The 123,378-nt window shown below is 39.6% G+C and overlaps 4 protein-coding genes and 3 long non-coding RNA genes across 16 annotated transcripts in view; 5 read left to right on the top strand and 2 right to left on the bottom strand.

Annotated features, from left to right (window-relative positions):
• Positions 1 to 7,348: 7,348 nt before the first annotated feature.
• LOC123649314 lies at positions 7,349 to 28,699 on the top strand. The gene is made up of 3 exons (XR_006738963.1): positions 7,349 to 7,362; positions 9,831 to 9,950; positions 28,682 to 28,699. It is a non-coding gene; the product is annotated as an uncharacterized LOC123649314 (long non-coding RNA).
• Positions 15,318 to 21,434, bottom strand: KCNRG (potassium channel regulator). The gene is made up of 2 exons (XM_045567349.1): positions 19,382 to 21,434; positions 15,318 to 15,574 (listed from the first exon to the last, which is right to left on the bottom strand). The coding sequence occupies exons 1-2, from the start codon at positions 19,957 to 19,959 to the stop codon at positions 15,340 to 15,342; spliced, it is 813 nt and encodes a 270-aa protein (XP_045423305.1). The 5' UTR covers positions 19,960 to 21,434; the 3' UTR covers positions 15,318 to 15,339.
• Positions 21,657 to 70,970, bottom strand: TRIM13 (tripartite motif containing 13). Of its 9 annotated transcripts, XM_045567346.1 has the most exons (6): positions 70,941 to 70,970; positions 68,303 to 68,381; positions 57,181 to 57,274; positions 35,851 to 35,958; positions 35,287 to 35,310; positions 21,657 to 22,891 (listed from the first exon to the last, which is right to left on the bottom strand). In XM_045567346.1, exon 6 carries the CDS (start codon positions 22,883 to 22,885, stop codon positions 21,662 to 21,664), a length of 1,224 nt encoding a protein of 407 aa, XP_045423302.1. In that variant the 5' UTR covers positions 22,886 to 22,891; positions 35,287 to 35,310; positions 35,851 to 35,958; positions 57,181 to 57,274; positions 68,303 to 68,381; positions 70,941 to 70,970; the 3' UTR covers positions 21,657 to 21,661. The 9 variants fall into 9 exon arrangements, with proteins under 9 accessions (XP_045423302.1, XP_045423295.1, XP_045423298.1 ...); XM_045567339.1 differs by lacking the exon at positions 35,287 to 35,310; XM_045567342.1 differs by lacking the exons at positions 35,287 to 35,310; positions 70,941 to 70,970 and adding an exon at positions 68,699 to 68,739.
• Positions 33,886 to 37,329, top strand: LOC123649086 (formin-like protein 14). The gene is made up of 3 exons (XM_045567001.1): positions 33,886 to 33,897; positions 36,236 to 37,030; positions 37,130 to 37,329. Exons 1-3 carry the CDS (start codon positions 33,886 to 33,888, stop codon positions 37,286 to 37,288), a joined length of 966 nt encoding a protein of 321 aa, XP_045422957.1. The 3' UTR covers positions 37,289 to 37,329.
• Positions 42,066 to 52,977, top strand: LOC123649313. Its single transcript, XR_006738962.1, has 4 exons — positions 42,066 to 42,642; positions 45,499 to 45,746; positions 51,513 to 51,677; positions 52,076 to 52,977. It is a non-coding gene; the product is annotated as an uncharacterized LOC123649313 (long non-coding RNA).
• Positions 70,971 to 73,015: 2,045 nt separating the features above from the next.
• SPRYD7 (SPRY domain containing 7) lies at positions 73,016 to 89,180 on the top strand. Its single transcript, XM_045567019.1, has 5 exons — positions 73,016 to 73,359; positions 78,008 to 78,124; positions 80,207 to 80,373; positions 84,998 to 85,100; positions 88,247 to 89,180. Exons 1-5 carry the CDS (start codon positions 73,254 to 73,256, stop codon positions 88,342 to 88,344), a joined length of 591 nt encoding a protein of 196 aa, XP_045422975.1. The 5' UTR covers positions 73,016 to 73,253; the 3' UTR covers positions 88,345 to 89,180.
• A 17,633-nt stretch (positions 89,181 to 106,813) lies between these two features.
• LOC123648966 overlaps positions 106,814 to 123,378 on the top strand; it is a 19,812-nt gene continuing 3,247 nt past the window's right edge. For both annotated transcript variants that reach the window (XR_006738850.1, XR_006738851.1), the window contains exon 1: positions 106,814 to 106,939. This is a non-coding gene — a long non-coding RNA (uncharacterized LOC123648966). The remainder of the gene's footprint in view (positions 106,940 to 123,378) is intronic.

Genomic DNA, 123,378 nt, shown 5'->3' on the forward strand with positions numbered 1-123,378 from the left:
CTTGCTCCTGTGGGGGAAAAATGCTGCAATACAGGCATGTCTAAAGAAAACTTAAAATTAGGATTCATTGAAAAATTCATACAATAATTAAAAAATAACATGCAAAATGAAGTAAATAATATAAATTAGAAGTTAAAGTGTTCATTAGGTTAATTTGGTCATTCTACACATGAGAATCTGTATTTTCTGCTGCTTTGTCCTCATTTTTAAAATCTCAGACATTGAAACCAAACCTCCATTTCTTAATTCTCATTTAGTAATGTGTGTACAGCTATTCATTCAACAAGTCACTTTGTTCAGGGGCACTTTCCTCTGTTACTAATCTCTTCAGTGTTATCAGGATACATTTTTACTAATAATTGAGCATGTATGAAAAGCTACAGCTTTTCCACAGCTTTAGAAGGCCATGAAATAAAGCAGAATAAAAGATTATATGGCATAAAATTCATATTTGTGAATTTATGCTAAAGAAGTATTTAGGTAGCTTGGTAACTTTGTCAGAGGAATGACAATGTAAACAGAGCCTTAAACTTCCTATCTCAGAGAAGTTAAGTGTGGTCATATTCAAATACTTGAAAGTTGGCTCTGCTATAGGTTAGATGTAAGGCCTTAAGCAAGCAAGTTGCTGTCTCTTTCCAAGCCTTTAAATTTTAATTAATACATTGAACTTCACTTTGTCTTGTCTCAAATTATTAACATCCTCAAAGAGTCAGCCTCCAAAAAGCCATTTTATGAATATTTGGTACACTGGCATGCTACTTACAAAAGCAGAGGGGGGAAAAAGTAACCTTGTTAACTGGAAAATTTAATATCACCTTATACTTCTGGAAATTATATGTTTAATTTTACCATTATAGAAAAAATCTGAGCTTTGTTTCTCTTACCCTTTGCTGGATCAACACTTTGACTGTATGAGACATGGTTAAGGAAAACTACCCCCACTGGAACGTGGAAAAGCAAAGGCACCATAAATGAAGAAAATGAGAAAATTTTTAAAGTTTTATTAAACAAAACATTTAATTGAATCAATAGAGCAATGTGGAAGACTGAATGATTTTGTTAACTGAAGTTTACAATCATTTTAAACCTTGTTTAAATATTTCCTAAAACATTTTTAATAAAATTGCAATATTTCAATATATTTTCTTGCCTTAATAAAGAGTATGCAGGATATTGCTAAATTTTATGAATAAAGATCTTATTTTTAAGTCTTATAAAGTATAGTGTCCCCTCTTATCTGCAATTTTGCCTTCCACATTTTCAGTTACATGCAGTCAACTGTGCTCCAAAAACACAAAGTGGAAAATTCTAGAAATAAGTGATTTTTTTTTTCAGCATATTATGGGGGTACAAATGTTTAGGTTACATATATTGCCTTTGCTCCACCCGAGTCAGAGCTTCAAGCATGTCCATCCCCCAGACAGTGTGCATCATACCCATTAGGTGTGAATATACCCATCCCCTCTTCCCCCTGCCATGTGCCTGACATCCGATGAATGTTATACCACTATATGTGCACATAAGTGTTGATCGATTAATACCAATTTGATGGTGAGTACATGTGATGCTTGTTTTTCCATTGTGATACTTCGCTTAGGAGAATGGGCTCCAGCTCTATCCAGGATAATACAAGAGGTGCTAGATCACCATTGTTTTTTGTGGCTGAGTAATACTCCATGGTATACACATACCATGTTTTATTAATCCACTCATGTATTGATGGGCACTTGGGTTGTTTCCACATCATTGTAATTGTGAACTGTGCTGCTGTAAACATTCTAGTGCAAATGTCTTTTTTACAGAATATCTTTTTTTCCTTTGGGTAAGATGCCCAGTAATGGGATTGCTGGATCAACTGGCAGTTCTACTTTTAGTTCTTTGAGGTATTTCCATATTACTTTCCACAGAGGTTGTACTAGTTTGCAGTCCCACCAGCAGTGTATGACTGTTCCTATCTCTCTGCATCCACACCAACATTTATTGTTTCGGGACTTTTTGATAAAAGCCATTCTCTCTGGAGTTAAGTGATATCTCATTGTTGTTCTTATTTGCATATCCCTGATTAGAGGTGTTGAGCATTTTTTCATATGTTTGTTAGCCATTAGTCTATCTTCTTTTGAAAAGTTTCTTTCTTCTGTAAAGAGGCTTAAATTAAAAAAAAAGAAGAAGAAAAGTTTCTGTTCATGTCCTTTGTCCACTTTTTAATGGGGTTGGCTTTTTCTTGCAGATTTTCCTGAGTTCTATATAGATTCTAGTTATCAGCCCTTTATCAGATGTGTAGCATGCAAATATTTTCTCCCTTTCTATAGGTTGTCTATTTGCTCTAAGGACAGTTTCCTTGGCTGTGCAGAAGCTTTTTAATTTGATCAGGTCCCATTTATTTATTTTTGTTGTTGCTGTGATTGCTTTGGTGTCTTCTTCATAAATTCTTTCCCTAGGCCAGTATCTATAAGAGTCTTTCTAATATGTTCTTCTAGAATTCTTACAGTTTTATGCCTTCGGTTTAAGTCTGTTACCCACTGTAAGTTGATTTTTGTGAGAGGTGAGAGGTGCAGATCCTATTTCAGTCTTCTACATGTGGCTATCCAATTTTCTCAGCACCATTTATTGAATAAGGATTATTTTCCCCAGTGTATGTTTTTGTCTGCTTTGTCAAAGATTAGATGGCCATTATGTGGATGGTTTTATATCTGGGTTCTCAGTTCTGTTCCACTGCTCTATATCCCTGTTCTTGTGCCAGTACTATGCTGTTTTAGTTGATGTAGCCTTGTAGTATAGCTTAAAGTCTAGTAAACTGATGACTCCCAATTTGTTCTTTTTGCTGAAGATTGCTTTTGCTATACAGGGTCTTCTCTGGTTCCATACAAAGCATAGAATTATTTTTTCTAGATTTACAATAAATGACGTTGGTATTTTAACAGGGATTGCATTGCATCTGTAGATCTCTTTGGGTAGTATAGATATTTTAACAGTATTGATTCTGCTGACCCATGAGCAGGGTATGGTTTTCCACCTATTTACATCCTCTGCTATTTCCTTCCTCAGTTTTTCATAATTCTCCCTGTAGAGGTCTTTCATCTCCTTAGTTAAATATATTCATAAGTATTTTTTTTTTTTTTTTTTTTTTTTTGCTGTTGTGAAGGGTATTGAGTCTTTGATTTGGTTCTTGGTTTGTTTTGGAATATAGGAATGCTACTGATTTGTGTACATTAATTTTATAGCCTGAGACTTTGCCGAATTTGTTTATCAATTCCAGTAGTCTGATGGCAGAATCTTTGAAGCTTTCTCGACATAAGATCATACATCAGCAAAGAGCAGCAGTTTGACCTCTTCTGCCCCCATTTGGATGCCCTTGATTTCCTTCTCGTCTGATTGCTCTGGCTAGGACTTCCAGCACTATATTGAATAGAAGTGATAGAGGGCAACCTTGTCTGGTTCCAGTTCTAAGCATGAATGCTTTCAGTTGTTCCCCATTCAGTATGATGTTGGCTGTGGGTTTGTCATAGATGGCTTTTATCATTTTCACGTAAGTCCCATCTATGCCTATTTTGTTAAGCATTCTTATCATAAAAGGGTGCTGAATTTTGTCAAATGCTTTTTGAAATATGTGATTCTTAAGTTTTAAATTGTGAGCCAGAGTAGTGTGACAAAATCTTGCACCATCCTGCCCAGGACATGAATCTTCCCTTTGTCTAGTGTATCTATCTGTAAATGTTACCCGCCTGTTCCCGCCTGTTACTTAATAGCCATTGTGGTTATCAAATAATATCCCCAGCTGTGGGACCACAGTGCTTTTGTTCAAGTAACCCTTATTTTACTTCATAATAGCCCCAAAGCCTGGAGTAATGATGCCATCATGTTGTTACAATTGTTCTCTTTTATTATTATTGTTAATGTCTTACTCTGCCAAATTCCTCAATTAAGCTTTATGATAGGCATATATATATAAGAAAAAACAGATATAGAACTTGGTACTATCTATGGTTTTAGGCATTCACTAGCGGTCTTGGAATGTATCCCGTATGGATAAGGGGGGACTACTATGTTATGTAATATAAGTATAGAATTTTTAAGAATTGTTCTGTTTTAAGCCATATGACCTGGAGAGTGATTACAATTTTTCTTAAGAATGCCTTTTTTTTTTTAAAGTAGAGTGCAAGTAACTAATTCAGGTTAATTAAATATTCAACTAGAAGAATTCTGGTTTCCTTTAAGCAAAATTTTACTTTATTCCAAAGTGAACAGAATTATATTATTATTCATAATTTCACTACACATTTGAAAGATGTATACTCTAAAGCCATGGTCCCCAAACTTTTTGGAACCAGAGGCCAGTTTCATGGAAGACAATTTTTCCACAGACTGGGGAGGGTGAGGAGGGGGTCGTGAGGGGGGATGTGGAGGTCAGGAGGCCCATTTCCTAAAAGGCCATGCCTGGGGGTTGGGGACCACAGCTAAAGGATTCAAATTACAAACCTTTTCAGTAGTGATCTATTGGTTATAAGCAAGACCATATACTTATATAAATCTCTCTTACTGCCAAAAATTTTCTGTTTCAGAGGGGATTGGATTGCTTTTGATTGTGGCTATGTTATTTTTTTTTTTTTTTGAGACAGAGTCTCACTTTGTTGCCCGGGCTAGAGTGAGTGCCGTGGCATCAGCCTAGCTCACAGCAACCTCAGACTCCTGGGCTTAAGCGATCCTACTGCCTCAGCCTCCCGAGTAGCTGGGACTACAGGCATGAGCCACCATGCCCGGCTAATTTTTTTTTTTTGTATATATATTTTTAGTTGGCCAGATAATTTCTTTCTATTTTTAGTAGAGACGGGGTCTCACTCTTGCTCAGGCTGGTCTCGAACTCCTGACCTCGAGCGATCCACCCGCCTCGGCCTCCCAGAGCTAGGATTACAGGCGTGAGCCACCGCGCCCAGCCTTGTGGCTATGTTATTAATAAGTGATAGAGTATGACAGTTTTATTCATATGAAAGTCTAATTTTTAATAGTGTGATCATCTGAAGTTGTGATAATTTGAGGTTTCAAATTCTGTAAATGAGAATGAATACAGTTTTGTTTCATCAAAAATAGTCATTATTAAAATACAACTTTAAATGCCTTGAGAGTTTTCTGTTTGCATTTTTCAAGTTAGATAATCTTTATTATTAAGGGCCTATTCTAAGCCCAGTACTTCACTATAGTCTATAAAAGATAGTCCCTGCCAGCAAAGAACTTTTAGCCTAGATAGGAATATTATACAAACATACAAGAAAAACTAGAGAATAATGGAATGTAAACTCTGTCTTGCTAACTGAAAGTATGGTAGAAGCTCAAAGGATAGGTGGATTTAAACTCATCAAAGACCTCTGAGAGGAAGTGGAAAATGAGCTGGGCTTAAAAATGGATAAGATTGATTAGGTGAAATGAAAGAATGATAACTTTCAAGTGCAGAAAACAACATAAACTAAGTCATGATCAAGTAGGAAGGAGTAAAGTAAACACATTAGAAGGCAGAGAGTAGATATTAAGGAATAGGGAGGAAAATGAGTATAATTCTGTTTGAGATTATTTTCCTTCCTTTGCATAAATTACCCTCACAATCAAAACAAGAGTACTCAGATTGCCTTCAGCCCTTCAAGAGGCAAGGTGTGATGCTTTGGGGAAAAAAAAAAGAAAACATAGGAAATATTCGAAGGAAATCTAGGCTTTAAATAACACAAGTTCACCCTAAACAATTAGGGGATTTGTGGCTTTTAACTCAGCAAATTAGGTGAGCAATCTTGAGAGGAAATGGTTGCATAGCCAAAATTTTGTACTATGTCAGATATTTTTTACCCTAGGTAAGATTGTCTTTACTACTATGGGAATGATTGTGGATTAACACCATGATACTACTGTTAAACCAAAGAGAAATAATCTTTCTCCAAACCTCTGATTTTCATCCAAGCCTTAGCCCAAGTTATTTACCCCTAGAATGTCCTTTCTTCTTCAACTCAATCTTATGCTCACTACCCGCTACAAGGAAATTTTTCCAGTTCACTTTTCCTTCTTAGCCAAAAATACTATTTCTCTCTTTTGTGCTTCCGTACCTGACTTAGACAATTAATGCATTCTGCCTTATGGGAAGGAGCTATCTTATTCTTTATTATATATTTTGCAAGCCTAGCATAGTGTCTTAAACATAGTGAGTGCTTGATAAATGCCCATTGATTGCTGAAAATTAGCAGTAATACCTTTATAATAAAATAGTATATTCTGGAAAGGCTGAATACCAGCTAGATAAATATAAAAATACACAGCTTTTTTCATGGTAATTTAGAAGTTCTCCACCTTTTACTACCTATCAGGGCTCCTCTCAGTCTATGCTTCAAGTCTTAAGTACCTTAAAATGTCTTTTTTTTTTTTAATCAAAGCCAGAAACCTGTGGTTGATGCGTATGAATAGTCAGGCTTGTGAAGTTTTGATATCTTTTTGAGAGCCATTAGTGATCTAATTGATCATTTGTAAGCTTTCCAGTGAAGTGTGAAATACTATGAACATTATTTTTTGGCCTTTATTTGTGTATCTCTGAGGAGGTAGGAGATGGTAGTGGAATGTAAAGTCCTTACATTAAAAAATACTTTTCAAGAAACACCATTACCATAATCACAAAAACAAGTACTAAGCATCTAATATTCTTTAAGGTAACTCTAAAATTAATGCTTTTGAATGTCTGAGCTTTACTCAAGCCACCTTACTGAGTGAAATAGGCTTTCTCATAAACCTTCGTGAACAATTTTATTCGAGACCAAGTCACATCAAAACTTTCAGAAATCTAAGAGGGCAAAGACAATTGTGCATCAAATATGCAGCATTTGTTCACTGCTAAGACATTTGTTTTAAGTCATATTTATAATGGGATAAAGATTCATTTTTATGTACCCATAGAGCCTTTATATACAATCTATACAACATTTATGTCTGTTTTCTAGAACTTGATGTATAAATTATATTTTTTGAAAAGTCTGTTGTTTCTGTTGGTTTTGTATTGGCTTCGAGGGTGGTTGACATATTCGTTATATTTACCATGTAGCCAAAAGTCAGGAATTCAACTAGCAATTAAATAATGCTTCCTGTGGTGAAGCACTTTCCCTTCTATATTGATTTGCTTTATGATCTGTTTTCCAGGTATGAATTTTGTCACCACCACTGCCCTCCCCCTAAAAGATGAGAACTGATTAAACCACAGGTTCTTAGACCATGTGAAGAAGGGACTGAAACTGGAAGCAGAAAACAGATGATGCCTGTACAAAGCAGAGTGCCTGACAACAGCTCATTTTAGTAGAGGGAAATAAATGCCCCATGAGATGATCTCCTCAGCACAAAACTGTAAGTAACTTTGGAGTCTTACAGGGGAATTAGACAGTTGTTTCTGCTGACTCAATAAAAATGTCTTCATTTTATAATTTGTAGCCTGCATGCTTGTAAATTAAGATGCACTGAGTTGTCAAGTAGTGGACTTTCTTGGTTTGTAGGTAAGAATTTAAGCTAAAACTGAATGCAACATTCCCCAAAAAGTAACCTGAGATCTGTGCCATATGACCTGAGGCAAGGGTTACATGAATTTGGATAACTAGTTAGAACAAAGTTATTTTGCCTATGCCTAGAAAACCAATTAGAGGACTTTAGTCTTGATATAGCAAGGAATAGGGAGACATTATAGCCTCTTGAAACAAAATAATAGAAGTTGACTTTCTGGAAGTTAAATCTGGCAATGCTATATATAGAAATTTCTAAGAAATAGTCTGGTGGCAAGGAAACTGGGCATGTGACTACTGTAGTAATTGATCTAGGGGTGAAGAGAACCTGAACAGAATAGTGGCATGAGGATGGAAGTTTTTGAAAGAATAAGATATTTCAAAGGAAAAATATGTAGAATACCATGATGGGTTGGATAGAAGGGAAGTGTAAACAATTACACATTTTCTATACTGGAAGGCAATGGTGGTATCACTGAAAGACAATTAAGAAGCCAGTTTAAAAGAAAAAGATGTTGCATCTCATTTTTGTAATATTGCATTTAAGGTGATATTTAGGCATTCAGTTTGAAATGCCTTGATTTAAGGGCACTGGATATACAGAACTGGAATTCTATGTAAAAGTCAGGCTGGAGAGGGAAATTTGGCAGTTATTTACATAAAGCAGATAAGGGTAGAAAAGCTGACTGAAGCTCTTTATGAAGGACAGTGGATCACTTTTTAAAAATGTATATATAAACACATGTACATTTATGTAAATAAGCTATTTCATTAGGTATATAATCTTAAACATTTCCAAAATTGAATTAAAACTCTCCCTTTTTTCCCTAGTGTCATATCTCAAGCTTGTGTCCGTAAGAAAATCCCTACACTTTTATCAGTTATTAGGGTCAGTGACTAAAATGTGTTAATACTTTTGAACCTTAGTTTTCCTTTTAATAAAACAAAGCTCTTTCCTAGTATTAAACTAAGGGAATAAAATTGAGAACTTAAAGCCCAAATAAAATCAATTAAAACTTTATAAAATTGACAAGGCTTTAGTTTCTCAAATGGAAAGGCAAATAATTGAATTGGGGGAAGTGTGCTGGTCTCCAGTTTCAAGAAACAGTGCAGCACAAAGAGCTGGCATTCTGGCTAAAGAGCTGAAATAATAAACAGAAATTTGAAAACCAGGAAGACAAGTTTTCCAAGAGTGCAACTGTGGCATTTCAAAGGAGATTTAACAAGAAATTCCGGAAGATGGCCAAAAATAGGTTTAGATAATTGAGATTCCTTATTTGAATATTTGGTTTTGATAGAGAAACACACTTAAGAGGAAATGAAGGTTCTGTCTAAAGTCTGAAACTTTTTCTCACCCTAAATTGGGTTTGCTTCTAAAGAAAACTATTAGCCAAAAAATAAAAAAGGAATTTAGCACTGCTTAAATTGTAGAAATTTAAAAGTGACCAAGGCAACGATTTTTTAAAAATTAATTACAAGCAAATATTTTGGTTTTCTAGGAGCAAAACCTTGTTTTGTAGGATTCCTATTTATAAAGTCAAAATATTTTGCACTTTACTCAGTTATTACTTGCCATGAAAAATAGCCTCCCATCATTAGACAGAAATATCATACTATTCTACATCTTGGATCTTTAATATGTTTTATTTTGATGATATGTAAGAGAATCTAAAATGTTAATCTGCACTTTCAAAATAGCCTTTAAAAACCTCAGTAATATGTCTTCTGGATGTATCAGAATCTTTTGGACCATTTTCTTAAACCACTTGATTAATCCAAGTTCAGTGAACCTCAAGTTGGGTTATCCAGAACTGGGAACATTTCTATCAATATTTCAATCCTAGTTACATCTGACTTACGTGCCTGGTCTGCTAACTTCTGCTTTTTTCATGACTTCTAAAATATAAAGGTAAGTGAAGATTTAATATGAATTATAGTCATGTGACATTCATTCGGAACTTGTATTCTCAATGTTTTCTTAACTGCCAAGCTCTCTTATAGCATTACATTTTTATTAGCAAATTATGTATATTCCAATTTTGGCTGGGCTATTTTTACTGTGCTTAAACATATAATTTTGTGTAATTTGCAATGAGTTTATATTCCTATATCCATCTACATTTTCATCTTACTTGTTTGTAGCATTACCCAAATAAACTTCTAACAGAAAATAGTGGTATTTTCTGTAGTCTATAACTTGAATTAACTCTTTCAGACTGGATTATATAAAAGTACCCTCATCCATCTTTGAATCGACTATAAATCTTGTTTTTCCAAGTGTCTCCATTCACTGAGACTATAGCTTTCCTAATGTTTCAGTTCACTTGAGCCTGTCAGATGCCCAGCACTATGGGGGAATATAAAGAACACTATACAGCACAATACCAGTCCTCATCTTAAAAGAATTCACGGAACATCAGACATTGTGGTACAAAAAGGGTAGGACAAACCTCTCCTATTTGACTATTTGGGAAATGAAAGAAATTCACATTTTTTCCAGAAGTGTTGTAAAATGATGAAAGTTACATGAAATAGAAACAGTTGGTATTTGGTATGTTTTGCCCAATTAATGTGGTAAAAAGTCATTAAAACAAATGACTTTAGTTTTAATGATTTCTGGATTTGAGGTGTTGGTGTGAAATCTGAAGGTGCAGAAGACTCCCTGCCTAAAAGCCCTGTATGGTTAGATAAGTCTTAGGCACATTTTAGTTTGGGGAGCAAAGTCCTATTTATTTTGCTGCATGTTTAGTTCCTTTTTTATTCTGTGCTATGCTTAATTTTCATTTCCCATTTTCACCCATGTAAGATTTTAGCTTTTTATCCATGAAAATACTTTTGTGGTTGGATCTATCTCATAGTTAGATAAATACTAAGGCATTTTAGATGATGAGTTTTTTGATGAAGTTTGTACATAACTTTTCATCTCTAATAGGCCCAATAAAAGGCCTAATAATTTTTGAAATGTAGTTCTGTAGCAAAGCTGGTGGGTATTTGTGTTTTTTATTAGGTTGTTGATATTCCAGAATTCTAAGTATTTTTAGTAATATATTTTCATCTCTTCTCTTTATTTCTTGAATATCTTGTTCAAAAGAGTAAGTTTTTTAACATTTATGGGTTCTCTGGCTGCAGGAAGGTAATAAAATTTCCTAAATTTCTTTTTGAAAATTTCTTCTTAGTGGCTTCTACATTGCTAAACTTTCCGCTTTAGAGTCAACTTCCCTAGCACAGATGAAAAATAGCAATAGAATATAGGAGGTTTAGAGTGCTCTTAGCAAATCTTTTTTTGATAAGAGCAAAACCCCAGCACATCTCTGGTGATATATCACTCTAGTGATAGGATAGTGATATGACCATTCCTATTATTTGATCGAGTATCAGTACAAAAGCTGATAAAGCAAAGCTCAAGTTTGTCAGTTGTAAATGGTATATAAGACAAATTTGAAACAGATTATGATTCCCTAAACCATATATTTCTCAAACTGTTTTCTCATGACCATTTTATACTACTTCAGGCTCCTGATTTCAAATACATTTTAAAAGTAGCCCAAATTAATTCTGACTCTACCATAACCTTAGAACTCTTTGTAATTATTATTTATATATTAAATCCACGAGTAAAATTGAACACTAGAGTTCTTTTTAGAAAATCTTTGTAGGGAGAACTTCCAGTTATTTGTAAGGTAAATTATGAGATGCAAGAATCATAAGCTAGGTTGGACACGGTGGCTCACTCCTGTAATCCTAGCACTCTGGGAGGCTGAGGCAGGAGGATCGCTCAAGGTCAGGAGTTGGAGACCAGCCTGAGCAAGAGCGAGACCCCATCTCTACTAAAAATAGAAAGAAATTATAAGGACAACTAAAAATATATATAGAAAAAATTAGCCGGGCATGGTGGCACATGTCTGTAGTCCCAGCTACTCGGGAGGCTGGGGCAGTAGGATCGCGTAAGGCCAGGAGTTTGAGGTTGCTGTGAGCTAGGCTGACACCGTGGCACTCTAGCCTGGGCAACAGAGTGAGACTCTGTCTCAAAAAAAAAAAAAAAAAATACTAAAAAAAAAAAAATCATAAGCTAAAATCTTTGGTGCCTTATCAGAAATGAAACTGTGAATGATGGATAGAAACTGAAACAACCATAACAGAAGTGGGAGAATAGGGGAGGCCCAATTGTTTTTTATTGATATATAATATTTGTACGTATTAATGGGGTACATGTGATTTTTTTTTACATACATATAGAGTATATAATGATCAAGTCAGGGTATTTAGGATATCCATCACCTCAGTCAACTATTAATGGTACCATTAGGCTGACAAACCTTAACATGCCACTGTGATGATTCATACCTGTGTATATTCGATAGATTGATAGGTATATATAATTTATTAGAACAAGATTTTCAGTGTGGTTGGCCAAGACAAGCTTCTGCCATTATTTTCTTATAATTTAAAATAGTATTGACAAATTAATTTAGTCAAGAAGTTAAAGAGTTAAGTTGTGCCCTTATGAAAATGTTGAAGTCTTTTTTTTTCTCCTAAAGCTGGCAAGAGATTTTAATTTGCCTGTGATGCATCTAACCTACCCCCATTTACTTCAGACTACATTTGCCTGCCTCCTTTTTTAAAACAACACTCAATTCTTTTCGCATGTCTTAATATCCCAGTTACAGTGTCCTACTCTATTTTGGAGTGAACACAAGAGGCTTACTGAGATGATACTGACAGATATGTCTCCAGATGAGATAATCTCTGAAATATTTACTAAAATAAGAAACTCAACCCCCTCTGAAAGTGACCTTTCCCTAAAGAATAATATATTTTCTTAAGTTGTGGTAATCTATCCCCTAAAAACCTACATATCGTGAACTCATGACTTTTGAGAAACTATTTGAAAGGCTTAAGTTATTTTAATTTATGTTATGAAACGTATTTGTGGTAAGCTCTAAAAGGGCAGGAATTTTTTTATTCTTTGTTCTAAGAATCTCCAATATTGAGACTAGTATTTGGCACATACATGTCAAAAATATTTGTTGAATGAATGTATGTTATGTGTACTATGTTCCCATAAGTAACATATTTCTATTAGTTCATTACAAGAACATCTTATTTCTAATCTCAAAATTATTTCCTACAAATGTGAATGACTGAGAACACATTAATAGCAGTTTAAACATTTCCTGTCTTATTCTTCCCCAAACTGTAATTACAATATTTTTTGCTTCAGTGTTTTTTAAAGTTATCAATTTTAATTAGCAAAGAACTATACAGAATTAAGCAGTGTTACATGTACACCATGCCAATTATACCCAAACAGTTAAATCACATACATGCCAAAAATTTAAAATAGAAATACTATGCTCTAGAGTATACTGCTAGCAAGGAAACCAGACCAGACACATCATCACAAAAACTTTACACTAAAACAACTATGTTGTTGGCTGGGAGAGGTGGCTCATGCTTTATAATCCTAGCACTCTGGGAGGCCAACGTGGGAGGATCACTTGAGGTCAGGAGTTCAAGACCAGCCTGACCATGAGCAAGACCCCATCTCTACTAAAAACAGAAAAATTAGCTGGGCTCAGTGGCATGCACCTGTATTCCCAGCTACTGGGGAGACTGAGGCAGGAGGATGACTTGAGATCAGGACTTTGACATTGCAGTGACGCCACTGCACTTTATTCAGGGCAACAGAGTGAGACTCTGTTTAAAAACAAAAACAAACAAACAAACCCCTATGTTGGCTTTTCTGCAGAAAATAGAAGATGAGTGGTGCCAAAAACAAAACAAAAAACTTACAGCATTTTTTCTTACTTGGACCATGATTTTCAGTTGCTAACCTTAACATTACTGATCTTGAAGTATTCTGCACTTCTGAGTTATACACAACCTTTTGAGGTACTCTTAGGAAAAAATGTTTTAATCTTACCCACAAGCTAGTACACAAATTTATAAGTAACTACTAGAAATTTCAACTTCTTTACTTCCTGTGAAAGTGTTTCACAGGAAGGGTGGTAGAGTAAAATTTGTGTCAGAGAAAATATGAGAGAAAATAAGCCATACTATGCCATAATAGTGTCCCCAACACACACACACACACACACACACACACACATGCAATCTTTCATATATGGCTTCTTCCTTTTTTTTTTTAAATTAGATAATACATCCACATGGTCTGATGAAAAGTAAGTCTTCTACCACACCTAAACCCCTCTTACCCAGTTCCCTCTCCACAGGCAACCTGTATCTTTGCTGAAAATTCTATGCATTTATAAGAAAATGTGTATATATATTTTTCCATAAATAGAAATTGTATATATATTTTCCACTTTATACATTGTTCTGTACCTTTTTCCCCCTCCCCCTTGTAACATATCTTGACAATCCTTCAAGTTACCTGTTCAGTACTGATGAACTTTGAACTTATTTCTAATCTTTTGCTGTTATGATGATGCATTTTCTCACTTGAATATAAGCTCCTTGAGAATATTTTTGTCTTACTCATTCTTTAATCCTGAAACTTTAGTATACTGTCCAACAGATGTTTAACAGATGTGTTTTAATGAATTAATTGTAATTTTAAAAATGGTGCTTAACTGCTTCTACTCAACCAGTTTTAACCCTACTATGTGCAAAATCTTGATGCTCTTTGACTTAGTGATTACTCATCTAGGTGTTTATCCTACTGTGTAAAATGACACATATATAACACCTACAAGAGGAACCACTAGGTCAAAGTATGTATGTAGTCTAAATGTTGGCAGAGGTTATTCCAAAGCTTTCCACCAGATTTAGGTACTGATTAGTAACAGAGGTATTATTGCTCTCACCAAGTGTTTAGGACAGTACTTTATACATAATAGCGTTAAAAACTATTGAGTAAGATCAAGGAGTCAACATTCAATTGAGAAAAAAATGTCTTATGATGGTGTATAAATCTATATAGGAAAAATGCCTAGGAATTAATATGTCTAGGAAAGGAAGAAAGCAATGCCTTACAGAATAGGAGCATTTAAAAGTGGGCTATCCATCATTTTCATCATCAGTATCACCATCATCATCACTAACAGTTACTGAATGCCTACCATGTGCCAGGCAATGCATTGACTACTTTATCTCCTTTAATCCTCACATAGTCTATGAAAAGGTATCTTATTATCACCATTTGTTAGATGAAGAAGTTGAAGCACAGAGAGGTTAAATGACTTACCCAGGTCATATAGCTAATACATGACTTAGCTAAGATTAGAAATAAGCAGTCTGATTATAGAGCCCATTTTTGGAAACTGCATAAGTGTTCATGAAAAAAGAAAGGGAAAGATGTATTGAAGGTAGAAGGAACAGGTGCAAGCACCAAGTGCACAGAGTTGTTTAAAGTTTAATTTAATTGTTTAAAGTTTAGTGTGGCTTAACACATTGACTGCCACACTAGAAAAAAAATTTTTTCCCTGGGGCCACGGGGTTTTATTAAAACAAAATGATCCTTTTTTATTTGTTATTTTTTATTGTTTTCTGTGCATGAGTTATATGCAACCTAATCCACGTTTTTAGAATTAAATTATCAATATTAATTGTAACAATAAGAACATCAACAAGTAAGATTTTCATGAACCAACTGCAGGGTTTTATTTCACAAGGCCCCAGGCTCAAAACTAGCCTGAGTTAAACACAGCTCACATGGCAGTCAATGTGTTAAGTACTGTTGTTGCCCAGAGGTGACATGGTAGGAGATAAAATCATTAAGTTAGGCTAACTAACATATATGCCCCAAGTATGGAATTTTCAAATAAGAAAATGGCAATTTCCCTGAAAGAGAACAGACAACTTCATTTCATTTTCTGAGATTGCTCTGGCATGATGGTAGTCTCTGGTTGCAGTGTTTGTTCATGGTGAGTGCTTCAGGGCTTTTTATCCTTTCAAAGCTATAGCATTCAGTTTTGTCTTCAGAGGATACTGTTCTGGTGCTGACCAGATGAAAGCCTTCTTTTAATAAAGTGTCAATCAGTAAGCCGAGGACATTTGTTCCATTAGCCAATTTTCGGTTATCAGGTTTTATAGAAACATACCTGAGACACACAAAAAGAAGTTTAATTATAAAGCATCCCATTAATAGCTGGCAAAACTACACACATAAATTTGACTTATAACCTCAAAGGCATCATACCATTTTCAGGATTTTTTTTTTTTTTTGAAACTTCATTTATAAATCCAAATCAGTAATTTTGGATACTGAAAATAGAGACCTTGCTGTGATTTCCAAAGTCATTTTGATTCTACATTAAGAAATATACCCAACGTTGATGAATTTCATTGAGAAACTATTTTCTGGAGCAAACAATTTGATCAAAATTAAATTGTCTTAATTTTCATATAGTATAATTTATTTGTTTTGAATTTACTACTTTTACTCAATTGATTAATTCATTTAATGAATTGTTTTCATGAACACCATTTAGAATTTCCCCCGATCTAATTTTACCAACTATTAGCAACTGACATTATGAATTTTCTTTTGTGACTTATTCCTATCATTTTTTAGGTGAAATTTTAAAGACATAAAATGTCAAGATTTTATTGTCATCTTTTACTCTATAACTGTCCATTGTCAGAAGAGTAAAACTTGGTCAAAAAGCCTCTGGAATGGAAAAAGCAAAATCTTCTATTCCCTGGGCAACTCTACAGAGTTATCTATTGTGGAAGTTTAAATATAATACTTTCCTCACATTAAGATGAAAGATTTTTGTGCTGTTTAAAACACAAATACTTAATTTAAAAAAGGGGAAACCATTTGGCAGTGTATATACACATAATTCAAGAAAAATATATCTGAACTTTTCAGATTGGCTATGTATTGGTTTTAATAATTTCAACATAACATGTCTGCATAGATACAACTATATTACTCCTTCCTTATTTGCCATCAAGGATGTTTTTATCTCCTTGTGTCCTCCCATCATTTATAAGATGTGAAGAAAAGGCTAACTTAGATTAGTTCCAGTCAGAAACCTAAACTATCTGTAGTTTTATGGGATAAAAAGATGCTTGGAGACATCCCTAAACTCCTTTTAATGATCATGACTGAAATAGAGTGGTTATTGTTGCTCACATTTAGAAACTCATTCTAGGCAAAGAAAACAATTGAATAGTAAAATCTAAGAAGTATCAAACTACAAAGCACATCTAAAAAAAACGTTTATTACATTACAGCAGATTTTTAACATTAGTAAATCATTCCATTTACCCCCAAATCCCAGATCTTGATTGTATAGCCTAGAAACATTTGTCAAAGAGAAAAAAAATTACACATTTCATAAAAGAATTCAGATACAAACTGTACATATGTACAGGTAGTACATGGTAACAAAGTAGAATGCACTTACAAGAAATCACTGAGCTAATTAAAGTACTTGCTTCCATGAGGCTAAATTGAAAAATAAAAGATTTCAAGGCACAAGAAACAGATGGAATAAAAGAAACCAATGGGAAACAGAAAATCTAAACTTATTTAAAAAATTTAAAGGCAGCTACACTTTTCCATTTGAGCCAGTTTAAAAAGAAGTCATATAGAACAAAGAGATTCTAAAATTCTGTGACCATAACTTGAGCTTGATAACGTGGTATCACATGAATGGCCATCTGAAGGATGCAAGCCGAGTATTTCTAGTACTATGAATTTGAGAGATAACATCTGAGCAACCTGCTAGGTTAACAAAATTTTAGAGTGGTAAAACATACTGATGGAATATACTGAATAAGCTGAATGATACACCAGACTATTAGGAGTCATTCAGGCTTACTTCTCCACTTTCCGCCTTCCAAAAACATCTGAATAAACAGATTCAGATCAGAGAGCGTGCAAAAAATAAAAATGACTGCTAACTGGGCAGTTATATACTCAAGGTGGGCCACTTAAGGCCGCAGTTTTCATCCCAGTCACCAGAGATCCCCATAATGTCACTTTATTCAGATTATCTATCTCTACTTTGAAATTGGCACTATATAAAAAAATCACATTTATGGGATGGAAAAAATTCTGAACTTCAAACAACTGAAAAGAATACCATTTGGTGACACACAAAAAAAGTTTTAAAAATAGTTCTGATTTTGGAATTATCCATTGTGGAAGTTTAAATATAATACTTTCCTCACATTAAGATGAAAGAAGGTTTTTGTGCTGTTTAAAACACAAATACTTAATTTAAAAAAGGGGAAACCATTTGGAGCCATATATACAGAGGAATATAGCAATTTTAGTTTCTAATCCTTTTTTTCAAGATTACAATTACTTTCTCCAACTGCATGGTTTTTAGTAAGTAGTAGGTCAGGCATGGTAGCTTTCTCCTGTAATCCTAGCATCTGGAAGGCCAAGGCAAGAGGATTGCTTGAGCTCAGGAGTTTGAGACCAGCCTGAGCAACAGCAAGACCCTGTCTCTATTAAAAATGGAAAAATTAGCCAGGTGTTGTAGCACATGCCTGTAGTCCCAGCTACTCAGGAGGCTGAGGAAAGAGGATCCCTTGAGCCCAGGAGTTTGAGGTGGCAGTGAGCTATGACAATGCCACAGTGACAGACTGAGACTCTGTTTCAAAAAAAAAAAAATAGTATTTCCAGGACATCTTTTTAACAAGTATGTTTCTTCTTAAAATCAACACCATTTTTCCTTGAGTTTCTAACTTTTTGAAAAGTGATCCCCAAAGAGGTCATAATTAATCAAATTTAAAAAAAAAATTGATCATTTCCTTCTATATAAGCATTCCACCAATAAAGTTGTGCCCTGAGGTATCTTAAAACAGTTTGAGATAAAGATAAGGTCTTAGGTTTTCTTCATAATCACCCTATTAATTTGACTGGCTCTTTTCCCAAAATGACATTTCAACCTCTTTGGAAGCATAGGAAATTATAAAGTATAAAAAGTTAAGAATTGTCATACTCGGTTATACTGCCCAGTGATCTCCAGTTAGTAAGCAAGACCAAGGGGAGTGTTGCAAGAGAGGCAGATGCTGGTATCCTTCCTGATGGTTACTGCTTAAGTTAAAGTATCCTAAAGTTTGTCTACCTTAACCAAAAAGTATATTTTAAATGCTATCAATAAAGAACATATGCAGGCTTTTTTTCCCCTCCTAAAACTTAAAACCAGCTTTCATGGTTGGTAAAATAATGGTAGGACAGCATTAAGACATTTTTAAAGGGGAAAAAAAATGTCTGTGACAGCAGAGTGGAAATCAGCCTTAGGATCCAGCCAAGAACAATAGAGGGAGAAAGTGAATAATTGACTCAGGAGCAACTGTCCTTAACATTCTGACAGCCTACTCCAATATTTTGAATTGTGTTAAGAGCCAAGGATGTAACAGAATACCAAATTTGCCATGAGATATATCTGCCTTTAAAAGTGTTTAAAAATAAAGTCAGATGAAGAAAAATCAGTAGTCAAATCATAAGGACTGAAAGAACAAATACATATAATGTGTAAGGAAATCAGGAGAAACTACTGAGCAAGCCTTTATTATATTCAAGTCACTAAAACAATTTCTTGAAAAAATAATGCAATTCTTCTCTAAGTCAAATTTATTAGCAAAGGAATGTAATCTATAAAATTATTTCCTCCTATAATTTGAACAACCATTGTCCTAGTTTTCCCTAGACATTCTTGGTTTATTCCTGCTGATCCACATAATAACAATATCCTCCGTCACTCTGAAAGGTATCCCAGTTTGGAAAATATTTGGTCATTCTACCCAACTCCACTGGTTACCCCAAAACATAATTTTGAGTAATCATTTTTTTCAAGAAAAGTTTTAGGCATGAGGAACTTTCAATTTTGAGGGAAAACTTCAGGAACTGGTGTAAAAGAGAGATACTTCAAAGTACAAAATACCTGACTGCAGTTTGATTATCAGTAGTCCTATCAGAGCCGCACTGGAAAACCAGGTCATGGTAAGAAGGTCTTTGTGGAGGCAGTGGAAGTAAAGTCATCTGAGGAGGGAAAGAGTTACTACTCCAGGTTCGTGCTGAAGGTTGCTCTATAAACACTGTAATCCTCCCAGTTAGCATCTCAATTGTTTTGCTGCAAGAGCCAAACACCCTGAAAAAAGCTTGAGTGTTCCGGCTTAGGAAATGTACCTCCACAAGAACAGGTCTTGGCTGTAGCAGGTGTTGGTTTAAGAGATCAACCAGAGAATCAAGTTCATAAAAAAGAGCTTCTCTCTGAAGCCTCAGATAGTCTGAAAAGTTAGTGGGTAATAAAAGCTGGTGAGTTCTCAAAAAATCTAAGATGAAACTAAATAAAACACCATCTCTGTCCACAAAAATATGGCTACCAACCATCTTGAATTCTTGGTCTCTGCCATCTAACATTCGTGCCAACCGAGAGGCAGGAAACTGCTTCATTGTAGAAAACCTTGTTGTAAATATCTTCCCTCCCACGTTCAAAGTGATCAGTTCTTCACCACTCATTCTTCCCTAGCTTCAAACTATCACCCACAAACTTACAAAGAACTTGTAAATCAACCTATAACCATAAATGTTGCTAGTTATATATGATCAAACAATGTAGAGGAGGGTAGAATAACAGAAACCAGAGACTTAGATTCCTAGTGACTATAAAGCAAATAGTGTATCCATAGCTGTGTTTGCAAATTTGAGTTGCTTGGGAACCTGCAGTATACAAAATGTAAAAGCAACAGATGAGGAACTGAATAAAGGAAAACTGCCAGTATATCTGAGGATAGACATCAAATAGATCCCTTTTCTGTATTCCATAAAAAAATTTCTCCATGAAAACCTGATGTAAATCTATATTTAAAAAAAAAATTACTGGGAGCAAAAAAACACTCCCCTTCCCCAGACCTCTTATCTACCATGAGTTGTCATGGCAGAAGTAAGATTTACAGATATACATTGTCTTAATTTCTTATGATCCTCTTAGCAAGTTAGTGGCCAAATCATGAATTACCAGTTAGAAATGAGGCAGCCATTACCTCACCTAGCAAGCCTTATTTTATGACTGTTCTCATAGCTATAAGGTAATGATTTCTTCTGTAAATTTAGTTGCCACCTTTTTTCCTGTCCCCACTTTGATTACCTCTTCTCAACCAAATTGAAGGACTGGAATAAAAACACTATTCTCTGAAAGTCTATTTCACTTAATGGACTTTCAAAGGAATGTCTGATTCCCTGATACAAATAAAGCAGAGTGGGGGGCAACTGTAAGATAAGGTTTTCATCTGAATTCTAAACAAGGTGGGAAAATTAAGTATTTTTATTCTGTGATAGGGTGTTTTTATCTCATATGAGCAGACAGGACAGCAATAGTGTTCAACTGATTACTCTGTACTTTATAGTAGCTGACAGATTGTTTCATCTATTGTCAAATTAGTCTTACTACACTTAAAATTCTGTAAGCAAGTAGACTGGTTTGGTTGTACAGTTGCTATGATACTTTGGAACAACACAACACTCAGCTGCCAGAAAAAAGGTGGCTTTCCCATTTCCTGCTCTTGCCATGTAGATTTCTTTTTTAACCTATGCCTTTGCTTGCTTAGCCACCTAACATTTCTGTAATTAACACCTTTGATGAAAAATTTTAAACAACAAAGGAGAAAAGGGCCAGGCTGAAATTGCCACCCTCTTAAAAATATAAACTTACCACAAGAGAACAGCCAGTTTTTGTTTACATAAGATTTACATTTTAGTGATAAAGGAATCAACTGTCTATAGAAAAATTTGGAAATCCATCCATATCTTCAAACCATCCTTCCTTCTTCAAAAGAATATTCACTGTCAAAAAAAGTTCCTTTACAAGAGTAGTCTTTACTGCATGCTTGATTACCACCACTCTATACCTCATCAATACAGTTATTAGATCATATGATCTCTCACCTCCATTTTTTTCAGCATAAACACAAGCAATACCAGGAGGAGGATGCTTATTTCAAAAAGCATTCTTTAAAAAGGAAAGAGGGTTCAGGGCTACACTATTAAATTTCATTTTTATCTTTATAAACTACCTAATTTGAACACCAAATAGGACATTACTTTTGAAAGGAATACTTTTGGAGGAAAATATATGACTGGAATCTTGACCAAATCTGATTTACTACTCTGTTCTCTAACAATCTCTAACAAAAGACAGAGAACTACATACTTGAAAGAGATTTTATAATAGTTTATATTTGCACACAAATTCTGCCACATTATTCAGCACCACCAAAGTAAAATTCTTGAATCTTTCACTGAAAATGAAAAACCCATCTGTCACCTGTTCCCAGTAAAAGACTGATTGTTCTACAAAATCAGCTGATTTCATCAGACAGGAACCGAAGTTTGAAAGATAGTCTTTCCAAGTTGCTAATTCCTCAAATAAAGACGATTCTAGGAATATGGTAGGACCAAAGAAAATGACAAAGCCCAGCAGAAGGACTACCAAAAATGACTGATAAAAGCTCCAGGGAATTTTGCTAATGAATGTGCCAGTGTCTTGCGGCAAAGAAAGTTTATCCACATCTACTAGTTTTATGTCCTCCCACTGACTGGTATCAAAGTTCTTCATTAAAGGGCTTGTGGGCAAATTGGAGGGAGGTAAAGGAGTTTCCTTGATTACTTTGATTTTCTCCCTGAATTCCTGCATCTGTTGCAGAAATATGATGGGTTCTGACACATCTTTGAAAGCCTCAGCAATGTTAAAGGCCATTCGTTGCTCCTGCAAGATGGTGTTGAGTTTGTTGATCTCTGGGTCATATGCCTGCATAACTGCAAGTTTCATGGTCTCGAAGTCAGAGAGGATTTCATTCTTCTTTTGATCCAGGGTGTGTTGTAACTTCTCAAAAAACTCCTTCACTTTATCTGAATCTTTAGTCAGTAACTGTAGGGATTTCCTCTTGCTAGTTTCCAAGGTATCCAAGCGAGAAAGAGCATCTCCTCGACGCCAGGTCTCAAAGCTCTGGAAGAGGGACTCAAAGGCATCCCTTTCCTGAGCATAGGCATCTTCAATAGAACAGAAGACATGTTTGGTGTGGTCACCACAAGTAGCACACATCCCACAAATCAGCTGCATATCAGTCAAGCAGAAAATGTTGAGAGGCTGCCCCAAGTGTCCTTTGCATACTGGCATTTTGGGAGAGATCTTGATCTTGTTATACTTTTCCACAATACCCTTCAGGGAGTAATTAACCTGCAGGCTGTTAACTCCAGCAGCTGAAGTTTCCTTACGGCATGTGGGGCACTTGAATGGAGATGGTCTCCACAATGAATTCCGCACATTCCCCTCTAATATACCTTCTAAGCATTTTTTGCAGAAGTTGTGTGAGCAAGGCAAAACTCGAGGATCATCAAACAGACTGCAACAAATTGGGCAAGTGAGATCTTCTTCAAGCAGCTCCATCACATCCTACCATAGAGGAAAAAAAAAAACAACATTTTATTTTACTCAAATAATCCCCTCCACTAGGACTATATAATAATTAGAAGAAACTACCTTGGCCAGGCAAGTTGGCTTATGCCTGTAATCCTAGCACTCTGGGAGGCCAAGGCAGGAGGACTGCTTGAGCTTGCCTGAGCTCAGGAGTTTGAGACCAGTCTGAGCAAGAGCAAGAGCAAGACCCCATCTCTACAAGTTAGGCATCGTGGCGCCTGCCTGTTGTCCCAGCTACTTGGGAGGCTGAGGCAAGAGGATCACTTGAGCCCAGGAGTTTGAGGTTACAGTGAGCTATACCAACACTACTGCACCACTCTATCCAGGGTGACAGAGTGAGACTCTGTCTCAAAAAAAAGAAACTGTCCTCACATTAAAATGATTTCACTGAAATAGCCAGCAAAACAAAGGAAATAAGTGAAAAATTTGGGAAGAGAATGCACACCAAAGCAGATTTAATCCACTGGGACTAGAACACACTCCTTAATAGTAGGGCACCCTGTACACAAGGCCTTTGTGTGGGCTTTCCAACAACAGTCTTTGGCTGAGACAGGGTGAGGACCAGGACAACTGCAAGTTGAGCCAGCAGGGCCCAATTGATTGTTTTAACACAGAGAGCTGACTACTAGCTGTCAGAAACAAAGCTATTCAGTGTCTGTAATAGAATGAGCTCTTTACTTTGGGCCCACAAATATAAAATGGTATGCTATTTAAAAGAAAGAAGCACAGAAATATAAATCTAAGCATGTACTCTCATCCAGACTTTTATTAGGAATTGGCATATTTTCTATTTCAAAAGCAAGATTACAATTTTTTAAATCATAAGTGAAAGCACAAGATGAGAGAGCTGCAATTCACTTTCTTAGAGAATTAAATGAGTTTTTTGTTTTTAAACCATAAGAACAACAATCAGAATCATCTTGACCATCAATTCTCACAATATGATGGGCAGAAACCTGGATGTCCCTCTTTCAGGGCATCTGAGAGGTCAAAACTATTTTCATAGTTTCAAGATGTTTAATTTTTGCACCATGTTGACATTTGTGCCAATGGTGTGGGTAGATGCTTCTAGAGCCTTAGCAGGAATCAAGCAAGGCAGTAAGGCGCACTGAATTGTACCACTCGTCACTGTGTTTTTACCACCACACATTCTAAGTGGGGTGAGGATGAGCGGGGGGAGTTTCATTTAAGGATGTTCTTGGTGAAGCAGTAAAAGTTATTCATTTTATTAAATCTTGATCCTTGAGTACACATCTTTTTAATATTTTGTGTGGCAAAATAGGAAGTACACACAAAGCACTTCTGCTATATACCAGCAGATGTTGTCTGGAGAAAAAGCACTTATGTGATTGAGTTGCAAGCTGAACCAGCTGCTTTTTTCATGGAATACCATATTTACTTGAAAGAACCAGTGACAAACTATGGCTTTTCAGACTTAGGTATCTGACAGAGATTTTCTTGAAAATGAACAAAATGAGCTTGTTACTTCAAGGAAAACAAATGATAGTATTTCTTTCCAATAAAAAGTTAGGTTTTAAGTGAAAATTAGAATTTTGGACAACATACTTGCCATTTGTGAGACTGACAGCTTCCCTTTAATTAATTTAAGGCTTTTCTGATAAGATAGGTGATGATATTAATGAATATGGGGTTTTCCTGAGGGTAAGGAGTATTATATAATAAAATATGTCAATATTGGGAGATCTGCATAACACAATGAACTAATATTTTTTAAAGTCACCAATGCATAATGTTATAAATCATGCAGGGGTAAAAGATAATTTGAAGTCCAAAAAGACCAATAGGTGCATAAATTTGATTTCAGATTCCATACTCCAACAAAGAAACATAATACTTGCTGAATTTTGGGATAGTATCAAAGAAGATCCACGATTATCTGAAAAGGCTATTAAAATAGTCCTCCTTTTACCAACTATACATCTGTGGAAAGCTAGGTTTTTCCATGTGTGTTTGTGTGTATTTCTTTTTTTTTAAGAGACAGGGTCTTGCTCTGTTGCCCTGGCTGGAGTGCAGTGGCGTGATCATAGCTCAATGCAGCCTCAAATTGCTGGGCTCAAGTGCTCCTCCTGCCTCAGCCTCCCAAGTAGCTGGGACTGTAGGCATGAACCACCACACCAGGGTAATTTTTCTTATTTTTTGTAGAGATGGGGTCTTACTACATTGCCCAGGCTAGTCTCAAACTCCTGGCCTTGAGCAATCCTCCCACCTCAACTTCCCAAAATGCTGAGACTACAGGTGTGAGCCACTGCTCCCGGCCTACTTTGTATATTTCAATCAAAATAATTATTGCAACAGGTCAAATGCAGAAGCAGACAAAAGACTCCAGCTGTCTTCTATTGAGTAGCCATTCATTAAAGAGATCTATAAATAGATCAATGCCACACTTCTCATAATTTTGTTTTGAAAAATTTCTTTTTCCTAAATTATTTGTTAACATGTAACAGGTTTACCATTGTTGTTTTAAATGAATTAATATACTTTTAAAATTCTCAGTTTTCTAATCAGTAAATATCTATAGACAGTACACACATAACTGCTCTGGGGCTCCTCAATTTTTAAGAGTGTAAACATGTCCTAAGACCAAAATATTTGAGATCCCTTATCTAGAGAATACCATTTCTCAATGCAAGTATATTATTTTAAAATGTACGTTTATCCCTAAAGTTCTAAAACCAAAAACAGTGCTATATATTTCTACATTTCGTTTACTCAGGGATACATATGCACACAAATACACATATATATCACATTACCATCAAAGTAATAAATAAAATAGGACCGAATAATTTGTAGGTCATCTTACAATAAAAAATAAGTAATTTTTTAACAGTAATTTCAACAGTCATACATAATTGGAGCTACATCTACAAGGTAAAAAGCATTTAAAGAATAAGCTGAGAACCAGGTACAGTAGTTCATGCCTATAATCCCAGCTACTCGGGAGGCTGAGGTGGGAAGATTGCTTGAGCCCAAGAGCCTGGGCATCAGAGCAAGACTCTGTGTCTAAAAAATAAATAAATAAAATGAAAGATAAGCTGAGCTTGCAGGGCTAAGGTTGTGAGATAATATATATTTATAATAAATAATATATATGTAGAATTAAAGTACAGCTTATTGGGTCTCTAATTTAGTGTCATAATGAAAAATGTATAATTAGCTAATTTTTCTGAAAAATCTTTTTGATATGAGAAATCATGTAACCTTTGAAAAGCATGGGGAAGAGAATGGCTACAAAGACTGAGGTTAGTGTGCGGAGAGGTTGCCACACAGCTATAAAACATTCTGACCCTTTAGAACAGTAGAGATAAACTATTTTTTTTCTTTTTTCTTTTTTGAGACAGAGTCTCACTTTGTTGCCCGGGCTAGAGTGAGTGCTGTGGCGTCAGCCTAGCTCACAGCAACCTCAAACTCCTGGGCTCAAGCCATCCTCCTGCCTCAGCCTCCCGAGTAGCTGGGACTACAGGCATGCAACACCATGCCTGGCTAATTTTTTCTATACATATTTTTAGTTGTCCAGATAATTTTTATCTCTATTCTTAGTAGAGACGGGGTCTCGGTTAGGCTGGTCTCGAACTCCTGACCTCGAGCGATCCACCCACCTCGGCCTCCCAGAGGGCTAGGATTACAGGCGTTGAGCCACTGCGCCCGGCCGAGATAAACTTTTGATGATCCTCCAACCCTCCTCCTGTTCCACATTTTATCACGTCCATTACTCTCTCATCTTTCACCTAAGAATTGTACACAAAGGCCAGATTTTTGAGTAGGCAATAGAAACAGGAAAGTGGTGAGGGCAGCAGTCAATAAAATAAACCTAATTTACTCATCCTTGTAAGGTTACTATTTCCAGGGAATCCTATCCAAGCATACCAAGTACATAAGAGGAAAACAAAAGATACACCAAGTGGTTGGGATGAGGAGGAGAAAAAGGGCACCCAAGGCAAAGAGAAACTTTGAGGAAAATTGAGAAGGATACTGCAATAGGGGCCAAGGAGAATTTTAAGGCAATCAAGTATGATCAAAAGTGAAAAGAAAATGTCACACACAGGAAAATTTAGAAATAATAAACAGTCATTCAAAGGCCATGATCAACTTACAGCTCTTACAATGAACCACAGGAAAACAAAATACTTGGAAAGTTTCTTTTTCAAAAAATTTGCATCAAAATTCCAATAGATCCTCTTCTTGTTCCATTTTTACTGATAAAGGTTACCAATTTTGGTTTATAATTTAAAGAATCTGTATTTTCATTCACTTTAAAAGCTAAATACTATTTTCTTTTCCTCCCTTAACTTTATGCCTTCTCTTTATACTCAAAACTTTCTCTAGGACAAAACTGTGACCACTTCCACAGCTGACTCTACTGATGTACCTGATCCAAGAAACCACAGCAGGCTTCTATGTTGCCTCAAAAGTTTTAAAGGAAAACATATAATAACTAAGATTTTTAGTCTCATAAATAAAGGGTACTTTTTACAGTAAAGGAACTTACAGAATCTTTTCTTAAAGTGTGGCTAACACATAAAATCTGAAGAAATCAACAGAGCTTACTCCTTTGACATAAACTAAAGTACACATCCCCTCCACCTCTTTTTTGGGCTAGTTTTCCCCCCCAATATACAAGTCAAGAAACTTCATGTAAACAAAGTTATTGCTCACGGTTTAAATTCCAACTTAACCAGTGTAAAAATAAGTGTATAAAGGCATACAAGTTTTCCAAGATTCATTTCCTTTGAATGTTTGTGAATACCAAAAAAATCTAAATTTTGAAGCACAAAAATCTATTTTCCCACCAATTAAAAATTTCTCAAGTGTTTTATACCAACAATTAAAATAGCTAAATATATACTAGTTGCCTACCACTTCTCTGAAAAAAAGTCAACTTTGTTCTCCTACTGTATTTACATTTTTAATACACTTTTAAGTATGCATACGATAAAATTCCCTTTTTGGTGTACAGTTCTACTTTTGACAAATGCATAGTTGCACACCACCACCACAGATTTATTTTTCAAGAATTTGTCAAGCTATCCACAAACAAGAAAGACTACAAAAAGTGCTTTATCAGTCCTACCCTTGAATGGGTATACAGCAACAACAGCTTCTACAAAGAGAAATATAACACAACCACTAAATAATAAAAATGAAAAAGCCAGTATGTACAAAGGAAAGGAGTCATAAAATAGAAAAAAAGAATTTATTTTGTATGTATCAGATTTCTCCCTCTTAGAATTCCTTTATTTTTAAAAGATCATCCCAAAATGATTATACGGCAAAAGGTGTTTTACTCAATTCATTCTTTTTTTTTTTTTTTGAGACAGAGTCTTACTCTGTTGCCCAGGCTAGAGTGCTGTGGTGTCAACCTAGCTCACAGCAACCTCAAACTCCTGGGCTCAAGTGATCCTCCTGCATTAGCCTCCTGAGTAGCTGGGACTACGGGCATGTGCCAGCATGCCCGGCTAATTTTTTCTATATATTTTTAGTTGTCCAGCTAATTTCCTTCTATTTTTAGTAGAGATGGGGTCTTGCTCTTGCTCAGGCTGGTCTCGAACTCCCAACCTCAAACGATCCACCTGCCTTGGCCTCCCAAAGTGCTAGGTCAATTCATTCTTAAACAAAAATTAATTCTCTCCTTGTAAAATCTATTAGTTAAAAGAAACTTTTCTGTTAAGTCTAAATTCCATTGGCCCTTAGCAACATAAAGTTGTCTGAAATGTCACTCATGATTTTTTTTTCACTTCCTATTAGGGAACAAAAAGAAAAGCCAATATGTTAATGCTCTGTATCTTAAGGATTTGACCCAAATTTCTATGCTGCTTTGAGACATCTTTGAATTCAGGAATTTAAAGACAATACCTAAATACAGGTAACTCGATAGCAAATACTGAAACTGTCACTTCACAGATACATTAAATTATGCTAAACTTATAGTAAACTGAAAGCCACCAATCTTACCTTTAAACAATGCCTAAAATAGCTCATTTTTAAAAAAAATAATTTCCTCTCAGCACGCTAATCTTATTTTCAAATAGTGTATTACATTCCAGGAATTTTAGTATAACATCAACTAATAAATGCTTTCTTGAAAGTAAGGATCTAGTTAATGATTACCAAATCTAGGTACAGGATATAAGGATATTTATTATAATATTCTTCTGAATTTTCTTTTATGTTTAAAAATTTTCACAAAAAGGGAAAAAACAAAAGAAACAGCCCAATTATAAGAAAACTATATTGAGTTTAAAAAGTAAAACCTCAGGGCCAGGCATGGTGGCTCACATCTGTAATTACAGCACTTTGGAAGGCCAAGGCAGGAGGATCACTTAAAGCCAGGAGCTGAGACCAGCCTGGGCAATGGCAAGACTCCCGTCTCTACAAAAAATTTTTAAAATTTGGGGCCAGGCGCGGTGGCTCCCACCTGTAATCATAGCACTCTGGGAGGCCAAGGAGGGTGGATTGTTTGAGCTCAGGAGTTCGAGACCAGCCTAAGTAAGAGTGAGACCCCGTCTCTACTAAAAATAGAAAGAAATTATATGGACAGCTAAAAATATATATAGAAAAATGAGCCAGGCATGGTAGCGCATGCCTGTAGTCCCAGCTACTCGGGAGGCTGAGGCAGGAGGATCGCTTGAGCTTAGGAGTTTGAGGTTGCTGTGAGCTAGGCTGACGCCACAGCACTCTAGCCCCAGCAACAGAGTGAGACTCTGTCTCAAAAAAAAATTGGCCAGGCATGGTGGCATGTGCCTGCAGTCCCAGCTACTCAGGAGACTCAGGCAGGAAGACTGCTTAAGCCCAGGAGTTTGATGTTGCAGTGAGCTAATGATGCCCCTGTACTCCACCCAGGGTGACACAGCAAGACCCTGTCTCAAAAAAAAGGTAAAACTTTACAAACATCTGCTAAGTATAAGCTCCACAAGAAGCTTAATCTGGTATGGTACTGTTTATCTTTTATAAAATTAAAAAATGTATTACTGGAAGTCTCTGGATCCAGGCCTGTGAGAAGACTGACATACCTGTCTGGCTCTCAGTCTATGACCTTTGACAAAGCACTTATAAGTATTATAGTCTCTCTCCTCATTTGTACAAGTGTTTTCGAAAGGTATAATATGTGAAGATTACTTATAAAGTTCTTATTTTAAATACTCTATCAATATGTTATTATGGCTTTTAGAGAATATTCTGTGACTTAAATAATCAAAACAGGAAAAAGAGGGGACAAGATCTCAGATATAATCTCAAAAATGGAGTATTAAATATATTGCTTATAGTATCTAAAATACCAAATTGTTATGTGGCTCTTGCAAACAATATAAAAGTTACCTATTTGTCCATGTAAGACAATAAGTAACTAAACCTTTTCTGGCACTAACTTAGAATGAGTAGTAGTTAAAACTCTCTCGAAGAAATTTCTTGCAGGGTTCCTGATAGGTAGGGAAAAATAGAGCTAAGACAGAAGGTCTTGGAAAGCTCACTTATTCAGAATGTTCACAAGGCTTGTTGGACTAAGATGACATTCTCAAAAATATAAAAACCAGGTCAATTACCTTACTAGTTCAGACCACTCAGAAAAACTATTTTATTTCCTTTCCTTCCCTCTCTTCTCTGTACCACTACTTAGCCTTGACTCATTCCTCTGTTTTTCTTTAAACTCATCTTCCCTATACTGTTTCAATGAGTACACTCTTGATTTTCTCTCATTGTGTCCTTATCCCCCACCCTTCTCTTTACCTTATTTGCCTTTCCCTTTTTTCTTTTTCCTGTGTCACTTGATAATCATCCAAGATATTATTCTGTAATTCATGATTAAATCAGTAGGGTTTTAGGATATTAGCGAGATCAGATATCCCTATCCCATTTACATATGACTACTGAGAAATCTAGGCAGGCCCCAAGTAGTATTGAACCCCATTCTCTCCCATCCAGATGAAATCAATTTGAATAATATGAGTGTTTGAATTTAAGGTAAACATACATACATACAAACTTATTCCTAGTCTGGTACCAGCCAGAAACAGATATTTATCTTAACCTGTTAAGAATTTGAGTCAAGAGTAAGAATTAACTGTTAAGAGTTAAATAAGTTGGAATCACTGACTTTTGAAAAGGTTTTATGAACCAAAAATGTCTGGTTCTCTCAAGTAAATGTAAATGGGTTTAAATGAAGGTGAAAAATTTTTATCCCTAAAACAAAATGTCTTCTTTTACAACCATTTACTTGGCAAACATTTACCTATTCAGTTATTGTCTCCAATGGGTTGGTAGCTATTAAAAAGCTTTTATCATCTAACTTTGTATTTGAGGTTAATTTTCTGCTTTCAGAAAGTACTGTCAAAGCTTCACATTCAGTAGATAGGTTTATCTAGATAAGTGAGATTATTTACATAGTATCTAGATAAGTGAGATTATTTACATAGTATCTAATAATGTGTCAAGTGCAAATAGGCATTATGAGATATTTATTAGAAATGTAATTAGAGGCCGGGCACAGTAAGTGGTTCCCACCTGTAATCCTAACACTTTGGGAGGCTGAGGTGGAAGGACTGCTAAAGACCAGGAGTTCAAGACCAGCCTGAACAACAGAGTAAGACCCTGTCTGCACAAAAAGTAGAAAAATTAGCTGAGCATGCGGCACACACCTAGAGTTCCAGCTACTCAGGAGGCTGAGGCAGGAGGATCACTTGAGCCCAGGAGTTTGAGGTTGCAGTCAGCTATAATGATGCCTCTGTCCTCTAGCCTGTACAACAGAGTGAGACTGTCTAAAAAAAAAAAAAAAAAAAACAGTAATTGAAGCCAACTGTGGTGGCACATGCCTTTAGACCCAGCTACTCCAGAGGCTGAGATGGGACAATCAGCCCAGAAGTTCAAGACCAGCCTGGAAAACAGAGCAAGACCCCATCTCTATTTAAAAAAAGAAAAAGAAAAGAAAAAGGAGGTCGGGCGCAGTGGCTCACGCCTATAACCCTAGCACTCTGGGAGGACGTGGCGGGTGGATCACTTGAGGTCAGGAGTTCGAGACCACCCTGAGCAAGAGCGAGACCTCGTCTCTACTAAAAATAGAAAGAAATTAGCTGGAAAACTAAAAATATATATAGAAAAAATTAGCTGGGCATGGTGGCACATGCCTGTAGTCCCAGCTACTCGGGAGCCTGAGGCAGAAGGATTGCTTAAGCCCAGGAGTTTGAGGTTGCTGTGAGGTAGGCTGACACCACGGCACTCTAGCCAGGGCAACAGAGCGAGACTCTGTCTCAAAAAAAAAAAAAAAAAAAAAAAAGGAAAGAAAAAAGAAATGTAATTGGTATGAACAAAGTTCTTTTTGCTCACTGTAGAATTATACACATATCTTATTCTAAGTAAAACTGACCTACAGAATATATCAAGTAGCAAGTTAATTATGCTTGACCTTAAGAAGTTTTTAGGTTGGCTATATTACATATGCTATGTTGGCACTGCTCGGCTCATTTCAATATTGCAGATATGAAGGGGATAAAAGGAAAAGTTCCTCTGAGAGTTTAAATTGGGAGCTAGGCTGGGCGCTATGGCTCACAGCTGTAATCCTAGCACTCTGGGAGTCCGAGATGGGAGGATCGCTTAAGGTCAGGAGTTACAGACCAGCCTGAGCAAGAGCGAGATCCCTTTCTACTAAAACAGAAAAAATTAGCTGGGCATGGTGATGAGTACCTGTAGTCCCAGCTACTCAGGAAACTGAGGCAGGAGGATCAGTTGAGCCCAGGATTTTGAGGTTGCTGTGAGCTAGGCTGAGGCCACAGCACTCTAGCCTGGGCAACAGAGTAAGACTCTGTCTCAAAATAAATAAATAAATAAATAATAAATAAAATAATAAAATGGGAGCTAGGCTGTTGCCAAATAGGATGTAGTTGTGGGGCTTATACCACAAGGAGACATAATAATTTAAACTGTCAGCAAAACTTTTCAATTCAACTTTTCCTTAAAAAGGTATCTACATCAATAATAGAAATGAAGTAAAAGTAGAGTTCACATTATGGGAACTTCCTTTATAGGAGGCTTGACTGAAATGTAACTATTCTGTATACCAAAGGGCACCTATTAATATATTTGGTCAACTGTTTGTTATTAGAGTTGGGCATAGCACTCTATTCTTTTACTATAATTCTAGTAGCTAGAGTACCAGGTCAAGGTAATGACAATGGTAATGACAATGACATCTTTCATGAGTAACAAAATGGATAATCCAATTATCTAAAGATATTTAAAAAGATGAAATATAAGCCAAAAGGCAATTCGTGACCTAAATTCAGAAATGTAGACCATTTACAAAGATACTGTTATTCTAAAAAGTATGATAAATGCCTTATTAAAAAAAGGACATAAAAATAAGTTCTAGAGACCTGCTGTACAACACTATCTATAGTTAACAATATTGTACTGCACACTTAAAAATTTAAGGGATCTCTCATGTTAAATGTCCTTACTACACTAAAAAAAAGATTCTTAACCACAATTAAAAAAAAGACATTAAAAAAAGTTGACACTATACTGAAATTATAGAGGTTATCCATGCAGTTAGCTTTTGTGTTTTCCTAAATTATAAAAGTAATTTGTACTTATCATGGGACATTCGGAAAATATAGGGGAAAAGCCACCCATAATCATCACATCAGCAAGGAATAACCACTACTATTATTTTGGTATATTCCAATCCCATGTCTGTGTGTGCATACACACATATTTTAACAAAAGGGGTAGCATAATACAATTTTGTGTCTACTTTTTTCACTATTTTACTACATGCATTTCCCCTATCATCATATGTTTTTCAAAAACATGATAGTCCATCTTATGGATATGCTTTCCTATTGCTTATTTTGGTTTCTTTTTTTAAATATTATAACATTTAAATGAACACCTTGTATGGAAAAGTCCTGGTCCACAGCTCTGATTATTTCCTTAGACAATTCCTTCTCAGTGTACTGATGGGTCAAAAAGTAAGGATATTCTTAAGGCTCTTGAAAAGATTGACAAGTTTCCCTCTTGAAAGGGTATATTCCACTTTATGAACTCTAACCAATGATGCGTGAGAGTGCCCACCGCTCCATGCAGTTCCTGACCTTACAAGAGAATCACATTTTTATGAAGCTTAGTCAAAAAAACAAGAACAAGACACACTTGTTACCATACCTACCTGAGTTTAAAATATAAAAGCTTAAGGCAGTTAATAGTAGTATGCATCTGTACATTACCAATACATATTTTGGGAATAAATGGTAATAAAATTTATGGGGTAGAAATAAAATAAACATACTGGGCTTAGAAGCATCTTAGAAATCATCTAGCCAAACACCTAATTTTGTGAGTGAAAAAACAAATGCCCCTCCCCTCAAATGGAGACTTATCAATTGTACCCAGCAAGATAGAGTCTGAGTTTTCTAATTCTTAGACTATGCAGAAAAATGACTCAAGAATTCAATGTCCTTATTCATAAATGAAGACATTTAATCATTACATTTAATCATTTACAGATTTTTAATCTCTAAATCCCTTCTAAAATTCTGCAATTTTTACAAATTAGGTTGTAAGAGGCTCTCCAGCAAAAGGGAAAACACAGAACCTGCTTCTGAATATCTAGGTTCAAGCACCAATTTTACCTTTCGTAAAATAAACATTTTTTTTTTTTTTTTTTTTTTTGAGACAGAGTCTCACTTTGTTGCCCGGGCTAGAGTGAGTGCCGTGGCATCAGCCTAGCTCACAGCAACCTCAGACTCCTGGGCTTAAGCGATCCTACTGCCTCAGCCTCCCGAGTAGCTGGGACTACAGGCATGAGCCACCATGCCCGGCTAATTTTTTTGTATATATATTTTTAGTTGGCCAGATAATTTCTTTCTATTTTTAGTAGAGACGGGGTCTCACTCTTGCTCAGGCTGGTCTCGAACTCCTGACCTCGAGCGATCCACCCGCCTCGGCCTCCCAGAGCTAGGATTACAGGCGTGAGCCACCGCGCCCGGCCTAAATAAACATTTTTTAAGCACCTACCCCATAATGTTGCTGGAAAGATTAAGTAATATGTGAGAATTTTGTAAACTGCTAAACTATATAAATGAAAGGTGTTTTAATTACATATGTGTGCAAATACTGTGAAAACTGTAAATATACAGTAGAGCATGCATATTAACCAAGAAAGGTCCCAAAAAGAGTTGGACTCTCTTGAACTGTGATTTCAAGGGAAGGCAAAACAAATATTACATAGGATAGCAGGTACAACACACTTTCATGAAAATGAGCATATCTGAACAAAAGCTGTGGCAGAAGTACAGCCATATAACTGATCATAAATGTATAGAATGAAAAGAACAACCTGGTGTTATGGAAGAACTTACCAGGGTGGTCTGTTAAGTCAGCTGCTACAAAAAAAAAAAAATGGTATTTTTAGGGAAGGATAGGAAAGCCTGAAGAAATGTGTCTTCCCACTGTTTAAGAAAGAAGTATAACCAGTTAATCAACAGCTACATCAAGTTCTACTAGAGGGAGTGCCTATGTAAATGAAAGTCTGCTTTTAAAATGTCTATTATGTAAAAGTCTCCAGAGTCATAGAAAACTCAAGCCCTGTTGTACAAGCCCTAGCAGACTGACAATTCACTAGGCACAGGAGAAGAAAAAAAAATAATCTAAAAAAAAAAATGCTGCTGAAGCCTTCTTTGCAGTATAAATCCTTGAATACATTTAAAATAATTACTACATAAATAACTGCCAAGTATGGATTCTATTTTTCTGAGTTTTGACAAAATATGAAAAGAACAAAGACCACCAATGAAAAGAAGTGGATGGGAACATCTACATTCTACATATAGTTCAATTTAGAAAGGTTCTGCTGGGTCTATTGAAATTGGATGCTTTTTTTTTTTAAATTTGGGGATAACATAGGGAAAAGTATTATAGTTTACCTCTGTCCCCTACAAGCAGGTGTATTCGGTGGGGTTACTATTCCCAGGGCAAAGCAATCAGGGTTTTGGGTTTTTTTTTCACGTTTTGACTGACAAACTTAGAGGCTACTGCAAAAAAGAAGAAAGAGAACGGCGTTATGCATTTATTTGTACAGGATCCGCAGTCTTGACCCCCCAATTTCATCAATCGCCCCCCACAAATAAAGCCAGCCTGTTAGGTCCTGATAAAGAGGCAGGAGCCTGGGAGAGACTAGAGCTCTTTGTACTAAGAAGCTGCTCGGTTAGGGCGCCCCCGCTCGGCGCCACGCAATCTCTCCAGTTCAGTGCCACACCGTGGCGGCGTGCTCTAACCTCTGGTTCATCACACTCGCCTTTTCTTTTCTAGAGACACCAAGACCCAGGTGGTGCGGCTGGGCACGCTCCGGACAGGACAGGTTTCCTGCCCCAGATACACAGCCCTGGCCCGCCAGCACCAGCCCGCACGCCGCCCCTCCCCACGCGCTGTCACAGTGCCCCGCGAGCTGCCGTTGTGCCGCCGGGACTGAAGCGCAGGCGGAGCTTTCGCCAGCCCCCCACCCGCGCAGGGCCCTGCCGGCCTGGGCAAGTCCCCACCCTCGCAGCAACCTCGAGGATCACTCCCCTTCCCCAAGAGAGCCGGGCGGCGGGTACTTATCTCCGACCTCTGGTGACGCGGGAGGAACCCCCGCTTGAAGCCGCGCAGCCGCCGGTCCTCCAGCCGCGGGGACCCAACGGTACGCGCAGGGCTCAGCTGCAAAATGGACTCGCGGCGCCAAGCGTGCCCCGCCCACCGCCCGTCGCCCGTTGCCCGTCGCCCTCCTCCGCCCGCACCTCAGGCTCCGCCCCCCGGCCCGCTTCGCCTTTGTCCCGCCTCCCTGTCGCGCCTTCCCCCAGAGGTGATGGGGCGGCGGTCCTTCGCTGTCTCCAGCCGCCACTCCCAGCCGCCTCCCCCCCCCCCCAGGGCTGCCTGAAACTGGGGAGGGTCCCGGGCTGCTCGCTTTTCTCCCTTGCAGGGGGCTGCCCGCGGCTCTGGGAAGCGGACGCCATTCTCCCAGACGAGGCGGTCGCCCTGGAGGGAGCGCAGGCGACCGGACGCGGCGCCGTCCCCGGTGGAGCCACCCGGGGAGAAAGTCTTCCAGTTAAGCCGACGCGCAATAAGATGGTTGGGTTTGGATTGTTGTACTTTTTTTTTTGTTCGTTGCATTTTTAGGAACAAAAAAAAAAGCCCAACCCTTCACACCACTTCATTTGCATCTCTCAGGACCAGAAACCGGCCACAGCGGCTTGGGGAACGGAAACGACGGCCCCGCACCCCACAACCGGGGAGGGCGGGACGGGCACATCTGCGCCGCGGAGTCGCCTACTTGCGGTGGGACAGCGCCGAGGCCGCAGCCAGGGGCTCCAGCCAAAGCGAGCTTAACTGTCGTCCCCCAGGCCACACCCCTAACCGTGCACCTATTTATTTGCAGGCTTTCGGCAGAACACCAGCGATCCAATTCTTTTTAAAATTCTGTTTCAAGAACAAGAACACCACTGCGTTTTCCTTTTAAGGGAAGAAAGAACTTTAAAATTGGCTTTAAATTATCGGCCCCTAACAGTTATCAGTCGCTAACCTGACTTTCGGTTCTGATGTCCACCCCTGTATGGGGGACTTTGTCCAATAGCAGTCGCATTAAGCACTTACCAATGAGCGGTCTGGGAAGGATACAAAGATGAATGATGAAGGAATGGCACCTCTTCAAAACTTACAATCTTGGGGGAAGTGAGACAAGTACAAAATCACAGAATATGCTCCAGGGAGTTGCTCAGGGTTGGGGAAGTCTGGGCTTTGGGAGGAGGTAGGAGGTTACTTTGGAGAAAGGGCAGTCAAGACCTACCATACACAGTATTTGGGGCCCTTAACTAAAAGCCCAAATCCCATAAAAAGCACTTGGCCACTCTTCTACTGAGAAGCCCACTTCTTCGTATGCATCTCCCTTGCTACAGCAAGATAATAAACCTAACTTTGCCTTTGTAGAACAACAGTTCCTATCATTTCTGTCATTTAGTCTTCACAAGAACACTGTGGAATGGAAATTATGATCCTCACAGGTGACATGACTTCTTTAAGGTAAAAAAGAAGAGGCAGAGCTGAGGCTAAGGTCAGATACCAGGTACAGGTTCTTTCTACAGCTGTCAATGTCAGTGACAGTGAAAACTGCACCCAAGTTCCCTACTAAACTAGTGTTTCTAAAAAATAAAGTGATTTATAAAAACATTTCAAATAGCCTAATATTAAAATGATACAAAAGTGAAAGGTTATTTACTCAAAAACCACAAATTATCCCTCATATAATTATAATTATATAATACATACATATGTAGTTAGATCTGGTTGGTGGAAGATACTAATTAATAAACTGCCCAATTGAATGAAAAACACTCTTTAAATCTGCATAGCAATTCCTAGATTGTTAAACAAAATGACTAAAGTACTTGGTATATTAAACTCTCTTAAGTGTGGAAAAATGGGGAGGGAAGAATAACATGTCTCCTCCCATGGTCCTACTACACAAAACAGTAGCCCGGGAACTGCCACATGCGGTATGACTAGAAAAAGAGAGTAACTGCCCACTAAAAACCTGCATACACAGCTACATCCTTCCTGGAGGGGCACAGTGCAACTAGATCCTCGTAGAGATAACATGGGGATTATCCACATTCTCCTTGCACTGGAATTTCCTTCTATTTACTATTCTTCAAATAAGTAAACTAACAGCTGAAGCTTGGAATTCATATATCAGCACAGCAATAAGACAATAGATATAGGTAATCTTATGTAAGTTTCTGTCTTTTGTGATAAATATATTTTTACAAGGTAGAATTTCTAGTATATATTATGTAAATATATAGCAAACACATATATAAAAGAATATGTTAATATATATTCTTATTGTTGTGCTGATTTATTTCATGATGTTGTTTATGTCTTGGCCCTTGAAAAGGTAAAAATTTCTCAGCTCTTCTCCCCACCTACCAAGACATAAGTGATCAGATGTTTCAATACAAAAGGATCATCCTCTTCTACCCAGCATTTAAATTGTGGAATTCCTCAAACACTAAATTTTAGGACACTCCCAGGACTTCAGTGATCATGTAATGACTGTAAAGCAGGGATCACAAATTGTTCGCCTATAGTTACACTGTTTTTAAATGATGAAAACTGTTTGAATTTCAATACTTTAGGAGAGGCATGCTCCTCCTTCCCATCCCATGGTTCTTACTCCCTGCAGGCATTTCAGTTAGCCCTTGTGTTGCCCAAGGCATGTACTCCTTCCAGCCTCAGGGCTGGAGCGTGCCTATAATTCAGCTACTTGGGAAGCTGAAGCAGGAGTTGGAGACCAGCCTGGGCAATAACCCTGTCTCAAAAAGAAAAAAAAAAAAATCTTAAGCACAGATTTACCAAATGATCCAACAAATGTATTCCTAGATATATACCCAAGAGAATCAACAGCATGTAGTCACACAATAACTTGTACACAAATGTTCATGGCAGCATTATTCAGAATAGCCAAAAAATGGAAATAACCCAAATGTCCATCAACTGATGAAGGAATAAACAAAATGTGGGGGGGGGGGTGTATCTATATATCTATACAATGGAATCTTATTCAGCCATAAAAAGGAATGAAATACTGATTCATGCCACAACATGGATGAAAATTGAAAACATTATGCTAAGTGAAAGAAGCCTAACAAAAAGTCCACACATTTTATGATTCTATTCATAGGAAATGTCCAGAATAAGAAAAACCATATAGGTAGAAAGTTGATTAGTGGTGGCCGAGGACTGGGGAGAGGGAGAAATGATGAGTGATTGCTAATCGGTACAGGGATTGTTTTTGGGTGATGAAAAAGTCCTGGATTGAGATAATGGTGATAGCTATACAACCTGTGACTATATGGAAAATCATTGAATTATACTCTTTGAAAGGGTGAATTTTATGGTATGTGAACTAGATCTCAATTTTTAAAAGTGGAAAAAGGTTGATGGCCTATTAAAGTTTCCAGGAAAAGAACAACATTTTTAAAGAATATGGGACCTTATAAACAAAACCTACAACATGATAGTGCCGTGATGGGAGCACAAAGGAAAAACATCTAACGTGCCTAGGGCTGAGAAAAAGGCTCCTAAAACAAAGAGATTCTCAAATTTCTTTCTTTTTTTTTTTTTTTTTGAGACAGAGTCTCACTCTGTTGCCCGGGCTAGAGTGAGTGCCGTGGCATCAGCCTAGCTCACAGCAACCTCAGACTCCTGGGCTTAAGTGATCCTACTGCCTCAGCCTCCCGAGTAGCTGGGACTACAGGCATGAGCCACCATGCCTGGCTAATTTTTTTTTTTTTTGTATATATATTTTTAGTTGGCCAGATAATTTCTTTCTATTTTTAGTAGAGACGGGGTCTCACTCTTGCTCAGGCTGGTCTCGAACTCCTGACCTCGAGCGATCCACCCGCCTCGGCCTCCCAGAGCTAGGATTACAGGCGTGAGCCACCGCGCCCGGCCTTCAAATTTCTTGAGAATAATAAATAAAAATAACCTCTATTTATTAATTCATTGAATAATAATAATTCATTTCATCACTCAAGTCTGTCAGTGATGACATCCTCTATAATTATAGTACATTATCAAAACCAGGAAATTGATATTGGCACAATACAACTAACTAGACTATGGATCTTATTCTGGTTTCATATGTTTTTACATACATACATTCTTTTTTTTTTTTTTTTTTTTGGAGACATGGTTTTGCTCTGTCCCCCTCGTTAGAGTGCAGTAAGTGGTGTCATCATAGCTCACTGCAACCTCTAACTCCTGGGCTCAAGTGATCCTCCTGCCTCAGCCCCCCGAATAGCTGGAACTACAAGTGTGTGCCACCACAGCCGGCTAATTTTTTCTATTTTCTTTTAGAGATGGGGTCTTGCTCTTGCTCTTGCTAAGGCTGGCCTTGAACTCCTAGCCTCAAGCAGTCCTCCTGCCTTGGCCTTCCAGAGTGCTAGGATTACAGGCATGAGCCAATGTGCCTGACCTGTTTTGTTTTTGGTTTTGTTTTTGTTTTAAGATATAGGGTCTCACTGTTTCACCCAGGCTAGAGTGCAGTTGTGCCATCATATCTCACTGCAGCCTCGAACTCCTGAGCTCAAGGAATCCTCCCGGCTCAGCCTCCCAAGTAACTGGGACTACAGGCATGCACCACCACACCCAGATGTTTTGTATTTTTGTATTGAAAAGACAGTAAAACAACAAAGTAAAAAGTTTTAAATAAATGATTAGAACTACCCACAATTTCACTTATAAAACTAGTGTGATTTTGATGTTACCTTACATAGAAATACATTAAAATTTTATTATAAAATAGTTTAAGATAGAAGAATTGATAATATACAAAATCACTATGTATCTGCATTACCTCCATGTGTGTTTTAACACTTTACTGCTTACATTAATACCCATAAAAATATGTAGTATGGTTTGCAGGTTTGAAAGCCTTATGTAAAAATTGCATCACAATACACAAGGATATATATATATATATATTTTTTTTTTTGAGACAGAGTCTTGCTCTGTTGCCCGGGCTAGAGTGAGTGCCGTGGCGTCAGCCTAGCTCACAGCAACCTCAAACTCCTGGGCTTAAGCGATCCTACTGCCTCAGCCCCCCAGTAGCTGGGACTACAGGCATGCGCCACCATGCCCGGCTAATTTTTTCTATATATATATTTTAGTTGGCCAGATAATTTCTTTCTATTTTTAGTAGAGACGGGGTCTCGCTCTTGCTCAGGCTGGTCTCAAACTCCTGACCTCGAGCAATCCATCCGCCTCGGCCTCCCAGAGTGCTAGGATTACAGGCGTGAGCCACCACGCCCAGCCCACATTTTTATATATAAATATTTCTATCATAGTACTCATGCTGTCAATTGCTAGTTGAGGAATAAACTTTGCCACCCTCTCTGCTAACCTTCTGCAGGAAGGGATTGCCACAGAGGTCAGAGCTGAGACTCTAGAGTGGACTTGCCTGGGTTAAAATCCAGCATATTCTATTCACCAGCAGTGTAACATTGGACAAATTACTTAAGTGCTCTGATCCTCATGAGTTTTGTCATATGTAAAATAGAGATAGTGGCAATCCCTATTTCACAAAGTGGTTTGTGTACATATTAAGAGAATGTATGTGAAGCACTCAGTCCAGTGAAGTAGGAAGTGCTCAATGTCTTTATTATTGTGAATCCAGAAATTGCTCTGTCTTCCTACAATGAAACAGAGTGGTGCACATAACCAGGGCTAACTCACAGGCTGGGGAAGCTAGCATGTTTTCTGGTGCTCTCTCAGGGGTGTGCTCATAAATATTACAGCTAACAATCAGCTTTGAACAGGGGAGAGGGTGGGGAGCTTTACTTTGTGATGTTTGCCAATTTCCATGGTGTAAATACTCCCACCATGGCTGATTTTAAGATACCAACTTGACTTCAGTGAATGCAGAGCTGGGAAGCAGCTCTCCTGAGCCAATGTGAGCCAGCTCCAGCATACCCAAGAGAGTCTCTCCTCCTTTTTTTGCTGCCTCTTTGTTCACTGCTGAAACAAGGATCTGTTTTCTCTCAGGCAGAGCACCAGGCATCCCTATTTGATGTGTTCTTGCTGAGGTAAGAGTCTATTTATGCCTGGGAGAGAGAGGAAACCTACAGTTCTGAAGCCCAAAGCAGTATTCAGGCCCAACTTACCAGAGTACTCATAGCAAAGTGGTAGGTACTTTCATTCTCATTTGCTAGGGTCCCTATGTGTCTGTTTCCCTCAGGGAATCTAGGGTGTGGCTGTGGCTACAGTCTAGGGTAAGATTCTATCAGCTTTGCATCATGTGACTATAATGCCTTCTTAAGACCAATAGCACCTCACCCTGATTTTTAACATGTAGAATTTTACACTACACTCTATCTACTTAAAATGTTGAAGTAATCATTTCTGCATCTTTCCATAGTCTTCAGAAAATACTTTGTAATCACTGCATAATTCGGTTAACACACCTAAATGTAAGGAGTAGGTAAGGAAAAAGCTAAATCCTCATGTGGCTCTTCATACAAGTCCCTATTTGGGGAACAAATGATCGTGCTACCTTTGCACAGTCAGGATACCATGGCTGTTAACCATGTGTCCCTGGGCAGGCAGTACCTCTAATACCAGGTGTACTAGAGGTAATGTTTTTTAAACTGGGGAGTGCGGCAGGGGGAAGGGGGAGAGAAATAGAAAAAGTAGCATAAATATGGAAAAAGAATAAGAATTTCAAGAACTGAGTATAGTCTTAAATGTTGACCAAAAAAAATAAATAAATTGAACCCTGAAAAATTACAATAGAATCTTCCAATTAGGTTACTAATGATTTTAGGAAAAGAAAGTTCATCTCTGTATTGGGGCCAGAGTAAGGTAGGGGCAGTAAAAGAGTTAAGATCAAGTGTTTACTATGTTCTAGGGACTGTGTTAGGTTCTTTTCTTGCTTTATCTTATTTTAGAAGTCACCACAGGGAAACTGAGGTTTGGAGTAGTTCATTAACCTGCCCACGGTCACACAGGGCAGGTCCCCCAGGTCAATCTTCATTCCACTGCAGTCAGGAGTGAAGGAGGATTAAGGAAGTGGAGACAGGGAGTATGAACCATTCTTTCTGGAAGCATGATGGGGAAAGGAGAGAGAAAGAGCAATAGATAAAGTATAGGGACATCACTGCTTTTATAGTCAAACTAAGGCTCAGCTCCTCCAACGTTCACACTGAAAAAGATTCCCCACGTGACTGCAGGGTCCAGAAGCAGAGAGACCACAAAACCCTGGCCCCTGGCCCAGGGCGTCATCTTTCCCTTGAGAATCACTCACTGATGATTTTGGCTCCATCAGAGCCTCCTTGGGTCATTTCTGCCTTTCCTCTCCGAGGCACAACCATGAGATGACAAGGGGCATTTCTCAACATCCATGGCACGATCAAGTCAAAGCTGGAAAGTTTAAACGACTTTTCTAAAGGCAAGGATGATGTTTCCCAACCTTCTGAGGTCATAGAAACTGGCCTGGACACTAGTTTAAATACACAGACTCTCAGGGAACTTGGATTCAGGAGGTGTGCAGGGGCCTGGAAACAGGTATTTTAAAGTAATGCCAGTTATCCTTAAATTCCTGTAAGTTCTAGTATCACTGTGTTGGCAAGTCACAAAGAGAAATAAACACAGTAGCATAAATCCATGTAGCCTGGCTCACAAGAAAAGGCCACTTTTAAACCCATGCTATGGTCCCTACCCTACCTCTGTGCGTTTGGTGCTATGGTGGCACATGCTGGCTATTTTTATCTCCTAGAAAAAGTCTGGGCCCAAGAGAAGGAGGCCTTTTGCGCGAAATTATAAGATAGTGAAGGAGGAAGGGAAGGTGGCTAAAAGGCTTCTTCCTTTCTTAATATTTTTCAAAGACTAGGTTATTAGTTCTTTTTTTTTCTTTTCCTTCTTATTTTTTTTTTTTTTTTTTTTTTTTTTGAGACAGGATCTCTCTCTCTCTCTCTCTCTCTTTCTCTCTTTTGCCCAGGGTAGAGTGAAGTGGCATCATCAAAGCTCACTGCAATCTTGAATTTCTGGGCCCAAATGATCCTCCTATCTCAGCCTCCTGAGTAGCTGTGACTACAGGTTTGCAACACCACACCCAGCTAATTTTTTAAATTTTTGTAGAGACAGGGTCTCGCTATATTGACCAGGTTGGACTCAAACTCATAGCCTTAAGCAACCCTCCTGCCTTGGCCTCCCAAAGTGCTAAGGTTACTGGCACCGGCACAGTGCCCAGCTAGGCTATTAGTTCTTAACCAGCACGCCATGTAAGCCATCTACAACACAGACAAGGACCAGCTTTGCCTACCAGTCCACTTCTTTGTTGTCCCTCCAGCAGTAGGTGGCAGTAGGATGGCAGCTAGCTTTCTCCGACAGGCTGCTCAGTCTAACCACACATTAGTCTTAGAGGGGGTGATCATATGTCCAGGTTTGCCTGGGTAGAGTCCCGGCCTACTCCTTTGAGTCCAGGCTCCCCTCTGGTTCAGTGTCTTTCATTCTCTTTCATTCATCCCCATTTGGATGATAAATTATATAGTCACCCTGTCTGTGAACAGAGCCAGAACAAAAATACAACTCCACAAAGGAAGAAGTAGACTGCCAGCAATTTAATAACTTCCATTTATCAGGCAAATCACTCTGTGACACCACACATATCATTTCAACTAATCCTCGTAGCACCCTCCCAGGGGAGTCTTGGAAACGTGAATTCTGCAGATGAGGAACGTAAAACAGGGTGAAGCGAATTGACCAGGGTCATCCACTGTGAGGAGCAGAGTTCGGTTCCAGAGTCCATCTGCGTGACCCCAACTCCTGCTCTTACTGGGGCCCACTGTCTCCAGGGCATGTGGTCCCCCCACCCACCCACCCACTTCTGACTGTCCTAAGAAATAGAACTTTACCAAGAAAGTTGGTTGGTTTTAACACAAAAGGAATACTCTCAATCTTCACATTTTTCATCTCAAATTTGAAAGTAGAAATCTGCTTTCTGCAGCTGTGTCTCTGATTCAGCTCTTGTTTCTGTAACCTAGTTTGAAAGAAGAAACACTTCCAAAAGAAGCAACCAAGTCTACAAAGGCACAGTTTGATTCAAATGGATCCAACCGATTAGCAAATGGAAAATAACACTGAGGAACAAGTTTTACATCACAAGCATAGCAGCTCCAAGCCATCCCTACAGAAGCTAAAGCTTTAAGTGCCACCCAGAGAAGGGACGTCCAGAATCTCTGCTTTATATTTGCATAGCTTCACCTACCAAGCCAGTTGCTCTCCACAAAAGGTAACTTAAAGTCATAGTCTTTGCTTTCATCACCATATTGTCTGTAGTTTTACAGATTTTTCCTTTTCTTAAAAAAAGAGTAATTTTTAAAATTTTGATTGCTAATTCCAAAAGTACTCTTCTAAATGCCTTCTCTTTGAAAACACCAAGATTCACACATAGGCCTCAGTGGCCACTGCTCAATACCCCAGTCTCAGACCTGCACTGTCACTGGTTGGTTGGTTTGGTTTTATCCTTCCAGATGTTTTTCTATCCAGGGAATCATTTTGCTACCTTCTACCGTCTCTGCTTTCTAACTATAAAGCTTCCATTATGGGAGTATTTCATTCCTTTCTGCATACTGCCTCATAAGGAAGCCGCTAAAACCCCAGAGCTCTGAGGGGCCGGCAGCAGCCCCTCTCTCCTTCCAGCTCTTTGTTCACCCAGCAGAGTGGTCAAGCGCAGGCCTGAATCTAGGCTCCGCCACTTGTTAGCAGAGTGACCTTGGGCGAGTTTGTTCATGTGGCAACATTTGAGCACTTCCCTCTTCCTCCACGGCCCCCATCCTGGCCTGCGCCACCATGATTTACTGCTCCGGTCTTTGATGAGGAGCCCGTTCGCAGCCACACCCGTCCTTCTACACAGTCAGGTCACTGCTCTGCTCACATGGCTCCACCAGCTTCCCTCCCACTCTCAGAGTCCAAGGCCCTGGGCTGGGAGCCTACATGTTCCAAGGCGCTCTGCCCTCTCGCCAACCCGTGCCCATGGCCTCTCTGACTTCTGTGTACTCTCCCCACCCTGGCCCCATCAGCCTCTTCATGCTCCTCAAACATGCCTAGCTCGCCTCTTCCTCAGCGCCTTTGCATTTGCTGTTCCCTCTGCCTGGAATGTTCTTGCTCCAGAACCTACTTGGCTCACTCCTTCCTCTCCTTCAGCTTTCTGCTCAAATGTCACCTTCCCAGGAAGGCCTTCCTGGCCATCCTATCACAAACAGTGGCCCCTCACTGCCACGTGGTGCTCCCTAGTCTCCCTCCCCGCTTCATCTCTCTCCACATCATTTGTCGCCACCTGACATCCTACATGTTTCTCTGATTACTGTCTCCTCCCACGAGAATGTGAGCTCTGCACAAGAGCAATACGCCAACATCTAGCAGCGTGCCTGGCACACAGCTGGCCTTCCATAAACACTGGCTGAGTGAATGGATGAAGCGTCCGCACACGGCAATCAGGAGCCAGATCACTTAAGGCCTTGTAAGTTCTGGAAAGGACTTTGGGTTTTGTTTTAAACATGAAGGGAAGCCATTTGAAAGTACATAATCTGATGCATAGTTTAAAAAGATCGCTCTGGCTACCGTGTGGAGGGAAAACTGTACTAAGGGTAAGAGTGGCCCTGGGGGCAGTTTGGAAGCTAACGCAACATCCAAGCAAGAGAGAGAATAAGGACTTCAGCTAGGGTGGAAGAAAAAGGTCATATTAAAAAATATATTTTGGGCCAGGCGCAGTGACTCACACCTGTAATCCTAGCACTCTGGGAGGACAAGGCGGGAGGATCACTTGAGCTCAGGAGTTCAAGACCAGCCTGAGTAAGAGTGAGACCCCATCTCTAAAAATATACATACATATGTTTTGGAGTTATAGCTGACAACTGGTTACTAAATTGGATGAGGGGTCTAAGAGGAATTGAGGATAACTTCCAGGTTTGGGGCCCCAACACTTAGTCTTTCTGAGTCTGTCTCCTCTTCTGTAAAATGGGGATAAGTAGAGCACCACCCTCGGGGGACTGTTATGAGGAAGTGGCCAGAGGAAGCACAGGGTTCGCACTGTGTCGGCACGTGGCAAACCCTCAGTACATGTTAGCTCTTATCACTGCCTCAAAGATAACAGTGTTTTTATAAACAAAATTATAAAAATATCCATCCCACTGAGACTGAGGGTAAAAAACTTTCTGTAGAGTGTACCCTCCCCTCCTAAGGGATAGACTTTTGCTTTATTTAACAGAACATTTAACGGTCGTGTTGGAACATTTTACTTTACATGGATAAATAAAAAGAATTCCTCACATTTCAAAAGAAGTATAAGGCTCTTTTAAGTAGTGCTGTCCATTCAATACTTAGGAGGAGGAGTAACTAAAAGCTGAAATTACAAACCTCTGCTGATTAAAAATCAATCAAAACACCAGATAAGGCACATCTGAAATAATAATGATTAAAAAAAAAACCAACAACAGGCATTTACTGCATTTTAACACAACAGAAGTTAAAATACCACACTATCCAGTTCAATACAGGACACCTGGCAACCCTACTTGTAAGTGTAGCTCAGCTTTCTGCAAAGCCAACACCCGGCCCTTTTTGGCTACACTGGCCTGTCCTCATTTCCCCCTGGAAAACTTTCAAACTTAGTACAGATAACATTCTGCCTCTATTACAATTAGCAGCTTCTCTCAATAGGTCATCTAGTTTGGCAAGTGCTTGTATAGAGTAACCCAGTACCTTCTTTCAAAACCTCCCAGTGGTTACCTGCAGGCAGCACATGAAAAGCTGCCTGTGGGGAATTTAGCAGCTGCTTCTGGCCCTCCAGCGACTTTCTTACCAGCATCTTCTGCCTCACCAGATGTCCCTGATTATTGGTTATCTGGGCCCCCTACCTCACTGAAAACCAGCCATTCTTCTTCCTAGCCCCCAGGGAGGTTGAGAAGTCCCTAAATCTGGGATCTGTTTCCCTCCTGGACCCATAATTGAACGCCTCCTTAAATCCTTTTACTACCTAGGAACCTGCAAAGGCAACTTTCAATTTCGGCTGGAGCTGGAAGGACTTCCTCCCAAAGAATTTGCCCCATGGGTGAGCCTTTGGTATAACACCTCTACTGTTCAGCTTTTTCTATTCTCAAGTCTGGAAGACACCCTTACTTCTGAACCTGGGGTCTAAGAACCAGCAGCCTCACCAGGGGAGCTTGTTAGAAACGCAGAATCTGAAGCGGTATTGTGGACCTATTGAATCAGATTCTGCATTTTAACAAGATCCCCAGGTGATTCCCAGACATCTGAAAGTTTGAGAAGCCAGAAAAGTGCTCAGGCCCTTCTCTTCCCATTGGCTGGGGAGAATTCTTGTAATTTGTCTTGTTTAAGGGCCCCCAATCTTGAACATCACTTCATTGTCCTCACTTTCCAAAAAATCCTGAGAGCTTCCTTCCAACACCGTCTCTGTCCTGCCCCCTTGAAGCCGGGGCCTCCTTTCTGGGCCCCCTTCCTTTCTGCAAGACCACCCCCTAACTCCTCCTCTCAGGCTGAGGCCCCTCTGTTGGGGCCATGTCCTAGGCATTTCTTTAAGGGATGCTTTACTGCCTTGCTTCTCGGCCAGGAGAAGGGCCTCTGATATTAGTCAAAGCGCTACCTTGCCAGCACCTCTCAGAGCTGCTCTAGCATGCCCAGTGATAGCCCCCGACCCTGGTCTGAGTGGGCCTCTCACTGGGCCACGGGACTCCCCTTCCCACGGCTCCCCCTGAAGTCGAGACTTCCCACGCCACATGAACATGCTGTCCTTGTTCATCTTTCCTGCCCACCCCAACAGACAACCAGAATACAGCCCAGGAACGGCTGCCTTCAAATGGGAGGCCCCCAGGGAAAGGGAGTGAGTGCCCATTAAGACCTAGCCTTGAAGAAGGTCGTGGTTTCCCTGAAACAAGGAGGTGAGGGTTGATGGGGGAGATACATTAGAAATGCTTTAAGTATTTGATTCTTCAAGGGTTTGCAGATTTGTGTTTGAGGTTGTTTTTTTTTAAGCTTTCCAAAGTGAGAAAGATGTCAGATAGCTTTTCTGAACTGTGGAAATCAGAGTCTTCATCTGGAGTCATAACATAAGGCTTTTGGGCTCCCAGTCTGGTGGTCAGATTCATTAACCAACATTTCTTCTTACTCCTTTATCGTTTATTACACAATTGATTTCTCCCCAGAAAAAGATCTATTAAAAGCCTACTGGCCGGGTGCAGTGACTCACACCTATAATCCTAGCGCTCTGGGAGGCCAAGGCGGGAGGATCATTTGAGCTCAGGAGTTCGAGACCAGCCTGAGCAAGAGAGAGACCCCATCTCTACTAAAAATGGATAGAAATTAGCTGGACAACTAAAAATATATAGAAAAAATTAGCCCAGCATGGTGGCACATGCCTGTAGTCCCAACTACTTGGAAGGCTGAGGCAGGAGGGTCACTTGAGCCCAGGAGTTTGAGGTTGCTGTGAGCTAGGCTGATGCCACGGCACTCTAGCCTGGGCAACAGAGTGAGACTTTCCTCTCAAAAAAAAAAAAAAAAAACAAAAGCCTACTTCCAACCTTCTAAAAAGTACCCTTGGAATGTTGTCCATATTCAGTATTAAAATAGTGTCCTTACAAAGTGTTATGTATTTTATTTAGCAGACAGTTATTATCATACTTTTCACATACCAAGGACTCTCCTATGAGCTTTACAAAGATTAACTCATTTAATCCTTAAAATAATCCAATGAAACAGGTACTGTTATTAACCTCATTTATAGATGAGGAAATGAAGGCACAGAGAGCTTAAGTAACTTCCACAAGGTCATATAGCTAGTAAGTAATGACCAGACTTCAAACCCAGATAGTATGGATGGGTCACAGCCATATACTGAACCACAAACTATGCGGTTCACACTGAACTACTGAACCATATAGACTATACTGCCTCTCTAAAGGGCCTGAAAAAATATGTATATTTATTATATATAAAAATATTTTTTTTTTATTATAAATGTATTTAAAAATTTTTTAATATTTCTACTTAAATGTATATGTGTATATATACACACATACACACATATATACAAATATATATGGAGAGACAGACAAAAAGAGAAAGAATGAGAAGGGTCTCGGTGCATTTTTCCAAATGGCCACCTCTCCACATGCTTTCAACACACGCCTAAAGCCCAATTTTGAGAGAAGTGTAATTTTTCTGCAGATACAGCTTCTTGAGTCTAAAGGACCAGTTTTCTAAACCTCAGTTTCCTTGCGTGAGCAATGAAGTAGTTGGATTAGATGAACTAGCCCATCAAGTTGAGTGTTAAGGGGCCTTGCAATTTAAAAATTATTAAAATTTCCATAAGACTGACTAGGCAGCTTTTCTTTTTTTAGGTTTGACTTTGTGAGATGTCATGGCTTAGTATTCTAATTTAAGCTAACTCTGGCCCCTTCTTGTGCCTTTTGGACTAATCTTAATAAGGATTTTTTTTCTGTGCAACCGATGATATCCTAATGCGTTTATGCAGGTTTAAGTTTAAATTTCTAGACGGTCTCAGGCCTGCCGGTTTACCGAAAAGGTAACGCAAGTAAACAAGCGATGGCAAAGGAAACGCAGCGCAGCTACTGATGCAGGAGCGCCCTCTTCCGGCCACAGGAATGTGAGCCTGTCTCAGGGTAGCTCTCCTGCTCTTGGTGTACAGCACACACTCGCGCCACTCCCTTTCTTCTGTGGCATTCCAATCAAGCGACATTTATCACTGACCCGGAGCTAGGTACAGTGTACTTAGGGCTGGGGATACAAAGATAAATAAAAGCATCTCAGCTTTAAAGGATCTCACAGTCTGAGCGGACACACCCACATCAGATCGTTATAATGCAACTTGAGAGGTGTGTCACTGGAGCTGTGCCTCATGTCCCTATTAGTTTGCAACCACAAGTTACACATAAGAGCCCAAATCAAACAGCACAATACAACGCTCTTTTGTTAGGAAAGGAAGACTGGTGATTCACCCTAGCATTTTCTCTGTGCACAGAAACACATGACCTGCACAGAAGCAACATGGCTAATGGCACCCTGGGAGCAGTCCTGACAGCCAGCTCTCCAGGGCGGACACGAGGAGCTGCAGAAAACGGTCAGGATTTAACAGGCAAATGGCAGAGGTTAAGAACAGCAGTCTGGAGGATATCTCTGCATTTTGGTATGAAATTAATAAATACATTTAAAATATACAACCAAGACCTCTGATACTTTTTGTAACAAGATTCTACCTTATCTTTCCACTAGAACTTGTTGGATTTTTTTTCTAATAGAATTTCATCTGGTTGCGGTTTTCAAACTAGGCCAGGAGGCTCCCTCAATTTCTAAAATACAAAAGTTCTTTCTGCTCCTCTTCTCAAATCTTAGATTCTGGACACACCCAGAAACTCCCTGGGCCTTTTAACTCCATTGATTTGTTAACTCTTTGTCTCTTCTAGCAATGATTTCCTTTCACTTTAGAGAAATTTCTGCTGGTAATGTACCACTATAAGCCAGGAGGAAAAAAGGACTTGGAAGAAGAGGAAGAACATGTTTTTCTTATTTTTTTTTTCAAAACAGGCAAGGGGAGAAAATAAAGGAGGTGGAGAAATACACTACTGAATGCAGCTGGGGAACAGATTTCTTGGAAACAGCCTACAGGAATACCCATCTTAACATCAGAAGGTGGATCTAATTACCACTGAAGGCATTTGACAAACCTGTAACACAGTTCCTATGAATAGTGCACTTCGGAAAAAACTATGCAAAGAAGAAAAAAAGAAAGGAAAGAAAGAAAAAACTTGAACCTCATGAGAGTGGAGAGAATGCAAAGGTAAGAAGGGGAAAAGGAGGTCAGGGAAGCAGAGAGGAACAGGAAAAGAATATGGGGCAGAAATTTGCAGCATCGTGAACATCTTAAATTTACCATTAAAATTTAAGAAATACATGTCTTTGAAAAATGTAGGCAATTCAGAAGTGCACAAGGTAAAACGTGGAAACATTTTTCACAACCCACACACAACACGTCCCCACTACAGAGGTGCGAGAGGTTAGGGTGAAGCTGGAGGCAGAAGGCTGTGAGCACCTGAGACTAAGACCAGCCTGGACTTAGTTTGCAAACTCTTACACAGGCTTCCTGCCCCTGAAAATCCTCACCTATTTCTCAGCAAATGTAAGACCTATTGCCAAAAAATAAAAATAAAAAAAGTAAAACCCACCTCCCTATTTTACTCAATTGGCAAAAACAAAAACAAAATCTATATTTTTATGCATGCCTAAAATGTTAGCAATGTACCTGTAGCCAATTTTGAACAAAGCACATTAAGCTTTGTGAAGTAAACTTAGTAAAAGTATGTGAAACTAATATACAGACGTCACTTTAACAACCAAGGTCAGCTGGGATGTAGCAGTAAAGACTGATCCAATGTTCTCTTAGTTGTATCTTCTTTATATTTCTCTCTCTCTTTTTTTTTTTTTTTTTTTGGACAGAGTCTCACTCTGTTGCCCAGGCTAGAGTGCCATGGTGTCAGCCTAGCTAGCTCACAGCAACCTCAAACTCCTGGGCTCAAGCGATCATCCTGCCTCAGCCTCCCGAGTAGCTGGAACTACAGGCATGTGCCACCATGCCTGGCTAATTTTTTCTATATGTATTTTTAGTTGTCCAGATAATTTCTTTCTATTTTTAGTAGAGACAGGGTCTCGCTCTTGCTCAGGCTAGTCTCGAACTCCTGACCTCGAGCGATCCTCCTGCCTCGGCCTCCCAGAGTGCTAGGATTACAGGCATGAGCCACCGCGCCCGGCCTATACTTCTCTTATCTGTCCTAATTTATGAGGGAAGGGGGTGGGAGTGAGGATGAGGATGGAGAGGAGGAGGTGGTAGACTCTTGTAGTGTACCTCATGGTAAATTAAACCATGTTGCAGTTCCATGGGTACAATTTCATACATCTTGTAGAGAGGTTTAAACAGTATTTTCTGATACAGCTTTAACATAAAATAGTTAAACCTGAAGCATGGTTAACATGTAATGCCTTGTCTATCATATAAATAATAATAAATAGTATTGGTGTAATAATATATTTATATAATATGAATTAATAAATGTATGTCTCTAATAAATATATGTCTATATAATATTTATATAATAATGAATGGTATTTATATAATAAAAAATAATAATTAATATTTATGGGTAAACAAAATTCTTTCTTCATACAATTATAAAAAGAGCTTTAATGTATTACTTTATTAATACTCCTTTATATAATAATTCTTTATTAATTATTAAAGTATGAGTTTGGCCTTTAATCCAATTATCTACTAGATTCTAGTGAGGTTAAGGACTAGTTCAGTCCTCTTTGTATCACTCATATATCTTTGTATAGTTCGTGAGGCATTTGGTTTATACTCTACTTTGTTCTGCGAGACACTGAAGATCACTCAGTGCCTTTCACATCAGAGGTGCTACCCAGCATTCTACTGATAGGCTTTATACATCTGTATAGGATATGTACCAATGAGAGGAGTCATAATGTTAGATGAATATATTTCAATGGTACTAAGTACACAAAACTCATGGTAACTGATACAGGTTTCTCACAATTTTGGTCTTACCAATTTGCAGTAGAAACATTTTTATATTCCTTTTGTAATCATCCGAAGAAAATGAACTAAATGTTAGCCATTGTTTTCCAGAATAGACTTTTTGGAGTTACTGGTAGTTTGGAGAATTTCAGTCATAAGATGTATATTTTTATATAGCTTTGTGTGTGCACATATGTGTATGTGTGTATATATATGTTATATGTATATACATGCATACATGTGCTATAGCTTTTGAATGCAGATATATATGAGTGTGTATGCACACACACATTTATTTATTTTTACTGTCTAGCTTTTCTGAATAACAACAGAAGAAAAATGCAAAATATATAAAGGCAAGCTGGAGCAGGTCCTATGTAGAGAGCTCTTTCCGATTCCTATCAGAGAAATAGATTTCAATCTTTTCAGTTATTCAAATTAATACAACAAAATAGAGATGTGAAGACTTGGTTCAGGAAGATTCAGTCATGTCAACATAGTCCTTTAAAGAGCTGTCATCAGACTCCTTTTGACTCTGAAAGGAAAGGGATACAAACACTGTTCTTCCTAGGGAACTAGTTCTTTGTAGTTAAAACAGTCAAACTACGTAGCTCTTTATGTTTACAGTGTTATAACAGTATAACAGTGGAGATACCAATACACTCAACAGATAAAATACACCTTATTTAAAATAGAGAAGGATTTCCTGGGGAAACAATAAAGTCAAGAATGTTATCGTAATTTTATGAGCCATCTAGGCATAATTACTAGCCAATAAAAATACAATATTCCATAATGCTCTCAGTTTTCATTAAATATTGGTTTATAAGGGATTATTCTGTTGTTTGTTTAAAACAAAGTCTTTAGAATCAATATCCCATATCTGTTATATCTAAATGGAAACCTTTGTAATAAAGGAATTTTATGTGTAAAAAGCTGTCTAGGTCCCAGCTCTGGGGTATCCACGGAGCACAAACTTCAGGGGCTTCATAGTGGCCCAAGGGACCTGGGGACTGGGTTAACTGGGCCTTACCCCAAGAGGCCCCAAAACAACACAGCTAAAGATGGAGGAACAGAAACCAAGGTCTCAGCTGGTAAGATGGCCCTGGCAAGAGAAGGTCTACAATGGGAGAACAGTAATGTTAAAACCTAGAAGTTGAGAATAAGATAAAACAAGGCGTCATGAGGGCTGAAAGGACTAGAACTAAGTTTAGAACTAAGGCTATTGATGACAAGATGTGTCAGAATATTCCTCATCCCTCTTAAATTAACAATTTAATATACACTGGGAAATTTATGGCCACCAGGAACCAAAATAATAATAATAGTTGACATTATTGGCCTGTTTTCTTCTCAAATCCTAGACATGTGGGTGACAGCTCTTAATCACAAGCTATTTTATTGGTTTGCCTGAGAAACCACTGTTACAGAGACCAAAAATACTCAAAGGAATACTGTATCCTCTCTGCAGACCTTCATGGGAATCACAAGGTGGCCTGGTGAACAAGAAATCAGGACAGGAAGTTCAGAATAAAGTTGCAATGGCCTTAGGCCATGATAGCATAGGCATCCCTCTGACTGCTGGAGTATCTATATCCCCTGCAGCATCTACAGTAGGGCTAGATTTGCCTCTGGGACCAGAAATGCTAGCAGTCCTAGTCCTACGGTCTTCAGAGCTATGGAAAAGGAGAATCAAAGAGACTAAGAGTTCAGTTTCTATAGCCTAGGGAACATATAGGATTTTGCAATTTTCTTTTTGTAAATTGAAGACTTTTTTCAAGTATAAAACATTTTTCATAGAATCCCAAAAAGCTCCTAGGCTCTTGTCATGGATAAAATGGCCCTGTCACAGGCTCAGACAAAGATGTAGGAACCAGCATTCCTGATAGAATTAAGGGAGTGGAGGTTCTAGTTACTGGGAATAAGCCATGGATGGAAGCTCCATAGGAGCAGGAACAAAACTGCATCCCCGGTGTAAGGCCTGGTTCACAGTAGACAGATGTACATATTTAAAAAATGAATGAATAAATTAATAGATAAACCAGAAAGACAAAGTAGAAGGGGGATAAGGTAAATAGATTTAAGTAAACCAAACCCCAAGAGACCAGAATTCAGGAAATTAGATTAAGCATAAAATGCTTTAGCATCTGGTAATCAGAATACAGGTCTATTCATAGCAGTAGCCTCTTTTGCATTTCCTACTGACCTAGGGTGGCATTTTTTTTTAACATTTTACTATGAAAACTTAAAAACATATAGCAAAGTTGAAAGAATTTTATAGTGAACACCATATACCTACCATGTAGACTCTTCCATTAACATTTTACTATACTTGGCTGATCAAATGTCTATGCATTTCTCTATACATTCATCAATCCATGTTATTTTCCTGGATGTATTTAAAAGTAGATTGTAGACATCAGTAGACTTTCCCCTAAATAACTCAGCATGTACATCATTAACTAGAGCTAAATATTTGTTGACATTTTTTTCTTTTGAAGCAAAATTTGTTTACAAGGAAATACACAAATCTTAAGTGTAAATTTCCAAGTTTTAATATATGCCTGCACCTGTGTATCCCAAATCCCTATCAAGATGTAGAACATTACCATCACTTTAGAAACTTCCCTCAATTTTTTAAGAGCATTTTTTTTTTTTGCGGGGGGGAGAATAATAGAAGTGTTGAAACTTCAGTATATTCTGTTATTCAGTATATTCTTCAGTATATTATGATTAAAGCTTAAAATAGCTGGGGAAAACATACGGATGGTGTTATATTGGGGATAAACAGAACTTCGTGAGCATTCATCTTAAGAAATGATCTCAAGTCATGAGATAGAATGATAATTTGCTGTTCTCAAACTTCAGACAGACTCTAGTTAAAGAAAAGACAAACATAGGCAGCTTTGGCAAACCTCTCTCTTCTTTCACATATCCAGTGACAAGACACACGGGAGAAAGTGTGCTCACTCTACTGCCTCGACAAATTCTTAAAACCAATATGCCAGTAAGTCTTTGTGGTCCTGAAATTGTATTAGAAACAATTCAAAATGTTTTCTAATTATATATTAATATATTAAGATACTAAAATAATTTACATTACCAGATTTGATCTTCACTTAACAGTTTCCTGTGCAGCATTTCAGATGCAGCTTCTGACTTTAGAACATGGAACTCCAGTCTCATCTGTGCAGTACCTGGACATTGTGATGTCATTAAAATACAATATTAAAATGCCCTTTTAAAACTTTTATTATAGAAATTTTCAATCATACACTAAAATAGAACAATACAGAATCCCCATGTACCCATTACCCAGCTCCAACAATGTTCTTCTTAGTAAAACGCATTTAAGATTCACCTATGGTGTTATATGAATCAATAATCTGTTCCTTTTTATTGCTGACTGGTATTCCATTGTAGAGATTACCACAGTTTATCCATTCACACTAAATAGTATTCCATTGTCTAGATGTACCACAGTTATTTATCATTCACTTGCAGAAGGACATCTCGATTGCTTCCAACTTTTGGCAATTATGACTAAAGCTGCTATGAATATCCATGTGCACGTTTTCATGTAATCACAAATTTTCAATTCATTTGGATAAATATCAAGGAGTGGATTTCTGGATTGTACAGGAAGAGTATGTTTAGTTTCATAACAAACTGCTCAACTGTCTTCCAAAGTGGCCTGTACCATTTTGCATTCCCACCAATAATGAATGAGAGTTAAGGAGACATAATGTCAGGTTTGCCACTTATAGTGATACTAAGCTTATTCAGGTTATAGCTTTAGCACTCATTAATGATTCGTTATCACATTTATCCACTTGAATTGTTCAGTAAAGGAGAACTTTCTACCACCAACTACTTGGTTGCCCTAAAATGACTTTAGCTCTTCAATCTAGGCAGCACAGACCTCTCTCCTGGGCTCCTTGCTTTAGGGGCCCTGCATTTTGGAGTGCCTTCCTCAGAATGTCTGAGTCTCGCTCTGGTGCCTAGGACTGTCCAGGGCTACCAGGGCTATCCAAGTGATGTGTCCCAAGCCCAGGCTGGGACTTGTGTATGTCCCAGTTTCTGTTTCTCCCCTTCAGCATATTCCACAATCCTCTACCTCACACTTGGAGTGGACCAGATGTCCTGAGAAGAGACAAGAATCAGAGCCATAGGGTCAAAAAGGTGACCTGGCAAGCAAATTGCCCCTGTTGGCACAGTATTTCTTTCCAGAGATTATGCAAGATTGGGTTGTCAGATGGTGCTGGCGAGCTGCTTTTGAATAACTCTTGGCTCTGGGCTACCTGTCTCCTACTATCGATCCTTGGGCTTGAGCCACGCATGTGGACCTGTGTGTCCTACAGCACCCCATGAACCTCATGTCTCTGGCACACAGGGTGCTGCAGCACCTGTCAGGCAGTCCTGCAGGAGTGGCAGAGCCTATCTCCCTTGAGACCTTTTGAGACCATACCTCTGCAATGTCAGTGGGCCCTTCTAATTAATATCCTGTCCTGCTTCCTATTAACATGGTGACATCATGCTCTCCCTGAAGCTCTGCTGGACATTCCTCATGTAAGTAAGATGGCGCTCCTCACTCAGCCCAAGGGCCTCTCACCTATCCTCCCTACTGGTGGTGGTATATGAAAGGCAGGAATGTGGTCAACATAGAAACGTTCTAGGAATATAAAGAGTACTGTCTAAAGAGTTCTAGAGAAGACATAGTTAAAAATGAGATGCTGTACATTATGCTAAAAAAATTCCAAATTTAGCATGACAAGAAAACAAAGATTGTTCATATTTTTCTACATAATCTGGGTAAAACTTGTGTTTGTGGTCATGATCAATGAAGCACACTACTAACCTGTTAGAGAGTCACTGGAAGCCAGCATTCTTGGGCAGCACGATGAAGGATGCAGCCCCATGAGTTATGATGTAATCAGCATTAAATAAATGTAGGGCAAGAAGATCTATATTGTTTCAATACAAAAACATTATGAAGAACCATGGCATTGTGAGTAATAACAGAAGTGCTACTTGTTTCTCACAGTGAGAGAAATGAAATTAACCAGGAATGGTGCATTGACAACAAAGAATATGAAGAGATGGTTTCTGGACATTAAAAGGAATCTTTAAATGCACTGATTAGATAATAAACAAATATGTAACTACCTCTTATCTACCAACTACTCTAAATATTCATCAATAAATTACTATACTTCATATAGGCCCATGAATTTTGTAATACATTTTCTAAATTAAGTTTTATATAGACAGTGGCCCCATAAAAAATATTTACCAAGAGCCATACATAACCTAGAGCCAGCCCTGTCCGAAATACAGTTTATGGAAAAGCAGGAGAAATGCCTTTTTACAGAGTAATGAGTTGATGCCCTAGCAATTTCCTTTGGTGACCAATAAATTTCTTTCTCAGTATCATTATAAATTCAGTAATTATCTGTAGGATTTTTAAAAATATGATGTTTCCATCAGTTCCTTTTGACGTTCAAATAGTTCCATCTTAGGTCAGTGGGAACCTGTGTTCTTTTGAAATGTTCCTATTAGTCTTTGATAGCTTCCTTGTTTTTAGCCCAATTCCAGATTCATCTTGTATCTTTCCTGCCCTATACCTGGAACTAGTCATTTCTCCAAGGTTGCATGGTTCCTTTAAGTGGGAAATTATATCAGAGACCAAAATCTGAGTACTGGGCACACTCTGCAATTGAACTGTCATTCATTATAAGTGTTTTGAATGAAGAAGCTAGAATTTTTAAAAGAAAAAAAAATCATGTGTCGTCATGGCCTTACTCTAAATAATCTAACCTAATCAAATCCCTATTCTATACACCTTCCAACATTGAAAGATTGCCTGCTTTAAAATCAGTCCTCATTTCTGGTTGTTCCAGCATTTATTAGTTGTGTGCCTTTGGTTAAATTACTTGACCTTTCTGAATCTCAGTGTCCACATCTTTTAGATGAAGATCATAATCTCTACAGTGTTGTTGTGAAGCTCTAATAAGGTGACACATGATAAACCTTGCCCTGACTGATCAGCACTGGCACCCACCCAGTCATATTAGCCAGAATCTCAGGCCCTTATGCTTGATACCCTTCTCTCCCTTATTCCTCATATTCAATTCAGCACCTAGTTCCATGGACTTTACCTTCTAAATATCCCTCAAATATGGGGAATTTACATTTTAAATACCTCAGGAATCTGACCTTTCCTTCACCACTACCACTTTCTGATGAGCACACATGTATACGCTACCCCCAACTTAATGCTGCTTTATAGTAGCGATTTCTGATACAGTAGGTATGCACAGAACAGGGTCCATCTGAACTTGACTAATGGTGAAAAATGAGAGTCCCCAGGCCCACCTTGTATTTTGCTATTACAAACTATGCCACAATGAATAACCTCATGCATCATTTCACATATGTGCAGTGATAAGAATTAGCCATTCAAAAAACTTTCTGAGGGCTGAGTGCTGTGGCTCACACCTATAATCCCAGTGCTTTGGGAGGCCAAGGCAGGAGGATCGATTGAGGTCAGGAGTTTGAGACCAGCCTCGACAATATGGTGAGACCTCATCTCTACAAAAAATTATTTTTTTAAATTAGTCCAGTGTGGTGGCGTACCTGTAGTCCCAGCTACGCATGAGGCTGAGGCAGGAGAATTGCTTGAGCCCAAGAATTCAAGGTTATAGTGAGCTAATGATTACACCACTCCCTCTCCTTACTAAAGTAACCAAATTCAAGCTATAGTGTTAAAATTGTGAATTTGAAACCTCCTCTTAGTACTATAAGTGAAGAGATAATGATTTGGGATTTTTGCTCCCATCAGATCAAAATTTTAATTTCTATAATTTGAAATCATGAAAATTATCAAGTTCCTGATATTAATGCCAAATGACTTTGTTCCCACTCAATTGAGGGCAATCAAAACTGGAAACTTTCTTTCTGCTTTGGTCCTCTCTCTCCTTTCCCAGCATTGGGCCATGCAGATCATACAAGGTAGGGAACTGTAATAATAGGACACAGAGTAAACACCTGTTCTTCCTTTCTATCAGAGAACACAGCAATTGTATGGAGGGAAGTGACTGGGAAAATATAAAATTTATGTAGAAAGATAAATACAGTAGTCGAAAAAGCAGGTTGATGATTCAAGAATTAGGAGTGTAGTTTTTAACTAGAATGGTAGCACTCCCAGGGACATTTTGGTTGTCTCAATGATTTGGGCAGTAGGGTGCAATACTGGCATTAAATGGATGGGGGCCAGGTGGGACTATCCTGCCCAGTGAAGCATTTTCCCACATTGTGTTGGAAACGTCACACTGGAAATTCATGAAGGTGAAAACCCTCTTTATCATAATCTGAGCCTAGAAGCTAACTCTTTTTACATATAAATACAAAATAAAAAATATACATGGAATTTTTCAAGAAAGCAACAACCATATAAATCAAGGGAAACTAGTTGCCCATTATTTTGGAAAATCACTTCTTTAATTAAAAATCTGTTCATGATATCTGTATTATCAATGCATGATTAAATCACCACTATCCGTTTACATTTGCACTATCACATTCATGGTGAATAGATAGGTAAGTAGATAGATAATCTATAGATATATTTAGTATATAGTAAACATATAATATATACATATATGAATATTCTTATTTAGCTCTTATTTCAAAAATGTCCAATATAAAAAGGAGATGGTAATATTTAGTTCAATATTTGAAATTGTGTTTCATAACTTTGCTCACAAATAAAGTACTCATTCTGCCAATATGTTTTCTAGTGAAGCAATGAAACCATCAAGATTAAGTGCACATTTTACAGATAGATAGTAGTTCCTCTGGTATGTGTAGGGTTGCCTGGGCTGGGATAAACGGAACCTTGTGGATGCTGGAAACATACTATTTATTGATGTGGATGATGGTAATGTGACCTGTATGTCTATAAAAACTCATCAAGCTGTATGCTTCACATTAGTGCACTGCATGTGCTTGACTGTGTTATTGGTTTCCTATTGTTGCTGTCACAAATAACCACAAACTTAGTTACTTAAAACAACAATTTATAATAAACAACAATTTAGTTTAAGAGTTCAAAGTCTAAAATGGGTCTGGGAGGCTGTACTCCCTCTGGAGGTTCTAGGGGAGAATTCTTTCCCTTGCATTTTCTTGCTTCTAGAAGCTGGCTGCATTCCTTGGTCCATCTGCTTCCATCATCACATCTCCTTCTCTGACTCTGACCCTCCTGCCTCCCCCTTACAAGGATCCTGGTGATTACTTTGGGCACACCTGGAATAATCTAGAACAATCTCCCTATCTCAAGATCCTTAATTTAATCATATCTGCAAGGTCCCTTTTGCCATGTATTCACAGGTTCTGAGGTTTGAGACGTGGACATTAGTAGGAGTCATTATTCTACCTAACAGTTATGAAAAATGGCATTTTTACCTCAACTTTTAAATAAGAAAAAAGAAAAATAATTCCATGAATGATAGATGATAGATTGTTTCACAAACTGTGCAATAATAATGAAAAAGAATTTGAAATTTGAATGCCTTCTCCAAGCTTGCCAAACACAGACTTTCTTCACTGCTTGATACTATTATAGAATTTTCATGAAAATTCTACAATGAAAAATTCAATGAAAAATTAAACATTGAAGTTAAAATATTACAAAATTACATGACATATCTTTTCAATATATTTGAAAAGTTAAATAGCTCCTTTTTTAAGCTGCCAGGAAATGAGAACACTCTCATTAAAGTGAAGGATATTATCATAGAATTAATTAGCAAACTTACATTATTTTAAAATAATCTTTTTCTTCAAGATTTTCCCATCTCCATCCTCGCAATAAATAGACAGAAATATGCTTAATGATACTGATTTGGAAATGTATTTCTCTCACTTAGACATTATTTTTAAAAGGCATAATAAATTTAATGATTTTTATGAACTTAAAATACTAAATTGGGCGATTTATACATTTGAAACGAACATGGATCATGTTAGCCAACTTTGTTGGAGTCACTAAAACAAAATATTGAAAAAACAAAACAGAACCTTTGAGTCCACAGAACAATTTAATCAGTCTCCTTACAAAAGGTTTCGGATCCAGTGCAAATGTTCATACCTACTTCCTTGGAAAGAAGGTAAAGTAACAGTATTTCTAACTATATTATTAGTTGAAAGGGTGCTCAGTGCAGTAGTGCCATTACTACAAAAGCAAAAACACACTGAAAACATGTAAGAAAAGAGACTGGAGAATCATATTAATAGGCTTAAAGCCAATACTATAAAATTAGTTAAGATACATAAGTGCAGGGATTTTATTGCATTTCATTAATAAGGTTGTTTTAAAAATATTTCATATTATCATGATACACACATATATTTAAATTTTTAGTGTTATAACATTATTTATAGAAAATATTTATTTGGGGGTACTATTTGACTTGTTTTTCACTCTTAATCTAATACTGTCCTCGGAAGCCTACCATAAAACTTCTTTTTATCCTTTTGTACTAGTTTCTACCCCATAGCCTATTCTCCAACAGTTATCAAAGAATATGATCTCCAAGATATTGTTGAGCACTAAGAACTAAATGCATGCCTCTTTAATATTTTATATTAAGGGCATTCTGTTGATTTCATAGAAATTGTCTATGTAGATACATTACATTATCTATGAATTGTATTTCAGGAGAGTAAAGGGGACATTACAAAATATGAGTTATATAAAAGGAGGCATTAGCTCTGATAAAGATGAGAACCAACGGATTAAAAGAAGAGTTCCTAGTGAGTAAAGACCTAAAATAGGATGAAGAAACTAGAGAATTGAGCAGAGATTGCACGGAAAAGATTAAGACTGATAAGCTGAAGCCTCACCTGAAGGTTTAGTGAGAGAATGTGGTTTTGCTACTTACTTTTACAAAAGTAACTATAAAATGAATAGTCAATACAAAAACTCCCAGTAGTCTTTAGAACCATAAACCAGGTACTTTCAAAATCTTGGTATTTGATTTCAGACTACCACGATTTACAAAGATTAAACCAAGAATTATCATTCTTTGTAGTCACATAAAATCTTTGTTACTCTGTGTTATAAAGTCTTGCACAATTTTTAACGTGGGTGTGAAGACAATCAAATAGGGGAAAGAATAGTCCTTTCAACAACTGGTGCAGAGACAACTGGATATCTATTTGCAAAAACATCAAGTTGAACCCCTACTTCACCCCATATACAAAAATTAACTCAAAATGTATCAGACTTAAATATAAGAACTAAAAGCATATCACTCTTACAAGTAAAACATAGGAGGCTGGAGAAGATGCATGGTCCAGAAGAGGGAGAGAGAATTTACTCTTCCTGCACCTTTTTGTTCTATTTGGGCCCTCAACATATAGAATAATGTCCACTCACATGGGTGAGGGCAGATCTTTACTCAGTCTACTGATTCAAACACTAATCTCTTCCAGAAACACCCTCATAGACACCCTCAAAAATAATGTTTTACCAGCTATCTGGGCATCCCTTAACCCAGTCAAGTTGACACATAAAACTAACCATCACAAACACCAAAAAGCACAGTTGACAAAAGAAAAAATACATAAATAAGGCTCTGTCAAAATTAATTTTGTGCTTCAAAGAACATCATCAAGGAAGTGAAAAGACAACCCACAGAATGGAAAAAAAAATCTTTGCAAATTATATATCTGATAAGGAGCTTACGTCTAGAATATATCAAGAACTGTTACAACTTAAGAACAACAACAAAAAATGAATTTTAAAATGGGCAAAGGATCTGAATAGATATTGCTCCAAAGAAGATATACAAACATGCAATAACCACATGAAAAGACACTCAGCATTACTGGCCAATACAGAAATGTAAATCAAACTCACAATGGCCAGGATGGCTAAAACAAAAAAGACAGATGATAACAAGTATTGGCAAGGATGTAGAGAAATTGGAACCCTTGTATATTGCTGGTGGGATTGTAAAATGGCTACGTGGGAAAACAGTTTGGCAGTTCTTCAAACATTTAAACCTAGAGTTACCATATATGATCCAGCAATTTCACCCCTAGGTATACAACCAAAAGAATTTAAAACATACATTCAGTCAAAAACCTATGCATGAATGTTAATAGCAGCATTATTCATAATTGCCAAACATCAGAAACAACCCAAATGTTCATCAACTAATACATAGAAAAACAACATATGGTACATCCATACAGTGGAATGTTATTTGACCATAAAAAGGAATGAAGTACTGATACACACTCAACATGGATGCACCTTGAAAACATCATGCTAAGTAAAAGAAGCCAGATATGGAAGAAGACCACATATTAAATGATTCTTTTATATGTAATGTAGGCAAACCATAGAGTCAGACAGTAAATCAGTGGTTTCCAGGGGTTAGGGTAGGGAGGAATGGGAAGTAGCTGCTAATGGGTATGGGGTTTCTTTTTGGGGTGATGGCAATTGTTGTACAACTGTGTGAATATATATACTAAAAGTCATTGAATCATACACTTTATTTTTTTCTGTTTTCTTTTCTTTTTTAAAAAGTTATTTTTATAGATTTAGAGGGTACAAGTGCAGTTTTGTTACATGAACTGAGCTATATACTTTAAAAGGTTGAATTCCATGGTATGTGAATTGTATTTCAATAAAAGCTATTATTTTTAAAATATTCTGTATATAGGATTCCTTTATACAACAACCTGACCCAGTGCTTTTTTTTTTTAATTATTAGTATTAAGAGACAGGGTCTTGCTCTGTCACCCAGGCTGGAGTGCAGTGGCATAATCATAGCTACTGCAGCCTCAAACTCCTGGGTTCAAACTATCCTCTTGCCTTAGCCTCCCAAGTAGCTAGGATTAGAAACGTATGCCACTACACCCAGCTAATTACTTTTTATTTTTTGTAGAGACAGGATCTTGCTATATTGCCCAAGCTGGTCTCAAATTTCTGGCCTCAAGCAATCCTCTCACCTCAGCTTCCCAAAGTGCTGAGATTACAGACATGAACCAATATGTCTGGCCTGCCCTAGTGAATTTAATGTACAAATCTTTTTCTAACAATTCAGTTTACAGCCTACTTTCTGGGCTTTAGATGAAATGAGGTATAATTAGAATGTATTTACTTATTTTGGGGGCTTCACTCATTTGTCGTTTTTATAAATATTTACTGAGTGCTTACAATATGATAGGCATCAATGAATTAAGAACATATAAAATGGAATTTTCGTTTTTTTCCTAAAAAATTAGAAAAATTCAAGTATCTCGCTAACTTTTCTCTTCCCCTCATTTTCAAGGCTTCACATCTTTTTTTTTTCCCCCTCGAGACAGGGTCTTGCTCTGTGCCAGGGCTAGAATGCAGTGGTGTCATCCTAGCTCACTGCAGCCTCCAACTCCTGGGGTCAAGCAATCGTCCTGCCTCAGCCTCCCAAGTAGCTGGGACTACAGGCATGCACCACCATGCCCAGCTAATTTTTCTATTTATTGTAGAGATGGGGTCTCACTATTGCCCAGGCTGGTCTCGAACTCCTGGCCTCAAGTAATCCTTCTGCCTCAGCCTTCTAAAGTGGTAGGATTACAGGTATAAGCCACTGTGCCCAGCCCACATCTCCTTTTATAGAATGTATTAGATGTTTGGTGTGGACTTATATCTGCCTTAGATGTTAGACATGATACCTACAAACAGGAAGTTTACCTTCTTAAGAAATAAAAAATAAATCTTAAAGCATTTGGTTGAAAGTTTAGAATACTCAATCATAAGAAAAAGAGTATTTTAATCATACTAAATTCTTTGGAAGTCTATTGTCCTACATTAAAGTTCTCTTAGGCTGGGCGTGGTGGCTCACGCCTGTAATCCTAGCACTCTGGGAGGCCGAGGCGGGCGGATGGTTTGAGCTCAGGAGTTCGAGACCAGCCTGAGCAAGAGCCAGACCCCGTCTCTACTAAAAATAGAAAGAAATTAGCTGGACACCTAAAAAAAATATATAGAAAAAATTAGCCAGGCATGGTGGTGCATGCCTGTAGTCCCAGCTACTCAGGAGGCTGAGGCAGAAGGATCACTTGAGCCCAGGAGTTTGAGGTTGCTGTGAGCTAGGCTGACGCCACGGCACTCTAGCCTGGGCAACAGAGTGAGACTCTGTCTCAAAATAAATAAATAAAATAAAAAATAAATAAGGTTCTCTTGGCCATAACATATCCCTAGAGCAGCTTTTTCTCACTGTTGGTATTTCAAAGTTATTTCATGGTTGGTTTGTTTGTTTTTAAGAGACAGTATCTCGCTATGTTGCCCAGAGTGCAGTGGCTATTGACAGGCACAATCATCACACACTACAGCCTCAAACTCCTGGGCTCAAGTGATCCTCCTACCTCAGCCTTCTGAGTAGCTGGGCCTATAGGTACATGCCACTGCACCTGGCTCTCACAGGTTTTTGTTTAAGTAGTTTTCAAATAACCCAGAGTTTCATAAACTTTCACCAACAATTTTAAGTAGTCTCATATTCCCTGTAACCCAGGTTACAGGGTCTGCGAAGCATTGAGACCTAGCAGTTGTCCCTAGAACTGCACTAACCCTACCCAGAACCACATCTACGACCACAGACAAACTTGTCTTAACAGATAGAAGTGCAACCGTTCCTTCTCAACACAAAAATCAAGTTTCTGACAGCCCCTGTATTTGAGTGGTTTTTTTTTAATGTCTTGTTCTTTCTGCAAATGTTGAGTGCTTTTTGATTTTATAAAATCTAGAGATGGTGACTTATTGCTTCCAGGCCCTGCTGTAGTCCAAAGACACAGAATCACTTGGATGTCTGAAATGCTTTGAGAAGCTTTTATTTGAACTCTGGCACAGCTAAGTGTTTTCCAACCTTCCTCCCTTAATACCATGTTATGCAGCCTTATCTTTGGCCATGAACAATTTGGACAAAACACTTCTCATCAGCCCTTTCTACAGAGTCCCTGGTTTGAGTGCCCTCCCTACTAAGGAGTTTAGATATAAGAACTAACTTTACTTATACTCATCTTCCTTTATTTTTTCTGATAATGCAAAATCTACTTTGGTACTAACCTTAGCTTTGCCTCCCTTTTGTATCTTTAGTATCTCTTTTTCCTAATTACTGCAAGAGTAGTACTTAGAATCTAAATTCGTGAGGAAAAGGTATTTAGAAGTACACTAGGATTACCTGCATTTTGAGTAAGGGAACTTGAGCTTGCGTAGGGATCACAGAGTTCCCCTTGGCTTAGGACAGCCTGTTTTATCTTCTGTGGAAGAGAAACAGAAAAGGCATAGTTCTTCTAGGTTGAAGGTTTTTGGTAAATCACATTTTTTATTCCCCAGGATCTTTGTATAGAGCACTCACTATTGGTTTATTTTTCTTCTTTTTCAATATTAAAAAAATTGCTGTGCTTTATTCTCTACTATTGTTATTTTTCTGTACCTTTTTCAAATTCCTTTACTTTACCCTATCTTTTCTCTTCTTCCAAGTGCTCAGTCTTTGTATTTTCCAAGTCTCCAACCTGGCCTACCTGTCTTAGCAACTAAAAGTACTAAATAGCCTTTTCTCTGAATAGTTAGATACCCTGTAAAGGACATTCCTAGGCTGGATATGGTAGCTCACGCCTGTAATCCCAGCACTTTGGGAGGCCAAAATGGGAGGAATGCTTGAGCCCAAGAGTTCGAGACCAATCTGGGTAACACAGCAAGACCTCATCCTACAAAAAAAAAAAAAAAAAAATTAGCCAGGTGTGGTGGCATGCACCTATAGTCCCCGCTACTCAGGAGGTTGAGGCAGGAGGATCGCTTGAGCCTGGGAGTTGGAAGCTGCAGTGAGCTGTGAATGCACCACGGCACACCAGCCAGCCTGGGCAACAGAGCAAGACCCCATCTCTCAAAAAAAAAAAAAAAATTTTTTTTTTTTTAAAAAGGACACTCCTTCAAAATGTTCATAGGTGCTGCTAACAGAGCAGAAATGCAAGCCAGCTAATGGAAGTCAGTTGCAATACAAGGTTCTCATGTTATTTTTCTTATTTATTTTTGTTTGTTGAATGCAGGTGTTATACTTTATAATTCAGGAAATCCAGATTAAATGAGTACAATTAATGCCAGGTAAATTTAAATGTCAACTTCTGAGGTAAGGGGATAGAAGAAAACAAATAAAAATTAGGAATGTATTCTTAAATGTAACACTATATAGGGAGGCAGTTTGCAGAGTAGTTAAGAACACAGACCCTAGAGCCAGAATGTCTGAGTTTGAATTGAGCTTCATCCCTCATTGACTGCAGCTTTGAGTACATTTCTTATCTTTCTTTTGCTTCAGCTTCCTCATCTGTAAAGTGGAAGATAATTTTTCTCTCATATGGTTAAGGATTAAATTAGTTTATAAAAAAAACACTTAGGGCTGGGCACGGTGGCTCACACCTGTAATCTTAGCACTCTGGGAGGCAAGGCGGAAGGATCGCCTGAGCTCAGTGGTTAGAGACCAGCCTGAACAACAGGGAGAGCCCGTCTCTACTAAAATAGAAAATATTAGCCAGGCATGGTAGCGCATGCCTGTAGTCCCAGCTTCTTGGGAGGCTAAGGCAGGAGGATCACTTCAGCCCAGAGTTGGAGGTTGCTGTGAGCTAGGCTGGATGCCTCAGCACTCTAGCCCGGGCGGGGGGGACAGAGTGAGACTCTGTCTCAAAAACAAACATTTAGAACAGTGCCTGGAAATAGTAAGCACTACATAAATGTCAATTACTATCACTCAAAATTATAATAATGAATAGATCAAGGCTTCAGAAATATGTCAGTTTTGAGAAGTATGGATTTTTTGTAATGTTTCTGATTTTTAAAAGATTGAAAATGTGGTTTGGATTCATCCAAAAAAATGTCTGGCTTAATAACTAACTAATGAATATTTAAGAAAGAAATCATTTTGTAAGACCCAGTATAGAGTGGGAAATTCACTAAAAGGAGATGTCTGGCTGTTATAAAAACCATTAAAGGAATCCTAAGCGTAGTGTTAAACTCAACTCTGAAACACAAGCTTTATATTATTGTCCTATCAGTTCTCAAGTTCCTGGCATGTCACAGAAGCAGACAGACTTGGTTTTTTTCAAGTAGTCATTCTTTGTTATTGCTTTTGACTTAGATAAGCTACCTTGAGAAACTTTTTGTAGGCTTTGTGATTGTTATTTAAAGTGATAACTGTGAAAGACTGTCAAAATATCTTTAACATTGTGCTTTTCAGAAAGGATAATTCCTTTGAAAGTAATGAGTGGATAATAGAATCCCAAATATCAGAAAGAAAAGTCTGTGAGCTCATGGATGGCATTCATCTGCCAAGACAGGGAAGTCTGTTTCAGGGGCTAACAGGTTTTGCTTGCTTCATTCTGCTGAGCACACTCAAGTTGCTACAATGAGGGCAAAACACACTGGGCAGTGCCCCAGCAATTACTTTTCCAGCCAGGAAAGACCATGGCCCTTTTTCCTCTCTACAGTAATGGCCAATTCACAGCCATCTAAGAGTCTGGCTTTTCATTGAAGATGTGACTGACTTGAATGGCCTAAATGTTTATTACATATTTAATGCATGTGTTAGGTAGATAGGGAGGAATTCTGGGTCTCCTAGGAATGAAAGTGGGTGCTGTGGCCCCCATCTTGGTCCTGCCCCTCCCTAATCTCCCGAGCAACTGTCATACCTGGGGAGGAGGGAATACCCTACAAATCTGCCAATCATAACTTAGTGTGCCAGCTGCAAAAGAATGCAGAGGACTCTCTACCCCAAGGGCCAACCAGCATAGGTATCAGTGTCCAGAAATTAACCTAGAACAACTCACATCTGTAGTAATGCAACTCCCAACTGTCCAATCAAAGTGGTTCCATGGAGATGTCTGAGCCACAGGGAGGTCCCAATCTGGGCACTATAAAACAAGACACAGACCATAACCAGGCTCTTTTTGCGCCCTTCCTTTTGTTCTTCCCTTGCTGCGAAAATGGGTCCGGTCATCATCTGTGGCATATGTATCATGCTCTGTAAACCTATGTCTTGCTCTTGCCCTATAATCCTATCACTTTCCTCAATAAACCTCGTTTTCATGCTTGCCTAACTTTGGTGCGTGTGGTCATTCTTTGGCCATGCACGTGCCAAGAACTGACATTTTCACACTGAAACCTGACACATGTACTTGTTTTAATATTTCTGAACAAAAATTTTACCTTATAACAACTAATTTTATTTCATTATCTATACATGAGTTATGGCAGCTTACAGCCGATGTGGAGATTGATACAAAAATAAAGCACAAATCTGTATTTTGAACTAAGAGCACGTTTAAGAGGATTATAGCATTAATTACAAGAGTTAGAACTTCTGAATTTGAGAGGCAGCATGATTTGGTGGAGCAAATACAGGTTTAGGAGTCAGACTGGTAAGCTTTGAATTATACCTCGTTTATTTCCTACTCATTTGAAAATGCACTAGTTATTTAATCTCTCTAAGTCTATTTCTTCATCTGTAAAATGGGCACAATATTGACCTTGAAACCTTGCAAGAATTCAATTAGATATATATGTGAAAGGGAGAAAAACTTTGTCTCTCCAGCATTCTATTCAACTACTCCCCCTCCCATGGAGGGGAGTGGGAAATACCAGAACACTAAATTTCCAGAATAATGGTCAAAGTTTTCAGTAAAGGAATATTTCATGTGTAAAATGATTACCAAGAAAGTACTTTATAGGCAGTGGTGGAGGGGAGTCAACCCTCAATCAGTTTAATAATCACCTTGGTTATTAACTCTGTGGTAACTAAATCTCAAAGCACAAAATGGGAAGATAGATTTTCCTTAGTATTGCAATGAAAACACCATTTGTATGGACAGCAAAGAGACTCAGGAACCTGAAAATTTTCCCTCATTCTACAGATAGGAATCAAGGATATTCGTACTCAGGTCACTAGAAAGTTATGTATGGGAATTCATTACTTAAACAGTGGGCATTTTATGTCCGGTTTCTCAGGACCTGATGAACCCGGGAGAAGCTGTCAGGATGGTAACTGATCCAGGAACAGAGTTTTGAACCGGGTCAATTCTACAGGTCGTCCCAGACCATCTCCGCACACCAAGTGGTATCTTTCACTTACATGTGAAAATGTAAAATCTTCCACGGAAGTATGATCTAAGCGGGGAAGGAGATGACAGGTGACCACCTCCTACGTGGGCTCCTACATGGCACCAGGAAGGAGTGGAAGGTAGGAACCTAGGGCTTCCCTCGGGGACCCAGCAGCCTTCCTGCAGCCTCCGGAGTTCCCTGCACACTCCTCAGAACCCTCAGCGCACCAGACAGAGTGAGCCTGGAAGAGGCCGGTCAAGCAAGAATCGCCCTCCCGCCCCGCCTCCTTGGTCCCCTCCCAGGGTGGCCCCTGCCAACCCCGCACCGCGAAGCACCCTGGGCCAGGTGATGCGCGTCTCTGCACCTAAAGTGCAGCAGGGTCCACGTGAGTCCCAGGTGCACAGCCCCAGTGCAATCACTAACAGGCATTACTCTCGGGGCCCGTGTTGCGTCTGTTAAGGATGTGAGGAAAATCTCCCGAAACCAGCCACAGTAGGATGACGCAGGCTCTCTGTGGAGGCAAAGCTCGCTCAGCCTGGGCGTGCAGAGGGAAACCTCTGGGGTCATTTTTATGTTTCCCTTCCCCTATACTGATCTCCTGTCAATCTGTCTCTAAAAATAATGTCGGGTAGGCAGTTTTAAAAACAGCTTTTGAGAACCCTTAACAGTGCACAGGGACAGACAGTTGCACTCACCTGTCGGCGTTGGAAGCGAGCGCGAGGCGGCGCGAGGCAAACGACCTGGCGCGCAGGCGCACGCCGTCTCCCGCCCCGCCCCTGCCACGCCCCCACACGCCACTAGTCCCACCCCCTCGCCGGCCCCGCCCCGCCCGCCGAGCCTCCGCATCTTCCTCCCAAGCGGGCCAAGCCTCAGCCTGCGCTGCGCCCTCCGGGCCTGGGACGTCGCTGTACTGGCCTCCGAGCTCCACACTGACACCTCCAGCGTTCGGGCGGGGGCAGGAGGCGGAGCGAGCGGTGGGGGGCGGTGTCGCCGCGGTCTAGGGACGGCGGCTGTGGCGGCAGCGGAGTCAGTGTCCCTGCGCGATGGCCGCCTCGGTGTTGTGCTGCCTGCGGTGCTGCAGAGACGGCGGGACCGGCCACATCCCTCTGAAGGAGATGCCGGCCGTACAGCTGGACACGCAGCACATGGGTAAGGGCCTTCCCTTCCCCAGACCCAACGGCCCACCCGGGCTGGGCGCGGCGGGCTGGGGACCCTGCGGGGGTCGGAAGGACCTCACGCCGCCAGGCTCTCTGGCCCCGCCCCCGCCGGCGACGGTGCCCCTGACACCATTTGGTCTCGCGGATCGCTCCCGACGCCGGCCGACTCCACCTGAGTTGGGTTCTGCGTTCAAGGCTGCGCAGCCCTGTCTGCTTGTCATCGGAAGTGGGTGTGTTGACCTCCTTGTCACTGGAATCTCCGCGCTGCCTCCTCCTGAGATGTTAAATGTCTTCAGGAGAGGGGAGCGGGGAGTGCTCTAGTGACCCACCAATCAAAACCTACACGTTTTCCGGTCTTGCCCCTTCTGCCTTGAGAGTCGGTTGTTCCTCTTTAGCCCCGTCATTTATAGGTTGCGGCTTGTTTTATTGGAGGTAATTTTCCTCTCGCCTCCTAAAAGCAAAACAAGTCAGATTGCAAAAGCCTGAAGTCGAACCTCAGGTCACAACATGCCATTTCAACTAAAACCTCCCATTGCCCGACTCTTCCTTAGTCATTGTGCTGTAATTTCATCTGACTGGCCTCTTCCCAATACTCAGGCTGTTGCAAAATAAAATAGCACTTTGCTCCTCTGCATCTATGTTTTTTCCTTCCAATTCCAAGTGGCCACATAACTTATCTAACATTCTTCCTCTTTCTCCATATCCTCTTTCACCATCTTATTTCTGTTATATTTTTCCTGTATGGTTCCATTCTTCTGGAATATGGTTCTAGAAGGAGAGATTTCCTAATATAATTATTTCAGCTAGAGTACTGTCTTTTGTGGATTATTTTATTCTAACTATACTTCTCTGCACTTTTGATGTTTCCCACATCTTTCATTGTCTCAAAGACCGTGTGTTGAAATAACAAAGGCAATTCTTAATATTTATAGCAAACCCCTCTCCCACCCAGATTCTTTATAATTCTGAAAACATTCTGCCCATTATATTGTATTCCTCTATTTCTGTAGCACATACTAAATGTGATAATTATTTACCACCTTGTACGTGGGTATTTACTTTTAATTCCTAGATCTCCCAAGTGTAGTACAGAACCTTAATAAATAAATAAATACATATATTTAAATTATTTCTTATCCATCATCACTTATAGACAGTGGATGTTCAAATCCTGAAATTTCCCTCAGAAAATGTTTCCATTTCATTTATTCATTCACGAATTGATATTAAGCAGCTATTAATAGCAGGTGGCAAGCATTGTTCTAAGGTCTGGAAATACACTAAGGACAACGATCCCTAGCTCCTGGAGCATATGATCAGCTTTAGCTCTTCTTCCTATCTCTGCTGCCAGATTCTTGAATTACTGCAGTTTGCTCTTTAGAGCATTCCTTTTCTCTGGCCTGTTTTCTCTAGAAGAATGGTCAGTTGTACTCATTCCACTATGTTTTTCTTTTTCCAAAGATGTCCAGTAACTTTCAGCCACTAACTGGATGAAGCAGATTAATGTCATCTCCAAATTTTTTACCTGCATGGAATTTTTATTCTTAAACTGTTTCTAGTAAATTTAAATTCTTCAATCACAGAGGAACCTGAAGACAGCACCTGAATAAATGAGAGGAAAAGGTTATTGAGCTAGGAGAGCATGTTTCAAGTATGAATTGATCTTAACTTGAATGTATGAGAAGCGTATGTATTTGGATATGTGAAAGGTTAGATTAGATAACCTAAAAAATTTGATTTTTTTAAAAAAAGAAAATTATATATTTCATATCCAAATGATATCTCTTTCAGGACTGTCACTTATTCTGGTGATGTTGCATTACTTAAAACCATTTTGAAATTCCTCTTTTGGAATTTTCTGCCACATAGTTTTTGTAAATATCTTCATTGATGCCATATCCTCTGCTTTTAATCATGAATTGACTTTTTAGATACAAATGACTTCCAAGGTAGCTACTTTGAAAGGGATGCCACTCATTTGGAAATTTCTGATGTTTCTTAAAACATACTCTGTGACTATGTTTATAAGGTGTTCTGGCTGTACTCAAATTTGCCTTCACTTTCTAAGCAATACCAATGACTAATAAAACTACACAAATCACATAAATCCAAATACAGATCTCCTTGTACTTAATAAAGAAAAATGGAATAAGCTTAAAGTGATTCCCTAATGATTCACAAATACCCCAGAATGTTCTCTGAATATATTCATTTTTCTATATAAAACTTCTTAGTACCTAACAGAATGCTTTAGAGATTAGAAATGATGTTGAAGTAAGAGAATATATACCATTTTCAGAGTTGTTTCTATGGTTCCAGCTTATACAGCAGACTATTGTATTTAGATTCTTCTGCTATTTCCATTAACTTAGCACCTTAGGGTGATATCCAAGATATAAGTTATCTACTATAGAAGCTTGTTATTACAGTTTTTAGTATGTATGGGGGACCACAGAGCATTGCCAATTAAGAAAAAAATACCATTTATTTGCATAATTCCTGGAAGTATGTTTCACTTAGGATGCTTTCAGTTATAAGTAGTAAAAACTACAACTCAGAATTGTTTAAGCAATGACGGAAAAGTACAAAGGCAGCAGTGCCTTCAGGAAAGACTCAGTGCTGCCAAGAACTTGGTTTCTTTTCATTTATTTCCTTTGCTTTCTGTTACTTATTCCTAAAGGTTGGCTTCCGTGGTCACTTGCTGCAGCTTACTGGGCTGTAGGCTTCCTCATGCAGGTATAGCAAGAATGAGAGAGTGTCTTTATCCCATTGTTCTCTGCAAAAGTCCTGAGAAGCTGTGTTGTAGTTGGTTGGGTCATGTAACCATTCTTGACTCAATCACTGTGGCCAAGAAATGTGGAGTACACTGACTGACTTAACCTAGATCAAATGCTGTACCCCTAACGAGAGAAGTTGAGTCAGGTTCCTTGGAACTGTTTTGATCTCCAGAGGGAAGTCTGTTAGAAAAGGGCAAACAGACACTACATTTCCACTACAAAGTGTTTAGCACAACATAATCACTCATTCATTTCTTTATCAGTTATTTGATGAGCATCTGCTAGATGCCAAACACTGCCTGGTCTTTGCCATCAAGGAGGGTGCTCTCTAGTTGAAACTACTAGAGGAGCACAGGGCAGCCAAATGCAAATTATTTGTAAAGGTACTTTCCCAGAATTTGAGGTTTCACATTTGTATTTAGAAAAAAATGGGTGCTAATGAATTTTTAATAATCATACAATAGGATCTCAGTTTTACCTTATTTAAAAGAGAGCATTTCTCTTAAATCAATCAAGTTTAGAATTGTGATAGGATCTGAAAATTTTACATTCCTCTTATGTATTTGTTCTAAGTAATTTTTTGTTTAAATATGAATTCAACCTTTTCTTACTATGTCCTCATTTTATTAAAGGCCCTCTGGACGAGTCCCATATAGTTCTAATATTCAGATCTGCTTTGCTTGTACACTTATTACGAATGAAGTGGTAATATTGGCCACAGGTCTTGGGAGTCACATGCCTTAGTGTTATGGGCTATTTCTTACATATTAGAATTATGTTCTTCATATTCTCTGATATACATGCTTTCCTAAATCAATATTTGGAAACAAATTGGTACTGGGGTCATATATTAAGAGACAGTGTTTTTCTCACTCTCATCTATAAATATTGTTTGAGCTAAAACTGAAATTTTCTATGAGAATAAAGTAACTTTGAGGATGTTAAAACCTTGTTTGCATATTTGCAATGTGATTGAAGTAGCTTAATAAACATTTTAAGATCCTTAAATTAGCATTTTTCAGTGTCAGGTCTCAACATGGATGTATATTCCTTTCTATAGAAATTCTGTGTACTCTTCAGTTCTTACAGACTAATGCACTAGTATAGTACCTTGTACTTAGTAGATGTTCAGCTGGTTTTTAGTAAACCGTTTTAATTCATTTATATAGAATTGAAAATTGTACTAATTTACTAAAGTTTCTTTTAAGTGTTTATAGTTTTGGTTTACATTAAGAGATTTATGAAATCATCAAATTGGTTTATTGGCTAAAACTTAAGGAGTCTGTTTCTACTTTAAAAGTGTTGAAAATGTTCAGTATAATTCACCTATGCATGGTTTATTTGAAACTGCTTCATTAAACAAGACATAGCTACAAATGAATACTATATATAAATGTTCTCTCAGGAAAAAATAGTGAATTAAAATTTTTAAAATTTTTATTTATTTATTTATTTATTGAGTCAGGATCTTGCTCTGTAGCCCAGGCTGGAGTGCAGTGGTGTAATCATAGCTCACTGCAGCCTCAAACTCCTGAACTCAAGGGATTCTCCTGCCTTAGCCTCCAAGTAGCTGGGACTAGAGGCACACACCACCATGCCCAGCTAATTTTTCTGTTTTTGTAGAGATGGGGATCTCACTGTATTCCCCAGGCTGGTCTCAAACTTCTGGCCTTAAGTGATCCTCCTACCTGGGCCTTCCAAAGTGCTGTGATAATAGATGTGAGCCACCATGCAGAACAAATAGTATCTTAAAATATAGAATCTCTGTTTTTTGTGGACTAAGAGTTAGAAGTGAACAAATTAACCCTGATTGTTGTATATGAAAATACAAAACTTTACATAGTGTTCGCATTTTTTATTTAGGAACAGATGTTGTCATTGTAAAAAATGGAAGAAGAATATGTGGAACAGGAGGTTGTTTAGCCAGTGCACCTTTACATCAAAACAAAAGCTACTTTGAATTCAAAATCCAGTCCACAGGTTGGTATAATGGTACTTTACTATTAAAAGTCCTAATTGTTCTAAATATTAAGAGTAATTTTAATATATAAAAATGATTCAGGAGAGGAATAAAAAAACACCAAACTCTTACATAGAAGACATAGGTCCTAGGTCTTCCACCTCTTATTGTGCAGTTCTGATTAAATTAGTTAATACAGTTAACTTAGGTTCGGTTTTCTCATTTATAAGATGAGTAATACAAGAGCTGCCCTTAATGCCTTACAGGAGCTACATGTGTAGGGACATGCTGGATAAATGTAAGGCACTAGCATTCTTAATGGATTCTAGATGCACTATGTTTCTTAGTCAAGCGTATAAGGTCAAGCATATAAATAGCATATACTCTGGCTGTTGATCTTAGGATAAAATCAATCTTTTGATCCTCAGTTTTTCTCTTAGCTCTTGTTAAGATACCCTAATTCAGTGTCTTGAAGCAATCCTCAGATTCAGAATTCAGATAGAAGTCTAAAGTCTGTATTTTTATTTTAAAAATTTATGGAGTTTATTGAATTGTATAGCAATTCTACAGGATTATTATAATAGGTTAGTTAACTTGTGGCAGTGTTGTATATGGGGAAATTTTTTCAATAAAAGCTATGTTATAAAGAAACTTGCAGTAAAATGCATGAGTAATATGGGTATAGAAAAGAAAAACAGAGTAGAGTAAATGAATCCTATTACTCAACTAGCCTTGAATGATATAAAATATCCCTCTGAGGCTTATTTTCTAAATTAGTGTTAAGCACTGATTTTTTTTTTAAGTGTGTGAAATAAATCTGAATCTGTCCTCCATTCCATTATAAATTAGCCCACTGGCTGCAGAATGCCCCTGGTTACTATGATCAGTTCTCAAGTATAACATACTTTTCTCTCAAGAGAAGCAAATATTTTCTTTAGTCTTAAATCTAATACAAATTTTTATGTGGGTTTTCTGTCCTCAGTGATATCCCTAGAATAAATGGATTGTTGGAGTTTGTAGCATTGATCCTGCAATGAAAGTTTGAGGCAATCATTCATACACAATTCTTTAGGAGTAAGGAGACCGTAGAACCCTGTTTGCAAGTGTTGTCCTGTGAAATTAGTATCCTAATTCACCCCCTGTCACTGTCCTTCTATCACTCTCATAGTTTTCCCACTTTGGAGGATAAACGTACATGGCCAAATTATTTAAGAAGCCAAGACAGTGGAATCCAGACACACAACTTTCTAATGGTCTCACTCAATCTAGAAAAATTGATTGACAACGTGGTCTTCAAACCTTCCATTTATAGAATTTCTCCTGATTTTGATAAAAAGTGCAAAGGAAGCAGTTTGAGACAAAATCCAGAGCTTTAGGTTTTCTGTTTGGTTAAGAGGAAAGCTGCTTGCTGCATAAGTCAGCTTAGACCAAAAGGTTTTAAACTCACCAATTTAGGCATTGGGTTAGAAAATTATTTTGATTTATACTTTATCATTAATTTTCTCTTCTCCATGATATTGTTCATGTAATATATTTGCTATTTGTTATAGATGCAAAAACTGAAGACGGTATTTTCCCACCTCTCAGAGGTAGAGCTTGAAATAGAACTCTAGGCCATTTAAATTCAATATGTAGCTTTTTAAAAGGTCTTTTTTAGAGAATATTGATGATGATAGCTAGCATTTTTCAATACTTACTGTATGCTTTACTTACCCATTTTTTGGAGCACTCACACTGTTCCAAATGCTTTACTTGGATTATCTCATCATATGTTTTCATAACCCTGTGAGGTGAGTACTGTTAGAATCTCAGTTCACAGACGAAGGAACAGAGAGGGGTTAAGTAATTTGCCCAAAATGACATAGCTAAGTCAGGATTTAATCCTTGACAACACAATTCCAGGGCCCACTCTCTTATCAACTAGGCTGTACTACATCTATAGAGAACATAGTATAGTCTGCAAACTACTTTTAAAAGAAGATTAATAGAAAACAGTTTAGTGATAATACTCTTTTTAAAAAGTTTACACCCCCTTTTAAAATAACTCCATTTAAAGTTGCATTCTTCAGATTTTGGGGGCATTTAAACTATTATATTTTTAGGAATCTGGGGTATTGGTGTTGCAACTCAGAAAGTTAACTTGAATCAGATTCCTCTTGGCCGAGATGTGCACAGTCTGGTGATGAGAAATGACGGAGCCCTGTACCACAACAATGAAGAGAAAAACAGGCTGCCAGCAAATAGCCTTCCACAGGAGGGAGATGTGGTGGTGAGTTTCCTGGTGGAGTTGCTTTCCACCGTAAACTATTAAACTTGAACAGCTTTTAACATATATGGTTTTGCCTAGGAGTTTGTGGTTTGAATTCCAAAGCACTGGGATGTGTCTAAAGAAGTGGTTGTGTGTTCCAGACAGACTAGACGTTGCAGCCTTACTTAAGCGCCCTCTCCTTTTTAGAACTGCTTGCTTCTCTCACATTAGAGACACGTTGGCCCACAATTTTGGAAGTTTGCTGACTTTACTAATAGAAAATTTTAGGTATTCTTGAGGCTAGATATCTCTTCAGAGAAAATTTTCACATTTATTACTTAATTTGTTATGAACTTCTGTCAGAGAGTTATAGCATTTTATCAGAAGTCTTGGTGTTCATTAAACTTAATCTAATCAAACTTCTTTTATTTTCAGAACTCTTCAAAGAACAGGACTCAAAATCCTAAAGCTGGATTATAGAAAAGTTTTTTTAGAAAGCAGAGGGTAGTTAAGAGTTAACACGTTAAAAGTTACATGTTATTAAGACTTTTCTGTTTTTACTCCCAATTGGCTATATTTAACTCTTTATCAAAGCCACCGTGTTGAAAATGTAATCCAAAGATCCTATCTGCCTTTCTAGACACTTCCTTTCATGCTGTGTTATCCCAAACGCCTATCCACTGAGTCAATGCTATTAGCTATTGATTGAGAACAGAGTCCTAGAGTCTCCTGGAGCCAGGTGCCCTTGTACACAGAACCTCGGCTTCCTGGCTCTGGTATCAAGTTGAAAGGAACCTGTGAATGATGAGGGAAAGTTTCTAATAATAAGGTGACGCAGACAAGATAAATCCAGGTTAATGAATTAAAGAAAGGTACAGTATTTTAGAAAGAATGAAGAAAGGTGTGGAAATTAAGATTTTTACTTATGGTATGATCTTTTCTGCAATTTAAAAAATATGAAAAACAGCATATTTTTAATTGTTAGAATGTTTTTTTCCCAGCTCGACTAAAGAAAAAAAAATAGGTAAAAGGCATGAACCATTTTTAAACTCTGCTTTCCCTGTTCTTCTTTTTGAATAGTTGGTTCTGCATTTGTAGCTCATTGCCAGATGTCCATAATATGGAACATCCCATTCAAGTGGTTATTTCTTGAAAAAGAATCTGGAAGTCAAGTTGATGCTATCAACCTGTTTGCACTAAAAGATGAAATTCAAACACAAGAAAGAATAATCAATAACAAATGTTTTTCTTTGTTGATGTACTGAACTTCTACCAGGGGTTATTCTTGCCTTCCTTACTCATTCGTTGCAATGACAGATACCACAATTTGACAGATTTAAGGATGCTATTTTTAGTCTGTCACCATTATTAAATTAGACTTTGAGTTTTCATGTTCATTCTGATAAAAGAAGAGCTAAAATATGAAATATATACAGAGTCAATAAAAGTAAAATGTTACTCTGCCATATAAATTTTTATCTTCATAGCTCAAACACTTGAGAACAAATTTTACCAAATGGCTGACAGTGACATAGGAAAAATAGAATGGATTATAAGACAGGAAAAACATTCTCATGTGCTTAGAATTTCAGTCATGTACCATTCTCTGAGGAGAAATCAAGAAAAATAGTCTCTTAACATCTAACCAAATGATTACATGATTATATTCATACAGTAATGATATAGTACCAGCATGGTCTACTACAGAACTAGGAAGGCATACATGAAATAGTTTATGCTTATTTTTTCCTTTTATGTACAGTTTTGAAAAGTACAAATTAATTTCTGAAAAATGCATTTTTCAGTTTAATTTTAGAGAACTTTTATAAACATTCTATTTAATAATAATAATAGCAAACACTTCTATAGCATTTATCACGGGCCAGACACTGTTCTAAGTGCCTGGAAGGGATTAAATTGTTTGGTGCTCATAAGGATCCTATGAAATAGGTAGTATTATTGTCCCTATTTTATAGATTAGGAGAATTTAGGTAACTTCTTATATGGGGAGATTATAAGATTATAGTTCAGGCAGTCTAATTTCAGAATCTCTTCACTGAACCTGCACACAATTATTGATAAATTCATGGAACATATAGGATTTTGGGGTATCTATGACAGACTCAAACCCAGTTTCTATTTTTTTTTTTTTTTTTGAGACAGGTCCTTACTTTGTCTCCTGGGTTAGGGTGCAGTGACGTCATCCTAACCCACTGCAACCTCAAACTCCTGGGCTCAAGTGATCCTCCTTCCTCAGTCTCCTTAGTGGCTAGAACTACAGACACATGCCACCACACTGGCTAATTTTTGAGGGGTCTTGCTCTTGCTCAGGCTGGTCTTGAACTCCTGAGCTCAAACAATTCCACATCCCCCACCCCTGCCTCTGCCTCCCAGAGTACTAGGATTACAGGCATGAGCCACCACGCCCAGCCAAACCCAGTTTCTTTTTTTTTTTTTTAATTCTTATTTCAGCATATTGTGGGAGTACAAAAGTTTAGGTTACATATATTGCCCTTGCTCCCCCCAAACCCAGTTTCTTGATCATAGAATGGACTAGGTTAGAAAATACTGGAACTGAACTTTCCTGGGAGTGGGGATTCTCACGTGCTTTCCTTGTAGTGCGATTTTGCTATTTTGCTGCAGGCTTGGGTTTAAAATTGGCTTGCTTGCAGTGGGTTGTGCTGCCAGCAGGTGATGAAGGATGCTGGATTACAACCTACTGATCTGAACTGCTAGGTTTCTGCCAGTCCCATGAAGAGAGTAACATACTTTCTTTTTTATGCAATTATGTTTTTGTTTTTTAAGTGAAAACAGACCTTTTCATTAAAAAAATCAATCTTGGGGGGTGGTGGGTTGCAGGGCAAGCAGGGGTGGTGGCTCACGCCTGTAATCCTAGCACTCTGAGAGGCCAAGACAAGAAGATCATTTGAAGCCAGGAGTTTGAGACCAGCCAGAGAAAGAGGGAGACCCTATCTCTACAAAATTAGCCAGGCGTGGTGGCTAGTGCCTATACTCAGGAGGTTGGGGCAGGAGGATCGCCTGAGCCCCGAAGTTGGAGGACACAGTGAACTGTGATGACGCCATTGCACTCTAGCCCTGGCAAAAGAGCAAGAACCTGTCTACAAAAAGACAAAAAAGTGAATTCCAGCTGTCAGTTAACTTTATTTTTATATTTAAATACAGAAACTAAAATGAAACAAAGGCAGTCTATGTACTGCTTTATCTTTCTCAATATTCTTTAATTATTAATAAATAATTATTTAATTTATCCCTGACTTAGCTAAGAATTGAGGAGAATCTTTTATAGCACTTACCACGTTGGCTTCTCTGGGCCTTTGCTCTTTTACCTGGAAAGAACAGGGAATGAAGACTAGATGATCCATAAGATCATTTTCTACCTCTAAAAAGCTTTTAAGTTGATAGAATTTATCTACAGCCCAAAATCCTTGAATTGGTTTGCTTTTTGGTCTGTGGTGACTTCTCTATTGAATGATTTCTGCTTTATTTTTATTTTTTTATTTATTTATTTTTTAAGACAGGGTCTCACTCTGTCACCTAAGCTGTAGTACAGTGACATCATCCTAGCTCACTGTAACCTCAAACTCCTGGGCTCAAGCAATCCTCCTGCCTCAGCCTCCCAGAGTGCTAGGATTACAAGCGTGAGCCATCGCCTCTGGCCCCGTTGCTTTTTTAATCTTTTGACCTATTGCTTTTCTGTTTTTTTAACTTGATACTACCAATTATAATCAGATGTAAACACCAGCTTTACCTTGGTAATATATTTGACATATTTGAAACCAGGGTAAAGAGATAGAGAAATGTATGATTTCTTCTTGGAAATAAGGTATGCAAAGACATTTCTTCAGAATTTGAAAGCAATGATAAGTAGTAAGCCCTAATGGTGAAAACCTCAGTGTTTTCCCCCCTTACAAGCAAAATCTATATAAAGAGAGCAGTGTTTTCTGTGTGAGTTTAGAAGGTCTCTCCGTTCATATTATGCAGTACTTATATCATCTTTTTTTTTTTTTTTTTTGGAGACAGTGTCTCACTTTTTTGCCTGGGCTAGAGTGAGTGCCGTGGCATCAGCCTAGCTCACAGCAACCTCAAACTCCTGGGCTTAAGTGATCCTACTGCCTTAGCCTCCCAAGTAGCTGGGACTACAGGCATGCACCACCATGCCCGGCTAATTTTTGCTATATATATTTTAGTTGGCCAGATAATTTCTTTCTATTTTTTTAGTAGAGACGGGGTCTCGCTCTTGCTCAGGCTGGTCTCGAACTCCTGACCTTGAGCGATCCACCCGCCTCGGCCTCCCAGAGTGCTAGGATTACAGGCGTGAGCCACCGCGCCCGGCCATCATCTTAATACTTAAAATATAAAATACAGATTATCCAAATATAATACTGGGATTTAAACTGTTGGCTTTGTTTTACCTCTAATGTGGACTCTTAGGATTTCACCTGACTTTTTTCCCCCTAATAATCATTACTAATTTTTTTTAGCTCAGTTCAAGTAGAATTCTACCAAATTATAAAACCTTAATGAAAACTATTATGACAATATGCTTAGTTTTTGTGTTTCCATGCTTCCAAATCAGTGCTTTCTGACTATTCTTTTTATGGAACATTTATGTTTTCCTTCATAGGGTATTACATATGACCATGTAGAATTAAATGTATATTTGAATGGAAAAAACATGCATTGTCCAGCATCAGGTATACGAGGGACAGTGTATCCAGTTGTTTATGGTAAGCTAAAATATTTCTAATATAATGTTAGATATCTGTTAACTCTATTCTGCTTTATTTTTTAAGTTATTAACTTTAAATCAACAGGTGTATGATTTTTCTGCCTATGATTTTAGTAAGTCTAAAAATATTTTCTTATTTAATTACATTAACTTCTTAAATTTGGGTCATAATGAAAACTAATTATTAACTTCTTTTGTAGTAACTTACTATAAATGTAACAATATTAGTGATGACAGACTGGGATGTCAGAGAAGTATACAATAGCAAATATAAAAGTATATAATAAATATAAATATTATAATATGATAATAACCAAAACTTGTGATTTACTTTTAGTTAAGGTTTTCATTAGTGTTCTTTTCTCCTATAATTATTAATACTTTTTAGTGATTGTACCTTCTGTGTCTTTGCATGTAAAAGTGTGTTTTTAAACTCAATTGAAATTATTGTTCTTGTACATTAGGTAAGCCTAAAAGCAATTCTTTTATTTACTTAAATAAATGGAAATTTAGCTTGATATTTGAAATAATTTACCCTGAGAAGTGAAATAAATATCAGCAGAATGATTGAGTTATGCAAGTACATGTAGCAAGTAAGATTATTATTCTAAATTATTTTATTCAGCATTGTTTTTAATGTAGTAAAGTTAGCAAATTATATAAAGTATCATTTCATATAATTATTGTTTTATTCATATATAATTTATGATTATTCATATATAATTTTAATTCATATAATTATTATTTTATTCGCATAAAATATTTCACATTTATGAAATATAAAGTATATTTCATAAATCAAGAGTGATAAATCAGTCCAATTAAACCAAATATTTTAATAGCCTAATACTACCAAAGATAAAAATAAAACTTAAATTCCCTTACTCTGTCTTCCATCCCTGATCTCAGATCAATCTAGTCATTCATTTTGTCTATTATTACACTCAACCTATAGAGAGAAAAAACTGTATCACACTGAAGAAGTGTGGTTAACAAGTTATGCCTTCCAGCCTAATATAAGCTCTCAATAATTTTTTGACAATTCTTTTACATCTCTGTACGTTCTGTGCTGCTCGAATTCCCTACTCATTCTCCGCAGATGCCCTTGCCTTCAATTTTATCAGGAAATAGACTATCACTGGTGAACTCCAGCTTCCCTCCCTTTAACTCCAATCTTGCCTTCTTTCCATCCCATCTCAGAAGAAATGGTGCTCTTCGTGTTCAGAACACTCTGTCTGTAGTCTGGGTTCCAAACTCCCCAACTCTGGAACACACTTTGTCAGTTATTTCATCTGTATCTTATGTCATCAGCCCCTCTCTCCAGTGCTTATAAACATTCTGAGTCTTTCCCATCCCCAAAAGCCCTTCCTTGGACTTGTATCCCTCACTAGTCCTGTGTTTACCCTTCTCTGTATGACCACATTTCTCATGGAATGACCTACACCTTCCACCTTTATGGTTATTATTCCTTTGTTCTGCAACCCAATCTGGCTGCTGTTACTACCACTTCAGTGAAACCACCCTGTTAAAATCACTAGCATGAATGTCAAATCCAGTATTTAAATTTTTTTCTTCATTTATTATGAAATATAAAGCATATAGAAATGTGCATTAGGCTGGCCACAATGTCTCACGCCTGTAATCCTAGCACTCTGGGAGGCCGAGACCGGAGGATCGCTCAAGGTCAGGAGTTCAAGACCAGCCTGAGCAAGAGCGAGACCCTGTCTCTACTAAAATAGAAAGAAATTAGCTGGACAACTAAAAATATATAGAAAAAATTAGCCGGGCATGGTGGCGCATGCCTGTAGTCCCAGCTACTCGGGAGGCTGAGGCAGGAGGATTGCTTGAGCCCAGGAGTTTGAGGTTGCTGTGAGCTAGGCTGATGCCACGGCACTCTAGCCTGGGCAAAAGAGCGAGACCCTGTCTCTGAAAAAAAAAAAAAGAAAAGAAATGTACGTTAAACATATATGTGAAGTTTAACAAATAGCTATAAAGTGAACACCCACCTCATTACCACTTAGGTGAAGAAATGGAAGATTTTCAGCAGCCCAGTGGCAGCCCCCACCACAGTTGCATCCCTCGCCCAGGGAGTAATCACTACTTGACAGTAGTGTTAATTATTTACTTGTTTTGCTTTGTGGTGGTGTTTTGTTTTGTCATCACCAGGATCAAGGTAATGAACATATTCATCACCCCAAAAGTTTCCTTCTGCCTCATGTATCCTTCCTACTCACCTCTCCCCACCCCAGCCCCAACCAAGCAACCACTGATCTGCTTTCTGTCACTACAGATTAGCTTGTATTTTCTAGAGTATTGTATAAACAGAATCATACAGTTTGGACTCATTTTTGGGGGGCAAGGGAAGGTCTGGCTTCTTTCACTCAGCTTAATTATTTTAAGATTCATCCATGTTGTAGCATATATCAATAATTCATTCATTTTATTGCTGAGTAGTATAGTTCATCGTGTGGGTATATCACAATTTGCCTATCCCTTCACCAGTTGATGGATATTAGGCTTGTTTCCAGTTTGGAGCCATTACAGATAAAGCTGCTATGAACATTTGTGACAAGTATCTGTATGGATATACACATTCATTTGTCTTGAGTAAATACCGGTAAAAATATGTAGAAACTGAATAGGGCCTGCTGTCTAGTTCACAGTAGTATACCAATGTCAGTTTCCCAGTGTGGATGTTGAGCTGTAGTTACATAAGACGTTACCCCTGGGACAAGCTGATGAGGGGTATGCAGGACTCTCTCTAGTATTTTTGCAACTTCCTGTGAATCTATACTTTTTTTCATAATAAAACATTTTTTAAAGTAGTAAATCTTAATTGTATAAAATTGAGAAAATACGGGTACACAAATAAAAAATTAAATGTGCCCATATTCACACCATCTAGAGATGATTATTAATATTTTGATGTATATCCTTTCATGTTTTTGACAAATAGATTTTGTTTTTTATTGTGGCTATTTTTACCCAGTAGGATCATGTGTTGTAACATGGACAGCAGATGTATTTATTCTTCTTGCCTATTAATATTATGGTGTTATGGAAACAGCTTATTTGATAATTATGTATTCATTCAAATTAATATATTTGCTTTTAATTTATTTTCTTTCTTTTTCTATCCTCTAGTTGATGATAGTGCAATTTTGGATTGCCAGTTCAGTGAGTTTTATCATACTCCTCCACCTGGTTTTGAAAAAATATTATTTGAACAGCAGATCTTCTGAATATATTTGTTTTTGAATCTTGTATTTCTGCACTGTTAAAAGTGTTTACCATTTAATAAAGCTTTACATGACCTATAGATGAAAATATATTCTTAAAAATATATGCTTGTTAATGTTACCTAAGAAACCAATGTATTCAATATACCACACTGAAGTTGTGATTTAAAATACTTATGTTTTGTGATATGAAAATCAACATTTGGGGAAGTTTATTTAATTCTTATTTAAATAAATATAACTATGGGTTTAATTAACAGTACTACCTGGCAATATGTTTATATAGATAGATATTTAAAAGAGGAATCTTTCATGCAAAAAAATATTTGTTTTGATAGAGATGTAGAATTGGGTGGGGTTTTTTGTGATTCTGAAGTTTAGACCTCATTAACTATTTTAAGTCTGCGGTCCAATGATTTTTTGTCTCAGTGTCCTTTTTTATATACATTATAACAAAGTGACAGAAATTTATACTATTGGCAACTTCATTTTTGGCAGTCTATTTACTGTATAATGTACCACTTTTCTTAAAACTTAAATTGCTTACTTTGTTGTGTATTGTCATTGCTTTTGATTTGCTTTGTGAAAGGAGATAAACATTTTAGTAATTGTCAGAGCATTTTGTTGAAAACCATCCTGTTACTTCAATTTCAGAGTAAGTGGTTGATTAGTAATGTAGAGTACACTGGCAGACATTTAGAATAGTGTGATGCTTTAAACTTAAATTTAAATGAGATTATTCTTTTAAGGACTCTTATTTAAATGTGTAGTTTCTGTAAAGAATAATAAAATAATAGTAATTAAGGAATATTCAGTACTATATGAAACACATTCTTCCTGTTTTGTTATACAGTAAATTCACTTCACCCTTGATTATTTCAGAAGTTCAGAAATAAGTGAATCCTCTCCATGACCCTGAACCTTTGCCCACATTTCAGTAAGAATCCCTGTCCTTTCGTTAACACCCTGCTGACCTACACCAATCACCCAATACATCTTTAGGTATCAACAAGAAGCAGTATGTTATGCTAGAGAAACATGGGTGTTAAAATTGGGAGGAGATCTGAATTGTAGTTTTGCTGCCTAATCCCATTATCTCCTCGGGTGAGTTCCTCAGTCTCTCCGAGCCCTGGATTCCCCATTTGTAAAAGGGGGAGGTAATACTGATTTAATAAGTTTCTTGATTCTTAATAAAGTAATGGATATCAAACACCTTAGTTATCATAGGCACTTAATAAGCGTATTTCCTAGTTGACTCTAAAGCAGTGGTTTTCATAGCGCGCCTCAGCGTCACCTGGGAGCTTGTAGAAATGGGCACTCTCAAAGCCCCACCCCAGACCCACCACATCAGAACTGCTGGGGACGGCGTCCAGGAATCTGTATTTGAACAGTCCCTTCAGGTGAATCTGATACACACTAAAGTTTGAGAACCACTGCTCAGGAGAGAATTCTTTGCCTACTATAAATTTTCTAAAGATTTAAGACAGTCTATTTTTGACTCACAGGCTAGAGAATCCTGCTCAATGCTTTATTTATTGTTTATTTGACAGACAAAAATGTGACAATGTGCTCTGAAAACATACATATAATTGAGTAACATTTATTGACATAAATCCTAGATATTAACCTCTAAAGATATAAGGAATTGAACTAGCTATGTATTACTTATGCATTTTTGTCTCTCTGTCATAAGTACTTTTAATTCATAAAGAACATGCTTACTTGGGAAAGCAAAATAACTGCTATTTGCTGTCTTTATAATGTTATCTACCTCTTAGGGTTTTTTTTTAAAGCCAACCTTTTTTTAACTCGTCATATTCTTTTCTGCCTCTAGTCATACAGAAGAAGCATGGTACTAAAAGTGATACATAAGTTTATGTCGTGGCAACAGTTTTGTGAAGTCTAGATGTGTTTTAAATCTATAGGTATCAAATTCCTCTTAGGAAAATTACATTGAGCTGGTCTTCCATCTAAAACCCATAACTTCAGTCTGATCGTGAGAAACAAAGACAAATTCCAGGAGCAGGGCATCCTATAATACAAAACACTTGGCAGTGCTCCTTAAAACTATGAGTATCGGTTCGTCTCCTGGGTACTGTTTAAGTTCAGAAAGAGATCTCTGAAGCTTCCGGTCCAGTGTGTGGTCACCATCAAAAGTAGCTATTATTAGGAACATATTTTAGAAATTAAGTATAAAATTTTATCAACCATTACAAGAAACAAAACATAAGATCTGTCTTTTTTTGCCTATGTAAGGAAAGTTTACCTATTGCACTTAGGTGAAAAGGTTACTTGAAGAAAGAAAGGCAGGGAAGTCGCCAGTGTGATGAAGAGAAGGGCAGACCACTAGAAATGTAGGCCTTTCAGTCTGGAAGTCAAGACTCAGAAAGAATATTACCCAAACCTATAAAATCATGGTGAGTGTTGATGGGTAGGGTGAACTTGGACTTGCTTGTCAAATTCCTAAACACCAAGAATTACGTCAGCAACCCCTGAAACTTACAAAAGAAATATATAGAGGCAAAAAGCTTTATGTTATTTACATGCTGTGTAAGAAATAGGGATTGCTTCACCCAGATGTGGCATAGGAAAACACAGTTTTAAAAATGAATTGTGGTCCAGGCACAGTGGCTCACACCTGTAATCCTAGGGCTTTGAGAGGCCAGGTGAGAGGATCACTTGATGTCAGGAATTCCAGACCAGCCTGGGCCACATAGTGAGAACCCATCTCTACAAAAATAAAACAATTAGCCGGGTATGGTGGTACGCACCTGTAGTCCCAAGCTACTCAGGAGGCTGAGGTGGGAGGATCACTTGAGCCCAGGAGTTTGAGGCTGCAGTGAGCGATGATTGAGCCACTGCACTATAGCCGGGGCAACAGAGCAAGACTGTTCATAAGGAACAGAAATGTATAGGTTCACAGTTCTGGCAGCTGAGTAGTCCAATATCAAGGCACCAGCATCTGGCAAGGACCTTTTTGCTGCATTATCACATGCCAAAAGGCAAGAAGGTGAGAGAGGGTAAGAGGGGGCCAAACTCACCCTTTTATAACAGCACCAATCCCACCCAGGAGGCTGGAGCCCTTATGGCCTAACCACTTCTTAAAGATTCCACCTCCTAATATTGTTACAATGGCAATTAAATTTTAACATAGTTCTGGAGGGGACAAACACTCAAACCATAGCAGGAGGTAATCCAACATAGCAGTTAAGGACAAGTGTTTATCAAAATGAAGAAAGGTCACACTTAGACATTTATAGGCTATTAACAGTACATATTAGGAAGGTGCTCCAGTCCTTAAGTACCCAAAGCACCACTTTGTCATTAATGGTTTCCTGGAGACAGATTGCCAGGATCCATAGCATCAGGTCCAGTTGCCACCTTCACCCCAAGAGCATCTTCAGGCCGAATCCCATCTGCTTCCATCCTGTTTTCTAGTCACTCCAAACCCACCTGCCATTGTGTTGCTGTATCTGTCCTCCAATCTGGTACAAGCTCCGCCTGTCCCCACACCTCCCTGTGCTCTCAGGATCTCCTCTCTGCAGTCTTAAACCCTCCCATATCCTCCACCTCTTTCCTGCCTTACCTGAAAGCCGGCTGTCCCTAAGGACACTGTGGCACTCTGGCAGTGTCCCGCCGCTTGCAGTTGCGGTTTCCAATTCCTCCTCCCTTCTCCAAAACCCTTGGCCCTTCTGAAGATTAGGTCATCTAACTCGCTCCTCCTCTTCCTCTTGGAAGTCGTGAGCTACCTCTTGATTGTGTCCCTCCATGCAGGGGAGACCAGCACCAGCTTCCTGCTTTCCTCTCCCCCACCAGCTCCTGTTGTGTCATTCCCACCATTCGGGGTGACCGCAACATTGATTAGTTGGAGATATCTAACCCCATGTAGCTGAACCACTCAACACTCTGGCCTCTTAGGTCTTTAACTAGCATGTCTCCAATGACCTTTTTTCCCATTCCAGCCCAGCCACCCACTCACATGGTCACTTCCTTGAGACCACCAGGAATGGCTGTCCCACTCGTGCCACCCTTATTTAAGCATCCTATCCCCTGACCACCACCTCTTTCCCTCCAGGTCGCTTGCTCAAGCGCGTCCACTGCCATACTCCTCCAGCCTTATCACAATGCCCCACCCACCGGCCCCACCATGGCTTGGCATCCCTCAGCTCCCTCATGACTGCATTCTGCTCCGCGTTTGGCCTAGAGTTCCTGGGCCGCCATTACAGCTGCCTCCTGCAAACGCCCTTCACTCCCTTGGCCTGAGCCCCAACCTTGGAGTAGCTTGTTCTTGCCTGAACCTAGCCAGCTAAATGTTGCCGGGGAAAAACCACATGTGGACCCACCTGGATGCGCTTTTTGAAAAAATGTTTAAATTGAAGTAAAACATGCTTGCAGAAAAGTACAGGAAAGTAAACGGCTCAGAAAAGGGGAGAGCAATTGGTTAGTGGTTATGGGGTTCCCTAGAACTAGATAGAGGTGATGGTTGTACCACACTGTGCATACACTAAATGGCCCTGACTTGTCCGCTTTAAAATGGCTCATGGTCAATTATTTGTTATGGAATTTTACCTCAATTTTTTAAAAAAGAGTAAATGGTTTGATTAATGACCACGGAGTGAATACACATATGTAACCACCACAGAGTTCAGAAAATAGAACATTTTCAGCACCCCAGAAAGCCCCTTGACACCCACTTCCAGTGACTACCCTCTGTCCTTCCCCGAAGGCAGCCACTATTTTGTATCTGGCTTCCTTTGCCCAATGCTATGTTCATGAAATGCATCCATGTTAGGTGTATAATTGTAATTCATTCATTTTCAATGTTGTGCAGATTCCTTTTTCTTGTTTTTCCCTCTCTCACGCTTTATTTAACCTTTCTACCACTGATGGGCATTTGGATTGTTTCCAGTTTGAGCTGTTACAAACAAAGCTGCAACAGACATTCTTGTCTGTGCCTTTCTGTGCGTGTGTGCAATCCCTTCTGCTGATTTTGTTATACCCAGGAATGGGGCTGCTGAATCACAGGGTGTGCGTTTCTATCAGCGGAAAGACTCCAGCACGTCGTATCTTTTAAGATACTCACATTTCTCTCCAGCAACTTCCCCATTCCTCTGTTGCCCTTCTCAGTAAAACTCTTCAAAAAACTGTCTATACACCCTGGCTCTACCCTTTGTCTCCCCTTCACTATCATTCACACTTGTTTAATTTCTGCCTGCTTTTCTTCCGTAATCTCTTATTCCTTTTTAAAAACTAGTATGTTTTTATTTTTCTCTTTGAGCATCTTAAACATGCTTATTTAAAAATGATCATCTGCACTACCCCTTAGGTAATGTACTGATGAGAGAAGAGACTCCCCAGGAGGAGCCTGGGACTGAGAAGCCTCTATCCACCGTGCTTCCCTGTGCATTGAATCCTATTCCCTGTTTAAGTAACAGCCCCGCGCCCAACTTGAGATAGCATTGCGTGGGCTATGGCCTGAGGGTAGGAGCCATATTGTCAGGACATTAGTCTTCTCAGGCTCCACATCAGCCCGTCTGAGGTGACGTCTACAGTAAATGACACAGACCAATGCTACTAAAGCTGTCACTAAGAGTGAGAGAACTTTGCTCAACGCAGTGGCTCACGCCTGTAATCTTAGCACTCTGGAAGGCTGAGGTGGGGGAAGGATCACTTGAGGTTAGGAGTTCAGGACCAGCCCAAGCAAGAGCAAGACTCCCATCTCCACAAAAAATAGAAAAAGGAGTCAGGAGTGGTGGGTGTGCCTGTAGTCCCAGCTACTCAGGAGACTGAGGCAGGAAGGTCGCCTGAGCCTAGGAGTTCAAGTCTGCCATGAGCTGTAATCACGTTACTGCAGTCCAGCCTGGGTGGCAAAGGGAGACCCCATCTCTAAAAACAAAAAGAAAAAAGAAATTCCCAAACTGTTCTCTGAAATTACCATTTCACATTCTCACTGGCAGTGTAAGAGAGTCTGACTGTTTCATCTCCTCCTCAATAATTGTTATAGTAAGTCTTTTTAATTGTAGTCATGTTAATAGGTATGTAGTAGTATTCAGTGTGATTTTAATTTGCATTTTCCTAATGACTAAAGCTGTTGAACATTCTTTCATGTACTTTTTCTTTGTAAAGTCTCTGTTCAAATATTTTGCCCATTTTTAAACTGTTCTTATTATTGATTTATACAAGTACTTTATTTATTCTGGATATAAGTCCTTCATCTGATAGATGTGTTGTGAATATTTTTCCCCAGTCTGTGGTTTGCCTTTTCATCTTCTTAACTGTACCTTTCAAAGAGCAAGTGTTTTAAATTTTGATGAAGTCCAACTTATCAACTATTTCTTTTATGGCTTCTTTTGTGTTCTAAGAAAACTTTGCCTACCCCAGGGTCACAAAGATTTTTCTCCTAAATTTTTTCCTAGAAGATTTATAACTTTAGACTTTATATTTAGACCTATGATCCATTTTAAGTTAATTATTGTGTATGGTGTGAGGTAAGTATCTTTACTATTAGTAGTTTGCTAGGGCTGCCACAACAAAGTATCAAACTGGGTGGCTTAAAACAACAGAAATTTATTGTCCTGCAGTCCTGGAGGTTAGAGGTCCAAGATCGAATTGTTGGCAGGGCCGCGCTTTCTGCAAAGGCTCTAAGGAAGAATCTTTCCTTGCCTCTCCCAGCTTCTAGTGGTTCCCAGCAATTCTTGGCATTCCTAGGCTTGTATTAATACACGTATCGCTCTGATCCCTACCTTCATCATCACATGACATTCTGCCTATGTCTCCACGTAGCTGTCTTCTTGTAAGGACACCAGTCATGTTGGATAAGGAGCCCACCCTACTCCAGTGTGATGACACCTGTGATGACCCTATTTCCAAATAAGATCACATTCTGAGGTACTGGGGGTTAGGACTACAACATACCCTTTTGGGGGACACAATTCAACCCATAAGAGGATCAATGTTCATTTTTAAATTTTTCTATGCATCAGTCAAGATCCAATCAGTAGACAGAAACCACACAATAACTTTAACAGGGAAATTTTAATATGAATAATTATGAACTACAACAGGGGATTGGAGGAATAGAGGATTGGCTTGTTAGAAGTATAAAGAACCTCAAAAGACTATAGGAATAGCAGATATAGGGACCAGCTAACCCTAGGGCTCACAGAGGGCACCAAAGAAGAAACTCCTCCTCCAGGTCAGAGATTCTGGCCAGGTGTAACCATGGCTGCCTGGATACCAGAGAAGTTTGCTTGGTGCTGTGCTAGTAGGACTTGCTGGAAAGTGGCCATCTGGGATGCCAGCACAAGCCATGCACAGGAGGATGCCATACCTCAAGTTAGGCTTTTGGCTACCACAGAGAGCTTTTCCCTCTTTTATAGATCAAGCAATACTCTAGTAAACTGCCCATTTCATTCCTAGGAACACCATGATAACTCAACCACCATCAGAGATCTCTGCAGGCCAAGGCCTTCTGATTACCCTTTAGAGTAGATGCATCCACTTTGTCTTTGGTGATTGAGGGTGCTACTACCTCTGCCATTCTGAGATCCTATCAAGCCCACTGAAATTGGGGAGGCCAATTTCAAACATCAATGGTTGTATTTTTGACCTGGCCCATGGAGGGGAGAGACCACAGTGTTCTCCTTTGAGAGAGCTTACAGATGTTCCACTCATTAATGTACTTCTCCACGCTTCAATGATGGAAGCGTCTTCTGAGTTTTTTCATGGGACATAGTTGGGGGGGGTGGATAGTACTTAAAAATGGCATGAAGAGAACAGTAATGTTTGGTACCATCTGCTTGGCTCTGTTCATGATTGAGTAATTTTTACTAATAATATGGACTACTTAGATACTTTAGACATTTTAGAGCATAACAGAAAATTATAGAAAGATATTAGGGTACTTCATGAATTGAAGATTTGGGAGGGGCAGAAACCAAGGAAGCCTCCAGATTCCTCAGATGCATTTATTTGTGTAACTTCTTTTTATGATTCTGCTATCATTATGACAAATTTCCCTTTCTTAGTCTCAGGTCTCTCCATTCAAATTTTATAAAAAGAGCCTGATTTCTTTTTCTCCTATTTTATCAATATTCTTGGAGCCAAAGCCAAAGTCAGTAACGAAGCATACTTTCAACTGGGCTATTTAGCAAGTATTTTAAAGAGCAAAAATCTTTCATATCAACTTTCACAAATGCATCCAACGACATGCTTTTAAACTGGAAAGAGCTCTTAGGGAATTACACAATGGTATGTATAAACCTGAACAAGCTGTACTCACAAGGAAAAATATGTGATTTATCTAAGCATAGTAAACACTTCAGAGCTTAGTATTCAGGGTAGGAATGTCTACTGTAAACAGTAGCAATGACTATCCCTATAGCAAAATTTCTAAGCATGAGAAGGAATCAAATTTTTCTAAAGAACGTTTGCTTAATAATATCGTTGCCCTTTTATTTACAGAGTAGAAGAGGGAAGAAATATGAGAACCACACTTATAATACCTTCTCCTTTTTCATATGCTTTTTCTTACCGTAAAATAACGTGCTATGCCCTGGAATTCAAAACCAACAACATATCACTGAAGCTGTCAAGTTCTGCAAATTCATATCATGCCAATTTAGCTCTCCTAGATTGGTGAACCTTTCTCTCTGGGCGGGAGCATCTCTCAAGAACCCCAGATCCCTATGTCGTGCTCAGACTGTTTCTGAACAACTCACTAGTAAGGTCTTGAAAGAATTTCAACCTCTTTAATATAGTCAAGTGAAACAGATCTGTATTCTGTCAAATCTGTCTTGACTTTTGTCTACAGAATGTCGGGTACTTGAGATGCCTGAAATATATTATTTTTAAAACTCAAAAGCAACTCCATCATTTCAAAAAGTAGATAAGAGAAATGTTTACCAAGAAAAACATAGCCAAAACATCATATTTTGACCCCTGGGCAATGAAGATTAGATTGCCTGTCTCTTTCACCTGGTTTTTGTTGTTGTTGTGAGGGCTTTCTGGTTTGTTTGGTTGGTTTGTTTGATTTGTATTTATCCTGCTGTAATCCCTGATTAATACTTATTTTTTCAGGGTTGTGGTTTCATGTTTTTTGGCTACCACTTCCTGCCAAAGCTACTTGCTGTCTGCACATCCCTAAACACATTCCATCAATTTATGCTCTTCTTTTTTATAGGAACTGATTTTTTTTTCTTTTTTCCACCCCCTGATCTGATTCTACTTGAACTCAATAAACTTTCAGTCTCCGGATTTCTTTTTTTTTTTTTTTGAGACAGAGTCTCACTCTGTTGCCCTGGCTAGAGTGCCCTGGCATCAGCCTAGCTCACAGCAACCTCAAACTCCTGGGCTCAAGTAATCCTCCTACCTCAGCCTTCCAAGTAGCTGGGACTACAGGTATGCACCACCATGCCTGGCTGATGGCATTTGAAAATTTGTTGAAGTTAGAATTTTAACATTTCTTTTTGGGGGAGAAAATTCAACCTGTAACAGTATATAAATGTACAAATTTAGGAGAAAATGTCAAACTTTTCCTAATTAGTTACAAAATTTATACTCCCACCAGAGTTGAATAAGACTTGGTATTATCACAAGGAAACACACACACACACACACACACACACACACACACACACACACACACAACTTGGTATTATCAGACTGCTGAAATTTTTAACAGCTGAATGAGTACAAAATTGTATGTCATTGTTAGTCTTAGTTTATACTTCCCAATTACTAATTATATTAAACATCTCTTCATATGTTTATTGACCATATGTTTCCTCTTCTGTGAAACCTTTTTTTCCTCTAAGGTACCTTTTGATAGCAAAAGTTCTTAATATTATATTGCAATATTTATCAACTTTTTCTTTTATAGTCAATACTTTTGTGTCTTGTTTAAAATATCTTTCCCTACCCCAAGGTCTAAACTGTATCTACCTCTATTTTCTACAATGAGTTTTAGATATATTTGTGGGGGGAGGTGTCTCCTCAACCTATCAATAATCTAGAGAGGAATGTTAAAATCTCCCATTATGATGATGGATTTATTCATTTTTGTCTGTCATTCCATCATCTTTGCTTCGTAAATGGTGCAGCCTTTTTCCTTATTAAATAAGTCCATGCTATGTCTCTTTTTGCTTTTTGTCTTTAAGCCCATCTTATTTAATATTGTTGTAGATAAACCAGCTTTATTTTCATTAGTATTTTACTGAAACACCACTTCTATTCATTGACTTAGAACATTTGCATTTCCTTATACTTTAGCTTTATATCTTGTTAACAGCACATATCTGAATTTTTAAAAAATCCAATTTGTTAGTCTTTGATGAGTTTAGTTCATTTATATTTATTGTAATTACTTATATATTTGGACCTGTTTCTGCCATCTTTTTTTTTTCAGTCTGACCCACTTTTTCTATATTTATTGTTAATCCTTTCTTTAAATTGATAGCTGTATCTTCCCCCTAATAAGAACAAAACTTTATTATACACTCGTATCTCTTCACCTCCCCTCCTCCAATCCACATCATGTTATCGTCTACACTTTAATGCCAAATTATTGTGGACACGTGTCCTCTTCTTCTTCTTTAGTCTTAGCTATTCTTAGTCAAACAAATTTTTCCAGTGTACTTGACCATTTTTATTTCACACATCTCTGGTAGTATCTACTAGATTCACTCTCCCCTTATTTAAGTCTTTCATCTAAAACAGTTTTCAGCATAGTCTGTGTGTGGTAAATCATCTGAGGACTTCTATGCTTCACAATAATTTTTATCATGCCCTTGTTTTTGAATGGTGACTAGATATAAGGATAGAGCCTGGTTTCTTTTCCTTCAGTATTTTGAAAATACTATTCTACTGTTTTCTTACATCAGTTGTTGCTAATGTCAATCTGACTTCTCCCCTCTTTTTGCAATCTTCTTTTTCTCTTTATAATCTTTTAGAGTTTTCTCTGCTTCTTTGAAATTCTTAATTTTACCATAAAACATCCTGGTGTGAATTTTTCTTATCTTTCTTCTATAACCTTTTGATCTTTCATCTTTTTATAATTACAGAAAATTGTTTCAAATTTTCTTCAAACATTTCTTCCTCTCCATTTTTATTTTTCCTCTTTCTAAAACTCTCATTACCTGGATGTTAGTACTTCTATCTTCCACATAACCTATTTTTTCTTTGTATTTTATATGTGTTTGTTCTTTCTTCCTTCTTCTTTCTGAAAGATTGCCTCCACCTGGTCCACTAAGTTGCCAGTTTGTTCTACAGTTCTATCCATTTTGTTATTTATCCAGCTGATGGGTAGTTCATTTCAACTACTACATTTTTCATATCTAGTATTTTCTTCTTGTTTGTGTTTTCTTGTTCTCGTTTATATTGTCATTGTCTTCTTTTATCTCTTTTTGTATATTTATTAGGCCAATATTAAATTATTGACTCAGCTGTTTCTATATGTATACCTAGATTCTGTGATCTCATTTGTTAGTTTTCATTTCAGGTGGTTGTGGTTCTCAAACTCCTTGTTACTTTGACCTGTGGATTCATTTTCCCTGGAGGTACATGCTCCTCTGCTGGGTAAGGGATATGGGGGAAGGGCCAGATCTAATTAGCTCATTCCCAATCAGCCTCAGCTAGTTCTGAAGGTGGGAATGGATGAACCCAAGGTGGAGAAAAAAGCCAGGGCACAAGAAAACCACTATCATTCACCTCCTACCTCAAAGAACCATGGAGTCAGAGCTTCACTCTTTGTCTTCCAGGGTACTCAGTACTAGGAGGACACGCTGTGGGACTGTCATTTGCCAGCCCTGGGAGTTTGGTGGAAAGGGGAAGTGATAATACGAGGTCATTAGTCCTCACCTCAAGCACAGCTATTGAAACAAAGGTTGTGACTCTGATTTGATGCCCTATATGGTATCATTGGGAGGCAAAAACTGGCTGATTATCCATCACTGGGCACTGTTTGTGCTAACATTCTCCCCCAGTGGCGCCCGGAAATCCCCTTCGACCAGAAACATCTCCTTTGCAAGAATTCCCCTATTCCAGATCCCATCCCTTTGCATTTCTTCTGCTGTGATTCTTCTTCTTCCTTTTCTTCTACAGACATGAATTAAGGCCTCCTGTGTGTCAGGCACTGTGTTAGGTCCTGAGTCTGACAGGTGCGAACAGCAGACGTGCTTCAAGAGTAAGAAAAAAGGGAACGGAAGTGGAGCCAAGGTTGCGGCACTAAAAACAAATTTGGCCTCCTTTTCCTGGCAGCCAAGCAAGGGGAGACCATAGCCTTCCTCCCAGGTGCAGCCTAGCCTGCGGTGATGGCAAGGTGCTCCAAGCATAGGGTTCTACTCTTAACTCCTCCTTAGAACCACCTGGGGAGCTTTTTCAACCCCCTCCCACCCCCGTGTCCAGACACACCCTGTGCCAATTAAACATAGTCACTAGCGGTGTAACCCAACCACCAATATATTTTTACAAATTCTCCAGGTAAATCCAATGTACATCCAAGTTTGAGAACCACTGCTTGAATATATAGTCAAGCATCAGGCTTAGAATCAGGAGTTCTGGGTTAAATCCTGTTATCAGTTGAACTTTGTTCCTCCAAAATTCATATGTTGAGGTTCTAATCCTCAGTACCTCAGAATGCGACCTTATTTGGAGATAGAATCTTTACAGAGGTAATCAAATTAAAACGAGGTCATTAGGGTGGGCCCTAACACAGTATGACTGGAGTCCTTATAAAAAGGGGAGCTTTGGAGGCAGGTGGGTGTACAGGCAGGACACCCCGAGAACATGAAGACAGCCATCCACAAGCCAAGGGGCGAGGCCCGAGACAGAGCCTTCCTTCCCAGCCCTCAGGAGGAACCAACCCTGTCCAGACCTTGATTTCAGATTCATGGCTTCCAGAACCGGGAGACAGTACATCTCCGTTGTTTTCACCACCTGGTTTTCGGCACTTTGTTACAGCAGCTCTAGCAAACTAATACAGATCTGATGGAGCCAAGTTCCAACTGTGAACAAGTCACTTCCCCTGGGAGTGCTTCACTGACCCTACCAGAAAAACAACATACAAACCCTTACAGAGAAACTGAGAGGTTTAGATGAGATAATGTAAGTGAAAGTACCCGGCACAGAGATAGGAACGTAGTAGGTGCTCACTAAATGTTAATGGAATCTGAGTCCTTCCTGCTTTAACAAACCAAGAAGCTTTCTCAGCGTAGCGACGGTGGTCAGCTCCGCAGCCTGGGGATGCAGGCTAGGCGCCGCAGATCCGCTCTCGGGCCCCCGAAATCGAAGTCACAGGCTCTGCCCGCTCTGGGGAGCCCCCTCTCCACGCTGCGCACTGGCTTTGCGCGCCCCGGAGCTTTACATGCAGCCTCGTCTTGGAAGCGACTGTTGTTCCGAGCTCGGCCTCTAGGGGGCGCGCTGTCACCACAGCCCGCGGCTGCGCTGGGGGCCGAGGCCCGGCACAGAGCGGCTCTGGGCCGCGAGGGGCGCCGCTGCCACCGCCCCCACCCTCCGCGCGGCCCCTTCCAGGCCGGAACCCCGGGGTGGGGCGACGTCCCCTACGTGCCGGCAGCGCCCTGACGCCCAGTGTGCTTACTCTGGACAGTCCTAGTCTTCCTCCCAAATGTGTAAATGAACGCTCAGAGACGTTAAGCGACTGGCCGAGGGTCACACAGCTATGAGAATTGAATCCAGATCTGCCTGACTCCAAAACTGGCAAAATGCGTTCATGGCCAGAAGGAGCCCCAAGTGTCCAGCCCTCCAGAGGGGGGCCAAGTGACTTGCAGACCTACTCAGAGGCCCAGCAAAAGACCCCAGAGGCAAGGAGAGCCTGCACAGCCTGTATTACCTTCCTTTCTCTCCCCTGAGTCCAGCTGCTGCCGCTGCAGCCTGAACGGCCCTGCCATTCTTCGCATCCACTGGCAATTTTTTTTTTTTTTTACTGTCCTGGCACAGTCTGCACATGAAGACGTTACAGGTTAATTCCTTTTTTTTTTTCTTTTCTCCCCTTTTCTATCCCTCAGGACAGTTGACTTTTGCAGCCACTCCAGAGGAGTACTTAGGATGGTTTAGGAGCAGCTGTTTAATTGTTTGCTGCCTTGCCGTTGAAGAGTCAGGACCCATTAAAAAACAGTGGTGGTAACTACATGTAATTGACTGCTGGTGTCTACACGGCTGGGCAGTAGCAGAAGTTTTCCTCCGAGACACAGCCTTTCGTGCCAGAAAAGCTAACCAATGTTAATTTGATGTTCTTAGTCACTGAAGGTGTACTTGGCGGCTGTCCAGGGGTTATTCTCCAGCTCCTTTCTGCAATCACCCATCCATCCATCCATCCATCCATCACGCCAACATTTCAGAGTCCACAACATGCAAGGCTCTGGGCTGTGGCTGTGGAGAGATGGCCCTGGCCCAGTGTCTGCCCACAGGGCATCTGTCATCCAGCGGAGTGGCACTTGCTTGCAGGAGAACTGAGACCAAGAGCATATTCAGAAAACACTCTTTAATGAAGGCCGTGCTCATGCAGAAGATGCCAATTCTTCCTGGACTTGGTGGTGTTTGGTTTTGTCACAATTCTTTTTAAGAGGATTAAAGTGATTGGAGGAACACGCTGGGATGCTGGGATTCTGTTGCACCAACCAGCCCTGAGCCTGTGGGTAAGGCCTTGGCTCCTGTGTGTGTAAAACAAGGAACACAGGCTCCTTTCTGGCTCTGCCAGTCTCTTATGTCACATGCTGGTGTCCTCAACTATTGTAGCTTTGAAATTCCTCTAATATCTGGCCCACACCAAAGTTCACATGTCATGATGCTATCCCTGTGCAAAATGAACTGCATTGAGACCCCCGCAAAAGAGACCCCATGGCCATGGCAATTCCCCTTCCTCCCCCGGGGAGCCCACCTCCCTGTCCCTAGGGCCCTCCCTGAGCCCTTTGCTCTTCTGTCATCTTTGTTGGAAGATGTCATCACCAACATCCAAGCAAATGTTATTGGGTGCCATGGAGGGCTGAGGCACTTGAAAAGTCATAATAGAAGAGCAGAAAGTCTACAGAACAATTCCTGTACCTTGGGTGGGGTCAACTGAATCTAATCCTCAGGCGCCGGCCTCTGGCACCCTCTCCTTGTCCTCATTGCGGGCTCAGCTCTGTTTCTCAAGCCTGGTGCCAGTGTCCTCCCCCTGCGCCCCAGCTGCCTGCAGGAGCAGGGAGAGTGCAGCGGCAGAGGCAGGCAGGGCAAGAGTCAGGACTCCATGAGCTCTGTGAATGCGGGCTGGTCCCCTGGTCTCTGAGCCCAGTGTCCCCATCTGTAAAGTGAGGACAGCAATATCCAGTGCACAGGACTCCTTCAAGGCACATGAAATGGATGTGAAACGCTAGCACGTGGTCAGTGGTAAATATATTTGGTAGAGTGTTCCCTCCCCGGGTGTACTTGAATGTTTCTAGGCAGAAGGCCCAGTCAAAGGAAGGACTTCGCACAGTGACTTGCAGGCTGTCACCAGGAAGGAAACTGTGTTCTGAAGGATCAGTCCTCTTTCCACTGCCATCGTATCACAGCAGTGGGCAGCCACCAGCAAGAAAAGAAGTTTTGACACTAGCATATTAAAATAATTGTGAGAATATTTGGAAGACTGACTTATATTTGTAAAAAAAAATTAGAATTCTAGATTTGCACCGGCTCATTTCACTCGAAGAGTGGTTCTTTGGGCAGTTAGGGCAGATGTCAGAATCCACGTCTAAGAGACGCAGAAAGGAGCTCACAGAGGGGCAATAACTTCCTAGGAAGTGACTTTCACCCCACAGGCTGAATCCTCTGGATTCCAAGCTCAGTGCTCTTTCCACCACGCCCCTAACTGCGAGTGTGAGATATCTGTGAGATATCGACAAGCTTAACGGGAATGCAAAGAGCCACGGCATGTTGTTGTCACGCCATGTCCCACAGCAGGCAACGCAGCTTCCCTGCGGACCATGTTTCGAATTTCCTGCTGGGAGCTGGGCAGCATGTGGTTCTTACCCACAGGTTCACTTTCCAGCCCTCCTCTCTAGAACACTTGTGCCCTGCGCCAGGGACAGATCTGAACTCTCGCTCTTGCCCTGCACCTCAGCCTCTCCCCCAGCCTCCCCCCTTCCACTGTGGTTCAGGACACTTGGTTACTCCCGTCTGTCCACTTCCTCCTCCCGGACAGCTGACTCCTGCCACTCCCTCACCCTCCACCCTCCACCCTGTCCCCATCCTTCCCCCACCAAGCTTACACTCCTCCACTCCCTCTCCGCTGCCTAAGCCGGTGACATTTTCCTTTGTCTGACTTCAGCTTGCATCAGAGCCTCCGGGAGAGCTTGTTACAACTCAGATGGCAGGGCCCCAGCCCGAGTGTCTGATTCAGTAGATCTGGGGTGGGGCCCCACAATGTGCGTTTCGAACAGGTTCTCAGTGATGCTGATGCTGCTGGGCTGGGGTCCACCCTTTGACAAGCTCGGGTCTGAATCACTGTAACAGCCCCCTGATGCCAGTCCATCCTCCCCACAGCAGTCCAGGGGATCTTTACGTAGTCTAGACTGGATGCGTAACTGCCCTGCGTACAACCCTTCATGGCTCCCCATTGCTCTTAGGAGTGAGACTGTGTCTGTCGCCTACCCCCAGCATCTAGCAGATGCCGCATGAAGCTCCTTTGAGGTTCATGCCATCAGACTGAAAACCTCCCACCCCTCCTGGATGCTGTCAGCTGCTACTCTCCTGGTCACTCTTCCTTGTAACTCAAGGGCTTGAGTGTTGGGCTCACTATCTTCATTTTCACCAAACACTTGTGGCACTATTTGGGGAATGACCTGTTTAACACCTGGCCTCTCAGTTCTTTGATCTCCTCACCCAAAGTGATCTTGGTCCTCTCAGTCTGGAGGTCACATGCTTGGCCTTGTCATCACCAACAACCATGTCACTTCCTAATCTCGCTTTGAAGCCCCTGACTTCCTGACCACCTCTTCCTCTTCCAGCTTAGTGGCTCGAATGCTCCTGTGCCAGTGATTCTTTGACCTCATGAAGGCTCATGATTCATTGGCCCAATCACTTTGTCACCGTCAGTCATCTCTGAGTGCTTCACTTTCCTCCCTACCAGCTCAGATTAAGTGATACATCACTAAAAACACTTCCTTTGCAACACCACCACCTCCATGGCTCCCTCTTCAGCCTTGATTAAACCCAACTGTCTCCTCGCTCCACCCTATACCTGAGCAGCAAGAGGAAAACACCTGCTGGGGTGAGTGTCCTCACTTTAAATCGACGGCCACAAACCTTATAGGTCCGTGCCCACAAATTCTACACATCTCCTATCTTTGTGTGTGTTGCTATAACAAGATACCACAGACTAGGTAATTTATAAATTATAGAAATTTATTTCACAGTTCTAAAGACTGGGGAGTCTAAGAGTAAGGTGCCAGTCGGGTCAGTGTCTGGTGAGGGCTGCTCTCTGCTTCCAAGATGACGCCTTGTTGCTGCGTCCTTCAGAGGGGACGAACACTGTGTCCTCACATGCAGGAAGGCAGAAGAGCAAAAGGACCTGGCTGGTTCCCTTGAGCCCTTTTATAAGGTTACAAATCCCATCCATCTGTGAGGACAGCACCCTCGTGACTCAATCGGCCCCTAAAGGCCCCGCCTCTTCATACTGTTGCATTGGGGATTGAGGTTCAATGTGAATTTTGGAGAGGACACAGGCATTCAAACCATAGCACTTCCCTTCCTACTCAAAAGGTGCTGCTGGACCAGCAGCACAGGCATCACTGGGGAGTTTGTTACACATGCAGGTCCCAGGTCCCACCCAGATCTACTGAGTCTGAATGTGCTTTGAAACAAGGTCCCCCCGGTGCCTGAGTGATTAATTTCCACATTCAAGTCCAGAAGCACTGCCCTAGCGGTTTACTTCCCGGATCACCAGAACAGTCATTCATTCTCATCTTTTTCTTTCTCCTCAAACCTTCTGAACCCTGAGGTCATCACTCTGGTGCTTGCACTCCGGTGAGAATACAGAAGCCGTCACACCAGATGCCTTGTCTTCCCACCACCGCATCTGCAACCTACTCCTGTCCTCATCTGCCTTCTGCCTTCCCTGCTGTTACAGCGGGAGGAGGGTCCCAGCTCTGGCCAGAGACTATTTTCTCTCATTAGCCTCTGGATTTCACTTCCTCTCTCCTGCAACCCCGAATCCTCCCAGAGTGCTAGGATTACAGGTGTGGGCCATTGTGCCGGCCCTAAAAGAAATATTAAAAATTATATTTTATTACTGCATTGGTAGAATGGCAAAAATAATCCAGGCTAGATTCGTTACTATATTCATTTTTTTTTTTTTTACTTCTGACTCTAAATGGAATTAAAACATTTTCACAGGCCCTTAAAAACATCCCAGGCCCCAGGCACTGCACCTGCTGTGCCTAATGGATAGGTCGGCAATTAGAGCAGCGTCAGGGCGCTGGGAAGTGCTTCACCAGACAGTACTCTCGCTTGGAGGAGAGTCAAGGTCTGCTTTTTTTTAAACCACTGTTACTTCGGGTCTCTGTGACATCCATATGAACCTTCACTGGAGGACAGGAGGCTTCCTACAGAGGTGACATCGTGAAGGGTGAGTGAGAGGGGGCTACGTGGGTGGGGGAGGGGAGAGAGTGTTTCCAGCTGAAAAATCAGCTTGAGCAAAGGCTGAGAGGAGACAAAGTAAGAGGAACCGAGAGAATTTCTTCATGGCTGGAGCTTAGAAAGCAAAGCGTGTGTGTGTGTGTGTGTGTACCCTTTGATCTGTTCTTAGGGTCACCCACGGGTTTGGCCATGCCCTCAAATCTCTCTACCATCACTGCCTACAGGAGCCAGCCCAGAACATGAGTGGGTGAAATGACCACAAGGCAGGAACTGTGTCTAGGAGGAGAAAGAGCATGTGCCCGATCTGAGGGGCCACCACTGCCCAGCTACTGCCATTGTCATGTGAGATTACAGGCGCAGGATTGAAAGAGCTACCCATTTTTCAAGAGAAACCAGAAGTTTATTTGTGAATTGACTTTTAAATGTAGGCCACTAATTGCAATTAAAAATAAATAAACCTGGGCCAGGGCTGATGATAGAAAAAAAAAAAACCAAATAAAACAAATAAACCAACAGCATGTCTGCCCCATCCGGCGGCCCCGGAGCTGCCGACTGCCACCCTGGGCCTGGGCACTCATGCCGCTCTGATGGGCACCACCCTTTTCCCTCCTCAGCACCCAGAGTCAGCAGCTTCCATTCGGGATGGGGAGACAAGGCTGGATTTGGACTCTTTAAAAGGCCAAAACAGCCCTCTGCAAATGCTTTCATTCAATTTGGGTTAATACCATTGTTGAATCTTACACTACAAGGTTCAACGACACTTAATGAGAAATTTCGAGAGAGAAAACAAAACCCAATTGCTTTGAGAACACAAAGCAATGACTCCATATAGAGAGATAAGGGAGAAGTTTAGTGACTACTTACCTACTACTTACCAAAATATTTAAGTTAAATCTAGGTTTATTGTGTAGATGGACATCATGTAGTTGGGTTTCTGATTACTTAGAAGGCCAAAGAACTTTCTTGTCATAGAGTTTAATTTCAATAGTTCTCTTCCAAGGACTGTTGACTTATAACCGCAAAACCATTCATATCTGTTAGAGAAAACTGCTTTTGTTAGAATGTTTGTGGTAAAGAATGCGTTTGTTCACCTAAAATGGTCACCACTGTGGTTTTTCTCGAAGGTTGCATTTGCTCACCAGCCTTGTCATAAATACCGCCTGAGTATGAATGACCTCACTGATCTAATTCAACCAGTGTGTAAACTGTCCATATTCTTAGTTAGGGGAAGTATCTGAAAGCCTCTCTTCCCTGCAAAGGGAATTGTTGCAAGTAAAGTAAGTCAGTGGCTCTAATAGATTTCTGTTTCTTTTTCTTTTCTTTTTCTTTTTTTTTTTTGAGACAGGGTCTCGCTCTGTCACCCTGGGTAGAGTGTAGTGTTGTCATTGTAGGTCACTGCAACCTCAAACTCCTGTGCTCCAGCAATCCTCCTGCCTCAGCCTCCCAAGTGGCTGGGACTACAGGTGTGCACCACCATGCCCGGCTAATTTTTCTATTTTAAGTAGAGATGGGGTCTCACTCTTTCTCAGGCTGTTCTCAAACTACTGGTCTCAGTGGATCCTCTCACCTTGGCCCCCCACAGTGCTAGGATTACAGGCGTGAGTCACCACACCCAGCCTCTAATAGATTATTTTTAAAGCACAAAGCAAACTCTGATCCTTTCATATCAGTGTAGGGAGTTGTTGAACCCTTCACAGATTGTTCGGGAAGAGTGAGAACTGAGAGGAAAAGAGAGCGTGGGGGAGCCAGGAGGACCAGCTGCAGCCAAGGGCGGGTCAGTGCACCTGACACCTCTGGGCCTGCCTCACACTCCCCCTCCCCAGCCCATCCTTTTTACGTTTTCTTGTTTTTCTAAACTCTAGTTATTGCTGTGGCAACTAGTTAAGCTGATGTCCCATCAACCCCTTCCCTCAGCTGCCTGTTGAATCTGTAGCTTCTGTTGGGGGGGATGTCTGTGCCCGTGGGGACCCATTCAGCCATTTGGATGCACGTGAAAACCTGGAAGTGCTAGAGCGTTACCCACCTTTGGGCACAGTTGACAATTCTGAGGTCCTTTCTCCCCAGCAACTCAGAGTCCCCAGCGGGATGGAGTCCCAGTTGCCACAGCAGTGACTGGCTTGAGAATACAGCCTTGGACGCACTCTCCCTCCTTCCCACTTTCACCCAGACCCTGCTCCCATTCCTGAGTCACTTCCTACATAAACTACCTACCACGGTCCTGTCTTAGGGTCCCCCAGGGAAGTACGTAGCACTGAGTATTTTAAACAGAGGTAATTTATTTGGAGAAATAGTTACATATGTGATAGAAGAAGCCAAGAAGCCCACTGAAGGCAAGGGGACCACAGTCAGAAGTCACTGACACCTCTAGGTGGGAGGGACAAAGGACAGGTGATGTCACCAAAGCCTAGAAGACCAGTAACATGGTAGAATCACAGTGAGCCTGATCAGCAGGCCCTGGAGCCATGGAGGAGATGCCTCTGTGTCTGGAGGTGGTGTCCCCACCTCTGGCTGGTCCCTCAGCTGTCCAAGCCCAGCCTGTAGCCAGCTGACCTGGGCACGCAGGGCAAGCGGCCTGCAATGACCAGCGCCTTGCAATCGGGCTGGAGCAGGGGAGGGGAAAGGAAGGGAGACAAGGACAAACTAGTCTAGACTGGCATAAAGGGGCAGGCAGAGGGAAGGAGAAAACAAAAGAACCGATTTTTAAAGATGTGCTTTGTGAGATTAAAAGAACCTTCTTAATTATTATACATGCATGTATTTCCTTGCTCTGTCCGCTGAGGCCAGGAATCAAAGACACTCCACAGTACTGGGCACACTTAGCACTCAGATCTTGGTTTCCAATACTATTCCTCCATAAAAGGAACTAGGCCTTCTTAGAGAGGTGACGGAGTCTAGGACTGGGGTAGGGAATACACAAGATGAACTGGGAGCATCTTGTAGTGCCAGAAAGTAAGCAAGGGCTAAAACCAAAACAAATAAACAAAAAAACTCCACAATGATTGGGGACATAGGAGCCAACTAAAGAGTTCCCAATGGCCGAAGCTGGAAAAATGTGAGCAACAAAATGTAAGCAGTACTAAATTATAACCCAAAGTGTACAATGAATGTCCATGAGTCCATACTGTGATAAATAAATGATGGAATGGGCAAATAAATGGCAGAGGATAGACAGGTGCCCCGCGCAGAAGAATTCCAAATGATTTATGTAGATATTCCATCCAGGACATGGAGCAGAACCCCCAGATCCTTACCTGTGGGCTGCACACAGTGACTCTCTTCCAAAGACTGCTCCCCTAGGAAGGGGAGGAAATGAGCAACTTCACAGTGGAGAAATCCAGCGGACACCTCCTCAGCCAGGTGATCAAGGTCAACATCAACAGCAATAAGTCATGTTGACAGGACGTACCCTTGACATGAAGTGGTCATAATGACACTTTACCTCTGTGGTCTTCCTCCCCAAATTAAGTCCCAGTCAAATGAGAAAAAAAATCAGACAAATCACAATTGAAGGACATTCTACAAAATACCTAACCAGCACTACTTGAACTGTCAAGGTCGTTAAATACAAGGAGAGTCTAAGAATTTCTCACAGCCAAGAGGAGCCTGAGGAGCTCCTTAGGCTCCTAACTAAATGTAAGGTGGGATCCTGGAATAGAAAAAAAGACATAAGGTAAAAAACAAGAAAAACTGAATATACTGTGGCTTTTACTTAATAATAATGTATAAATATTAGCTCATTAATGGTGCCAAATGGACCACACTAATGTTAGATATTAATAATAGGGGAAACGGGGTACAGAGCATATAGGAACTCTTTGTACTGTCTTTGCAAATTTTCTGTAAATCTAAAACTGTTCTAAAATTTAAACATTTTTGCAAAAACCTATGCAAGTGTAAAATTGTATATGATTCAGCTCTAGGCAGACATGGCTACAGGATCTGAAGACACAACAGGGTCCCTGCCCTCTGTAAACATACAGCCTGCTATAACACAGGCCACAATAAATATCATATATGCAAAAATAGAAATATGCACAAGGCACAAAAACAATTTAGAGGATGGAACAACTGAGTCAGAAGGAGCCCCAAAGGGCTTGGAGATAAACTGTTATCCAAATAGGATTTGAGACACTGATAGGCTTTCACTAGGAAGATAACAGAGGGGATATTGTCATCTAAGACTTCAATACCAAGAGGACAAGGATTGGGCCTATGTATATCTGACCATAACATCTTTTCTATACTAAGTCCTCTCAGAGGTCTGTTGCATATTGATCTCTAGTGGTCCAGTACTAGAGTCAAACCATGTGCATTTTGATCACACTCTACCACGTGCTATGCTGTCCACGTGTATCAGACTCATCTCTCAGGCCTGTGCCTCATCTCAGCCACCCGTTTTGCCTCTGCTACTGTGTGTGACCCACACACCTGCTACCTATCCAGGGTTATGGCTCCTATTACCATTCCCAGACTCAGATGAAGAGCCAACCCACAGTGCGTGGGATCTAGCTTCCCTGGCACCTGCTAAAGAGGGCACGTGACATGACCATGGAAGAGGCGGGGCTTGACTCCCTGTGAACATCAGTAGGCGACAAGAGACAGGGAGAGATGGCAGCAAACTCCCCCTCCCCTTTTCTCTCCAGTGAATTGTTCTTAGGTGTGGCTTCTCCACACAGCCAATGTTGAGATGTCCCCTAAGGCCCAGCAGCTGCTCCTGCTGCAAGACCAGTTGTGTTGCTTCGTGGCTCATAGTAAAGTGGTAGCAGCATGGGAACATGTCACCTTGCGTTTGCTTCCCAACCTTCCCTGCCTCGTCTCCCCTTGTCCCCCACCACGCTGGAATTGCACCATTGACTTCGATTTTGTTTTTTCAGGAAACTTATGCAAGTTATCTGGGCCTCAGTTTCTGCATCTGTGAAATGGAAGAAATAATAGTACTTACCTCTTAGGGACTGAGTGAAATAATTCGCATTAAAGCACTTAGGTCAGTATTTAGCGTATAGTAAGCAATTGATAAATTTTACCTATTACTATCCAGAGCAACCCCTCAATTTTGCAGCTGTGGCTTTTTTTTTTTTTTTTTTTAGACAAAGTCTTGCTCTGTTGCTTGGGCTAGAGTGCTGTGGCATCATCAAAGTTCACAGCAACCTCAAATTCCTGGGCTCAAGCAATCCTCCTGCCTCACTGTCCTGAGTAGTTGGGACTATAGGCATGAGCCACCATGCCTGACTAATTTTTTTCTATTTTTAGTTGTCTGGCTAATTTCTTTTTATTTTCAGTAAAGACAGGGTGTCGCTCTTGCTCAGGCAGGTCTCGAACTCCTGAGCTCAAACGATCCACCCACCTTGGCCTCCCAGAGCACTAGAATTACAGGTGTGAGCCACCGTGCCCGGCCACGCAGCTGTGGCTTTTGAGGTTCAAAGAGCCTGAGTAACTTGTCCAGGATCTCATGGTGGTCAGTGGCAGAAATAGGATGAGAACCCAAAATGATGCACTTCTTATTCTTGAGTGGACTCAAGAACATAATACTTATGAACATTACACACTATAAACATAAGACACTATGAATAACATAATGAATATATAACATATAACAATGAACAAAAACATGATGATTATTAATGTTCATAAACAAAAGAATCGATTTTATATTAATGAGGAAGTCTTAACCTTGGGCAGCTGTCCCGTGGAGCATACAGTAGACACATGGAGCTGTGGCATCCAGGGTCCTCCTTCCAGGCAAGCTCAGGAGATCAATACAATTTCAAGGACACTGGGAAGGTTGTTAATGTCCTCTGGAGTCTTTTCTCATCCATTGTTTGCTGCCTAAAATTTGACTTTCAGAATGGTTTTTTCCCAAAAGGCTTTGACTCCTGTTTATGCAAGTCCTCCAGGGAAGGGTAATACTTGGATGTTTTTATCTAACAGTTCATCGAACACAACTGTTTGTACACAGAAACCTCTATGGAATAAATACTACTGAATAAACAAATTAGTACAAGTGCCTGGTTCCACTTTGGTGAATATGTCATGTAATAATGGTCCCGTTGGGGACGCCTTAGGAGAGATGAAAAGCCTCCAAAGTCCTGAGAGACAGAGTTTGAGGAAGGGTTAGGTGGTACCATCAATTAGTAAAAAAGTGAAGATGGAGCAAGCCAAGAGTCTGAAATTTAATGTTACTCTTCAAAATTTTTTTCTAGTGACAATAGAAAAATTTTCTATTGCAGTGCAACTCCTGTAGATGTTGCAGATACCCAGGAAAAAGGAGGAGTATCACATGTGGAATCCCCAAGCATGAGGAAACTCCCCACAGTACAGAGGGAGTGGCAGGTGGCATGAGGAGGTGTGACCACCCAAAAGCAACATGGATCTCGGCTCTGCTAAGAGTTGCCGAGGAGAAAAATCTTCAAGGACTAGTGGATATAATCCGGGACGGATTGCAAAGGAGGACAGGATTTGGAATAAGAGGCCTCAGGAAGTTAAAGGACATATTCTCCTGATTATCAACTTAAAATAAGGATGACAATGATGATGGTGATGATGATGAAGATAGTACTATTTTATTGCATTGTGTACATTCAAATTTCCATTCTAATTTCTGTCATCATTGGTTTCTAGTTTAGATACTAGAAACTCACTTTACTTTGAAAAGTGTCCTTTTGGGGAGGGGATTCCCTTTGCTGAAATTAGTCTTAGAGTCAACTTACTCAAGTAAAACCTCTCCATCCTCAGTCCTCCAACCACAGGGCTGGCTCCAGGGATCCGGACCATGCAGACCACTGAAGATGCCCACTTTCAAACAGAGGGCTGGAACCATGTGGCCAATATTTGGATAATATTTTCATGTTATTTGATAATGATTCAAAGGACATGTGATTGCATAAATAAATGGGGAAGTAGAGATAAATCTCCCATGCAGAATTCTAAATAATTGATGTAGATACTCCACCCTTAAGGATGTGGAAATAACTTCTCACTCCCTAAGGGTGGACTATGCGTAGTAACTTCCTTCTAGAGAGCACAGTACGGGAAGCGGGTGAGTAACTTTACTGTGGAGACACTTGGCAAACACTACCTAAGCCAGATGACCAAGGTCAACAACAAGATTGATAAATCATGCCAATGGTATGTACACTTGATATGATGGATGAAAATGGCATTCTGCGTCTGTGATCTTCCCGAAAACCCATAACCCGAGTCTAATCATGAGAAAAATATCAAACAAATCCCAACGGAGGGCCATTCTACAAAACACCTGACAAGTACCTCTTAAAACCTTCAAGGTCATCCAGAACAGGGAAAGTCTGAGAAACTGTCACAGCCAAGAGAAACCAAGGAGACATGATGACTAAATGTAATGTGGCATTCTGGAACAGAAAAAGGACATCATGTTAAATAAAACTAAGGAAATTTGAATGAAGTATGAACTTTGTTTCATAATAATGTATCAATATTAGTTTATTAAATGTAAAAAATGTACCATAGTAACGTGAAATGTTAATCATAGGACAAACCAGATGGGAGGAATGTGAGAACTCGGCACTGCTAGTAGCTTTTCTGTAAATCTAAACCTGCTTGAAAATAAACTTTTTTTTTTTTAAGTTTAATTAGAAGAAAAACAAAATAAAACAAATTTTAGAAGAATACTAGATGTCCTAGTGCAGAATACAATTAATTGACAAATTAATTATAGAGAGAATAATTATTCTGCCAGTTCTGTGGAGGGAGAGAGATTACTTCAGGCTAGATCTGCCAAGGAATGTTTTATGGAGACAGTGGGATTTGAAATGTCTCTTAAAGATTGATGAGATGTTTACAAATAAAAATTGCACCAACTGTATCTTATAAGTGATCATAGTAACTTTATTAACTAATTGATGAATTGTTCTTTAAGTCTAAAAGTAAATTTAAACATTATTAACACTAGTTAGTAACATATTAATATAAGTACTGATTTTACTACATAAATCTTAAGGTCAACCTTTGACTACAAAGGGAGCATCCTTGTTTGTGTCCTTCCTAAAAAAATTTTTTTTTTTTTTTTTTTGAGACAGAGTCTCACTGTGTTGCCCGGGCTAGAATGAGTGCCGTGGCATCAGCCTAGCTCACAGCAACCTCAAACTCCCGGGCTTAGGTGATCCTCCTGCCTCAGCCTCCTGAGTAGCTGGGACTACAGGCATGCGCCACCATGCCCGGCTAATTTTTTCTGTATATATTTTTAGTTGGCCAGATAATTTCTTTCTATTTTTAGTAGAGACGAGATCTCGCTCTTGCTCAGGCTGGTCTCGAACTCCTGAGCTCCAGCGATCCGCCCACCTCGGCCTCCCAGCAAAAAATTTTTTAAATAAAACAAATATTTAAAGCAAAACAATAACAAAAAAGAACACGTGAAACCCTTTGACCAGCTTCTATCTTCTAGACTATTTCATAAGTGGTATCTACTTCTTCAAAAAGCAATTAATAATGAAGCTAATTCAGGATAATTAAAAGAGACAAAATTTGAAGACCTTTGAGGATTTGCACATCTCTCCATCTGCAGTAACTAACATAATATTCAGCTCTCCTGGCTCAACTCTAACCTTTTTGACTCTTTTTTTTCAGTCTCTTTTACTGCATCTGCCTCCATCTGCTCATTAGGAATCAAAGCAAATATGGAACAGATATAGAGAATTAAAAGAAAATATTCTGTGCAACCGTCTAGCAATGTATCTGAAAATATAAAGGAAATTGATGGCTTCCTAATACAATATAATTTAGCAAAATTAATCCAAGAAAAGGAAGAAAATCTAAATACATTAATACCCATGGAAGAGATTAGAAAGGTAATTTAAAGCTAACGTATGAAAAAACACCATGCGCAGGTGGCTTTGCCTCTGTCTTCTGCCCACTCTTTAGTACAGTGCCACTCCAAGTAGCTGGTTACAGAACCATTTGCTACTGGCCTGCAACGAGTTCAGGAGCTCAAGCTAGGACCATAAGTCAACGTATTTCTTCCTTTGTCAACAAAATCTTGCTACAAAAAAAAAAAAAAATCAACCGAACTAAAGAGTATGGTTAATGATGAAGTTGATTCATACTTTAGTACCTGCAGCTCACATTTTGAGTAGCATTGTTTTATGAATGGATAATTTCTCTTTCTATGTTATTTAAACTATTTCAGGCTATAGGGGAAAAAATACTTAAAAGTACCTAAGCCATTTCATGAAGGCATCTTAATATTAAACTCTAATTAAGATACTAACAGAAAAAAAGGAAGGAAGAGACTAGGAAGGACGACGAGAACCCTAGATACTGGAGATCTCGCGGGGAACAAGGCAGAGTACTGGCTCTGTAGGGACGATGGTCTAATGGAGGGAGACTGACCAGAGCATAAAGACAAAACACCAACAAGTGCTACAAAGAAGATAAAATAGAGTAATGTGGTGGAGAATTACTGGGGTGGGGGAAATCCACTTTAGCTGCTATAACAGAGATAATCTTTTTTAGTTAATATGTGTACTTGCTACAAAATGCAAAAGCTACAAAAGTCATGAGAGGGTGCCAATTTGGGGGAAGAGGTGGAAGTTCTAAATAAGTGGTTCAAAAGGATTCTGGAGCTTGAGAGAAGGAAGATTTGAGGGTGTGGGTTGTGATGCTTCTGCCCAGCAGCCTTCGTTGGAGGTGTGCAATCTCTGAGGGCCTACAGCCAGGACCTAACCCTCCTCCATTTACGAACAATTTAAATTGGCAGAAATAGTTCATTACCAGTTGCTAAATTATTGCTAGACTTTAACTGCTTTTTAAAAAGGTTTTGGGGAATTGCTCTTCCTCGAAGTGAGAGATGAGCGTATGTACAGGGGATAGAATTGTAGCTCTCTGGCCTAATCATTGAAAAGCAACACTGGGGAAGAGAGAAGAGGACCCACAGGCATTGGACACAACTGTGTACCAAGCATCTTTGCTTGTGTTACCTCACTTTATGAATATTTGGAAGCCTCTCTTCTGAACAGAGCCCCTTCCCCTGTTGAAGACCCAAACCAAAGCTGCCTTTCACAGGAACCACAGGAAGAGAGGCAGCCAATCAACTGCTCCTATGGGATGAAAGGGAGTGAAGGGGAAAGAGAGGAGCAAAGGTGTGGCCAAGGACTTCTCCAGCCCCAGCTTCTCCAGTATTGGCACTTGTGACACTGCTTCATTGCTGAGCCACCTAAAATTCCCCTTCCAAACCATTTGCTTCCCCTCTCTGACGAAGACTCTCTCCTTGACCAAGCTTGAGTCCAGCTCCTCCAAGCCCTCTCTCCACTAGGCCTCCACTTGTCACCTGTCCTCTCTTTGGCTTGCCTAGCCCAGTCTTGGCAAGAAGCCTGCTACGTCAGTTTGGCCAGGATCCCCTCACCCTGGTGGTCCCATTGTTGTTGATACCTGAGCAGGTAACCCGTCCTTGCTTTTGATGTCTAAGTCCTTGGCTTGCCTTTACTAAGAATCCTGTTAGGTCACTTTAGCAAGAATCCCTCTACTCTTGCTCTCTCCTCCTGGTAATTTTCCATCCATTGGCCCCCTCACCCTGCTCCTTGGCTATAAATCCCCATTTATCCTTGCTGTGTTCAGAGTTGAGAATAAACCAAGCTCCTCTCTGTTCCCCACACCCCACCAAGATGGTAAATACCAGTGAAAAAGTGTCAGGAACCAAAATGCTCCTGGGCCCCTGCCCACCTTTGACTGGGCTCTGAATCTTTGCCCCTTATTCTCACCCTCTATTAGAGAAGGAAAGTCAAGTCGTTGAGGTTGTGCAGGGAGCTGACACAACCCTTCCAGACTGAGGAGGAGACTCCTTGGCCGGCCTCCAGAACATGAAGTCAACTGCCCCAGGCTTTCTAAACAGAAGCCTTCTCACCTCTCCTAAAGGCATCACAGCTAGGGTGTAATTTTCTGAGTCTCAGAGAACTTCAGCACTTCACAATTTCTTTCACATGCAATTTTCTCTGGGTGTCTATTGACACCGTTTTCACTCTCCTTATCCCTAACCCCTCTGGCTTTTAAAACTGTCCCTAGGCCCATTCTACTAAGTGAAGTATCCCAAGAATGGAAAAATAAGCACCACATATCCTCACCATCAAATTGGTTTCACTGATCAACACCTAAGTGCACATATAGGAATAACATTAATCGGGTGTCAGGCAGATGGGAGGGGGGGAGGGGATGGGTGTATACACACATAATGAGTGTGATGTGCACTGTCTGGGGGATGGACACGCTTGAAGCTCTGACTCAGGGACGGGGGGCCGAGGTAATATACGTAACCTAAACATTTGTACCCCCATAATATGCTGAAGTTAAAAAAAAAAAACTGTCCCTGGGAAATAAATGTATCCCTCTAAAACCATACCCTTCTTCAATTCTCCTCTATAATCCTCCTTGGAAAGTTGAGACCAATCAATCAATTGGATATTATTGATTCTCTAAGTGCTTTGTTTTATTTTTTTAAATTCATTTTTTGAATAGATAATTTATTTACATTATAAAAATGCCAAAACAACAACAAACAGGTGTGTAGTGATGTGAGTTTCCTTCTATCTCTATACCAATTTGTTATAGTTCAGATATGTTCTGTGCATATTCAAGCCTTCTTTTTTCCTTTTACACAAATGGTACCACAGTAAATGCTCTGTTTTTCACCTAATGTATCTAGAAGATGGGGGCCACTTCCACTCAGGTAGATCTAAGGGGCTTTGTGGGTACAGAGCATTGTATTTTGTAATGATCAGTTGGGTTTATGATCAGGGACTCTTCTTAAACAATGACTTCAGATAATATATCCCACCGTCTTGTACTAGATTTACGGGCAAACCTGAAGGGCAAAAATGTTTTGATTAGAAACCATATGATCAAACAATTGTTTGATTATAAGCACTCAAAGAGATAGCTTTAGAGAAAGAATACACTCTCCTTACATTTTATATGGAACTTTATTAGGCTCCAGCCCTGACCTTCTCAGTTTTGGAACCTATAGTTTTGGAGCCCTTATGCCCAAGGGAACAGGGGCCGGCTATTCATGTGGGAAATGAGACATGTTCCACTAAAAGAGAGATTTGTCTCAATCTTCACCTGCATCAAGCTGATAAGTGTTTTCAATTATAGTCATGCACCGCATAATGATGTTTCAGTGACAGACTGCATACATGACAGTGGTCCCATAAGATTATAATACCACATTTTTACTGTACCTTTTCTATGTTTAGATATGTTTAGATACACAAACATTTACCACTGTGTTACAATTGCCTACAGTATTCAGTACAGTAACAGGTGTACAGGTGTGCAGCCCAGGAGCAATAGGCCACACCATACAGCCTAGGTGAATAGTGGGCCATACCATCTGGTTCTGTGTAAGTACACTCTGGGGTTCCCACAATGATGAAGTTGCCAAATGATGAATTTCTCAGAAGGCCCCCCCTCCGTGATACAGTCAAGCGAGACATGACTGTATCATGAATTTCTTTTAGCTATTAACCTTCTGTTCCCTTGTGCACAGCCTGGGACAGTCAAGGGCTGGGGAAAAGTGGGATCAAAGATATGAGGGAGAGGGCGGAAAGGCTTCAGGATCTTCCTACTGTGACTGTGGTCTCTAAATTCGACTTGTCACTAAAGGGAGCCAGGGCTTTCTTGGATAATCACTGGTTCCAGAGCTGGGGCAAGAAATGGACATTTCATTACACTAGAAAGCAAGGAAGTTTTCAAAGATGACTGGGTTATGTCCAAAGATATAGGTTAGGATCCAATATAAAGAGATGCCCACTATCCAAAGATGGAATAATTTGAGCATCTGCAATAGATTGAAATGCATCAACTATGTTAAAATCCATGAGTTTATAATTATACCAGAAAAAAAAAAACTCTCATAGGTCACCTTTACAGGTTGCTAGGGAACCAACTCGTTACTCTGAAAACTGGTTTAAAAAGGGAAAGAATCAGCATTTGTCTTTTGTATATGAACTGTATTTCAGGGTAGCTAAATTGTTGTTGAAGGAAAGGTCTTCTTTTAGAAGCATTCTAGATAATAGATGCAGGAGGAGTGGTAGCATTAGAGTCATAGTTTTGTGATCATTAGAAATAAGAGATCCAAGCAATGATCATCGATGGCTGTTAAAGCTATTAATGGAAATGCTGATGGGGATCTCTCTAATGATGGATCAAGCTGGCAACACCAGAACCCACTAATTAATCTTAACCTCGCAAAAAGGAGAGACAAGCAGATGCCATGTTCTCCTAATGTGGTGCAATAGGAAGGTCATGACACTACCTAGGAAATAACTTTGTCAAAAAAGAATCAAACCCGAACTCATCGAGACTCTAGATCTACAGGACACTTTTCAGGAAATACAGGGCTTAGGGAAACATGTGAATGACACCACAGGGATGCAATCAGCAAACTTCAGAGTGTGGGAAACTCAACAGGACAGATGACCCAGTTTCTCCAACAAATAAATTAGAAGGAAAAAAGTAAAGAAGGCAGGGGAGCTTGTAAATTAAAAGAGAACCAGGAGACATATTAGCCAACTGCAGTGTGTTGGCCATGTTTGGATAATACTAATTTAAACAAACTAAAAAAAAAATTATGAGAAAATTGGGGAAGTTTGAACACTGATCAAATGTTTGCTAATATTAGGGAATTTTTTTATGTATGATAATGACATTATGGTTATATTTCTTTAAAAAAAGTGTTCTTGACCAGGCGAGGTAGTTCATGCCCATAATCCTAGTACTTTGGGAAGCTGAGGCAGGAAGATTTTGAGGTCAGGAGTTCAAGACCAGCGTGAGCAACAGCGAGACCCTATCTCTACAAAAAATAGAAAAAAATTAGCTGGGCATGGTGGTGTGAGCTTGGAGTCCCAGCTACTCAGGGGGCTGAGGCAGGAGAATCGCTTGAGCCCAGAAGTTTGAGGTTGCTATGAGCTTTGATGTTGTCGCTGCACTCTAGCCTAGGAGAGAGCTCTCTCTCTCTCAAAAAAAAAAAAAAACAAACACCCAGTATTTTTATTTTTTAGAGATAGATACTAAAATATGTATGAATGAAATGATGTGAAATCTGGGATATATCTCAAAATAATCCACCGAAATGGTAGGAAATGGGAGAGAGGATAAGGGTTGGGGGAACAGGGGAGATGGTATTTCCACATGTTGATAATTGTTGAAACTTGATGATGGTTCATTACATTATTTTCTCTGTTTTGTATAGGTTTGGAATGTTCTATAATACAAAGTTTTTTAAAAAAAAAAGTGGGTGGGGGGAAGCCAATCACATACATAGGGGTCATAAAGAAAGGTTTTCCATGACCAACGGGAATAATAATGCTCATTTTCTAACTGTAGGGCTGACAGATAGGTCACCCTTTAGCACTATTTTTCCTTTAATAACCAACAATTTGAAGTAAACCCTACAAGAACTATTTTAGGGAAGATATGCTTTTCTTTGTGGACAAAAGAGTGAAAAGTCAGGGTTTGTTCTGGAATCTGGTTTGTTGAGATGTGGGTAGAGTTTTCAGGTATTTCAGCAATGATCAGGGCCAGTGCTTGACCAGGGAATGAAACCGTGAGAGAGGCATGGAGTGCTTCTGTGTCACCATCCTCTCTCTCTCTCAATTCCTCCCACCTCTTCTGTATTGCTTTGCCACTCCTTGAGCAGGGCTCCTTTGTACAGATCGTCAGGCTGTGCACTGCACAACCCCAGAAAACTCCATCTAGGGCCTCTGTCATCACCTCTGAGAAGTCCCTTACTGGTCTGCTGTGAGGAAAGAAACAGCCTGAACAGGCATCCCCATCTGAGTGGCCTCTGCCTGAAGGTGACACACATCAGCTTCATTCACTGTCCATCCGCGAGGAGGAGGAAATGAGCAGAGTGCCAAGGAAGGCAGCCTGGTGTTTATCTCGGCCACACCATGTGCGGAAACAATGCCTTGCGCCAGCTAAATGAACAAGCCTCCACTCAGAGCACTAACGCTAATGGTAGAAATTCCTGGTCCCTCAGAGGGATGAGGGAGAGGGAGAGGGAGATTTGTGCCTTGCTGACACTTCTATAACCATGCGGGTAACTCCTTACTTCACCCATCAGGGTAACTGCTTTCAGAGCAGGCACATCTGGCCAGGGAAGTATTCGGCTATATCTGCTTTGCTAGCTGGAGGCCCAGGGGTTTTAATTGGAGGAAGGAAGCCCACAGATATCTTTGGTGGTTCCCTGGAAACCATATGTAAAATGTTGTGCTTGTGTGCAGTTTTCTAGGAAGAGGGTCCCTAGTTTGGCACATAGAAGGCATTCAATAACTATTCCTTCTAAAAACTCACAAAAGGGTCTGTATTAGTCAGCGTTCTCCAGAGACACAGAACCAATGCAATGTGTATGGAAAGAGGAAGATTTATTTTAAGGAATTGGCTCACTCGATTATGATGGTTGGCAAGTCCAAAATCTGCAGAGTGGGTGGGCAGGCTAGAGACTTAGAAAGAGTCAATGCCAAGTTCAAGCCTGAAGGCTGTCAGGCTGGAGAATTCCCTCTTGCTCAGGGGAAGTCAGCCAGTTGTTCTATTCAGGCCTTTAACTGATTAGATGAGGCCCACCCACATTAGGGAGGACCATCTGCTTTGCACAAAATTCACTGATTTAAATGTTAGTCCGAAAACACTCTCACAGAAACATCCAGAATGATGTTTGACCATATATCTGGGCACTGTGGCTCAGTCAAGTTGAGACATAAAATTAACCCTCACAGGGTCCTGACCCAAACAACAGGGAGAGGTTACAAACTTTTGTTATTAAATATAAGAAATGTCCTCCATCCACCCCGCTTCTCCCTAGTGGGTCTGCATTGCTCACCCCAGGCTCTGTGTCTGGTCCTAGACTAGCTTACTTACTCTGGGGGCATGTAACTATTCCTTTCTAGCAACTTCCATCCATTCCATACTGAGAGAATTGGAGCAGGAATTCTCAATTTAGCTTATTAAGTGTTAAAGACAGCATTACTTTTCCCCATGAAATTTTTAAAAAGTTGTGACAAAATCTCCAGAAATGTTGCTGAATCAAAACATTTTAACTTTCCTTCCTTGTATATGTCAATGATAGTATAATTGGCTAGGGTATATATCTTTCATGTTTACATTTTACACCCATGCTTCTAGTCATCTGTCTTAAAGAAATCCTCCGGCAAAATGAAGTTCCTTGACATCACAGATTACACCTTATTCCTTTGCAGTTCTCTACAGTGTTGAAAATGCTACTGGCACAGGCATGGGCACTCATTAACTGGTGGTGTTGTCACATTCTGTTTTATTTGACTCGACTAACATTAAACCACCAGCTAGCCCTGGTATTAAAAATAGCCCACATTTATCTTTCAGGGTTGTCACCTAACTTTGACATCTCCACCTCGCTTTCACAGAGAGAGCTGCATATATAGAAAA

Source organism: Lemur catta, chromosome 13 (assembly GCF_020740605.2).
Source record: "Lemur catta isolate mLemCat1 chromosome 13, mLemCat1.pri, whole genome shotgun sequence".
NCBI classification, from domain to species: Eukaryota; Metazoa; Chordata; class Mammalia; order Primates; family Lemuridae; genus Lemur; species Lemur catta.

Excerpts from the sequence above, each read along its gene's own strand:
- SPRYD7 (XM_045567019.1), top strand. The coding sequence starts at position 73,254 with ATGGCCGCCTCGGTGTTGTGCTGCCTGCGGTGCTGCAGAGACGGCGGG. Across the intron at positions 73,360-78,007 it reads GCTGGACACGCAGCACATGG|GAACAGATGTTGTCATTGTA; the intron begins GTAAGGGCCTTC and ends TTTTTTATTTAG. Across the intron at positions 80,374-84,997 it reads CACAGGAGGGAGATGTGGTG|GGTATTACATATGACCATGT; the intron begins GTGAGTTTCCTG and ends TTTCCTTCATAG.
- TRIM13 (XM_045567345.1), bottom strand. The coding sequence starts at position 22,885 with ATGGAGCTGCTTGAAGAAGATCTCACTTGCCCAATTTGTTGCAGTCTG.
- KCNRG (XM_045567349.1), bottom strand. The coding sequence starts at position 19,959 with ATGAGTGGTGAAGAACTGATCACTTTGAACGTGGGAGGGAAGATATTT. Across the intron at positions 15,575-19,381 it reads GATAATCAAACTGCAGTCAG|GTATGTTTCTATAAAACCTG; the intron begins GTATTTTGTACT and ends TGTGTGTCTCAG.
- LOC123649086 (XM_045567001.1), top strand. Across the intron at positions 37,031-37,129 it reads AGCCGACGCGCAATAAGATG|GACCAGAAACCGGCCACAGC; the intron begins GTTGGGTTTGGA and ends TGCATCTCTCAG.